Here is a 144,179-nt window from a genome sequence, read left to right as displayed (position 1 = left end):
TGATTTGGTCTTTATATAACCATATTCACCCGCCGTTATCAGTTCATTTGCTAACGCTTCATCTAATATCATGTCCCTCTTTTTGATTATTTCCGGGAAGGGATTATCTCTCAACCTGGCATAGGTATCACCACATTCCAATTGTCTCCTCATTTCACTGAAATATGCCTCCTTACTCCACAACACTATATTTCCTCCTTTATCACTTCCTCTAATGACCACATCATCCTTATTTTTAAGTTCTTCGAGAGCCTTTCTTTCATTTTCAGTTAAGTTATCCCTCTTTTTTCCCCATCTAACCTTTTCTAGATCTCTCGACACTAGTTCATAAAAAGCCTGAACATTTTTGTCGGACGAAATTGATGGCATAAACTTCGATCGTTTTTTAAGATTAGTAGGTGCAATTGATGCTTCTTCCGGGCAATCGAGGTTTTCTGTCATACCTTCATCAATTAGTACTTCTAAATCCCTCAAGGTCTCTCTGTCAGACCGATCAACCTCTGAATCCACCATCACCTGTTTGTCGAACATTTTTTTCAACAAAATTTTCCGTAAAAACAATTGTATGTCTCGGTACATATCAAAGGGATCCCCTCCACAAACAGGGGAGAATGACAACCCTCTGTTCAATACCGATACATGTTCTGGTTTAAGATCAAAGTTGGTCAGATTGACTATGTTATTATTATCCTCTTTCTGGTCCTCATTCTCTAATGGCTCTTCCCTTTCCTGGGGGGCTGACCAAATCATATAAAATACCATGCCTATATTTAATACCGAAGACACATAAAAATCGCACGACACCTCCAGGACGACCGATAGTTTCGGCGATAAAGGGTCCATTAGAAAAGGTCGGGACTTTCATTGAAAGGGGTATTAAAGGACTGGTGGAAAGATTACCGTCGTTTATAAAAGACACGCGAGATCTGTTGATCATGTTAGAAGATTTTGAAGTACAGGAGGGAGATTATCTTGTTGGCATAGATATCGAGTCACTGTATACCTCCATCCCTCATGAAGTAGGGATGGAGGCTGTGGGTTATTATCTAAGACATGAAAGTGGCACTTCCAATGGTAGAAATCAAGTGATAATGGATCTCTTGGAACTGGTACTGACACATAATTGTTTCATGGCAGATGGAGTGATGTACAGACAGACAAGGGGGACGTCGATGGGGGCCGCGTGCGCACCGGCCTATGCTTGCCTGCACCTGGGTGTCTGGGAGCATCAGGAGGTGTATGTGAGGCGTGATTTCGGTGCGCATGCGGCCCTCTGGTTGAGGTATGTGGACGACGTCCTGCTTGTCTGGAGAGGACCCCAAGAACTCTTGTTACAATTTTTGGCAGATTTGAATAACAATGTACGGAATTTGAGAATTATGTACACTATAGATGATGATTGTATATCCTTTTTGGATCTTATGATCAAAAAGGGGAAAGGGAGATTAGAGACTAGAGTCTATAGAAAAGAAACAGCTGAGAACACCTGCCTACATGGGGACAGTTTCCACCCTAAAACTCAAAAATGGGGAATTCCATATGGCCAAATGGTGAGGGTGAGGCGTAACTGTTCTAAAGAAGATGAGTTTCAGGAGGAAATAACAAAAATGAATAATAGATTTAGGAAACGAGGCTACCCTGAGGAGGTTTTGGAGAAAGCCAGAGATAGGGCCACAAATTTGGATAGGCAATTATCTCTAAAGAAAAAGAGAAAAAGTGATAATAATGATCAAGTTAGGTTAATAACCAGATATGGGGCACATTGACCACAACTGAGGGAGATATTAAATAAACATTGGCACATAATGGGACGTGACCCTGTGCTTGCAAAGATTGTAGGTCCCTGTCCCTCAATGACAGCGAGGCGTGCACCAAATCTAAAAGACGCTCTCGTCAGGACTGAGATTAGTTCAAGGCCACAGAGGTCAGGATTGGAGGGAAGGGGTTTTTTAGGCCCCAAGCCTGTTGGGATGTACCCATGTGGTGGGTGTTCCTACTGTAAATTAGTGCATAAGACTAAGATCTTTAAAAATGCTAAGGGTGATAAACAGTATGAGATTAGGACCCTGATTAACTGTAATACAATAGGAGTAATATATATGATCACCTGTCCATGTGCCCTAAAGTTCATTGGCAAGACAGGAAGACTCCTAAAAAAACGTATAGGGGAACATGTTGCTAACATTAAAGATGCTGAGGAGGATAGTCCCTTGGGGACACATTTTGATGTTTCACAACACTGATCCTGGTTTGATGAGGTTTAAAGGGATTGTTAAGCCCAGGCAAAGTCCAAGGGGAGGATACTATGATAGATTATTATACCAGGTAGAGACCAGGTGGATATGCACTTTAGGAACCCTATATACAGGAGGATTGAATACTGACTTCAACCTGGCAGTGTTCCTGCCTGATTGACTGATATGGTAGATCCTGTCGTGTCCATGTGCTTGGGGCCACATGTGGTATATGTACACTATATTAGCGATCATGTAACCACGTATGTAACTGGCCTTTATGAACTTAAGTCTAATGGGGAACAATTTATTAAAGAAAGAGTTCTATATAAGCAGATTAATGGGCACAATTTGCAAATGCCAATCATGAATGCTGATAATTTTATGTATATATCTAGCCTTCTATACAGATGTGTGGTGATCTGAGTATAGGATAGAATTTAATTAAAAGAGAAGTAACACCAATGATAAGTGTACATTATGGGGGTTAATACGATCCAATCCAAGGATAGTATAAATCTATGAGACGTGATTAAAGTGTTGGAGGAATGATAGACGCATATGATGAATAATTGGAAGCTGAGATCGTAGGTCAGGACAGTCTGTGTGTATAAGGTGAACAACGGAAGAATGGAAACGCCTCCCCTTGGTGTGTGTAAGCCGTAAAACAGGATGGTACTGTGATGATAAAAGGGCTGTGGAACGCCCCCTCCCTTAGATCCACAGCATTGGCACTGAGGAAGCCCACGTGACGTTGTGGGCGTAACGCATATGCAGGCGTGGCTACAAGCCGTCCCAGAGAGAGCATGGAAGTACAGCGTCCGCTCACCCGCTCATGCAGATAAGTCTGGCCGGCCAGAGAAGATTTGTGATCCGCATCACCAGTAAGTGTGGCAGCATATACCGCGGATATAAGCCTGACTGGATCTCCAATGCGGAGAGATATGAGAAATGAAGATTTGGTGAGTGCTGATTGACAGCGTTGATTTAATGGACACTGATTGAAGCAAGGAGCGTATGTTTACGCTGTGGTAAGCACAGAAACAAGCGATCTACCTTGTATGCAGTAATAAGAAGCAGGCTTCACGTGAGGAATTGTCGGTCTAAATAGCATTGTACGAAGGTGGTTGCCTAGCGGTGCTGTTTGAGGAGGACTGGTTCTCACATAAGGAACTGTGGTTTCATTCAGTCACGTTGTTCTCAGCAAGTATCATCACTTTAGTTTCTGGCCAGGACAGTGTGTGCATGGATGTGGAGTGAGTGTATGCAAGGAGCACTCCTCTTGAAGTAGGAATTGTTTTTAGGGGAGTGGGAGTTGGGTATGGGGGTTTTTCATGTGTACTTTGGATTTAAATAAATTTATACGCACTTTGAGAAGTTGTTTCCTCCATTTTTTTTTACAAGCCCTATTGGTTCAGCTGATCCCCCTTTTAGGGGTCTGTGCCTCATTAAGAATATGTTCACCAATATTAATTATACATTTTTTATTACTCCTGCAGGGGTCCCCTGCTCCTCAGAGGTGGGCCCTAGTGCAAAACCAGTCGGGGACTCTCCCTCCTGGAGCCCTTGACTGCAGTAGAGTCTTTCTCTACTAATTGGACCACCTGCTACCCCGGTGGTTCAATTCCTACTGTTACACCAAACACTTACACGCTCCAGGTGTCTAGAGGTTAGTACTATATCTGTATTATTGGTGATTCTGCAGATCATCCATAATCAGGTATAGATCTGTATTCTTGGTGATACTGCAGATCACCAATAATCAGATTCTCTCTGGTTGCTGACACCTATCGTTACACTTACACACTAGGACGTTACAGCCGCGTTAGACTATTTGCACATGCTCAGTGGGGGGCGAGAGGAGGCAGGGAGATGCCGCTACAGTAGCCGCGCACATGGCTACTTAATATGCACTGCACTGGCGGCTGCTGATTGGCCGGCGGGACCACGTGATGCGCATCACGAGGTCCCGCCGGCCAATCAGCGCCACTCTGGTAGACCTTATGCGGATAGAGCTGCCTAACGCGGCTCACTCTAACGTCCTCTCCCGCACCACCATACGTTGCGTTAGGTGCACGTTATGCGACCTTAACGTAGCACCTAATGCAACGTCTTAGTGTGTAAGTAGCCTTCATGTTAATTTTGTCACTGTCATACCCATTCTGTATCTTTTAATGATTCTGTATTTTGTACCATCTCTGTATTTGGTATATTGTTGAATACCATTGCCTGTATTATTTTGTATTCCATGTTTTTTTCTTACTTTGTACAGTGCCACGGAATATGTTTGGTGCTTTTTAAATCAATAATAATAATAATAATAATAATAATAATAATAATAAGAGATCCGGAGTGCTGGATGATCTCTGCCGAGCACATTGTTCTCCTCTTTATGCTTTCTGCTTGAAACTGCGTCATTGTGCATGTGCCATCGTCCCTCTTCTTCCGCCATAGCAACATAATGCATTGTGAGACTATATCCTCAAGATTTGTTTGTACAGTACAACACTCAGTACCAAACTATCACACTATTGACTCCTGATCCCTAGGCTGTGAGCGACATTCCTCGTGCATGTGCATGGACCTTTAGTAGCTGCAGGGCTGTCATTTTTAGGCTGGCTGCGCACTTGAAGTGTCCGAAATCACAAACTTTTTGACAAAAATCCCATTTCACCGCGTTTGCGTGTTGTGTTTCAATACACAGCATTATTCCCCCCAGAACAGCATCCCCCCCCCACCACACACACAAAGTAATTGTAAAAACAGAAACACGAACAGCTATGGAGATTTGCATGCGTGATGCATCTATCTATGCAAGAAGTGATTTTATGCTGCCAACTGTTCATTTTTTTCCTTGCATGAAAATTCAGATGCAGCCTATTGATTTCATTAGGTTGTAAAATTGTATCTGAATTCGCATGTGGGGAAAAGGAATGGAAATTGCATGAGTGGAAACTCAGCCACAGGCAAAAGACAGTAATTGGGAATAAAGCTGGCCATCAATTCTTACTGGAAGATTTGATCTGTGATGTAACAAGCTGCATCGATAACAATTACAATCGATTTATGATAAAAATTGATCTAAATTACGTTCAGACCGGATGGCAAATTTCAGAGTCAGACATGGTGGGATAGTGGTGGTAGATCAAAGGCCTCTAGCGTTGCACTGTATCGAACACTGCAGTTCGACAGATTATTATTAGATTTCATAAACAATAACATTTGTAAAATGCTTTTTCCCATAGATATGTCCCAGATCAATACACAGTTCCAGGCTGGACTGTGTTACAGAGGTAATAGGTGTTTGTAAATGCCAGACTAAACAGGTGGATTTTCAGTTTAGACAAAAATGCCTCCAAGGATGGAGATGTCCTGATTGCGTGTGGCAGGGAGTTCCAAAGTGTAAGGGCAGCATGACAGAAGGTTCTGGCTCCAAAGGTTTTGAGGTGGACTCAGGGGTTAACAAGTTATTAAATCCTTTTGATCTAAGTTTGAGGGAGGTGTGATGCAGTTGCAACAAATTCTTCAGGTCTAGGGCCCAGAATGTGCAAGGTTTTGAATGTTAAAAAACAAATCTTAAATATAATTCTACATATTATTGGTGGCCAGTGGGGTGACGGAAAGATCGGTATTGTGCGGCAATGGCAGGTTTGGCTTGTTAACACCGTTGCAGCGGTATTCTGTACTAGTATCAGGTGGTGCTGATCTTTGTTTGGAAGGTCTGTATACAGAACATTGCAGTATAAAGGGTTGGGGGAGAACAGATATGTTCCGGCACTATCAGACCATGACAGGAACGGGGACAGCCGAATGTGGATGAGACAAGTGGTGTGCAGCTTACAGTTCCTTCTGTGACCTGTCAGTGTGCTCAGGATCAAATGGTTAAAAGTGTTCAATAAACTGCAACGAAGAAGATAAAAACATCCAGGACTGCTGACTGCGGTGTTTATTCAAACCAACATGCGTGACATCACTTGGGGCAGGATGATACAAAACATGCTGAACTCCTACCAGCCAGATTCATATAAGTACATTTCTCCTACTGTGCATAGTAGAGGGAGGTGGTGCAATAGGTGCTGGGCACAGAACGGGAGCCTGACAGCCGCTTTGCACTTAAAGAGACTCTGTAACAAAAATTGCAAAGTTTTTTTCTACCATCCTACAAGTTCCTAAACCTATTCTAATGTGCTCTGGCTTACTGCAGCACTTTCTACTATCACGTCTCTGTAATAAATCAATGTATCTTTCCCCTGTCAGACTTGTCACCCTGTGTCTGGAAGGCTGCCAACTCTTCCATGCTGATCTGTTATGCACAGTCTCCAGGCTCCTCTATGCACACTCCAGTGTGTGTGTGTTATTTACATAAGCCACCAGCGTCTCTGCTATCTTATCAGTGATAGAAGAGAGCTGGATAAAAATCCTCCTCTGTTATGCTGAATACACACCATGCGTTTCCGCGTCGAATGTGTCCGTCGATACACGTCGATTCGATTATTTCCGAGCATTTCCGAACGCATTTCGATGATTTTTAGGTCGATTGCCATGTAAAGTATGGCAAATCGACCTAACAATCCATCGAAATGTGAATCAGACATGTCGGAAATAATCGAATCGATGCGTATCGATGGACCCAACGAACGCGGAAACGCATGGTGTGTATCCAGCATTAGGCTGTGAAAGGAGCTGGCTGACACATACAGGAATTACACAGACACGGGCAGAGCTGTCTGCACTATGCAGGAAGAAATGCCTCACAGCCTGTCACTAGTTTTCAGTGGGTGAGAGCTGCAGGGGGAGGAAGGTAAAAACACAAATGATATCTTGAGATTCAAAAGGAAGGGTGTATACAGCCTGCTTGTGTATGGATGTATTTTCTATGTCTGGACATACTGTACATCAACCTACTTCCTGTTTTGGTAGCCATTTTGTTTGTTTATAAACAAACTTTTTAAAACTGTTTTTGACTACTTTTAATGCGGCAGGGAGCGGCGAAATTGTGACAGAGGGCAATAGGAGATGTCCCCTAACGCACTGGTATGTTTACTTTTGTGCGATTTTAACAATACAGATTCTCTTTAACGTGCTTCCTCAGAGGCCAATCCACTTTGATATTTTGCTCTTTCTTCATTTCAGTTTATAGAACATTGCAGTAGTCCAACTGTGATGTGATGAAGGCATGAACTAGGATTGGAAGATCTGCTGGAGGTATGAGTTGCCTTATTTTTGGATTATTGTGGCTCTTTACTATTAACAAGCTGACACATCATTGAATTTCAGCAATTCTAGAGGCGTGTTTAATGTACTGGGACAATAAAGAATGATTTGCATATTCAGCAGTGATGCATCGTGGGAGACATCATATGCTCACTCCAATCTGAAAAATTGCAAATGCCTTCTGTTTTAAGAAGGCAAACTTTTTTTTTGCATAGCATGTTAGTAAGAGGGCTTCTTGGCTATTTTTAGTCCCTTCCACACTCCTAGGAGTTCTGGTTCACTATGAGCTTGCTGGGCAATCTGTAACCACTGGAGAACTAAGGCCTCCTTTCCACGAACTGTTGAGTTGTGTGCTCAGCAAGCAGTAACCAGGCAGAAGTAAGCAGTTATCATGCAGCAAGAAGCAGTTACCAGGTAGCAGTGAGCAGTTGAGAGAGTTTGAGAGGCATTTCACTGCCTATCAACAGTTCGTGGAAAGGAGGCCTTAGTCATCTATGCCTTAATACTTGTTTAGCCTGTTAAGCAAGATTTCATAATCAACTGTGTCAAAAGCACCTGAGAGGTCAAGTAAAATCAGGGTGGAACGTTGGCCTCTGTCTATTGCCATGAGCAAAGCGTTCCAGATCTGGGCGAGGGCTGTTTCACAGCTGTCATGTTTTCTGGAGCTAGATTAAAGAGTGTCAAGGATGTTGTTTCTTGAGAGCCTGGCTCCAAGTTGGAGATAGACAACATTTTAAATAACTCCCAGAAAGGGGAGTTTGGAAACAGGTGTGTAGCTGTGCACAGCATTTGGGTCTTATGCCTAATACATACAATGAGAGTTTCTGCCAGATTTACTGCCAGATCAATTATTGCTAACATGTCTGATCTGATTTCCGATCGCAGAAAATCGATCGGAAATCAGGTCAGACATGTTGGAAATAATTGATCTGGCAGTAAATCTGCCATAAAATCTCATGGTGTGTATTGAGCATAGGGATGGAGTAGCGGTCTCATGATTGCTTCTTTAAAGTGGACCTGAACTCTTGCACAGGACAGTAGGAAAACATATAGAAATGAACCCTGTATGTATTTAGAGAGTATAACATGTCTTAAGGTGGCCATACACTGTTCGATTTGCCATCAGATTCGACCAACAGATAGATCCCTCTCTGATCGAATCTGATCAGAGAGGGATCATATGGCTGCCTTTACTGCAAACAGATTGTGAATCGATTTCAGCATGAAACCGATCACAATCTGTGGTGGTGCTGCTGCCCCCCCCCCCCCCCCCCCGCCCAACCAGCTATACATTACCTGCTCCGCCGGCGCGTGTGCCCCGGTCTCCGCTGTCTCCTTTCGGCTGGGTTCCAGACCGGCAGGCTTCACTTCTTTCTGTCCGGAGAAGTTTAAACAGTAGAGGGCGCTCTACTGTTTAAACTTCCATCCGGGACAGGAAGTTCTGTGTAGCTGCAGCCCTGGAGCCCAGTGGAGAAGAGACAGCGGTGACCGGGAGGACTCGCGCCGGCCGGAGCAGGTAATGTATTGACGCTGTATTGCGCCGGTCGTTGGGCATTGGAACGCCGCTATTGACGCACTGCCGACCCGCCGGCAATCGAACAAAATCTTCCGCATGGACAGCTCGACGGGAATCGACGGGAACGATTGATTTCGGACGGAAATCAATAGTTTGCGTTTGCCCAACGATTTCACAGCAGATTTGCTCACAGTGAGAGGTAAGCAGATCACTGCAGAGAGCAGTGAGATCACAGCAGAGTGGTAATTGGTAAACACAGGATGTTAACAATATGTCTGCTTCCATGAAAGCAGGAAGTAGAAACACTGCAAATTTATTGCAGGAGTATCAGCTGTGACAAATAAATGTTTTTCTTTAAAGGTTATTATGCTGTTGTGAATAGAGCAGAGAGGAATTCTGTGTTCAGGTCTGCATTAAGACAGGTGAGAAACCTCCCTGCTTCAGAGTTAGGGCCGGTTCACACGGACGCTTGGCGGCGTCTACCGTCAAGCGTTCGGAACCCATCGGCTAAACTCTCCCATTCAAGTGAATAGGAGCGTTTAGCATTGCGCGGTTACCGTCGATTACCGTCGATTGCATAAACGCGGCGTTCTGATCCCGATTTAACGCATCGTTTCGGCCGTCCCTAGAAGCCGCATGCAACGTCCAGGGACGGCTAGCCGGCGCGGCTATATGTCCCCCTGCGGGGACGAGAAACGCCGATCGCGACGATCTCTGTACCGCCGCCACCGAACGGGATGTCGCAGGACGACGCGACTTCCTGGCCACCCCAACGCCGCCTGCCGTCCATGTGAACCGGCCCTAACAGTTGACTACTTTGTGGAGTGCTGGTCTAAATAGCTCAGGGCATTTCAATATGAACTTAGTTGGGCCAGGGTCCAGGTCTTGTTCAAACCTTAAAGAGAAACCATGACCAAGAATTGAACTTCATCCCAATCAGTAGCCGATACCCCTTTTTACATGAGAAATCTTTTGCTTTTCACAAACGGATCATCAGGGGGCTCTGTATGGCTGATATTGTGGTGAAACTCCTCCCACAGTGGGATGTCACTACCAACCTTATTGCATTGTGAGAAATAACAGCTGTTTTTACAGCTAAATAACAGCTAAATCATGTATACATAACCTCTTGAGGACCATGGGCTCAAACCGCCCTAAAGATCAGGCCATTTTTTACAAAATGGCCACTGCAGCTTTAAGGCCAAGCTGCAGGTCGGCACCAGTGGTGCTCAACAGAGCTCGAATATTCGAGTAGCTCGAATATTCGAGCTCTTTTTCAGCTATTCGAGCTCGGTATTCGAGCTCCGAATAGCTGGAGATATTCGAATGGGCTATTCGAGTAAACTCGAATAGCACATTCACTATTCGCGCTATTCGAGCTAATAGCGCTATTCGAGCTCGAATACCGAGCTCGAATAGCGTCATAGCCCAGATTGATGTCCTCAGAGCCAATCAGAGGGCTCCCAGGCCCTCTGACGGCAGCCAATCACAGAGGGGGACCCTGGCCAGCCCCTACCCTATAAATAGCGGCCGCCATGTTAGGTTTTTCCGTCCTTGCCTGACTTTGTACAGAGAGAGATCTGCTCCTTTGTGCTTTGGCTTAGCAAGAGCTTTATTGTGGTCATTCACCTAGCGTTTTTGCTCACATACACCTCCTATATACACCTATATTGTTGTTAGTTAGATAGACATTGTATTTTAGTTAGTAGCTTGTGTGTTACTAGAGAGCCAGCTGCTGCAGGCAAGCTTACACAACTTTAGGCCTCAGGGCCTGCCTGTGTGGGCAGCTCAGCTGTTCTCTCCTGTCCTCTGTTAGTTTATTTCTCATCTATACCAGTATTTCTGCTGTCCTTTACTAGTACTGAGTGATTGTATTTTGTATTGTAGTTATATAACTGTACTAGGACACTCACTGTCACTGTTTGTTCATAGCTCCTGCGTGTGACCGTGTGTGTGTGCGTGCACTGTCTGTAGTGTACACACACTCTATTTCCTTCTGATTACTGATTATTGTAATTTCTAGTTGTACTTACTGTTACTACTTACTGTACTAGGGAGGGACACTCAGTCACTGTTCATAGGCTAGCTCCTGCGTGTGTGTGCGCGTGCACTGTCTGTAGTGTACACACACTCTATTTCCTTGTGATTACTACTGAATCTGATTATTGTAATTTCTAGTTGTACTTCCTGACTGTTACTACTTACTTACTGTACTAGGGTAGGGACACTCACTCAGTCACTGTTCATAGGCTAGCTCCTGCGCGTGTGTGCGCGTGTGTGGCGTGCGTGCACTCACTGTCTGTAGTGTACACACACTCTATTTCCTTGTGATTACTACTGATTATTGTAATTTCTAGTTGTACTTCCTGACTGTTACTACTTACTTACTGTACTAGGGACACGCACTCAGTCACTGTTCATAGGCTAGCTCCTGCGCGTGTGTGCGCGTGCGTGCTCTCACTGTCTGTAGTGTACACACACTCTATTTCCTTGTGATTACTACTGATTATTGTAATTTCTAGTTGTACTTCCTGACTGTTACTACTTACTTACTGTACTAGGGACACTCACTCAGTCACTGTTCATAGGCTAGCTCCTGCGCATGTGTGCGCGTGCGTGCACTCACTGTCTGTAGTGTACACACACTCTATTTCCTTGTGATTACTACTGATTATTGTAATTTCTAGTTGTACTTCCTGACTGTTACTACTTACTTACTGTACTAGGGACACTCACTCAGTCACTGTTCATAGGCTAGCTCCTGCGCGTGTGTGCGCGTGCGTGCACTCACTGTCTGTAGTGTACACACACTCTATTTCCTTGTGATTACTACTGATTATTGTAATTTCTAGTTGTACTTCCTGACTGTTACTACTTACTTACTGTACTAGGGACACTCACTCAGTCACTGTTCATAGGCTACCTCCTGCGCGTGTGTGCGCGTGCGTGCACTCACTGTCTGTAGTGTACACACACTCTATTTCCTTCTACTGAATCTGAGTGATTACTACTGATTATTGTATTTTCTAGTTAGTGTACTAGGGAACACACTAACTGTTCACTGTTCACACTTACTGATTACCGATTATTGTATTTTGTATTTGTACTGTACTAATCAGTTAGCGATCTAATCACTTAGTGATTAGTGTCACCTCACCCACCAACCCACTCCATTAAAGTACCCCACTTTTCACCCGCCCTTTTTAAAAACTTTTGTGTTTACGCCCAAAACATCTAAGATGTCTGGAAGTGGCAGCCAGCGCGGTTTGGGCAAGGGGAAGGGCAGCAAGGGAATCAGGAGGAGAGGGAGCAGCATTGTGGCAAGCCGCGGCCGCGCCGCCATGCACAGATCCACAGCAGCAGCGTCAGTGGCTAACATTCCTCCTATAGCCACTGGCCGTGGACGCCTTGGGCGCCGCCCAGCAGGAGCATCTGCAACTCACGCTGCAGAGACACAGCAGCAGCAGCGTGTAGCACCTGCTCCGATTTTCCTCTAGCCGGGTCGGAAACGTCCCATTGAGGAAAAGGATGCAGACACTGTGGTGCAACTGATGACGGAGGATGAGCAGCCCGCCATCAGCTCTGCATCCGAGGCCTCCACCCTCACCACCACCACCACCACATCTGTTCACAGCAGCCGCCCAGCAGGGCCTGGGGAGGAGGCCAGTTCACCGTCAGTCGCCGACCTGTCACTCAGCAGTCTTTTGACCCCAGGCACCATCAGGGTATTGTCTGCTGTTGTTGGCGATTTTGAGGAGGAGGTGCTGATGGGCACTTTGGGGGAGGAGGGATTGGACAGCAAGACTGTGGCGACAGTCAAGCAGCCCATCCATGCATCAGGAGAGGAGTTTGGGGGGTCATCACCCCAGCAGGACATGTTTCAGGAGGGGGAGGATGATGATGACACGGTGACAGACAAAGACTGGGTGCCACCAGCTCCAGGGGATGTCGTCATCAGCAGCTCTGAGGAGGAGGAGGATGCGCTTGTGGGCCTTGCAAGGAGGCGCATCATTGCAAGCATTGGCAGCAGTAGGCAGGTCCCACAGCCTGCTGGTGTCTCAGGCTCAGCAGCAGCAGCATCTGCCAGTACCACCACCAGCTGCACCCAAGCCCCCGCCCCAACCACCACAGGGAGACAGGCAGCAGCGGCTCCAGGCCGTAGGGGGTTGTTTTTGTCACCAATCTGGCGATTTTTCACCATGCCCACAGTGTACAGCAAGTACGCCACTTGCAACCACTGTCAGCGGAAGTTGAGCAGAGGTGCAGACCCCTTAAAGTTCAGCACCAGCTCGCTCATCAACCACCTTGCTGCGAAACATTTCCACCAGCATGAGGAGTTCCAGAGGCTGAAGGCATCTGGTGCTGGCAGTGGCACCACACCCATCACTGCACAGCCTTCAGCAGCAGCAGCAGCAACAGCAGCCACCCGCCCTCCTGCTCCTCCAGCAGCACCAGCAGGAGTGCGGAAACGCACTGATCCTCCCCCCTCTGCAACTCCTGCCGCTGACACTGAGGCCTGTTCTGGCAGCCAGTCCTCAGTGGCCTCCTCTGCTGTGTCTGCTGATTCCCGTGCAAGCAAAAGGCCACGCCAGAGCCTTTTGAGCGAGTCCTTCCAGGGGGTGGTTAGGGCTCTGCCTCCCATCAGCCGTCGCGTGCGGCAGCTGAACGGCTTGCTGGCACGGGCCATGTGCTCCCAACTCCTGCCGTACACGCTCGTGCAGGAGGGGAGCGACATGCGTGCGCTGCTTGCTTGTGCAGCCCCAGATTGGCAGCTCCCCAGCAGACACTTCTTCGCCCGCAAGGCCATTCCTGCACTGCACCGCTTTGTGATGGCCAATGTGGAGCGAGGGCTGGAGCACGCGGTTGGTGAAAGGGTCCACGTCACCATGGACTCCTGGAGCAGCCGCTTCGGGACAGGCCGCTACCTGTCCTTCACTGTCCACTGGGTCAGCTTGGTGGAAGGGGGTGAGGATGGGAGAGCAGCAGCGGGCACAGCAGCAGCAGCAACACAGTGGGTGGTGCCACCCCGCAGGGTCAGGGGAACTGCAGCAGGTTCCTCCGATCCTCTGCCATCCTCCGGCACACCTGGCCAAACCCCCCGCCTCAGCAGCAGCGTGAAGGCCCGCCACTGCCAAGCGCTGCTGCACTTGGTCAACCTTGGGAAGACCAAACTGACGGCAACCCATGTGTTGGCCAAACTCCAGGAGCAGGAGAGGATTTGGCTGACCCCCAGAGGCCTCAGAGTCGGAGAGGTGGTGGCCGACAATGGGGCCAATCTGGTTGCCGCAATAGACAGGGGAAACCTGACCCACATCCCCTGTCTTGCCCACGTGCTGAACCTGGTGGTGCAGAAGTTCTTGCGCACCTACCAGGGGATGGGCGAACTGCTGGAAACGGCAAGGAACGTTGTGCGTCACTTCCGGCGCTCGGCTGCAGCCTGTGCGAGCCTGGAAGACGTGCAAAAGGAGCTGGAGCTGCCACGCCATCGGCTGATCCTTGACGTTCCGACTCGCTGGAACTCCACCCTGGCGATGTTGGAGCCTCTGGTTGAACAGAAGCACGCTGTCAACCAGTACCTTGCCCTGGCCACTGTGTCCGCCGCTCAGAGAAGGGACAGGACCAGCAACATCCCGTCCATCGTCCCCGATGATGACTGGAGGCACATGCAGCAGCTGTGCTTAGTGCTGGCTCCCTTTCTGCAGGCCACTAACATGGTGAGCAGGGACCATGCTATGGTCTGCGAGTGGGTGCACCTGGTTTGTCTGCTGAACAGGGCCCTCGATGCTTTGCTGGAACAGGGAGCGGCAGCCTTGGACCAGCAGGAGCGTCATGCAGCTGCACAGTCCACCTCTGAGGGGGAGGAGGAGGAGGACTTGGTGGAGGTCCCTGACCTTGCTGCTGATGAGGGGGATCAGCACAGTGCAGCTGAGTTGGTGCGGGGGTGGAGAGAGGATGAGGCTGAGGAGGCAGAGGAGGAGGATGAGGACAGCACTGCCGTCGATGTGCCAGCACACGTGGCCCGCCTCTTCCCAATGGCAGCGCACATGCTGACGTGCCTGCGCAAGGACCCCAGGGTGATCCAGATGAAGCAGAGGGAGGACATCTGGATCAGCATGATGTTGGACCCACGCCTCAAGGGGAAGTTGAGCCAGTTCCTGCCGCCTGCAGGAGGAGACCCAGCGCAGCAAATAAGGAGCTTGCAGCAGGCCCTTGTTGAGCGCTTGGAGGAAGCCTTCCCCCAGCCTTCCACCCCCACTGTCCAGCCAGCACAGAGGCAGCAGCAGGTGCCTGCATCCAGCAGCAAGCGCCCCACAGACCTGCTGTCTCTCAGCAACGAGCTCTACAGGACTGTAGAGGCTCCGGCATCAGTGACTAGAGAGGAGGTGCATGCAGCAGCATCCTCCTCCGGTCACAGCCAGCGCCTGACCCGAATGGTGGCTGACTACATGGGGTCCTACAGCGGGCTTGACAGCGATGCCCCTGTTGATCCCATGGAGTATTGGGTCAAGCGCCTGGAGATCTGGAGCGAGCTGGCGCAGTACGCCCTGGAAGTGCTGTCCTGTCCCCCTTCCAGCGTGCTGTCCGAGCGCTGCTTCAGTGCAGCTGGTGGCGTGGTCACCGAGAAACGCTCACGTCTGTCTCACAAGTCTGTGGACAGACTGACGTTTCTCAAGATAAACCAGGCGTGGGTGGAAGGCGAGTTCCTGGCCCCTGTTGTCGGCGAGAGGGGGACATGAACTGGCTACCGGAAGAACCATTGTTAATGTGCCTTACCACCCTTTACCACCTCCTGGCTCCTGCTCACTAAGCCAGCCTGGTTCACTTTGACTATTACGTCGCCTGCAGCCACACATTTTACACCTACAGTGGGCTGCTGTGTACTGCCCTTCTGCTGTCTGTCTGTGTTTCCCACTGCCAGGGTACACAGATTTACCTTCTGCTGCCACTCTGCCACCAGCTATTACGTCAAACAATAGCTATATCTGTCTGTGTAATTTTCTGTAAAAAACAAAACAAATAAACCATAAAAAAAAAAGGTTTAATTTTTCTGAGGTGCCCGGGTTGAAAACTGTGTTGTCCCAGTTGTGTATTGGACACGATGTGGGCTGCGCGACCGCTGTCTGGGACCTCCTGCTGTGTTTATTTACAGCCCTGGTATCACCGCTAAGTACCAGGGCTATTATGTCACGCTGCCTGCCTGCCTGGCCTGCTGCCACACTCACACTACTCGTCCATTCCTCCTGCTGCTGCTGCTGTCTGTCTGTGTTTCCCACTGCCAGGGTACACAGAATTTCCTTCTGCTGCCACTCTGCCACCAGCTATTACGTCAAACAATAGTTGCTCACATTACTCCTCCATTCCTCCTGCTGCTGCTGCTGTCTGTCTGTCTGTGTTTCCCACTGCCAGGGTACACAGAATTACCTTCTGCTGCCACTCTGCCACCAGCTATTACATCAAATAATAGCTATATCTGTCTGTGTAATTTGTTGTAAAAACAAAACAAATAAACCATAAAAAAAAAAAAAAAAAAAAAAAAGGTTTAATTTTTCTGAGGTGCACGGGTTGAAAACTGTGTTGTCCCAGTTGTGTATTGGACACGATGTGGGCTGCACGACCGCTGTCTGGGACCTCCTAATGTGTTTATTTACAGCCCTGGTATCACCGCTAGGTACCAGGGCTATTATGTCACGCTGCCTGCCTGGCCTGCTGCCACACTCACACTACTCCTCCATTCCTCCTGCTGCTGCTGCTGTCTGTCTGTGTTTCCCACTGCCAGGGTACACAGAATTTCCTTCTGCTGCCACTCTGCCACCAGCTATTACGTCAAACAATAGTTGCTCACATTACTCCTCCATTCCTCCTGCTGCTGCTGCTGTCTGTCTGTGTTTCCCACTGCCAGGGTACACAGAATTACCTTCTGCTGCCACTCTGCCACCAGCTATTACGTCAAACAATAGCTATATCTGTCTGTGTAATTTGTTGTAAAAACAAAACAAATAAACCATAAAAAAAAAAAAAAAAAGGTTTAATTTTCTGAGGTGCCCGGGTTGAAAACTGTGTTGTCCCAGTTGTGTATTGGACACGATGTGGGCTGCACGACCGCTGTCTGGGACCTCCTGCTGTGTTTATTTACAGCCCTGGTATCACCGCTAGGTACCAGGGCTATTATGTCACGCTGCCTGCCTCATTGACTGCCTGCTGCCACACACTCATCCTCCTCCTCCTGCTGCTGAATTTACCTCCTGCTGTCTGTGTGTTTCCACTGCCAGGGAGCACATACAATGGCGCTTCCAACATGCGTGCGCCACCAGCTATTTGTTACGCTCAAAAATGGCTGCATTTCTTTAAAAAAAACCAAAAAATTATATATACTTTTTATTAATACTGTGTGATATTATTTTTAGAGGTGTCCGGGTTGAAAACTGTGTTGTCCCAGTTGTGTATTGGACATGATGTGGGCTTCACGACCGCTGTCTGGAACCTCATGCTGTGTATTTACGGCCTGGTACCACCGCTAGGTACCACAGCCTATTATGTCTCGTCTCGCTGCCTGACTCATTGACTGCCTGCTGCCACACAATCATCCTCCTCCTCCTGCTGCTGAATTTACCTCCTGCTGTCTGTGTGTTTCCACTACCAGGGAGCACATACAATGGCGCTTCCAACATGCGTGCGCCGCCAGCTATTTATTACGCTCAAAAATAGCTGCATTTCTTTAAAAAAAAAATATAAAAGAGAAATAAGTGAAGAAGAAGAAAACGATATAGAAAAAGAAGGAGAAGAAGAAGAAGAAGAAGAAGATGAAGAAGATGAAGAAGATGAAGAAGATGAAGAAGATGAAGAAGATGAAGAAGATGAAGAAGAAGAAGAAGAAGAAGACGATATAGAAGATATAGAAGAAGATATAGAAGAAGAAGATATAGAAGAAGAAGATATAGAAGAAGAAGAAGAAGAAGTATATACAGTACTGAACAAAATTTTGGACACAACTTCTCTTTCCACCTTTTTTTTTTTAAAGGAACATCCCCACATAATCACTTGCTGTTGTTACTTGGAAAAAAAGATGTTTCTTGCATCATTCACCCTCAAAACAAGTGTTGGAAACTATTTAAGGCCAATTCGAATAGTCAGCTCGAATAATGAGCTCGAATACTGACTCGAATAGTGAGCTCGAAGTCCGAGGTCGAATCGAATAGTAAAAAAAATTCGATTCGAATATTCGACCGAACGCGAATAATTTACTATTCGAATTCGACCAAACTCGAATAATAAAAAGGGGTATCCGAGCATCACTAGTCGGCACAACATAGCACACAAGTGATTCCCCCTCCCCCTTTTCTCCCCACCAACAGAGCTCTCTGTGTTTATTTATTTATTTTTTGCAAACATTTTACTTTTTTATTTATTAATAAATATGCCTATTTTTTTTTCAATTCCCTCCCTCCCCCCAGCCAGCCAATTACGGCGATCGGTTGTCATAGGCTTCAGCCTATGAGAGCCGATTGCTCTCTAATGCCCCAGGGGAACAGCCGTGTCACACGGCTGTCCCCAGTACAGTGCTGCTGCAGATCGCAGAGCTGTACATTGTAATTAGACGGAGTCTCCTGAGCGGCGCTCGGAGAATGAATGCGGAGCTCCGCCCACCAACAGGAGTTGCACGCGCAGCCTGCACGGGATCTCCTTCACTGCGAGCGCCAAGAACCTTACGCCGATCGGCGTTAGGCGGTCCTGGGACTGCCGCCGCGGCCATGCCCATCGGCGTGACATGATCGGCAAGCAGATAATTATTGTAAAAATGAAGCAATTTTTTAATTACATAATTTTCCTCTTTAACAAGGAACAATATTTTATAGTTCATTAACTTGGTGTTTTACAGTTAATGCTGTAAGGGAGAAGTCGATGACACCCGTCTCCCCAGCACATAATGCACCCTGTCCTCCCAGCATGACACCCCTGTCCCTCAGCACATGACACCCCTGCCCTCCTCCCTGTCCCTCAGGACATGACATGCTGGAGGACAGAGGGGAAGGGGTGTCATATGCTGAGGGTACAGGGGGTTTCATGAGAGAGGAGAGGGTGCACAGTACCCATGGACGGTGAGCACTTCAGAAGCAAAAGTGATATCATTGGTCACTACCCGCGACAGACTTTGTGTCCTCTCCTCTCGTTGCAGATATGCCACTGAGTATACAGCCAGGTGAACCTAGTCAGAGCACACACTTTTTTTTTACTCTACTTTGTAGTTGATAATTCAAATCCAGCTGGAACACAGTCTGGCAGAATGAGTAAATACAAAGAAATGGAAATGAAAGGACCTAACAATGGGCTGTTAATCAATGTTAGTCAATGTGTCTCCCTATAATTTGTCTGTAAATTTACCTTCTCTGACAAGCAGGTGAAAGACAATAACTTCAGATAAACACCTTTTAGAAAGCTTACAATTTGCATTTAGATAGATATGCCACAGTTACACTATTAAAAAGAACCCAGTTGATAGCCAACTTCAGCAGTGCTAGTTGCCAGACTTTCAGCTGGAACACAGCACAGCAGGATGAGTAAACACAAGGATAAGGCAAATAAAGGCCCACAACAATGGGATGTTCAGAGAGTCTACCAAAAATGTGCCTGTAAATTGACTTTTTGGGCAGTGTATGACAGATTTAAAGGATACATCTGGGAAGGTGATAAAAATCAGATTTACTAAAGGTGGCCATACACTGGTCGATTTGCCATCAGATTCGACCAAAAGATAGATCCCTCTCTGATCGAATCTGATCAGAGAGGGATCGTATGGCCACCTTACTGCAAACAGATTGTGAATCAATTTCAGCCTGAAACCGATCACAATCTGTGGAGCTGCCGCTGCTGACCCCCCCCCCCCCTTGCATACATTACCTGTTCCGGCCGGCGCGAGTCCCCTGGTCCGCGCTGTCTTCTTCTACCTGGTGCCGGCATCTTCTCCGCATTGGCTCCCGGCTGGCATCTTCTCCCATCACATTCCGCATCACACATCCGGCATCTGCGTATAACTTTCTGTCACTCCAGTGACACCGGAAGTTCAAATAGAGCGCCCTCTATTTGTACTTCCGCTGTCACTGCAGTGACACAGGAAGTTATGCCGGATGCCGTGATGCGGAAAAGATGCCAGCCAGGAGCTGGGAGGTGACAGCGGTGACTCGCGCCGGCGGAGCAGGTAATGTATTTCCGCTGTATTGCGTCGGGCATTCGAATGCCGCTATCAACCCACTCCCGACCTGCCGGCGATCGAGAAAAATCTTCCGCACGGATGGATCGACGGGAACGATGGGTTTTGGACGGAAATCCATTGTTCTGTCAGCGGTGTGCGCAGCGATTTCACGGCCGTTTCGATTACTGTGATCGTATTTGATGACGCGTCATTATAAGCCAGCACTAGAGGAAGCCGCACACTGAAGCCGGATGTCTTCGATCGCCGCGGGCAAGATGGAGGAGGTAAGCTGCTGCCGCTAAACTGCACGGGGACCCGGAGTATGCGGGGGGGCCGAAGACATAAGCGGGGGGCAGGCCAGGCCAGCGGGGACACATGAGGACGCTGAGGGGACACAGGCAGGGAATCCCCGATATCGGCGGTTCGCATCGGCGGACAGATGGAAGTCGGGGATTCCCTGCCTTTGCCGTATAAGACGCAGGGACTTTTTCTCCCCATTTTTTGGGGAGAAAAAGTGTGTCTTATACGGTGAAAAGTATGGTAAGCGCCACTCCTTCGGAAGCTATTACACATGCAATGTAGTTGAGCTGAGTCTGAAGACAGATTCTTATCTATGGAGACAGGCCCACAAGAGCACCACACAGTAAAGCTAGCCATATACTTATCCATTCTTTTGATTGCCCTTTACATTGAAATCTTAAATCGAATGAAGGATGAATTGGATATACTTTTGGCTGTTCAATGGTTTTTTAACCTGGCTAAAAAAAAAAATTTGTCGATCAAGTAGGGCAGAAAATTGTAGGTAAATTCACAAGAATCTGTCATTTTCACTGATTTTTATCGATTGTAGATTAATTTATTGTTGCTGACCATGGGTTTTTTATCGTTTTCATTGATCCCTTTGTGACTCTGAGGCCCCATTCACACTAGAGCGTTTTGTCGCGATTTTGGCAAGACGCTCAAACGCTAGCGCTTTTTAAAAGCGCTAGCGTAATGAAACCCTATGGGTCCGTTCTTACTTGGGCGATTTGCGCTAATCGCCCAAAAACGGGCAAAAACGTGAAGCGCAAATGCGTCGCCTGCACCATTTTCAGGCGATTTCCCGGCGATTCCCGTGTTTCAGTGCTATAGAAGCGCTGAACGCGATCTAGGCAAAATCGCCCCAGTATTCAGTGATTTTTCCACGTGAAATCACGGAAAAAATCACTCCTGCAAAACGCCGGCACAAATCACCGGCGTTTTGAAAGTGTGAATGGGGCCTGAGAGACCGAAACACATTTTCAATCTGATTTAGATTAAATCAACCCAATATCGCTACCAGTGTGTAAAGGTGCCCATACAGATACACCCAGCAATACTGGGCAGATTCGACCAAGAGACAAATATCTCTCTAATCGAATCTATTAGAGAGAGATCTGTTGGCTGCCCATACACTACAGGCCAATTCCCGATCGATTTCAGCATGAAATCTCTTGGGAATCGGCTGAGCCTGCTGCTGTGTATGTATGGTATACAGTGGGATGCGAAAGTTTGGGCAACCTTGTTAATTGGCATGATTTTCCTGTATAAATCGTTGTTTTTTTACGATAAAAAATGTCAGTTAAATATATCATATAGGAGACACACACACAGTGATATTTGAGAAGTGAAATGAAGTTTATTGGATTTACAGAAAGTGTGCAATAATTGTTTAAAGAAAATTAGGCAGGTGCATAAATTTGGACACTGTTGTCACTCTATTGATTCCAAAACCTTTAGAACTAATTATTGGAACTCAAATTGGCTTGGTAAGCTCAGTGACGCCTGCAGTACAAACAGTGCTGCTTGAGGTATGCTAAAGCACATTTGGACAAGCCAGCTTCATTTTGGAATAAGGTGCTGTGGACTGATGAAACTAAAATTGAGTTATTTGGGCATAACAAGGGGTTTATGCATGGAGGAAAAACAGCACAGCATTCCAAGAAAAACACCTGCTACCTACAGTAAAATATGGTGCTGGGTCCAGTTGGGCATTCTGTGACTGCGCAGGCACAGAACGCTCCCAGACGTGGGAGCGAGACGGGGGAGCGTGCTTGGCTGGACTGCAATGACTGGCAGAAGATAACGGGGCTGCTACGGGAGAATCCAGGAGGCTTTGGATGCCGGCGAGAAAGCGATCTTCGCGCTTTGGACGCTGGCTGAAGGAAGCCCCAGATATGTATAAAACTTTTACTTCCTATTGTCTCAGGTACACTTTAAAGAGACACTGTTGTGACGCCGTCGATATGGCATATCGAATGCGTCATGGAGTTACGAACGCCAGGTCTTCGCAAACCAACCAAACTGACAGTTTTTGGTTTAAATACACTTTTTTTTCCCCTTCGCCAAAGGGCTGGAGAAATCTTTTCATGGTCAGTTAATTAGCCTCCTGTTGAAAAGATTCTCTGCCAGCACAGGGGACCCCCTGAGGTGTTTATGACCTCATCCATCAGGTGAAGGGTAGATATCAGTTGACAGAAGCTCATAAATTGTAGCTTTCTCCAGCCTGATCGGCACCGACCCACCAGGAGTCCGACACCTAGCTGCCTTGTGGCCTGAGTTGAAAGGAGACAGGAATGATCCTTATCACGCCATCTGGGCACCCAAAGATTCAACCAAACTGTAGAAACTGTATTTAATAAATAGGCACAATTTGGTAATATTTCTGGTGTTCCCAAGATCGCAGTTCCCTCAAATTCACTGAGTTTATTAGATTCCACATGACACTAGTCCTGAGAGATTTTCAGCCCTGTGGATCTTTCGGAACCAGTGCCAGTAAGGTGAACGGGGGGGACGGTGCTATTAGCGATCCAGACTCCTCGTGTTTGGTATTAGCAGATTCACACACTTACGCTGATTGTGAATATTCATTCGGGTTCTTGATATTACCTACGGGCATGCTGAGAGCGGGCAAAATATGAATTGGCCCAAAACCTCTCCCTGCCTAAGGGGGCATTGCCTTATTCAAATTGCAAGGCTGGACTTGTATGTGTCATAACTCCTCCCACCTACAGTGAGGAACAAAACTGACATGATCCAAAAGTCCAGCGTCCTTTACCTTCAATCTGATGCCTAGTAACATCCTGGCAGCCCGCAGGGACACGGGCCAAAACCTCCATCTTTGAACTTTCTAACAAAGGCCTGTTGGCCGCATGGCAACCGCCATTTTGGGACTTTCGCCAAAGACTTGCGATTGCCGCATGGACTACCAATAACGGTATTTAAACTGTATATTCAGACATTCTGTTTCTCTTCCTCTCTTCTCTCTGTCCAATCAATCTGTTCTAAAATAAGCTGTGTGTATGTAGTTTAGAAATAAACTAACGATTTTATCGTTCAGTTGTGTGCCTTTTCTGGTCATCTGATTGCTGCTATAACGAATCTGCCCTCTGAAGAGTCAGTCATACTACCGCATTGTTTTATGATTTGCTTATGATTGTTGATTTGCTAGCTAGGTTGTAAATAACCGTTTCTTCCTTCTAGGATTAGCTAGTACCAGATTTCCTGTGCGAAATCGATAACTTCGTTTCTCGATTATAAATACAATTCGAGATTGCATCATATAGGGACCCAGTAACCTTTCTTTAACGTCACATTGCTCACAGTCTTTAAGCTGTCGGAAGTGACTATTCCCCGAATGATGACTTGAGCGTGTTGAACGTGATTGGGCTGGCTACCGTATTATGATAGCGGGAGTCTCTTTCCTCCCTGAACTTGAGAGAGTGGTGGCAGTTTACTTTATTTACCCGATTTCCAGCGCGAAATCGATATTTTTAGTTTACCGATGTATATACAATCAGAATTGTACATGTATGGGCACCTCCAACCAATCTTAACCGTTTACTACGCACACAGTGAATTTGCCTCCAGCAGTCTCTAGTGCATGAGACCTGCATGGCAACAGTGGCCTAGTAATACGGGATTGGTGGATGTTTGTCCCATTACATATTGTCGGCAGCTGCGCGACCAATCTTTATTGTCAGTCTGTTCACCGTACTTCCTGCGTATGCTAACGGGAGCAAATTAGACGGGATTGGCACGCTCTGTCTCCCTTTACTTTCTTCCCTCTGACGATCCAGCAACCGGTCTCGTTGTCCGTCTGCGCCCGTACTTCCTGCGTACGCTAACGGGAGCAGATCTCGACGGGATCGCGGGGCTGGATTGTCACATTGTAACAATAAAATGTCCCCTGGGGGGTACTCACCTCGGGAGGGGGAAGTCTCCGGATCCTATCGAGGCTTCCCCTGTCCTCCTCTGTCCCACTGGGGTCTCACTGCAGCCCTCCGAACAGTGGCCCGACAGCCTGTTCAATATTTACCTTTCCAGGCTCCAGCGGGTCTGCTCTACTGCGCAGGCAAAGGAGACTTGCACCTGCGCAGTAGAGCGGTCTGACGGAGATCGGCTATTTCCACCTATCTCCGTGGGAAGGAGCGGATACTGCGCCTGTGCTGGAGCCAAAAGGTAAATATTTACATCGCCGCCGCTCCGGGAGGATTTTTTTGTTACAGATTTTCTTTAAAGAGACTCTGTAAGATCAAAAAATTTCCCTGGGGGGTACTCACCTCGGGAGGGGGAAGCCTCAGGGTTCCAATGAGGCTTCCCACGCCGTCCTCTGTCCCACGGGGGTCTCGCTGCAGCCCTCCGAACAGCCGCCCGGCAGACCCGACAGCCTGTTCAATATGTACCTTTGCAGGCTCCAGCTGGGCGCTGTTGCGGCTTTCGGCTCCAAAGTAGATGGAAATACCCGATCTCAGTCAGGGCCGCTCTACTGCGCAGGTGCCGGAGACTTACGCCTGCGCAGTAGAGCAGACCCGACGGCAATGGGGTATTTCCGCCTTCGGAGCCCAAAGCCGCAATAGTGCCTGCACAGGAGTCGGGAAGGTAAATGTTCACATCCCCGCTGTTCGGAGGGCTGAAGCGAGACCCCCGAGGAACGGAGGACGGCGTGGGAAGCCTCATTGGGACCCTGAGGCTTCCCCCTCCCGAGGTGAGTACCCCCCAGGGGCCTTTTTGACGTTACAGGCTTTCTTTAAGGGAATCAGATGATAGCAGAACAGAAGAAGTGTGTTTGAGGGAGAGGTGCGTGTCAGCACGCTTCGCTGCAATAATAATCTGTATGGGGCCCCAAGAAAACCTGAGGGGGGGGGGTCAGTAATTTATTTCTACTAGATTTCATCATTAAGAATCGATGTGCAGTGTTTGGCAATGAAATATAGATCCCTCTCTGATCAGATGACGATCAGAGAAAATATCTATTTTTTGGCACGTTGGAAGCACGTGTGACAGTGTCTTGGACCATAGGGATAAAGTCTGCCTTTATATGGTAGGCTTTATTCATAAATCTACACCGAGGTTTTGCCGTAGACATTACAGCCAGTACAACGGCGGAAACAATACTTGAAACAACAGACAAACACCAGACTAACAGCCAAACTCAGCGATCCCTGCCTGTACCTGGCTATAACACTTTCCCCAGCCACGCCCCTGTTACATGACACGACTTCCTCTTCCTCTCCTTCCTCTTCTCCTAGGTGGCAGGTTGACTCCTCGTTGCCTGGCAACGCACTTAAAGAGCGAAACCCCGTCCAAGTGATTGTTGAGTCCAGGGCCACATCTCACATAGAAGGGGTGTGGCTTGTAGGTTTACATCACGAGTGTCACCGCTTTGATTGTAGCCACAAGCTGGAAGGGTTGGAGTCGGTACGTAGCAGCAGGCGCTGAGTGAAGCGGTACAGCTGGCTGTGTAGGAAGCCGGCTGGAGGTGAGTGCGCGCTACTGTGGAATGTTGGTGCAATGGCAGAACGCTCGAACCGCGGCTGGAACTTTAGGAGCTTTGAGACTGTAGAGGGGAGTCCTGGCGACCCCATCCGTGGTGTCCCCTCTACATGAACACTACTCAAGTGTCAGGTGGCGACAAAGCCTGTGTTGTTGTGTTTATTGTCTTCTTGGCTGTTGATTCCTGTGATTTAACGGCTGCATTCTCTGTGTGTGCAGCTCACAGTAGTGCCATAGCTACCATCTGCCCCTCCTGACCAGCATATCCTGCTTGTTAAATGATTAACCGTGTACTATAATGGTCTCTCCTATTCTCATACATTATATCTTGCTCTCTTCATATTCAAGTTCACAGTAACTGTGCCATTGTGTTCTTGTCTCAGGTAGTCCAGAGAAAGATTGATTTATTTACCGTGTTTCCTGTATTTCTAACCAATTACACACTGAACAATCCACTTGTAAAGTAGATCCTAGTAGCCTATAGTATGAGTTTAGTTACGCAAGCTCAACAGTAAGGCCCGGTTCACATCTGCGGTTTATTTTTGCGTAAACGGTGCGCCGATGAAATAACCTACCCATCGAATCTTCCTACATTCAGTAACAAACGCATAGGGAGGGGGAGGGGATAGTAAAGTCTATGGGACGTAGGTTAGCTAGGGTGACCATTTTTTGATTTCCAAAAAAGAGGATGATCACAGCATGTGGGTGGGGCCAAATATACAAGACCTTAGCAGTGTGCTGTCCAACTTCGCGGGCATGAAGGGACTTTTCTCTTTTTTCCAGACCACATGGTGGTGGGCCGACCACAAAATATTCAATCAGATTTGCAGAAGATTTCCCCACGAATGGAATCAGATTGGCAGCATATCTCTCTACAAATGCAATGCGATTGGCAGCACATTTCCCCACCAATGCTATGAGATTGGCAGCACATTTCCCCACCAATGCTATGAGATTGGCAGCACATTTCCCCACCAATGCTATGAGATTGGCAGCACATTTCCCCACCAATGCTATGAGATTGGCAGCACATTTCCCCACCAATGCTATGAGATTGGTAGCACATTTCCCCACCAATGCTATGAGATTGGCAGCACATTTCCCCACCAATGCTATGAGATTGGCAGCACATTTCCCCACCAATGCTATGAGATTGGCAGCACATTTCCCCACCAATGCTATGAGATTGGCAGCACATTTCCCCACCAATGCTATGAGATTGGCAGCACATTTCCCCACCAATGCTATGAGATTGGCAGCACATTTCCCCACCAATGCTATGAGATTGGCAGCACATTTCCCCACCAATGCTATGAGATTGGCAGCACATTTCCCCACCAATGCTATGAGATTGGCAGCACATTTCCCCACCAATGCTATGAGATTGGCAGCACATTTCCCCACCAATGCTATGAGATTGGCAGCACATTTCCCCACCAATGCTAAGAGATTGGCAGCACATTTCCCCACCAATGCTAAGAGATTGGCAGCACATTTCCCCACCAATGCTAAGAGATTGGCAGCACATTTCCCCACCAATGCTAAGAGATTGGCAGCACATTTCCCCACCAATGCTAAGAGATTGGCAGCACATTTCCCCACCAATGCTAAGAGATTGGCAGCACATTTCCCCACCAATGCTAAGAGATTGGCAGCACATTTTCCCACCAATGCTAAGAGATTGGCAGCACATTTTCCCACCAATGCTAAGAGATTGGCAGCACATTTCCCCACCAATGCTAAGAGATTGGCAGCACATTTCCCCACCAATGCTAAGAGATTGGCAGCACATTTCCCCACCAATGCTAAGAGATTGGCAGCACATTTCCCCACCAATGCTAAGAGATTGGCAGCACATTTTCCCACAAAATGCTCTTTCCCCCATGCTGCTTGCGGTTGCCTAAAATGCCTCCCTCGTTCTCCCTTGCGGTGCAGCTGTCACCGCTAACACACCTCAGATCGGCGGTGAGCAGGAGATAGGAGTCAGCCACACCAGCCGCGCGTCGGTGAATTCAAATGCAGGAAGTGACATCATCGGTCACGTCCACCGTGCGGCTGCTATCCGCCAGTCTGGCTGGTTCCCATCTCCTGCTCACCGCTGATAATGAAGAGCCATTTTGGGAGCCGAACGAGCCGGCTCTTTGGGGCCCGAGCCAGAAGTGCCGATGCTTAACCTCCCTGGCGGTTAATTTTTTTTTTATTTTTTTTTTTCAAATCGGCAAAAATCTTTTTTTTTTTTCTTTTTTTTTCTTTTTTTTTTTGTTTTGTTTTTTGTTTCATGTAAAGCTACCAGAGTGGTAGCTACATGAAACACCACTAGAGGGCGCATGTGTCCCTCTAGTGCGATCGTCGCCGGCACTAATCGCAAACAGGGGAGCGCGTATGTAACTCGTTCCCCTGTTTGGCTTCTCCTGTCGCCATGGCGACGATCGGAATGATGTCATGGACGTCAGGCGCACCCGATCCAGCCCATAGCGCTTCCCGGAGCTCATTGGTCCGGGCAGCGCAGGGCTCTGGCGGGGCCCTCTTTCACCGCTGCGGGCGATCGCCGCAGAGCGGCGGCGATCAAGCTGTGCGCGCGGCTAGCAAAGTGCTGGCTGCGCGCACAGCACTTTGGGCCAAATCGCCCCACCAGGGCTGGAGAAATCCTCCTGCGCGGCATAGCCCGAGCTCAGCTTGGGCTTACCGCCAGGGAGGTTAAAGAGCCGGAATTCCCATCACTAGACTGAGTCTCGGTCTAGTGATGGGAATTCCGGCTCTTTAGAAAGCATCGGCTCTTCTGGCTTGGCCGCTCGGCTCCCTTTTAAAGAGCCGGCTCGTTCGGCTCCCAAACGGCTCTTCACTTACCCTGACATTCCTAAAACCCGCCAGGATGCCCCGGACAGGTCGGAAAAAGTGGACCTGTCCGGGCAAAAGAGGACACCTGGTCACCCTAGGTTAGCTTGATGGTGTAGGTTAATCCGTTGGCGCACCGGTCGTACTGATCCAGGAAAACTGTCCGTTACAGCCAGTGTGCTGTAAAATGGAGGTTCCTATGGTGCTGCAAAACCTTCAGTTTCCGTTCCGCTTAGCGAAACGGTCTGGAATATTGGGTCCTGCTGCATTTATTTATTTTATTTATTTCTTTGTTGTCCGTGCAGCGGACCTCGGAACGGTACGGCCGGTTCCGTTGGCAAAACCTAATGTGAACCGAGCCTGAAGTGCTTCAGAAATCATTTTTAAATGACATGGTAAAATATTTTAAAAGTAAATGCACATAAGCTAGCCTATCAGATTATCAGATCTACATGGTTAAATTCATAAACGATGACTCCATATGAGAGTGAATCCATTAATTGAATAATAAGCAATAAATGTTTTTATATTGCAAATTCAGCCTTTACTTTTAAGAATCCTACCATTCCTGCTGCAGTTCTAAATAAGTAGTAAGTAAAGGGCACAACACATGAATAAAGGTTATTCAATTTAGGTACACTGTTGAGCTCTAAGTTTTCCTAAGCTCCTACTGATACTCAATGCCTCCAGGTTGTATCCTGTTCAATGGTATGCTGACTTTTAATATCTAGTGCATGGCTGGAAGTATCTGGCATGGCTGTGCAGAAGCACATACACACTGGGCATGCGGTTTGGAATTTACGAATCCGCAGTTCAAATACCCTCATAGGGCTGGTGCACAACAAACACCGCTAGCGGATCTGCAAATGCTAGTGGTTTTTGAAACCTTTTCAGAGAGATTCTAGGCATGTTTAGAGAGATTGGACTCTATTCACAATAACGCGCAGTAAAACGGTCGGTAACCGTTCAGTAATGTTGCGGTAAATGTGTTAAGTGGTAACTTTGCGGTAATTGGTCGGTAATATGTGCGGAAATACTTTTTTTTTTTTTTTTTTTTTTTTCCTTTTACCACTGTAGGGTAGCCCATATGCTTGCCATCCATTACACAGAGATGACCCAGGAAAGCCTGTCACAATTAAAGCGGGACTTCAACTTTTGCGCAGGACAGAAGGAAAACATAGAGAAATGCACCCTGTATTTATTTGTTGTATTTATAAAGCGCCAACTTATTACGCAGCGCTGGACAATAGTTTAGGTTACAGACAATGTTTAGGGGTGACATACAGCAAAATGACAATACCTGAATACAAGAAAGACCAGATCATGCAGCACAGTATGAGTACAAGGTAATGCTTAGTCACTGGAGGGGAGCATGGAGATTAGGCAAGTTAGGCTCACTCAGATGCATAGCATGGGTTCACAGTAATGGAGGTGCATGATCAGGTAGGACACAAAAGGAGGACCCTGCCCAAAGGCTTACAATCTAGAGGGAGAGGTAAGGACACGAAAGGTAGGGGACCAGAGTTCAGCTGTGGGTTTAGAGCACTTGTGAGGGGTAGTAGGCCAGAGTGAAGGTGAGTTTTGAGGGCCTTCTTGAAGATGTTGAAGGAGGGGGCTGCCCTAATGGGTGGAGGTAGGGAGTTCCATAGTGTTGGAGCAGCTCTTGATAAGTCCTGGAGGCGTGCATGGAACTGGGTGATGCAGGGGGCGGTTAGGCGAAGTTCATTGGAAGAGCGGAGTGAGCAGCTAGGTGTGTACCTCTGAGTAAGATCGGAAATGTAGGTTTGACAGGTTTTGTGGACAGATTTGTAGGTCAGACACAGTATCTTGAATCTGATTCTGGACTGGATAGGAAGCCAGTGGAGGGATTCAAGGAGGGGATCCGCCGTGGTGGAGCAATGGGAGCAGTGGATAATTCTGGCTGCTGCATTCATGATAGACTACAGTGGGGCTGTTCAGGTCATAGGGAGACCAGACAAAAGGACTTTGCTGTAGTCAAGGCGGAAAATTATGAGGGCATGGATGAGGAGTTTGGTGGTGGCAGAGGTCGGGAAAGGACGAATCTTACAGATGTTACGAAGGTGGAAGTTGCAGGACTTTGTGAGGTTTTGGATGTGCGGAGTCCAGGGTGACACCCAGACAGCGGGCTTGAGAGGTAGGGCGAATGGTAGTGTGGTTAACAGTGACATCTGGGAGGTTCGTGGATGGCCGGGGTGGGAAGATCATAAATTCCGTTTTGTCTAGATTTAGTTTCAGGAACCTAGCGGACATCCAGGAGGCGATGGCTGATAGGCAGGAGGAGACCTTGTCCATGTTAGCGGTGGATATGTCAGGGGTGTGGAGGTAATCTGGGTGTCATCTAGGGCTGCACTATTTTCCGGTTTTAAACCGAAACCGCGGTTCCTGTAAAGACGATCTGGGGATCGTCAGTATCCGGCGGTTTTCGGTTTTTAGTAACACGCAAATTATTTTGTTCACTGAAGTGCAGTAGTACTAATGTGCGGCGTACGGGACTCTTACGAGCCGGCAGCGGGGGGGCGGATCCAGTCCACAGAAGCAGTGCATATTCATGATCGGTAATGAGCCGGGGGGCGAGTCCAGTCCAGAGCGGCACAGGGCTTCTCCAATCGCTGGAAAGCAATGGAATGACGGAGGCGGTAGGCGGAGCTGTACGCTCTGTACAGCTCCGCCTACCGCTGCCATCATACCATCGCTATCCAGTGATTGGTGAAGCTGTGTGTGCCTCTCCGGACTGGATTCGCCCCCCCGCCGCCCGGCTCATTACCGATCATGAATATGCACTGCTTCTGTGGACTGGATCCGCCCCCCGCTGCCGGCTTGTAAGAGTCCCGTACGCCGCACATTAGTACTACTACACTTCAGTGAACAAAATAATTTGCGTGATACTCACCTGGGGCTTACCTCAGCCCCCTGCAGCTGATCTGTGCCCACAACGAGTCGCTCTGATGCTCCGAGTCCTGACGGCGAAACCGGAAGTGGCCGCCGGCGGGACTCAGAGCATCAGAGCGACTCGTCGTGGGCACAGATCAGCTGCAGGGGGCTGAGGTAAGCCCCAGGTGAGTTTATTTTGTTCACTTAAGGTTCACTTTCAGCCGAGGGGTCATCATAGAGGGCTTCAGGCTTTATAAATGTGCATTGCCTGAAATGCACGGCAAATTTTTCTGACAGAGCCCGCCATAGCTAGGCTCCTGACCCCGCCCCCCGCTAAAGCTTGGTTTGAAAAAAAAATTGTGAATAAATCGAAATCTCAATTTCTACGAGAAAAATCGCAATTTCGATTTTAACCCAAAATCGTGCAGCCCTAGTGTCATCTGCATACAGATGATAGTTAAAACCCATGGAGGAGATAACCTTGCCAATGCAGAATCTGTATAGGGGGGCCAAGGACCAAGCCTTGGGGGATCCCCACCGCGAGGTGGTTGGAGGTGGACGAGAACTCATTGAAGGCGGTCGTGAAGGAGCGGTTGGAGAGGTAGGATGAAAGCCAGGTCATGGCAAAATCGTAAAAGCCCATGGACTGGAGGCACGGGAGGAGTAGGGGATGATGTACTGTCAAAAGCTGCTGAAAGTTCAATAGAGGTGTGTGCGTGTCAGGCGCGGAGCTAGGGGGGGTCGGGGTAGGACAAGTGCCCCAGGGCGCCTGGTCCCCAAGGGCGCCCAGCTGAGCTTCGGGGTTTTTTTTTTTCTTTTTTTCTTTTTTTTTTGTGGGGGGGGGGGGGGGGGAGCAGGAGCAGCGCAGAGAAGAGGGAGAGCTATGGGGAAGGGGGGCCATCTCCCCCCTCCTTCCCTCACCTTAGGTGCTCTCCCTCCCTCGCTGTCCCCTCCAATGTCTGGGTGGCTGGCAGCGGCGGGCGGAACTCACCTCCGTCTCGCTCCAGCGCCGGCCGGAAGTTCGGGTGCGCAGCCACTGCTCTGGTCTGGACCAGACCAAAGTAGTGGCAGATCCATCCGGCGCTGCGACGAGACGGAGGTAAGTTCCGCCCGCCGCTGCCAGCCACCCGGACATTGGAGGGGAGAGCGAGGGAGGAAGAGCAGCTCTTCCTCTTCTCTGCGCTGCTCCCCTCCTGCTGGGGAGGGGGACACCTGACCTGGCTACCTACTCTGGGCACATATACCCCTGCCTACATATATTGGGCACATATACCCCTAACTACATATACTGGGCATATACCCCTGGCTACCTACTCTGGGCACATATACCCCTGCCTACATATATTGGGCACATATACCCCTGGCTACCTACTCTGGGCACATATACCCCTAACTACATATACTGGGCATATAACCCTGGCTACCTACTCTGGGCACATATACCCCTGCCTACATATATTGGGCACATATACCCCTAACTACATATGCTGGGCATATACCCCTGGCTACCTACTCTGGGCACATATACCCCTGGCTACCTTCTCTGGGCACATATACCCCTGGCTACCTTCTCTGGGCACATATACCCCTGGCTACCTACTCTGGGCACATATACCCCTGGCTACCTACTCTGGGCACATATACCCCTGGCTACATATACTGGGCACATATACCTCTGGCTACATATACTGGGGACACATACCCCTGCCTACATATACTAGGCACATATACCCCTGGCTACCTGTTCTGGGGACATCTATACTGCCCCTGGCTACCTGTTCTGGGGACATCTATACTGCTGGCCACCTATTCTGGGGACACCTATAGACCTGGGGCTACCTATTTTTGGGGAAGCACTGCTGTCAGATTGAGTGTATTTTGGAGAACTGCTGCCAGGTGAGATGAGTCTACCATATTAAGGGGGCATTCTGCCTATTTATGTGAAATGCTGTCTATTTATGTGCCTCATGACTGCTAAATTTGTCTTGTTGGTGGCCTCATGATTTGTTGGGGGCCTCATGATTGCTGAATTTGTCTTGTTAGGGGCCTCATGATTGCTGAGTTGGTCATGTTGGGGGCCTCATGTTTGCTCATGATTGCGGAATTTGTCTTGATGGGGGGGGGGGGGGAGGCTCATGATTGCTGAATTTGTCTTGAAACATGCTGAAAGGTACATACTGAGGGAGGGTGGGTGAGCGTGAGCCTGCTAACCTCCATGTACATTTGAAGGGGCGTGACCAAATGTGGAGCACCCATAACCATGCCCACATTTGGTCACGACCCTTCACCTTAGGGGGCGCATAAATAGTCTTTGTCCCCGGGCGCTGAAAACCCTAGCTACGCCTCGGGTGGATGGATGGATGGATAGATAGTTTAGCCTGTCTAATTCTCCCTCTGTAAATAATCACAACTGTAATTTGAGCTCTCAGCTGTGCCAGCTGGCTGCCTCAGCAGAGCAGCTAATTTGCAAACACAGGATGTTAACCCTATGGCTGCTTTCATTAAAGCAGGAAGTACACACATTGTAGATTTATTGCAGGATTTGTATCAGCTGTAACAAATGTTTTTTCTTTAAAGGTTATTATGCTGTTGCTTATCTTTTAGAGGAATTTCCTCCTCCGGCATCTATAAAATCATCTAAAAGACTGTACGAGGTCTGAAAGTGCGCCTTGAGATTAGACACACTCGTCTTCTCTGCCTCCTTATGTAAAATTGACATAAACGCAAGGAAACAAAGCTTAAACGGCTCCATCCTTGGGGCCCTTTTCCCGTGTTTCAATTTCCACATTGCGATTGAGCTATTATAGTACAGCCCAGTCGCATACAAAACGCAGCAGGACGACAATTGTGCTTTGACCAAAATTGCATTGCACTAATGGAAATTGCTGCTTCAGTTTCCATTCGTTTAATATACCTTGCGATTTGCGATCAGAATCAAATCGCAGAGAAGTGAAAATTATCACCATCCCTCTATAGGTGATGGGAAAAAAAAAATCAAAAAAAAAAATCCTTATTTATCACCAATTATCCACACAATTATTCAATTATGAATCTCAAAGTGGAGAAAATTTAGTAACTTTTTACCACGTGAAAATTTAGGGTGCAAAAATGAGAATTACACAAAGGAGAGATTTTTGGTTTATTTTTCTCATACTACATTACCGCATGCGGTGAGTCATTGTGAATAGAGCCCATTGTCTAAACATGCCTAGCAGTTTTTGAAGCGTATTTGTGTAGCAGCTTTTATATTTTGTTATAGTAAAGGTGTAACTGAATGGCTTCTGTAACAAAAATGCTTGGAAAAGCGCTCTGATCTAGCATTTTTCAAAGTGTTTTTCAACTTTCCTTTACTTTTTACATTGAGGCAGAAATGCCTCAGAAATCTCAAAAAATGCTGCAGGACCCGAGTTTGCGTTTGGTGGAAAAAACGAGCTGCTCTGGTGTGCATCAGCCCATTGACTAACATTAGCCAAGCGGTTTTCTATCCCCAAGCATTTTAAAAAACGTTCAGAACCGCTCTTCGTGTGCACCAGCCCATACACGGTGAACTTGGGATGCTGTGAAGATATAAGGTGTAAGAATAGGGTATGGGAGGAATCCTGGAGGCAACAAGCACTAATAGAGCTTTGCATAACTTATACAGTAAGAGCCTCATTGTTTTATTTTAAAGTACACTTGTATTGCATCACTGGAGAGAAAAGCCTCTTGATACTCCAGAGGCTTCCCCAATTCCCCCCCCCCCCCCCCCCCACCCTGACCCATCCACTACTGGCTCTGCGATCCTAATGCTGTTAGTGGGACCACCCCCATAGGGATCCACTGGTGTAGCGCTTTGCAGATTGGCAATCGCTGCAAATGCACTCCTAGTGGGTCCCAGCCCTTAACCCCCCCCCCTGGCGGTACAATAAATCCGCCAGGGGGGGCAGCGAAGCCCCCCCCCCTTTTTTTTTTCTTTTTTTTCTTCTTCTTCTTTAAGCATGTAGCTAGCCTAGCGCTAGCTACATGTCCCCACCCTCCCTTCGCTATCCCACCCCTCCGATCGCCGCCGGCGCTTTTGCCCTGCAGGGAATCCCGTTCTGAACGAGATTCCCTGTATGGGCTTCCCCGTCGCCATGGCGACGATCGCGATGACGTCACCGACGTCGTGACGTCAGGGGGTGTTCCGATCCACCCCTCAGCGCTGCCTGGCACTTATTGGCCAGGCAGCGCAAGGGGTCTGGAGGGGGGGGGGCGGCGAATCGGCGGGCAGCAGCGGCGATCGTCATGCACACGCAGCTAGCAAAGTGCTAGCTGCAGGTAGCAAAAAAAAATTATGTAAATCGGCCCAGCAGGGCCTGAGCGGCACCCTCCGGCGGCTTACCCTGTGTCACACACGGGGTTACCACCAAGGAGGTTAAAGTACAGGTAGAGAAGAAGCTTGGCTGCTTATCTGTCCCTAGCCACAACTTCGGTGTCCCCGTATCCCCTCCGTTGCAGATGCCAAACTTGTTAGGTCAGCATCTTCTGCGCCTGTGCAAATGCACGGCTACGCTGCTCGCAGAAGCGCTTATGTGGCGACCTGTGCAGAACCCTCCAGGCTATTTGCAGGCGCAGATGTCATGTGCCCGCCCCGGGACAAAACGATACATCGGTTCCCCCACCGCAGCTTGCTTCCGGTTTTCGTGACTGTCGCAAGCCACTGCCCCTCCCTGGCCGCGCACGTATTAGCTCCCGCTCATGTTGCTCAGTCTTGTGCAGGGTGTCTGCAGGGGAACGGTAGAAGCCCCAAGTAAGTTAAAGAGAATCTGTACTCTAAAATTCTTACAATAAAAAGCATACCATTCTATTCCTTATGTTCACACGCCGAATTTCGATCCATTTAGTCCGATCGCTCCGTGCGGAAAATTAACGGCAATCGCCCGTGGGTAGGGAGCGCGGCGTTCGAGTGCCCGATGAAATAGAGCGGCAATACATTACCTGCTCCGCCGGCGCGACTGCCCCCGGTCACCGCAGCTCCGTCTCCGCTCTAGTCTCCGGCATGCTTCAGTTCCTCCTGCCCGGCAGGAAGTTTAAACAGTAGAGGGCGCTCTACTGTTTAAACTTCCTGCCGGGCAGGAAGAAGTAAAGCGTGCCGGACCTGGAGACGGAGCAGCCGTGACCGGGGGCAGTCATGCTGGCGAAGCAGGTAATGTATGCGGGGGGGGGGGGGGGGGAGCGGCGGCAGCAGCACCACCACCACAACAGATTGTGAACGGTTTCAGGCTGAAGTCGGTTCACCATCTGTTTGCAGTAAAGGTAGCCATACGATCCCTCTCTGATCAGATTCGATCAGAAAGGGATATATCTGTTGGTCGAATCTGATGGCAAATCGACTAGTGTATGGCTACCTTTAGGATTGGGGATGTCCCCCTTATCCCCTCCACACAAGCCAAGATCTATATATTGCTATAAGAGTGGCGCTGGAACATTTATTCAATGTAAAAAACATTTTTTGTTATAATATTCTGCATCCATCATAATGCAACTCAATTCCTCTAAAGTCTATGCAAAATAGCCTACACACATGTATTACCACTCTATTAATACATACTTTCACTCTCATACAGGGTCACCTGATTCTTCTTTGAAATTCTACTAAAAAAAATCTCAAAATAAGCGGTTATCTCATTGCACCATCTCATAAGTAAAAAAAAATCTTTTATACCTGTTAACAATTGTGCTTAAAAAGTTTCCTCCTTTAGCATGTTTCCACTGTTGCGACGCGATTTCGCCGGCATTCCGACGCTTGTAAAAACACATGCGGATGCGTTTCCACATGCGTTTTTACCCGCGATTTCGTGTGGCAGGGTGCCATGCGAAATTAACCATGACACTGCCAGGGCAAAATAAAATTGAAAAAGGTGCGAAATCGCGGGTAAAAACGCATGTAACAAACTCATGCGTTTTTACTATTAAATACATTAGCGGCGATTCGCATGCATTCCACTCGCAGGCGAATTCGTTGGCTCTTTTGTGCGTTTTTTGACCGCTTGAAAAAACGCACCTCAACAACGCTACAGTGGAAACAGGCCCATCCACTTGCATTACATGTGCGAATCCGCATGCATTGGACGCATGCGGATTTGCGATAGTGGGAACGAGCCCTAAAAAATCCACTTCCCCTGTTTCATAAGCTCTGGGTCATGCACTAAATGTGCGCAGGGATCCGGGCTGAGTCTCTCTTAGACTCCTCCGTGCTACCTCCCCGATCTACCTAAAGTCCTTTTCCCCTGTACGTTAATTGCCACTCACGTTCTCCAGAGTCAGTATCTTCTGTGGGGTCCCGGCCGGTGACTCTTCCACGTACCACACTCTTAGGCCTCTTGCACACTGCAAGTGATTCTGATTCAGATTCCGCTTTTTAATCAGTTTTTACATCCGATTCAGATTCCGATTTGCAGTTTGCTCCCTGCACACTGCAAATCGGAATCTAAATCGGATGTAAAAACTGATTAAAAAGCGGAATCTGAATCGGAATCACTTGCAGTGTGCAAGAGGCCTTAAACCTCCTTCAGTCTGTCGGTCTCCTTCGTCTTCCACCATAGAGTCTGTGTCCCACTAGCTCCACTCTGCCTACCAGAATGGAGCGCAGCTCCCGGGTCCGCTGCTCAGCCGGATGTGACTTCACTTCCTCCGGGCATCCCCTGGAACCGGAGATCATTTCCACAGGAAGCAGGAGTTGGCAGAGTATATGACGACGGATGCTTGATTTCACACCATCACTGCATATTACAATCTTGAAAGTATGTAACATAAAATGCATCTCTTAACTGCCACGCTTAGGAATTTTAACAATTTCTGCCGCCCGGACGTGATCCTCATGTCCAGGCGGCTGCTCTGCTGGGGTGCCGAGCTTGGGCGTGCCTCCGTGCTGTCCCCCGGTAGCCCTGGGATCAGTGAAAGGGAACATGGTTCCCGATCACCGATCCGTGTCCCCCACAGAAAAACCGAAGCGCTCTTACTAGAGGCTTCAGTCTTCCTGCAAAAAAGTTTCCCCGTCCTCCTTGTGCTTCCAGTGATCGAGAAGCACAAGGAGAAAAAAATAAACTCAAGGTGGCCAAATGGTAAAACTACATCTGCATATTTTTTTACATTACAATTTACACATATAACATTAAAAAATGAACTGTTTATTTCCCACACCAAAATATTACCCAAATAAAAAATTTTAATGGAGAATTTTTTTTTTTTTTTTTTTTTTTTACAATTAACATAAATAGTTACCTAAGGGTCTGAACTTTTTAAATATGCATTTGAAGGGGGTATACTACGAAATTTTTTATTTATTTATTTTTTTTAAATTATAAGCTTGTAAATAGTGATGGACGCAAAATGGAAAACATGCATCTTGATTTCCAAATAAAATATTGGTGCCATACATTGTGATAAGGGCAAAATTTTATATGGTGTCATAACCGAGACAAACGGTCAAATAAAATACATAGGTTTTAATTATGGTAGCGTGGATTAATTTAAAGCTATAATGGACGAAAACTGAGAAATAATGAATTTTTCCATTTTTATTTTTTTTTCCTTATTAATCCTGTTAAAATACATTTATAAAAAAGAATTCTTAGCAAAATGTACCACCCAAAGAAAGCCTAATTGGTGGCGGAAAAAAACAAGATATAGATCAATAAATTGTGTTAAGTAGTTATAAAGTTATTAGCGAATGAATGGGAGGTGAAAATTGCTCTGCACAAGGTGAAAAATCCCCGCGGGCTGAAATGGTTAAAGGACAACTGAGAGGGATATGGAGGCTACCATAGGAGGCTACCATATTTATGGTATTCCCTTTAAGGCCCCGTTCACACTTGCGGTTTTGTCAAAACCGCACCGGATGTCCGGACCGCACCGTATCCGGACCGGACCTGATCCGTACGGTTCCTATCCGGATCCGGTCCGGATCCGGTCCGTTTGCATCCGGTTTCCGTGCGGTGTGAACACGGTTGCGGTCCGGATCCGGTTTCTTAAGGAGATAACAACCTGTAAATACCTGGGGTCTGGGAGGTCAGCAGAAGGGTCTGGGGTCATTGTTGGAGACAGGTGGACGTGTGGAGACCATCCGTGGATACAGAGACTGCTGTTGGGACCATGGATCCAGGCATTTTTCGTATACCTGGGAATTCTCTGTTGTTCGCCTCCTCGTTATCAGACTTATATCAGACATGTTGCTGCCTAGAGCTCCAGCATGAAATCGCTGCTGCCCCACTCTGTGAACTCCATGTGGTCCCCATCCAAAATGCATAGGAAGTGGGGTAGAACGTCCGGTTTTTGTAGCCAGTGTGTTGTGCGCTCTCCGGTTCTCATTACTTTGTATTGGCCGGATGGTGCAGTCCGGCTCCGCCCCGGATACGGCTGCCGGAGGAGCCGGACCAAAAAATAGCGCATGTTGGAACGGACGCCGGAGTCCGGATCCGGTCCGGATCCGGTCCGGCTCCGGTCCGGCAGAACGGACGCATGTGAACGGACGCATAGGCTTTCATTGCTATTGCCGTGCGTCCGTTCCGTCCGTTCTGCAAGCGGTCCGGCTCCGGCACGGCGATTCCGGACGGCCACCGCTAATGTGAACCGGGCCTAAAAAAAAAAAAAAATACCAATACCAGTTACCTGGCTATCCAGCTGATCTTCTGCCTCTAATACTTTTTATCATAGACTTGGGCCTCGTTCACATCATACGCTCTTCCGTGCGTATTTGGAAGCACGTATGATGTGGTAACATGCAAGAATGGCAGAAGGGTATGGACAGCCCTTCTGCTGTTCATATCAAATGCTCTGTGCAGCAGTATGATGGTCTTGCATACTGCTGCATGCATTCTGCCCGCAAACGCAGAGCTGATCCATTCACTGTCAATGGATGGGATGCAGCGCAGATGACGTGCGATCGGACGCATTGTGTTCTGATCGCACGGCCATCTATGCTGCATAGATGCGAACGAGGCCTAAAACTAGTCCTTGGTAAGAGTACTTGTAGAAGGTACAGACAGGAACAACTCACATCTATCAGGCCCTAGGCAATGTAACTGTGGGTACATGTAAGAGTGATGTGCAGGTACTCTGCAGGGGAATAAGGAGATTCTTCCTCTTCTTCATGTACAATCTGAACCAGGATTATGGGTGATAGACAACACCTCTGTGTTCAATGTGCACAACGTTCTCAGTGGATCCCCTGCAGCTCTGTGGCTGAGTGCATATGTATAGTACTACTGTGTAACAAAGTAAACTTGAGACATGAAAGTTTTTTTTTTTTTTTTTTTTTTTTTTTTTTTTTTATACATATATGTATACATTCCTCCAGCCCCTTCAGGCTAATCAGTCCCTCGCTGTCCTCCGCTACCTGGATCTTCTGCTATGGGTCCAGGCACTTGAGCCAGTTGGGTGCAGTGCGCATGCACACACTCCGCCGCCAGGAACGTACTACACCTGCGCAGCACTATTGCGCAGATGCAGAACGCTCCTGGCTGTGGAAGCGGCATGCGGCCGGACTGCGCTGACTGGCTGAATTACCGGGACTCCTAGCAAAAGATCCAAGTGGTGGAAGAGGACAGTGAGGGACTGATTAGCCTAAAGGGGGCTGGAGGAAGCCTCAGGTTATGTATAACCCTTCTTTTCATCCGTCTCAGGTACCCTTCGTAGTCCCCAAACCAAATTTTAACTTATCAAATTATTTGATTTCATGAGCAAAAGGAGTGCATACATTTGCGTCAACTCAATATTTGCATCTCATTGACCCAGCTACATATCAGGCTTTATTCTTACAGCATAAATGTTGTTTAGTATATATGAGACTCCTGTGTACACATCATATATACAGTCACAATCAGATATGTATATCTGACTTTAAAAATACTGCTTTATTGAAGTAACTATTTTTGATTGGTTTATTTCATTTTTGTGGGCTAAGCACAGTTATTACTGCATTTATTATTTATGACCATTGTCTGAGAAATAGAACAGGTTATCATATTTTCTATTTTAATTAGTTTAAATTCATTAGGAGTCAGGGAGTTTTTTCCAGACTCCGACTCCAGGTACCCAAAAATTGCTCTGACTTCTCGGATGCCGAGTCATATTTATTCTTTCTGGATTCACATTGGGGAGACTTTTCCACCCTTCCTGTCTCATGACCATTGTTCTGAAAGCGAGACATGAGGGACATTTTAATAGAAATACTTATTTTCTCAATCACAATCATTTATATTTGCCAAGAACAAATGGGTGAATTTACCCGGAATTGGTTTTGACTCATACAGGTTCTGGAAGGGGGGGGGGGGGTAATGTCTGAAAGCCAAGAGCCTTGGCTGCCATACTACGGCACCACCAGTTGTACTTGGCAATCATCTGTCAACCCTAATGCTGGGAATACACGGTTCGTTTTTGCCTTCGTTTAAACCTTCGTTTCGATTGTGCCTTTTGTCCTTTTCGATCCCGAAATAATCAGTCATACGGTTAATATCACCACCCACGGTTTAGTTTTTTTTTCCGATTCTGATGGTTTCGTTTTTCCAATGATCGAAGGCTGCAAAGAAACGAAACGAAAATCCCTTTTTACAGGGACGGACTAGCAAAAACGAATGTATAATCGATCTGAACAGCCATCAAGCCTACCAATGGCTCGATTAGATGGATAAAGAGAGATAATATCAAACATGTTCGATCACTAGTCGTTCGTTTTTGGGGTCTATTAATCGAAACTATAATGAGATTATGACTATTTTCACATACGTTTTCAACACTCGATTCGTTTACCGAACGAATCGAAGGTTTAAACGAAGGCAAAAACGAACCGTGTATTCCCAGCATAAGGAGACGTGAAGGAGGGGGGGGGGGGCAAAAGGGGGAGGAGAAGGTTCAGCAGTGATGGTCCAGTTCTTTGTGAATAAAACCTGCGTTGATGGCTGACGCTGCTGATGATCCCTATATCTGGCAGTGCTGGCCAAGGTGTTCCAGTTCAAAAAAGTGCAGAAGTGTGTATCTGTGGTAGGTCCCGACTCCTGGGCAGCATTCAGCAGGGCTGGTCAAAATAATCTGGCTGTCACAGAAGCTGCAGTGGCCTTACTGCTGGTTTAGTGGCTGGCATCATGGAGGGGCTGAACCAGAGGTGTCCCTGCTGCGTTGGAGCAGCAGCAGACTGTAGATGGATGGAGTCGGCATCCAGCAATGCCAAAGGTTTTCTGATCAGCGCGGAGTCTTCCTCCCTCAGTGGAGCGGCGACCTCTTGGGTAGCAGCGGTGGACTCCACACAGCCTGTACCAGCACAGACAACGGATCCAGGCAGTGGCAAGATGGAACAAAAAACTACACGTCCCAAACTCCCCACAACCTGCACCAGCGTCCCAGGCTACATCAGACTTTCAGGGGTGGGAAACAAGTTAGAGAAAATAGAAGAAAAACAAGAAAAAGCCAGAATATTGTGGCCATGGCTGCCAATTAAGACGCCATCTTCCTGAACGGCCATTTCTCATTTCAATGCTGAGAAATTTGTTTTTTTACTGGCTTGGAAATGCCCACTCTCCTGGTAGGTGCAAGATTTTGGGAATGGACCTTTAATCATATGACTGACTTTTCCATATGAACTTTCACTGAAACGGCTGCATTAACTACTTAAGCCTATCTGGACTAATAGTCTCGTCCAGATGGGCGCCACTTAAGTCTATCTGGACACGTTTCCGCATCCTGTGTTTAAGCGGTGGGGCCATTGCCCTGCGCACCCCAGTGGTTTTCTGTTTTGGCGGTTGGGGAAGGGAAGCAGTGCTTCCCTGAACCAATCGCAGTGCCTGTAATGAATGAACAAGACCCCGATCAGGGGCCATGTCCATTCATAAGTCAGAACGTAAATGAACGTGAAAAAAAAACCTCTTCCTGGCTAACCAGGAGTTAAATTACACACCACAGAGATTCTTCCCCCCCCCCCCCCCCCACACCACCACCACCACCACCACAGTTAACAAATAAATAGTTTGGAAATATGTATGTCATGAGGGTATGTTACTGTTATTTTAGTGCAGTGGTCCTCAAACTAAGGCCCGCGGGCCAAATGCGGCCCCCTGACGCTTTTTCACTGGCCCCCACACACAAAATATATTGCTTATAGATGTTGCCCACTGCATCTTTAAATATTGGTGGCCCACATAAAGGATAGCAGTGCTGTCACCACCCTTCCACATGGAAGCCAGAAAGCCGTGTTGGGGGGCAGACTATCTGCACATGCTGTGTTGGTGGCATAATATCGTCTCTGGATAAATGGGAGACATGAGGGCTGCCCATGTTAATAGGCACTGTCTACAATACCTAGGTTCAATGTAAAGTTTTTCTACATTTTGTGTGTGTGTGTGTGTGTGTGTATATGCCTATAAAATGCATAGAAATTAAAGTAATTACGAAAAACAAGTATCACTCACGCATGCTTAATTTGTGGCGAAAAAAGACAAGATATAGATAATTTACGTGTGAGTAGTGATGAAGTTATTTGCGAATGAATGGGATGAGCGCTGACGGGAAAATGGCTTCCGTCTTTAAAGAGAACCCGAGGGGGGGTTCTGAGAATAAAATCCCCATACAGAGGCTGCGTCTGTCTATAGAGCCCAGCATCTGTTGCTATATAGATCGCCCCTAACCCCCCCCCCCCCCCCCCCCCATAACTCACAGCTGCGCTGCTGACACGCAGCTTGTCAGAGCGTGCTGTGTTTACCTCTCCTCTGTCCGTCTCGCCGCTCCCCGCCTCCTGCATCGCTCCGATCCCCGCCCACTTCCCTTCCCTCCAATCAGCGGTGAGGAAAGGGATGTGGGTGGGACCGGAGTGATGTAGGAGGCAGGGGAGTAGCCGAGACTGACAGAAGAGGAGCGATCTATATAGCAACAGAGGCTGGGCTCTATAGACAGACTAAGCCTCTGTATGGGGATTTCATTCCCAGAACCCCGCCTCGGGTTCTCTTTAATGTGAAAACTGTAGGCTGAAGCAGTTAAAGAGAACCCAAATCGAAGCTTTGGTCCAGAAACATACAAGGGGCTGGTGCACACCAGAGCAGTTTTGGAGCGTTTTTTTTTAAACGCTTGCAGGGGGAAAACCGCTTGGCTAATGAAAGTGAATAAGCTGGTGCACACCAGAGTGGTTCGTTTTTTGTTTTGTTTTTCCCCCAAATGCAAACTCCTGTCCTGCAATTTTTTTTTATATTTTTTTTTATTTTTTTTACACATTTCTGAGGCATTTCTGCCTCAATGTTAAGTATAGAAAAGTGGAAAACCGCTCTGAAAAATGCTAGATCAGAGCGGTTTTCCAGGTGTTTTTGTTACAGAAGCTGTTCAGTAACAGCTTTACTGTAACAAAATATGACATCTGCTACACAAAAACGCTAGGCAACACTCTCTCTAAACATTCTGAAAATCGGCTTCAAAAACCTCTAGCATTTTGCTGCTCTGCTAGAGATTTTTGGTGTGCACTGGCCCAAGGAGTGTGAAGCTTCTAGAACCTAATGAGGCTTCACTCGTTGTCCTCCGTTCCCCTGTTGCCGCTCTTGGCCCCTCCAGCTGATCAGGGCTGCGCTCCTCTTCTGGCACAAGCACAGCAGTGCCTGCACAGTAGTACAGAGCCGCTGGTACCCAAGTGGGTTCCAGCTTACTGTGCAGGAACAGTCGAGCTCGTGCTGGAAGAGGAGTGCAGCCCCGATCAGATCACCAACAAACCCTTGTCTGTAACCTTTGTAAGTTTGTGATGCAGTTTATGCAAATGTAGACACTCCATTTTTGTTATGAAATCTATTAATTTGATGTTAAATTTTGGGGTTGGTGACTGCAAATTAAGTTAAAGAAAACCTGTACTGAAAAATAAGTTCCTCTGAGGGGTACTCGCCTCAATAGGGAGAAGTCTCTGGACACTATCGAGGCTCCCCCCATCCTCCTGTGTCCCACGGCGGTCTCGCTGCAGCCCCCAGAATGCACAGGCGACAAATCCGACAGCCTGTGCAATATTTACCTTTTCGGGCTCCAGCGGGGGGGGGGGGGGGGGGGTGTGTATGAGGTATTACCAGTCATGGAAGAGGTCCACATCTATGTGTTGTAGAGAGAACCAGATATCCATTGCGTCAAACTGGAATTGCACCCCAAGTCTTATCAAAAATATATATTTTAGCTTGCAATCTAGCTGTCAAGTGCTGTAGACAATAAACCTATTTCAGCCTGTTCTGTAGTTCCTGTGTTGTAGGAGGATTAGTGTCCCTCCAGTGTTTGGAAATCAAACACCGTGCAGCTGATAAGTGATTAATTAGTCTTAGGCCTTGGGCAAACCAAAACCCGCTAGAAGATCCGCAAAAATGCTAGCAAATTTTGAAACGCTTTTTCTTATTTTTCTGTAGCGTTTCAGCTAGCATTTCACGGTTTTGGGAAGCGTTTTTGGTGTAGTAGATTTCATATATAGTTACAGTAAGGGCTGGTTCAGACGGACGTCTGCGTGGCGTCGCATTTGGGGGCGTTGCGGCGGCTGCGCGGTCAGGCTTTCAGTAGCTGTCACGTTTCGATGCGGTAGTGTTTTTTTTTTGTTCCCCTAGGGGGACATTAGCCGTCGCGGTTGGCCGCCCCCTGGAAGCTACATGTCGCTTCCAGGGGCAGCTCGAATGCTCGCGAAAATCGGGACCCGAACGCCGCGATTGTGCAAACGCGCGCAAAAGCTCGGTGTAAACGCTCCCATTCACTTTAATGGGAGCGTTTACCGTGACGTTCCGCAAGCGTCCGTCTGAACCAGCCCTAAAGCTGTTACTGAACAGCTTCTGTAACAAAAACGCCTGCAAAACCGCTCTGAACTGCTGTTTTTTCAGAGCGGTTTGCGTTTTTTCTATACTTTACATTGGAGGCAGAAACGCCTCCGCAATCCAAAAAAATGCCTCACCCGGGAGTATGCGTTTCAGCAAAACTCCTCCCGCTCTGGTGTGACCCACCCCATTGAAATACGTTACCCTAGCGTATCCGCAGCCGCAAGCGGCTGCAAAAACGCCTGAAAACCCGCTCGGTGTGCCCCAGCCCTTAAAGCGAACCTGTACTGAGTAAAAATATTTAAAATAAACACATGAGGTAACTTCAAATGAACATTACATAGTTACCTTGCCATCAGTTCCTCTCAGAAGCTCACCATTTTCTTCTTACAGTGATCCCTTCCAGTTCTGACAACATTTTGTCAGAACTGAAATATATCAGTTGCTGCCAGTTATATATCAGTTGCTGTCAGTTACAGCTGAGAGGAGAACTGATGTGTCCATGTTTCCCTATGGCTCAAGTGGGCGATGTTACAGTTTAACAGTGTGCTGACCAGAAAGCTGTTATAGGGTAATAGCCATTTTCAAAATGGAGGACAGAGAATTCTATTGATCACAGTGGAAAAACAGGACGCAGGAGAGGAAAAATAGATTGAGTAGACTGCACGGGAGGCAAGTATGACTTGTGTATGCTTATTTTGACTTTTAATTTTCAGTATAGGTTTTCTTTAAAGAGTGGTGTGTTTTTTTTTTTTTTTTCCTCCTTTGGCATTGGTTTGGCTAGAATAGATCCAATGGATTTCTATATCAGTATGATGTTTAATAAAAAAAAGAGGACCTACCCAAAAAACTTGAATTTTGGGGCAGCTCCACTTTAGATGGTGCAGTGTGCAGACATTGCCTCAGTTCCTCCAGCAATCAGAGGGGATAGATGGGTCCCATTTATGAAGTCGCTCCAGGGTCTTGTACCAAAGCATCATGATTTTGTAGATGTTTTCTTTAGTTTGTATGCATATAGAGGTTTTTGCAGCATTTTGCCATATTTTAGACCAGGACTCCAGAGTGGTTGTGGTTTGAAGTTCCTGGTCCCAGTAAGACCTATATTTATGACGGTAATCAGAGTTGAAGCGACTTGGGTCATTGAACCAAGTGTAGAGTGAGGAAATGAGACCTTTTTGTGTTGGACCACCATCCCACATAGATTTGAAATCTGATTTTTGTGGAAACTCTAAAGTGGATGATATAGAGCTAATGAAATGTCTGATTTGTAGACATTGCAGGTAGTGAGTGTCCTGAAGACCAACACGATCCTTAAGGGCCCGTTTCCACTATCGCGATTTCGCATGTGTTTGCCGCATGCAAATTCGCATAGTCCATACAAGTGGATGGGACTGTTTTGACTTGTCAGGATTCTTTTGTGTTTTTCTGTGCAGAAAAAATCTGTACGGCAGAGCCATCAGAATTCGCATACCGCTATGTGAATCGCATACAATGTATTAGTGAATTCGCATTCGGTATTGGTATGCAAATTTTCATGCGAATTCGCATACGATTTCACATGGAATCAGTGGAAAAGCACACCGGCACTGGTTAAATTCGCATACATCGTCATCCATGCGAAATCGTATGAAAAGTTGCATATAAACGCATGCAAAACTCGCATCCGCATGCAAATTTTTACTGCGGCGATTCCCACCGCACAAGTGGAAACTGACCCTTAGAGTGGCAAATGAAAATCTATTCACTTTTATCATGAAAAATCAGGCACACAGTGGCTAATCAGAATGTTAGCAATAAGGCTTCTTGCACACCAAGACGTTGTGTTAGGTGCCACGTTAAGGTCGCATAACGTGCACCTAACACAACGTATGGTGCTGCAAAAGCCGACGGTAGAGTGAGCCGCGTTCGGCGGCTCGATTCCTATAATGTCTCCCAGAGTGGCGCTGATTGGCCAGCGGGACCACGTGATGCGGAGCGAGACACTCCGCATCACGTGGTCCCGCCGGCCAATCAGCTACCGCCAGTACAGTGAATATTAAGTAGCCATGTGCGCGGCTACTGTAGCTGGCTCTCCCCGCCTCCTCTCCGCCCCCCACTGCGCATGTGCAAACAGTCTAACGCGGCTATAGCCGCTCCAACGCCGTAGCATGCTGCACTTTGCACCGAACGTGCAGCGTTACATGTAACGCAACGTGGGCTGTGTGAACAGCCCACTTGTGTTACATTGCTGTGCGTTGGGGGAGCGTTACAGGCGCACTAACGTGCGTCTGTAACGTCTTGGTGTGTAAGCAGCCTAAATGTATTTTTTTTCTGGTCCAGTGTGGAGTAACAAATATAACCGCTGCTCTCGCAGTATGTGCTCTGCCATTAATGGCTCGCAATGTACAATTTTTCATATCTAGAAGTAGATCAATTTGTAGGCAAGTGGGGAGAGGTATCAGTTGTGATCAGATGTCACTAGCCGACATGATATGTGAAATATGAGTGTCAGTCTATTTAGACTCTGAACCTGAAGTGAGAATATTATGGAAGCTGGCATCTTTATTTTAAAAAGTTCTGAGTTATTGTATTTTTTTTTTCCCCTGCTCACTAATACTTTCTAAATTACTGGCTCAGAATGAGCCTTCAGAATAAGCAGCCTGTCTCAAGTCTGACTCCACTGGCCTCATGCTTGTTCTAGATATGGCTTGTACACTGGGGAAACTCAAAGGTGAACATGCCAGCCAAGTGGCTGCAAAGTTTACAGAAGATAAGACGACAGTCTCTCTATTTCTTACTTCAGGTTCTGTTTAATCACTGGTTATGTTTCCACTGGGAAACTAGTTGGATGTGACACCCGTGCTGATGAGAAATTGTCTCCGAATCCAATCGCTGTGCCAGTGCACGGCTATGGGGGGGGGGGGGGGGAGTGAATTTAGAGCGGCCTATCGATTTCAATAGGCTGTAATTCAGTGTGCGTGGAAATTGACAGGAATCCCACAAATGGAAACCCTGCCTAAGGCCTGGAACCCACTAGCAGTATGTTACTAAGCCATTTCTAAGCGCTTGTGATTTGAAAAGCTCTTGCTAATGTAATGCTATGTGTGTGATCACACTGGAGGGATGTGATTTTATACACATCACCCATAGCATTGCATAAGCAAGAGCTTTTCAAATCACAAGCTCTTAGGAAAAGGCTGCTAGTGGGTTAGAGGCCTAATCATTTTTCAAGAAGAAGAGAAAAGGTATGCCTTCTACGCATTCCCAGAACCAAAATTTGTCTATAGTAATGGCTTGGGATGCTAACATTACATTTTTCTTCGTAGTGCAGCAGATTACTCATGCAATAACTGTATAGACCAGGAGATAAAGGTTCACATTTGTGTGGCTGTTGATCAGCCGATGCACTAAGCAGGTACCCCAACAGTAGAAATGATACAAATGCAGAATATTTAAAGTGTTGATGTAAATACATGAAGTGAAAATAAACTTATGAGAGAAAAATTGTACGCATATTCCTACTTTCCAGGCCTTTTTTTCCTAGGTGTTTTTTTTTGGGGGGGCTTTAATCACTAAAAATCTAGATTTAAAGGGACACTTAAGTCAAACAAAAAAAGTTTTACTCACCTGGGGCTTCCAATAGCCCCCTGCAGCTGTCCTGTGCCCTCGCCGTCTCCCTCCGATCCTCCTGGCCCCGCCGGCAGCCACTTCCTGTTTCGGTGACAGGAGCTGACAGGCTGGGGACGTGAGTGATTCTTCGCGTTCCTGGCCACAATAGCACCATCTATGCATATAGCAGCATAGAGGGTGCTAATGTGTCTGGGAACGTGAAGAATCACTCGCGTCCCCAGCCTGTCACCGAAACAGGAAGTGGCTGCGGGCAGGGCCAGGGGGATCGGAGGGAGACGGCGAGGGCCCCGGACAGCTGCAGGGGGCTATTGGAAGCCCCAGGTGAGTAAAACTCTTTTTTTTTTTTTTTGTTTTTTTTTTTGTTTGTTTGACTTAAGTGTCCCTTTAAGGGTTTGGCTGTCTTGAGTACATGACAGGCATAATTTTTTTTTCCCATACAGAAAAAAATTTGAAGTACAGTATTTCTATCTCTATCTATCTGTCCCTTGTCCTTAGTATGCCTGTCAGGCACAAAGGCATTTTATGATCTATAATAAGTTCCCCAAACTGCAGAAAAACTGGATTCTTATCTGTTACAGGGAGCACAGGCTAGTCCTAAGGATTAGGCTTGTGCATACACATCTTGCATGTCACTTTTGGGTCCCTTTCAGAACAAATGAGATGTGGAAGTATTCTATTCTATTAAGATTGTCTGCTGATGTGTAGCATATTCCTATAGAATGTTGTCACGCAACATTCCTTGGCGTTCTCTAGAAGAGGCGCTGGTATGAAACAGTTGCCCTAATATGTGTACATAAGTAAATAGCTTTGTGATGTGTGCTCTGTATATAGAATAGTGAGAATTTTCAATATCGGGTAAAACTTCATTCACACTGTATGCATATTTCAGCGATGGGCGTAGTGTGCTGGACATCAGAAGTGCATAGGCTGCACTGTCTGACGTCCCATATTCTCAATGCAATATTGTACAGCATTGCTGCATTCATTTTTGGTTAAAATGCAGTGCTGTCTGTCATGGAAAATGAATGGAATCAGACAAACACCGATATTGTGCATTGCTTAAATGCACGGCCCTCCTATGTTTCCTGGGATGGAACTGGTAAGCCCAACCTCCGCTCTGATTAGTGGGTCTGTGAAAGGAACAATGAGTGGTGACATCCAGGGGCGCATGGAAGGGGGGCCCTCAGGAAGCAGGAAGTGGTCTTCCTTTCCCCTGCGACTTCATAGGCTGCTTCCCCGTAGTTATGCCACTGTGTAACAGGTGCTCTTAGCCGAACGCAATTTCCAGGTGAGCTAAACTCTTTATGAAACATGTTGGCTGGTGTACAGGATCTTCTATACTTTTGGAAAGATCTGCTCTAAATCCATACAAAAATTTTACCATATGGGATTTAGGTCAATGATTCCTGTTTGTTGTGCACATTTCAGTGTTTTGAAGCCTGAACAGTGAAACGTGGCATGCAGGCTAAGAAATCCTGTATCCAATTGTTTAAAGGTATTTTGAATCATGTAGTTTTCAAAATGTACATGATAACTTTGTTTTTCTAATTGGTATTTGGCATCCACTGCTGGCATTGTGCTAACCCTCATTAAGTTTAGTATAATTTAGTTGTAAAACCTTTAAATTATTGCATTAAAGAGGAACTCCAGTGAAAATAATGTATTAAAAAAAGTGCTTCGTTTTTACAATAATTATGTAGAAATGCTTTAGTCAGTGTTTGCCAATTGTAAAATCTTTTAAATCCCTGATTTACATTCGGAAATTTATTACATGGTGACATGTTTACTGTTGGCAGGTGATGTAGCTGCTGCATGCTTTTATGGCAGTTGGAAACAGCTGTAAACGGCTATTTCCCACAAGGTTCACAGACAGGAAACTGCCAAGAGTAGGTACTTTTCTTGTTTCTTGTGGGAGGGGTTTCACTACAATATCAGCCATACAGAGCCACCTGATGCTCTGTTTGTGAAAAGGAATAGATTTCTCATGTAAAAGGGGATATGGGCTACTGATTGGGATAAAGTTCAATTCTTGGAGTTTCTCTTTAAGTGGGGGTAAACCCTGAGAAGTTGGTAGACCTTTTTATTAGTGGCACAGTAGATCCTTGTCTGCCCACTATAAACTGTTTGACCAGCTTGAATTTGTAATTTGGATAATACTTTGCTGTGATTTTGTACATTTTTACAATACAAGAAAATACAAGATATCTTGTGTTGCAGAGATAGTGAATCGTAGCATTTGCTGCAATGATAGACTGTTATGTGGTAATAATTATGTCTGTAATATTTTTCTGTGGCTTTGGAGAAATCCTTTACGGGCTGAAGTGAGAGCACTCTGCCACATCATGGTTTACAAAGGATTGATTGTTCAGTATACACTGAGCTTCCAGGCACATTCTGTGCAGTTTATGTCCGTCATAATACAGCCTATTTGTAAAGCAAAGTCTACCATTTTATTGGGTTGTGTTGCCATAGCAGCAATGTTTTCACTCATTTGTTTTATAGCAGTCATCTGTTGTCTAAGATATCTGACCTGTCAAAGGATACTGCATAAAATAAAAATGGGATTAGATGTTGAAATTTTTTTTTTTTTTTAAACGTCCAAGTAATATTTGAGTCAATTGACTAGGCGTTTTGGATCTTAAACATGTTCTCTCCTAATTGTATGGTTTTGCTGGCTTTATTTCAAGAATCCTACTCATTCTAGCGTGTTTTTTTTTTTTTTTTTCCCCACTAGAGTTCTATAGCTAAGGATGGACCTTTGTACTTGGGTGGGTTGTTTCTCTTTTCTTTCTATTATTGGAGGCATCAGAATGCACCATGAACTTTCTAGCATCCTGTATGGTGCGTGCCCCTGCAAGTGCATACATGTAAAAAGGGCACTGGGATATTTATGCGCAGGGTGAAGGCAAAAAACTGCTCACCCTGCTGTCTCACATTATCCAGAAGCGTTAATTACTATTCCACCTCCAAGGTGCTGTACAGTGGAGGTAAGATGCATTTCGGCCTCCAGCTATTAGATATTCAGAGGGCATCAGGAGTCCAGCGATCGAGCAGACAGAGTACAAGGGGCTGGGAAAAAGAACCCAGGTAAGTATAAAATCTTTGTGTATTCTTTCTTATATACACTTTAGACAAAAAAAAAAAAGTCAGTTTCCTAAGGAGAGGAAGGCTCTGGGTCCTATAGAGCCTTCCCATTCTCCTGCCTGTCTACTCCATTCAAATCTCCCGCTGTGGGAGACTTTGCCAATTGTCGTAAGCACTTGGGCTCCCAAAGACCGGCGGCTCTGTACTGCGCACGCGTGAGTGCGCCAGAGAGGGCGCGTGCACAGTTCGGGGCAGCCTGTCTTTAGAAGCCTAAGTGCTTCTGAAGTCTCCCCAACCCGGAGTTCATGACTGCTAATGGGGGATTGTGGAGACCGGCAGCAAAACTGGAAGGCTCCATAAGACCCAGAGCCTTCCCTCCCCTTAGGTGAGTATCTGTTTGGTTTTTTTTGTTTTTTTGTTTTTTTTTTTTTATTGGCTTGTCACTGGGCACACAAAGTATTAACACTTTAGGCACAGGCCATGGTTTCTTCAGCAAAATATCTCAAAAGTGCTAACATTTCCTTACATGTGTATTCCTCATGCAGAGTCTAATTGCAGCACTTTAGGTTTGCACCCATCTGCCGCCAATAAAAACAAATTAACGTGTATGTACATCCCCGTCCACCCCCACCCCTTTTTTTTTTATTAATTTAATTATTAATTATTAAATATAATATAATTCAGGTAAGACAAGTAACAATGAAATGAAGCTAATCAGGAACAACTTACTATGAGGCTTTGTTCACATCTAAAATTGAAACTGCTGACGCCAGTGTTTTGCAAATTTTTTTGTTTTGTGCATTTAGGGCCTCCCTGCGTTTACCTGCACGCTGCGTTTTTAGGCAGGCGTTTTGTAAGCGTTTTCTCAGGGGGCGGGGCGATTTGCTAGTTTTTGGCCAGATTTAAAGAGCCCCTTATTTAATTATAAATAGTATCATTAATATTTTAATGTGTACTGGGCGGCATATATAAGTGGAGTGGTACCTGCAATGCTTTGTGGGTTGTAGGGAAGAGTATAGCCATGTAGGAAGAGTTGGTGTTCTTGTCTGCTGTTGATTTCTTGAGGGCAAGGTCCAGGCCTCGTCTGTCCTGGGTGCATCCCATGAATGTGAGTCCACATTTGGAAGGGACAATTCCAGTATATTGACTAAAGGTGGCCATACACTGGTCGATTTGCCATCCGATTGACCAACAGATCCCTCTCTGAGCGAATCTGATCAGAGAGGGATCGTATGGCTGCCTTTAATGCAAACAGATTATGAAACAATTTCAGCATGAAATCACAGGTGTGCCCTGTCAGGTAAGTGTGTTTTTTTTTTTTTTTTGTTGTTGTTTTTTTTTGCCTTATAAATGGGGTTGGGACCATCAGTTGCATTGTGAAGTCAGGTGGATTCACATCTGATAGTCCTACTGAATAGACTGTTAGCTGCTTTTTTCTTGCCATAATACATATTCTAAGGAAAGAAAAACGAGTGGCCATGATTACTTTAAGAAATTAAGGTCAGCCAGTCTGAAAAATTGGGAAAACTTTGAAAGTGTCCCCAAGTGCAGTCTCAAACCATCAAACTCTACAAAGAAACTGGCTCACATGCGGACCGCCCCAGGAAAGGAAGACCAAGAGTCGCCTCTGCTGCAGAGAATAAGTTCATCCGAGTCACTAGCCTCAGAAATCGCAGGTTAAGAGCAGCTCAGATTAGAGACCAGGTCTTTGTGCAATGCAGAAAAGGTGAATGGATGCCTGGTTCTCACTGTGAAGCATGGAGGAGGAGGTGTGATGGTGTGGGGGTGCTTTGTTGGTGACACTGTTTGGGATTTATTCAAAATTGAAGGCATACTGAACCAGCATGGCTACCACAGCATCTTGCAGCGGAATGCTATTCCATCCGGTTTGCGTTTAGTTGGACCATTTATTTTTCAACAGGACAATGTTCCAGGCTGCGTAAGGGCTATTTGACCAGGAAGGAGAGTGATGGGGGGGGGGGTTGGGGCTGTGGCTGTGGCTGTGCCAGATGACCTGGCCTGCACAGTCACCAGTCCTGAACCCAGTCGAGATGGTTTGGGGTGAGCTGGACCGCAGAGTGAAGGCAAAAGGGCCAACAGGTTCTAAGCATCTCTGGGAACTCCTTCAAGACTGTTGGAAGACCATTTCAGGTGACTACCTCTTGAAGCTCATCAAGAAAATGCCAATAGTGTGCACAGCAGTAATTGTAGCAAAAGTTGGCTACTTTGAAGAACCTAGAATATGACACATTTTCAAAATGTAGAAATGAGACTGGTCCACTTCACTGTCTCCAAAATGTATTTAGGACTTGTCCCAGAACAGGGCATTCAAAAAGCTAACATGTTTCGGGCCAAGTCTGGTCCTTAATCATAGCACTTTTTGGTTATGTACTATACTTCCACATGTGTTAATTCATAGTTTGGATGCCTTCAGTGTGAATACTGTGTGCTAAAATATCTCCATTATCAATAATCTGCTTAAAAAAACGAAACTGTAAACCTTACTGACCAGTTTGTGTATGTAAGGAGGCCACATTACATCTCATAAACAATAATTGAGACATGCTGTTTGTCTCACGGTCTGGTACATTTTCCTGTGGTCTATGTCCACTGCCTTGACCACTTAGGTCTGTGAAGACTGGTGTGTCAGGAGAAGGGTCTTGGGGGCTTGATGGCCTTTGAGACATAGTTGGTGCTCTGGGTGGATAGTAGGGGTGTGCAGCCCCCTGAGAATAAGTTGGAAAAGAATAGTTGTGCTGCTAATAAATAGTCTACTTATATCTTACTGACACGCGCTGTGTCTAAATGTTTTATTGATAACTTCAATTATTTCTTTTAAAATGTATAAAAAGCACATATATTTACACAAATATCTATGTACATTCACATATATTCATCCCTAGAGAGGCCTCTCTATAAAAAATTAATTAATTGGATCCACATACAGTAAAATCCTAAATCTTTAAAAATAATGATTCATCAAAAAATCAATACTTCTTCATCAGCAATTATATAGTCGTAACTCCTGATACATGTGGTGGGTTGTCCCATATATATCATAAACTTTTTGAACCCTCCTGAAGAAGGCCGACGATTATCGGCAGAAACGCGTAGAGGTGCTAAAATCAAGTGTTTAGAGAGCTTGTAGTAATCTGTATAGGTCCTGGAAGTGGCGTGCTGAAAGCGCACAACAGCCGCCAGCAGAATTCCAGTAACCTAGAGTGGCGACGTCACCCAAGAAGAGTGCATGCGGAAGACTGTTAGACGTGCAGTGCAGCGAGCGGACCTTTGCTACTTACAAACGGAGGTGACGTATGCTGCACGAAGGACGCCAGTCGGGAGAGCGGCACACAGATTGCAACTCTCAGGAGATAGCCGCACGGGGCTGTTTGGAAGTTGAAGCAGGAACGGAGCTGCTATTCCACTAAGATCCTAAGTGGACCTGATCAGGAGGCGGTGTATCTATTCAGAGGAAACAGTGAGTGTATGACCATAGTTCATTTGGTGCAGAGTGTAAATGTCTGGCACGGACTGACCGAATCTAACACAGATATATATGGGACAACCCACCACATGTATCAGGAGTTACAACTATATAATTGCTGATGAAGTATTGATTTTTTGATGAATCATTATTTTTAAAGATTTTTTTTAGGACTTTACTGTATGTGGATCCAATTAATTAATTTTTTATAGAGGCCTCTCTAGGGATGAATATATATGTACATAGATATTGGTGTAAATATATGATTTTTTTTATACATTTTAAAAAGAAATAATTGAAAGTTATCAAAACATTTAGACAGCGCGTCAGTAAGATATAAGTGGACAAATTATACAATTTGGGGGTTAAGGGATCCCTCTACGTGTCACGCAGCTTGCTTGAGGAAAGTGTTCCAGCGCCGGAGAGTGTGTTTTGTACAATTTATAATTTTACCTGTTCATAAATAGGTTGCCCCTAATAAGGCGGATGCAGTGGGTGTTGGTATGGAGCAGGAGGTTGACCCATATGAGTCTGGCCATAATAGGCTGTGTCTTCAGGTTGTTTGTCTGGGTTGACAAATTTTGTTTATAACATGAATGATGGTACATTTGGCACACTAATTTCTCAGGTGGGATTTGTTTGATAGAGGGAGCTAAACTGATCAGAAAATGGATCCTTCCTTCCTTCCTTCCTTCCTTCCTTCCTTCCTTCCTTCCTTCCTTCCTTCCTTCCTTCCTCATGGATGTTCTGATCATTTTCTGATCTTGACATTCCTCTACCTGCTCTTATCTTAAAAGACTTGTCTGTACCGATATGACTCATTGCATGCTTATGGGGGACTGAAATGAGTGGATGGACTCTGTGGGGAGCGCAGAGGGATGTTCTTCAGCAGGTAGATTGTCTTATGTACTGTTAATAAAGTATTAAAAATAAAGGATGATAATAATCATAATAAACCTCACCTTATTCTGAATAAGTGTCATGGCTTTATCAGTCATCAGTGTCAATACTTACGGCCCAGTATCAGTATGTGACTTGAGGAAGTCCAGAAATGCTGCAAATCTGTATGGTCTCTGGTGTTTGGCCCCTGAACCACTTTTTTTTTTTTTTTTTTTTTTTTTTTTTTTGCTCAACTTTTTGCCTCCAACTCCCTTTTTTGAAGTTCTAATGAACAGATTTCCATTTTGGTTCTCAACTGTTAGGGCTGGAACCCACAGGAGCGCTTTTGGCAGCATTTTGGCAGCGCTGCGATACGCTAGCAGTTTGCCAAAACGCTGGGCTAATGTTAATGGATGGGGCAACTTCCACAGGAGCGTTTGCGTTTCTCAGAAACGCAAACGCAGGACATGCAGCATTTTGGGAGCGTTAGCGCTTCAATGTAAAGTATTGAAACGCTAGCAGAAACGCTCAGCAAAACCTAAACTGAGCGGTTTTGCTAGCGTTTTGCGGTTCAGCACACTGTAACAAAATTAAAAATTATTCACAGGACCAATCAGGATAAAAACGCGAAACGCAAAACGCTACACAACCGCTGAGGAAAAAAATACACTGTTGCAAAACGCGACCGAAAACTCGCATGAATCAGCTTGCAAACCGCTCAGGCAAAACGCTAGCGGTTGCGTTTAGCGTTTGCGGTTTGCAGTGGGTTCCAGGCCTTAAACTGCAAAAGACAAAAACATAAATGTGTTTTGTTTACACTTGCACATTTATTGCAAAAGGACATATGTATGCAACACTACATTTCTAATATACTGTAGGTTGTTTTGGATACCTGCAGAAACATCTGGCTGGAACTGAAACTGACCCAACTTCACATCCATGGACCAGGCCCTTGGCCTAACACCCAGTCACATGCCTATCCCGGTACCTTTATTGGTACTGAGGCCTTTGCCCTTTCAGAGAATGTCATGAGGCCTTTTAACCAAAGAGCCATGACCGCAACAACAAAAAAAAGTAGGACAGTGGTGGAATGCACCTTTTGGCATTTTAGGTAACAAGTGAGCCTTTTACCACACTGCCATGCAGTCTCTGCATAAAGCGATTTGTGAGTGTTTTGTGCTTTTCCTATACCCTCCATTGTAGCAAAATGAAACCCGCCGATATGAACTATCCCATAAGGATTCATTGCACAAGCGATTTTTTTTAGGACAAGTCATTTATGCAAAGTTTTTTGTGAATAGAGCCCACTGTGTAAGAAAGCTCTCATACTACATGGAAGTAGTAAAATGGGGCAGTCAAAAATAGATGTGGGTACGGTACTTGGCTAAAGGCTACGTTCCCAATGGAGCATTGTGGTGCTTTGTAGCAGTTGCACTGCAGTGCGAAGTTCAATTCGGCCGATGTGGTGCTGTATCCTAATGCATGCAGTGCGTTTACTGCATAATACCTGTGTTAGCAGTACAGTGAAGCATCTATTACATTAACTGTATGTTCCACTATATGCAACACATGGATAACGTTCGATGCCGATTTCCCAATCCATTGCGTTGTTGCTATTGCAGGGAATGTAACGCCCACTGTGAGCCTAGCCTCAGTCTTGCTATAAATGAATTGTAGGTGACTAGGATGCTTTGAGCAAAAATATTTCAACCATTTATTACAAAAAGATTTTGGCGACTTTCAGTTTTTATTTTTTATTGTTTTCTAATTACAGCATCTGGAAGACTGTAGACTACTATGAATTCATTCCCCCCCCCCCCCCCCCCCTTTTTTTTTATTTATTTTTTTTTCTTCCCTCTTTTGTGCCATATTGACAGTGAAATGTATTCACTGTAGTGTTTGTGGTTTTCTATTAAACTAATATATGAAAAAAGCAAGTCTTTCGCTTCCATGGTTAGAATCCTGGAAAGAAAATGTGATTATGTTGATAGATAATGTCAACACAATGGAGGCGTTTCCTCTGCCTCAGTAATTTCTCAAGATCCTGACTTTTTTGCAACCTAGTTTTATGTAGAATTGCTTTCCTCAACCTCTCGTAACAAACTGCTTTCCTTTTTTCTTGGCAGATTAATTGCGCTCCTTTTTCATAGGATGGGATTGGGGACTGGCCGTCGAGGAATGAAGTCCCCACCGCTGCTCATTGCTGTGCTCCTAGCTTGTGTGTTTGTTCTGGGAATAAACTACTGGATTACAAGCTCAAGATGTGTGGAGCTGCAGGTAGGAAATTGCATGTTTTCCAAAGATTTATAAGCATAACCAGGAGCTGCATCTAGGGTAATTTGGGAGTTCCGTCCTACAACTACAGAAGGTGGCAACAGAGGATGCTTTTTGGGTGAAATAAGGCAATGTCCATCAGATTTAAGAAAAAACCCTAGCTGAAGACTTGGCGTTGCTTGAGTATGTACCGTATTTGGTTATTTTTGGCTTCAGCCACTGTCTGTAACCTTGACACAAAGTCAGTCAATGACCATGTTGTGGGCTTCGGGGTCTTAGGCATCAATGTGAGAATGGAAGCGGTTTAAATTTTCCCATTGAAATTTTAGGCTCCACCCACTTTCCTGACTATTCCAGTGACCAACTGTGCCAAGTTTGAGAACCCTGCCATTAACCGTGTAAGAATGGCTGCCGGTTTTTAAATTGTAAAAATTTGGTGGTTGTTGGCTCTGCCTGCTTTTTTGTAACCTTGAGACACAGTCACTAAGTGATCAAATTTGTGAGCTTTGGGGTCCTTAGCATCAATAATGTAAAAAGGAAAAATTTTATTAAACAAATCTATAGGGCTGTTTGTGGCTCCACCCCTTCTCTTAATTTGAACCTCAGTCACCGACTGTAGCAGGTTTGAGGCACACTTCACTGTTTTCGTGTGCGTTTTCTGCACAGAAAAACTGAACTCATGTTTAATCAATGGGCTAGTTCACACTTAATGATGTTCGCGCGCAGAAAAAAAACTGACATTCTGCACATTTTGTCAGTGTTCTCTATCAACTACATCAGCTGCTGTGAAAAAACCACACGCGTTTTCCTGCATAGAAACACACTTGGTGTGCAGAAAAAGTATGCAGGAAAACGCGCGCAGAAAACAAAGACAAGTTTGTTCCCTGCCTGAAGCCTCTGCAGTGAACAGTCTAAGAATGGCTACAGTTTACATTTTCTTATGTAAAATGAATGGCTGAAATTCAGTTGGCAGTTTTATGCTCCACCTGCTTTCCCTGAATTTTTAAACTCTGTGACCAACTGTGCCAAGCTTGGCTGTATTACTGTGCGAATGGCAGCCTTTGTAAATGTTCCCAATAAGCTGTTTGTGGTTTCACCTAGGTTTGCAGGGGGTGGCATGAGGCAGTAAAGGATCTGTATACCATGTTTTGTGGAAATAGGTCAAAACCCACACACACACACACACACTCTGCAATAAACAGGAGGAAAATAAATGAATTCATTATTTTGTGTAACCTGTGAAATATAATTGGCATAGTGTTCTCTTGCATCTTCATCTATTATGGTAGACCGGTTTATAGATTAACCACCTTAGCGGTATGGACGCGCTCAGCTCGTCCATTACCGCCAGAAGGTGCCGCTCAGGCCCTGCTGGGCCGATTTTAATGAAATAAAGTGCAGCACACGCAGCCGGCACTTTGACAGCCGCGTGTGCTGCCTGATCGCCGCCGCTCTGCGGCGATCCGCCGCGAGCAGCGGCGAAAGAGGGTCCCCCCAGCCGCCTGAGCCCTGCTCATTGCGGCCTTCCGTGTTACTTTTGGCCCAGTGTTCTCCCCAGGCTCTTTTAGCCGGGTGCTCCACCCGGCTAGATTTGGTGACCACCCGGCTGTCATCAGCTCACCTCCTTACCTCCTCCTATGCTGTAAGCACAGTTGCCCTGCATTTTCAACTCGCCCCACCCGGCTACTTTTTCATGCCACCCGGCTGGGAAAAAATTCTGGGGAGAACACTGGCCGCCGGAGGCGATCAGAAGAACGCCTCCGGAGCGCCCTCTAGTGGGCTTTCATGCAGCCAACTTTCAGTTGGCTGCATGAAATAGTTGTTTTTTTATTTAAAAAAAACCCTCCCGCAGCCGCCCTGGCGATCTTTATAGAACGCCAGGATGGTTAAGGTTTTTCATGGTCACGCAGGAATGGACACACTGGTGTATACTTGGGCAATGGCTACAGCAACTAATGTTGCAAATATTATTTAGTGAATTTTACCAGTACATAACTGCTATGGGTTTAGATGGTGGGAGTGTCTTCTTCTTCTTGTGCATTGATGTGCATGCCAAGCCCCTTGTCCTCCTTGCTGTCAGGTTACTTACTTATCACTCAACTTGGAAACGTTTTATGTTATGTATATATCATTTTGCCCTCACATCTGTTCTTCAGTGAATCCCCAGCCTTTGCTAAATCCCTAACATTCACACACACACAAAAGTTTAGACGCAGCATGAGTGCTTCTGTACTCGTTTTGTCATCGGGAAGTTATACAGAGATATCTGGTGTCTTACTCTAATCTTGGTGCCAATTCACCCTGGCCATAGTCCAGAATGATGTGCACACTCTGCTGCCAACCCAGGGTTCACCTTCACTTTGTGTGGAGTTCCTCCTGATGCTGGTGCCGTTAAGAAGGAAAAAGAAAGAGGCCCATTGCTGTTGTAATTTCAGAAGGTGTCTGTGCAGGATCACAAGTTATCAGGACACATTGCTCTATCCTGCTAGGTCACTGAAGAGAAAGCAAACATCAGATGGGCAAAGAGGAGGTGGAGGGCACCTTTTGCTGACACAACCAGGAATGATCATTTCAAGGAACATCTCTAAATGGTCCTCTCTTGCCCCTTAATGGTATCATGGAAAGTTTTTTTTTTTTTTTTTTTTTTTTTTTCTCCTACAGACTCCCACTCTCCGTGCATTAAATGCATTAATATTCTCGCCTACGTATAAACTCAAGGTTTAAACCGTACATATTTATTCAATGCACTCAATGTTCACAAGGTTGCCTAAATATTCCTTGCCTTTTACACTGCTCATTTTATTGTCTTGTTGTTTGTCCATAATCTATCCTTATATATTTTTTTTTTCCTGTCTATTTCTCCTGTTTCAACTATGCCAATGCAATCCTACAATATTTGTATGACTACCAATAGTTAATATAGGTTATCTCTCTGTTCCTTCAATTATCCTTTATAGACCATTTACTGTTTATATACCTGGTGGCACAACACAAGCAGGCATACCCCCAAGATGGTACTAATCGTACTGGAGATCCTCACTAATGGAACCCCATTATTACTACTCAAATCCAAATAGAACTCTTTTAAATTACTCTGGAATACCTCAATTAATACTATACGTGACACTTCTGCAGGTAGTTGGTCAAGGCCCCTGCGGATTTGTCTTCAAACCAACCTGACCAACGTTTGTAATCTTCTAATCCTTAAATTTAAGAACTTCCGCCACCTTCAGCCCCGCTGGGGGCCTAGACTCCCTTCTCATTTAGACCTACCTCAGCACATTACATGCTGCCGGAAGTTACTTTACACTAGCACCAACAAATATCACCCCCCATGGGCGTAACAATAGAAGCTGCAGCCCGCGGGGGGCGCCTGGGGCCCGCTCAGGGCTGGTTTGGGTTCCTGGAGGGGTTGCAGCATGAGGGGAAAGCTATGGCTACACTCGGCGGGGCCCCCCCTCACCTCGGGCGCTCCACTCCAGCTTCAATAACTATGTGTGCAGCGGCAGACAAACATACCTTCCGTGCGTTCCAGCGCGGATGCTTCTCTCTCTAGCATTTGATGCGACTTCCTGTATAAACAGGAAGTAGCGCCAGACACTAGAGAGAAGCATCCACGATGGAACGCACGGAAGATATGTGGGTCTGCCGCTGCACACATACAGTTATTGAAGCTGGAGGGGAGCACAGAGGGGAGAGCCCGAGGTGACCATAGCTTTCCCCTCATGCTGCGACCCCTCCAGCACCCCAAAACAGCCCTGAGCTAGCCCTGGGGGGGGGGGGGGGGGGGGGGCGCTCAGAATTTCTGCATGGGGGCCCAGTGGGTCTTAGTTACGCCCCTGATCACTGCCCCCCCCTCCTTTACTCAAGCAGTATAGCCAAATGATTCCCCCTTCTAATAGACTGCTACTTTGGGGTATACCTGCAAGTGCAATTAGTTGCCTACAGCCAGTTATACTTTTACAGAGACATACACCCCCCCCCCCCCCCTTCAACTCTGTCAAATTTGTATTGTACAGTATCATGCAACTGTTCATTGCTGTAATAATTTGGTTAAAATCTTTTCAATAAAAATTGAAGCGCACACGCAAAGGTATTTGGCCCCCTTGAAGTTTTCCACATTTTGTCACATTACTGCCACAAACCTGCATCAATTTTATTGGAATTCCCCCTGAAAGACCAATATAAAGTGGTGTACATGTGAGAAGTGGATCGAAAATCATACATCATTCCAAACATTTTTTACAAATAACTGCAAAGTGGGGTGTGCGTAATTATTCGGCCCCCTGAGTCAATCCTGTGTAGAACCACCTTTTTGCTGCAATTACAGCTGCCAGTCTTTTAGGGTATGTCTCTACCAGCTTTGCACATCTAGAGACTGAAATCCTTGCCCATTCTTCTTTGCAAAACAGCTCCAGCTCAGTCAGATTAGATGGACAGCGTTTGTGAACAGCAGTTTTCAGCTCTTGCCACAGATTCTCGATTTAGATCTGGACTTTGACTGGGCCATTCTAACACATATGTTTTGTTTTAAACCATTCCATTGTTGCCCTGGCTTTGTTTAGGGTCTTTGTCCTGCTGGAAGGTGAACCTCCGCTCCAGTCTCAAGTCTTTTGCAGTCTCCAAGAGGTTTACTTCCAAGTTTGCCCTGTATTTGGCTCCATCCATCTTCCCATCAACTCTGACCAGCTTCCCTGTCCCTGCTGAAGAGATGCACCCCCGAGCATGATGCTGCCACCCCCATATTTGACAGTGGGGATGGTGTGTTCAGAGTGATGTGCAGTGTTAGTTTTCCGCCACACATAGTGTTTTGCATTTTGGCCAAAAAGTTCCATTTTGGTCTCATCTGACCAGAGCACCTTCTTCTACATGGTTGCTGTGTCCCCCACATGGCTTGTGGCAAACTGCAAACTGGATGTCTTATGCTTTCTGTTAACAATGCCTTTCTTCTTGCCACTCTTCCATAAAGGCCAACTTTGTGCAGTGCATGACTAATAGTTGTCCTATGGACAGAGTCTCCCACCTGAGCTGTAGATCTCTGCAGCTCGTCCAGAGTCACCATGGGCCTCTTGACTGCATTTCTGATCAGCGCTCTCCTTGTTCGGCCTGTGAGTTTAGGTGGATGGCCTTGTCTTGGTAGGTTTACAGTTGTGCCATGCTCCTTCCATTTCTGAATGATTGCTTGAACAGTGCTCTGTCGGATGTTCAAGGCTTTGGAAATCATCTTTTTTTTTTTTTTTTTTTTTTTTTTTACCTAAGTCTGCTTAAAATTTCTCAATAACTTGATCCCTGACCTGTCTTGTGTGTTCTTTGGACTTCACAGTGTTGTTTCTCCCAAGATTCTCTTAGACAACCTCTGAGGCCCTCACAGAGCAGCTGTATTTGTACTGACATTAGATTACACACAGGTGCACTCTATTTAGTCATTAGCACTCATCAGGCAATGTCTATAGGTAACTGACTGCACTCAGATCAAAGGGGGCCGAATAATTATGCACAACCCACTTTGCAGTTATTTATTTGTAAAAATGTTTGGAATCGTGTATGATTTTTCGTTCCACTTCTCATGTGTACACCACTTTGTGTTAGTCTTTCATGTGGAATTCCAATAAAATTGATTGAAGTTTGTGGCAGTAATATGAAAAAAATGTGGAAAACTTCAAGGGGGCCGAATACTTTTGCAAGTGTGTGTGTGTGTGTGTGTGTGTATGTCCCTTGCCTATTTTGATTAGTGAATGGCTTTTTTTTTTTTTTTTTTTTTTTTTTTTCCCCCTCATGGTGATGCAAATTTCACTACAATATGTACCGGTATGCAGTCTGAATTTGGACACTTTTCTAGAATTGCCATTGATTTGGATTGGTACAGTTTCATTCTCTATACAGATTTCAACAATTTGCTTTGAAGCAGAAAAAAAATATCTCCTTGATCATCTGTTGATAAGACAGTCTCACTTTGGGTCTGTTCTTGTCTCCCAGTCATAACTTTCTGTCTGTACTGCAGCTTGTCACCTATTATCTGAGATATTTGGTGGTATAAATCATAACCGTAACATTTGTAAAGTACTTTTTTCGCCATAGGGCTCAAAGCACATGGCATGTCTTAGTGCAGTAAGTTGCTGTCAAGGCAAATTATGTCACAGAGAAAAAAGCTACATGTCTATAAATGCTAGAGTAAACAGGTGCATGTTCTGTCTGGATTTGAATGCATCCAGGGATGGGCCAACCTGAATATGTGGTGAGGCTTTTCCAAGGACAGGAACAACATGCCAGAAGGCTGGTTTTAAAGGTACTGAGGTGACCAATGGGGATAACCAGATTATTATATTCCACTGCTCTGAGGGTTCAGAAAGTGTGGTGCTTCAGTACATCTTCAGATAACCAGTACCTGAATTGTGCAGGGATTTGAACCTCCGTAGACCAGCTTAGAGAGTATTAACTAGTTAACTGGGAAACAGTGGAGTGGGCAAGGAACCAGTGTTATCTGGTAATAGTGGCTGTGGTTTAACAGCCAGACAGTGGTGTTCTATACTACAGGCAGTACAGGCACGTATTTAGATGGCCAAAGTAGAGGGAATTGCAGTTGCCCTGCCATGATGTTAGGAAAGTGTGAACTTAGAGGGGTGAGGTGTTTTTAAAAGTTAATTTACACTCTTTCTTGCCCATACAATTGTGAATTTTACACAGATGGCATTACTTGTGGTCAAAAGCAAGCCCCTAGCACATGAATCTGCATTGCTAGGAGCTGGCATTGAATGGAAATGCATCATTTTTATTTTTATTTAGTTTTTGATAGTTTTTGTGACAATGTTGTTTTCTGTGGTTATGCAGAGCTGTTCAGGTACAGAGTTCTGCAAATGCCCACACTGCAGTTTATAACATCCAATACGTATTAAGTAGTATCCAAGGAATATAATGTTCACTTCCTGGATCATGGGCAACAATCCTGATCTGATCCCTGCAGTAAAGCATACAGTGTAACCTGCTCAGTGCTCCGTGCAAAGTGATAAAGTGAAAAACACTTTAACTCTCTCAGTACTGTTACATTTTTGCAGATTGATCGAACCACATGCGTTGTACCACGTGTTGCAGTGAAACAAAATGGGTCATTGATTCCCTCACTGCTTCTACACTGCCCTCCTTGCACAAAGATTTTCCAACAGCCCAATCAGAATTTCAATCAAAACACACAAAATTATGACTAGATGACTGGCAAGTGTTAGGCTCCCTGCACACTACATGCAAATCTGATTTTTTTTTTTTTTTTTTTTTTTTTTTTTTTTTTTAAATCGGTACTGCATGCTGCATTTTTTTTCTGCAAACTTTTTTTTTTCTTTTTTTTTCTTTTCATAGCATCCAGGGCAAATCTGAATTGCAAATTTCGATTTGCAGTGTGCGGGGAGCCTTAAGGTGGCCACACACCGTACAATAAAATGATCTAGTTTAACAGAAATGTGATAAAATTGATTGTACAGAAAGATGCAAAGCCTTTTTTTCTTTTTCTTCAAATTTTTTTTTTTTTCCCTCCTTCTTTTAACAAGTCAATGGAGTGGCAGATTTTTCTGATCACTCTTTTTGAAAGTTAAATGGGGTAATTGTGGGGTAGATTGAAAAATTGCTAGGGTCTTTGTATCAAGAATTTGTCAGTGTTCAATTTCTTTTCATAACTTGGGAAAAATTGAACGTGTGTGTGTGCAAGCCACATTAGTCTGACTTTTCAAATTCAATTCAAAATTACATTTAATCAGAAAAATTGATTGCGATTCTTGAATGGAAAAGAAATTATAAAAAAAGGTACAGTGTGTGACCTGTAGACTTGGTCAGGAAAAAAAAAATTTGAGTAAATTTTTAACTAGTCCCACTTTTAATTTTTGCAACACTCCTTTGAAGGTAACTGCATATATAGTTACCCTGCAGATACAAAGCACTGACTTGTAATCTGAATATTAAAGGACAAGGGCAGTGAGAAGAATATGGAGGCTGCCATATTTATTTCCTTTTAAACAATATCCGTTGCCTGGCAGCCCCGCTGATCTATTTGGCTGCAGCAGTATCTGAATAACACCATAAACAAGCATACAGCTAATCTTGTCCGATAATGTCAGAAACACCTGATCTGCTGCATGCTTGTTTAGGGTCTATGGCAGGCATTGGCAAATTTGGCCTTCCAGCTGTTAGAGAACTACAAATCCCACAATGCATTGCAGGAGTCTGACAGCCACAGTCATGACTCATAAAGGCAAATGCATTGTGGGGCTTATAGTTCTGTAACAGCTGGAGGGCCGAGTTTGCCCATGCCTGGTCTATGTATTAACCACTTGAGGACCACAGTCTTTCTACCCCTTAAGGACCAGGCACTTTTTTCCCATTCAGACCACTGCAGCTTTCACCGTTTATTGCTGCAACCTGCCACCTAAATGAATTTTCCCTCCTTTTCTTGTCACTAATACAGCTTTCTTTTGGTGCTATTTGATTATTGCTGCGAGTTTTTTACTTTTTATCATGTTCAGCAAAAAAGACATGCATTTTGTGAAGAAAATTTATTTATTTATTTATTTATTTTTTTTATTTCTGTGCTGACATTTTTCAAATAAAGTAAAATTTTGCATTTTTGTCCTAATTTATTGTGCTCGATGTCTGATAAAAAAAACTATTCAGTGTATATTAATTGGTTTGGGTAAAAGTTATAGCATTTACAAACTATGGTGCAAAAAGTGAATTTTCCCATTTTTTTTTTTTTTTTTTTTTTTTTTTTTTTTTTTTTTAAGCATCTCTGACTTTTCTGACCACCTGTCATGTTTCATGAGGTGCTAAAATTCCGAATAGTATAAATACCCCTCCAAATGACCCCATTTTGGAAAGAAGACATCCCAAAGTATTCACTGAGAGGCATGATGAGTTCATAGATTTTATTTTTTGTCACAAGTTAGCGGAAAATGACACTTTGAGACAAAAAAAAGGTTTCCATTTCTGCTAACTTGTGACAAAAAAAAAAAAATGAAATCTGCCACGAACTCACCATAGCCCTCTCTGAATACCTTGAAGTGTCTAATTTCCAAAATGGGGTCATTTGTGGGGTGTGTTTACTGTCCTGGCATTTTGGGGGTGCTAAATTGTACGCACCCCTGTAAAGCCTAACGGTGCTCATTGGACTTTGGGCCCCTTAGCGCAGGTAGGCTGCAAAAAAGTGCCACACATGTGGTATTGCCGTACTCAGGAGAAGTAGTTTAATGTGTTTGGGGTGTATTTTTACACATACCCATGCTGGGTGGGAGAAATATCTCTGTAAATGACAATTTTTTGATTTTTACACACAATTGTCCATTTACAGATATATATTTCTCCCACCCAGCATGGTTATATGTGTAAAATACACCCCAAAACACATACTACTTCTCCTGAGTACGGCGATACCACGTGTGGCACTTTTTTTGCACCCGAACTGCACTAAGGGGCCCAAAGTCCAATTTAGGATTTCAAGGGTCATTTTGAGACATTTGTTTTCAAGACTACTCAACAGTTTAGGGCCCCTAAAATGCCAGGGCAGTGTAGGAACCCCACAAATTACCCCATTTTAGAAAGAAGACACCCCAAGGTATTCTGTTAGGAGTAGGGTGAGTTCATAGAAGATTTTATTTTGTCCACCACTCCCGTCACTATCCTAGTGATCTAAAAAAAAAAGGTGAAAACTGTCACTTTTGTAGTATCACTAGTGTTAGCAGTTAGGCCAGTTAGCTAGGCCCCTTTGTTAGTGTCAGTTGGTGCTCAGCCCACTGCACCACAGTCATTAATTAGTTATCACTGTCGCTAATCAACATTTGTACTATATAGTATCTGTAAGTGATCATTACTAATCGCAGTCAGATCTATTAGGGTCACTAGGATCCACTAAAAAAACGCAGTGTTTGCCCGATCAGGCCTGATCGTTCACCTGCATTTGCGTTCAGCCCGCCCCACCGCAGTGACAGAATTTTTATTTTTTTTTCTGATCCCTGCAAAACAAAAAAAAAAAAACAAAAAAAACAACTTTACATTAGCTGTGGCACTGTAAACATCAGTTTTGATTTTTTTTTTTTTTTTTTTTTATCAAAACTCAGTGACCACAGCTTTCTACCTCAAATACTCCCTTTTGCTAGGTAGGTGCTCGTTTTCCTGGGTAGTCTCAGAGGAATACCCCTAAATTTAGCAATCCACCATGGCAAAAAAAGTGGTATTCCGATGTGTTCAGGTACATGGCCCAGTCAGATGACGATGATTGGGACGCACCATTCGACGAATCATCTGGGTCAGAGTTTGAACCTGAATTGAGCGGTGGCTCACTGACCGATAGCGATGACGAGGTTGAGGTCCCGGATAGAGCCAGGCGTACCACACCCCATGTCGTTGGACCGCAGGTGGCGCACGATTAGCAGAGTGGTACTACTGCTGGTTTGTTGTTTTTTTTTTTTTTTTTTTTTTTTTTTTGTTGTTTCCCCCCCCCCCCCCATGGTGAGGTAGGCACCAGCAGCACAGCATCTCCTGGACCTAGCACCAGTGCTTCCTTATACCCTGGTGAAGTGGCGAGCACCAGCATGGAAGTTGAAACTGGTGCGGTGGCACGTGCAGTAACACCCCGGTCGCAGGCCAATCGCAGGGCAATCAAAGCCGATCAAGGGACAATCAAATACGATGTCAGCACAATCAAATACAATGCACTGGGAAGGTGATTGGGAGGGGGGGGGGGTCTGAGGGCGATCTGAGGCTGAGGGGGGTTGATTAGGTGCCCGCACGGGGCAGACTGGGTCCTGATCTGATGGGTGGCAGACACAGGGGGTGACGCTGGGAGATCAGTGAGGGTTTACAGGGGGAGAATAGATGTAAACAATGCACTGGGGAGGTTATCAGGAGGGGGGGGGTCTGAGGGCAATCTGAGGGTCTGGGTGGGTGATTAGGTGCCCCCAAGGGACAGTTTAGGGTCTGCTCTGATGGGTGGTGGTGACAAGGGGTGATAGGTGACAGACAGATGAACAGTGGGTAAGGCAGATGTATACAGGGGGGAGGGTCTGGGGGGATCTGAGGGTAGGGGGGTGATCAGGGGACCCTAGAGGGCAGTTAGGGACCTAATCTAGGGGATGGCGTCGGCAGATAGTGGCAGGGGTGATTGATGGGTTTATAGGGGGGTGCTTGGGTGCAAGTACTGGTGTGCTGGGGGGTTCTGAGGGCTGGGGTGGGCGTTAGGGGGGTCTGTGGGTATAAAATACAGTGTTTCTATCACTTACAGGGCTGCCTCCTCCTCTGATGAACGCACGGGACGAAGAGTGCAGAGGAGACGGAGGCAGCCTGTATAATACACTTTGTCATGTAAAAGTGTATTCTACATTTCTATTGGCCCAATCGCGCTATTCAAACCTCCGCCGGCACTGCTAATTGGCTGGCGGGTTATCGTGCCAGGTGGGCGGGGCCTGTTGCCGTCGGCCACGCGCGTCATCAGTGACGCTGGTCGGCCAAGCCTTAAGGACCCGCCGCCGTTCGCTGTATTGCGGTCCTTAAGGCGTCCTCTTTGCCGCCGCCCATCGGCTGTGGGCGGTCGGCAAGTGGTTAAAGTATTAAAGGCAGAGAAACAGAACAGCCAGGTAACTGGTATTGCTTAAAAGGAAATGAGTATGGCAGCCTCCATATCCCAGTTGTCCTTTAAATCAGAAGAAAGACCTAGTCTCTTTAATATAATCCCTTGTCAAAATTGGAGGGGGTGGGGGAGGGGGGGTGACTTTGTCTGTAGGACCACTATAAGTTTTTGTGTTGGGTATATGAGCACAATAGTCCCTATGGTATGTATTTCGCTTTTACTTTACCAGATTGTTTGGTATCTAAAAAGCTTTTCATTCCATTTTGATAAGTGGTAATATTAAACAGCATTTCTTCCGTCTGATTTTATTCAGATAACCATTCACTGGACTTTAATAAAGCCCTAATCTGAAGCGCCTTGTTTGGCCGGTGCATTGGAATGTGAACATTCATGTACCGGTGCATAACTAGCACTAGGAAACGTAGAAATAATGAAAGGCTGGAATGCTGCTAAGCTGCTTTGGAGCTTCTTGTGTCTGTGGCAGCCAAGAATGACCTCAGCTATTATATGGGGCTGCTGCAACTGGTAGCACACCCATTAGAGCAAGTGAGCAAGACTGTAAATGATCTCATGCTTGGTAATCCTGGCATTTGCTGGGTTGACTATACATTTTGTTATAGAAAAGGAAAGGCAAACTATTGAATAGCTGGTTTATCGTCTACCGGACTTGTCAGCTAAAGAAAGCAGGCATCTGTCTGAAAATGCAGGTTCATTTCAATGCAGAGCATTTCCATAAGTTAAAAAAAAAACAAACAAAACCTCAGGCCTTCCTATACAACCTTGGCGTCTAAGATTACCATGTTACCGAACTCTCTCTTTTGTAGTTTTAAAAAGCTGCCTCCTTATCTGTTGATGAAGACTAATTTTGCTGGTAACCTCAGGATTGTCCAGTACTTTAGACTAGTGCATCTTGGTCAAGAAAATCACTTCTCACATTCGTGGAGCTGTGATGGTGTGATTCAGTGGGAGAATTCTCTTTTGTGAGAGTCTTGTATTGAAAGACCAGCAGTGTGCTTACATGCTATATTTCAGTTCAGCCTCTCCTATTAATATATTTCACATTTTAAGTAAACTGGTTGGGGCGATGCCAGTTTTTTCTTTCTCCGTGTTATACCAGCTTATCTTAACCACTTGAGGACCGCAGGCTTTACCACCCCCCCCCCCCCCCCACACCTTAAGGACCAGACACTTTTTTCCTCTTTCAGACCACTGCAGCTTTCACGGTTTATTGCTCACTTATACAACCTACCACCTAAATGAATTTTGGCTCCTTTTTTCTTGTCCCTAATAAAGCTTTCTTTTGGTGCTATTTGACTGCTGCAATTTTTTTTTTTTTTTTACTTTTTATTATATTCATCAAAAAAAGACATGAATTTTGTGAAATTATTTTTTTTTTTAACTTTCTGTGCTGACATTTTTCAAATAAAGTAACATTTCTGTATACATGCAGCACGAAAAATGTGGACAAACATGTTTTTGATTTAAAAAAAAACCTATTCAGCCTATATTTATTGGTTTGGGTAAAAGTTTTATAGCGTTTACAAACTATGGTGCAAAAAGTGAATTTTCCCATTTTGAAGCTTCTCTGATTTCTCTGAGCACCTGTCATGTTTCATGAGGGGCTAGAATTCCAGGATAGTATAAATACCCCCCCCCCCCCCCCAAAAAAAAAGACCCCATTTTGGAAAGAAGACATCCCAAAGTATTCACTGAGAGGCATAGTGAGTTCATAGAAGATATTTTTTGTCACAAGTGACAGTTTGTGACAAGGAAAAAAAAAAAAAAGTTCCATTTCTGCTAACTTGTGACCAAAAAAAAATGAAATCTGCCACGGACTCACCATGTGCACTATCTGAATACCTTGAAGTGTCTATTTTCCAAAATGGGGTCATTTGTGGGGTGTTTACTGTCCTTGCATTTTGGGGGTGCTAATTTGTAAGCACCACTGTAAAGCCTAAAGGTGCTCATTGAACTTTGGGCCCCTTAGCGCAGTTAGGCTGCAAAAAAGTGCCACACATGTGGTATCGCCGTACTCAGGAGAAGTGGTATAATGTATTTTGAGGTGTAGTTTTACACATACCCATGCTGAGTGGGAGAAATATCTCTGTAAATGACAATTTTTTTATTTTTTTTTCACACACAATTGTCCATTTACAGAGATCTTTCTCCCACTCAGCATGGGTATGTGTAAAAATACACCCCAAAACACATTATACTACTTCTCCTGAGTACGGCGATACCACATGTGTGGCACTTTTTTGCACTCTAACTGCGCTAAGGGGTCCAGAGTCCAATGAGTATCTTTAGGCTTTACAGGGTGCTCAAAATTTAGCACCCCCCCCCCCCCACTTGCCAGGACAGTTAACCCCACAAATTTTTGGAAAGCATACACAACAAGGTATTCCATGAGGGGAATGGTGAGGTCATTGAAAATTTTATTTTTTCTGTTTCAATATTTTTGAGTTTTCAAAAATAGATATATACAACAATGGTCATGGACCAATACAGTAAGAAGACATTGCTCAAGTATAGTAGTCTTTCAATTAAAAATAAAAGCCTCGTTAGGTTAGCTCTAGGCAACGTATCCAACAATAACGTAATATGTTACAACAAGGCACAGCTTAACCCACTTGTTCTGTCTTCTTATACTGTTTGAAGGGCAGATGCCCTAAAAATTAAGATAGAGGTAGAAAATAGAAGAAAAGAGTGAAAATAAAAGTGAGGAAAGAAGAAAGGGAGGGGGAAAGCTGGGGGAGAGGGGAAGGGGGGGTAAAGGGGAATGGTGTTGGGGGCCCACAGACTCCATCCTGGAGACTAACATTAGCTTATGGCTCAGGAGGTGAGACTGAGCGCATGCCATGGTTCCCAGATTTTGTTAAATTTATCTACCTTGTCCTCAAGGATCGCAGCCATCCTTTCCTGAGTCATAAAACACTTCACCCTGCTCTTGACTTCCTCAAATGAGGCGAATTGAGTTCTCCAGGCCCTGGCTATACTTTGTTTAGCTGCGACTATAACAAAGTGGGCCAGCACTTGCTGGGATCTATTCAGGGAGGCAATCTCAAAATGTAACAGGGCTATCCAGGGGTCCCTAAGACTTGAGACCTTGAAAAGCTGGCTCAGCAACCTAAAAACTTTGGTCCAGAATCTCCCTAACATAGGGCAGGACCAGAAGGTATGTAGCATGTCCCCAGAAGCGCCACAGCCGCGGAAGCAGAGACCGGAAGTGTTACCCGCAACATGCCTCAACCTGGCGGGAACCCAGTACCATCTGAGGGCTACCTTGTATGCAGACTCTACTATTGCCAGATTTATAGACAGTCTCGAGTAGGTCTTCCAGGCCTCCCTCCAATCGTCTATAGTTTTTAGTTTTCCCCAGGTCAGATTCCCATCTGGGCACAAACTGATGTGAAAAAGATGCATGAGGTTCGTTGAGGATATTATAGAGAGTGGAGATGGCCCCTTTCCCGAAAGGGTCTTTTATACAAAGATGTTCGAAGCCAGAGAGGACAATTGGAAAGTTTGTTTGTGGTGGAATGAGACTCTGGAGCCAATGTCTTATTTGCATGTAACGCAAACGCTCAGGAGGGATTTGATATTTATCAAGCAGTTTTTCCCAGGTAAGGACACTGGAACCATCAATTAGGTTGTATATGCATTCCAGGCCATGGTCTCTCCACCACTTGAAACTTAAAGGATTGTCCCTTCCAGGAACAAACATAGGGTTATTAATAAAGGACATCAGGGGTAGTGTGGGAGACATCAGGCCTTTAGAGTACCTGATGTTGTCCCATGTCCTTAAGCAATGATTGAGGACCTTACTCATGTACTGAGGACGGTAAGGCCTTGAGGTTCAGATGGGAGTCTGAACCGACTGAGGTGCAGAGTGTGAAATGTCAAAATGGGTCCAAAGGGGCATCCTGTCACCCTTGTAGAGGTCCACCAGGTGTACGAATTGTGCAGCTTGGTAATATCGTGATAGATTGGGAACACTCAGGCCGCCTTTATCTTTACTAGTGTAAAGGGTGGACTTGGGAACTCTAGATCGTGTGTTACCCCATATGAATTTGAACAATTTGCTCTGCAGCATTCTGAGAAAGTGAGGGGGGACCTTGATTGGGAGTAGTCAAAAATAGTATAAAATCTTTGGCAGCAGGGTCATTTTTATAGCGTTAATCCTCCCTAGCCAGGAGAGATTATAAGCAGACCATTGTGTCAATTGCTGAGAGACCAATTTTGCTAGCGGATAGTAATTTTGAGCAAATAAGGACTCATAAGAGTTGGTTAAATTGATTCCCAGGCAATCTATGTAGTGTGAGCACCACTGAAAGGAGTACTGCGACTTCAAGAAGGCTAGGGTGTCTGTCGGCAAAGTTATACTTAAGGATTTAGACTTGGCAGAGTTAATTGTTAAACCAGAGGCCTGGGAAAATCTAGAAAGCAGTGACAGCAGCTCAGGGATGGAGGAAGCAGGCTCTGAGATGAATAGAAGTAAATCATCAGCAAATATATTCGTCTTATGTTGTACTCCTGCTAGTTCCACTCCAGAAATTGCTTCAGTTTGCTTGATCGCGATCACTAAAGGTTCCATAGCTATAATGAAAAGAAGTGGTGAAAGAGGACACCCTTGACGCGTCAATCTGTCAATATAAAGTAAATCAGAGGTATATCCTGCGTATTGTGAAAATTTTAAATTTTTTTTGTCACAAGTTAACGGAAAATGACACTTTGTTAAAAAAAAAAAAATTCTAACTTGTGACAAAAACTAAAATCTTCTATGAACTCGCCATGCACCTCACAGAATACTTTAGGGTGTCCTCTTTCCAAAATGTGGTCATTTGTGGAGTCTGTCCTGGCTTTTTAGGGTCTCTGCAATCATTACATGTATGGCCAGTATTAGGAGTTTCGGCTATACTCCTTATATTGGGTATACGGGTAATGCACTCTGGGCTGAAAGGAAAAATGAACGGCAAACATACCTTGCTCCACATCAATGGCAGTGATGACCTCAGGAGAGAGACACATCGTGCCACCCTGCACTCAGGGTGAGCCACCAACTTATGTGACTGGGCCTCAGAACTTTAGTATACAGCAATATGCCTGCCAATATAGATGACTCTCTGTGTGGCATTAAAGTATCATCATAGGCCCAAAGTAAATCACCTATAAACCGGGGGTGTCCACACTCAAGGGAAATTCAAACATGCCGTCTTATATCGCCAACCCAGCACAGATCAGCAATGTCAAGCATGGAAACCGATCCTCCTTCCGACTTTTATGCTTACCTGTTTGTTTGGTTTTCAAGCTTACCTCTCCTCCCCCTGGGACAATGTGTGAAATACCACTGAGTGTGTGCCTACTCCTGTGTCTGGAGTTCCCTAGGTTCTAATAGTGTACCTGCTCGTGGTACCTCTCAAAGCACTCCCCTAGGCATAGGCCAGGCTGGTCAGGACATTTGGGACAATAAAAACTGGTGTCATTCCTTCTTCTAGCACTGCTGCAGACACGACAACGTTTTCTTCGGATGCGTTGACCTGGGGTACTCGGAAGCTGATAGACGTAATGCCTTCCATGCAGTCGGCTAGTTGCATTTGGGGGGGGCCTGGCACCTCCTGGATACAGGAAGTCCAGAACGATCTGTTCCTGAAATTGAAGGAAAGATCCAGTTCTCCCAGCCTTACTGTAGAGAACAAAGCTGTTGTAAACTGCCAATTGAATCAGATAAAGACACTTTGACCTAGTGCACACCAGAGCGGTTCTGCTGCGGTTTGCGATCCGCTTGCGGGTGCGGATCCGCTAGGGTAATGTATTTCAATGGGCTGGTGCACACCAGAGCGGAAGGCGTTTTGAAGAAACACATACTCCCGGGCTGCTGCAGATTTTGGATTGCGGATGCGTTTCTGCCTCAATGTTAAGTATAGGAAAAACGCAAACCGCTCTGAAACGGCACTTCAGAGCGGTTTGCCAGGCGTTTTTTGTTACAGTAGCTGTTCAGTAACAGCTTTACTTTAACAATACATGAAATCTACTACACCAAAAACGCTTCACAAAACCGCAAAATGCTAGCTGAAACGCTACAGAAAAAGAAAAAGCGTTTCAAAATCTGCTAGCATTTTGCGGATCTGCTAGTGGTTTTTGGTGTGCACCAGGCCTTTCTTATACCGGTGTCTTGTTTTCCGGGAAATTAAATAGGGCGCTAACCTCTGGTCATTGAAGTCCACCCCTCCCATGTTGACATTATATTCGTGGACGACAAGGGGCTTTTCAATGACCTCAGTTGCCAGTTGAATTTGGACTGTCGTGTCTGTGTGAATGGTGGACAGAAAGTAAACGTCCCTCTTGTCCCTCCATTTCACCGCAAGGTCTTCAGTACGCAAGGCGGCCCTCTGCCCCCGTTCAAGTCTGGTGGTAACGAGCCGTTGGGGGAAGCCCTGGCGACTAGGCAGCGCAGTGCCACAGCATCGGATTCCTTCTAACTTTTTAAGTGCTGATAGAGGGCCACACTTGTATAATAGTTGTCCACATAAAGATGGTACCCCTTCTGGAACAAGGGTGACACCAAGTCCCACACAACCTTTCCACTGCTCCCCAGGTAGTCAGGGCATCCAACCGGCTCCCAATTTTGAGTCTTTTCCCTCATAGACCCTAAAACGACATGTATAGCCTGTGGCCCTTTCAAAGAGCTTATACAGTTTCACCTCATACCGGGCGCGGTTGCTTGGGATGTACTGTTTGATGCCAAGGCGCCCGGTAAAGCGTAAGAGGGACTCGTCTACGCAGATGTTCTGTTCAGGGGTATAAGCATCTGCAAATGTTGACAGGTGGTCTGAGGGGCCGAATTTTGTGGAGCCGGTCATAAGTAGGGTGGTCCTTTTTATGACTGGTTTTGTCATCATTGAAGTGCAGGAAGCGCAGGATAGACTCAAATTGTGTCCTGGACATGGCAGCAGGGTACAAGGGAACATGATGTACTGGGTTTGTAGACCAATACGACCGCAATACATTCTGTTTCATTAGTCCCAAGTGAAGGATAAGGGCCAAAAAGATTTTAAGTTTGGAAACTTGGACTGGTTTCCACCGGAAAGGCTGGGCATAGCTGCTCTCCAGGTTCTCAGTGATGAATTGTGTGGCTTTACGGTTGGTCTCAACCACAATTAAGTCCAAGAGAACCTAGGTGATGAACAGCTGCAAAAAGTCTAGGGCCGTTCCTAGATGAGCTGTCGCCACCTGGGCAGACTGAGTCCTGATCTGATGAGAGGCAGTCACAGGGGGTTACTGATCGAAGATCAGTTAGTGTTTGCTGGGGAGGACAGATGTAAACAATGCGCAGGGGATGTAATCAGGAGGGGGGTCTGAGGGCAATCGAGGGTCTGGGCAGGTGATCGGTTGCCCCCGCGGGGCAGTTAGGGTCTGGTCTCTGATGGTTGGGGGTGCTGAGAGGTGATAGACAGGTGATCGGGGGTAAGCTAGCTGAATACAGATATACACAGTATACGGGGGGGGGGGGGGGGGAGTCTGGGATGGGGTCTGGGGGTGATCTAAAGGTAGGGGGGGGGAATCAGGGGTGATTAGGAGGCAGTTAGGGACCTAATCTAGGGGATAGCGTTGATAGTTAGTGACAGGTGGGGAGGGAGGGGGTTTTAGAGGGGTGCAAGGGTGCTGGCAGAGGGTCTGCTGGGGGGGGGGGGGGGCGTCTGAAGGCTGGAGTGGGAGATCAGGGGGGCTGTATGAAAAAAAAAGTGTGGTGTATACTCACTACTGCTTCCTCCTCGCTGGTGGTCTCTGGAACAATGAGACCATGAGTCGAGGAGGAAGCGTGTATAAAGCACTTTGTTTACCGAACAACAAAGTGCTTTTATAAACTTTTTTTTAATTGGCGGAATTTCGGTATTCCTCCGCCCGCCGGCACTGCTAATTGGCCGGCGGGCTGGAGGCTAAATGCCCGGCCATCGATCCCCGGCGGAGGATCGCGTCACGGATGATTCGATCGCTCCGCCCATGCCCGTAAAAGGACCGCCGCCTCTGTGCGTACGGCGGTCCTTACGGCTTCCACTTTCCGACCCCCACTGTGCAGTGGGCGGTCGTTAAGTGGTTAATATGACTACCGTATATCCTCGAGTATGAGTCTACCTAGTGTATAAGTCGACTCCAATATTCAACCCTCTTAAAGTGGTCTGAAAATCAGCATTTCTACTTGGCTCTAAAAGATTCCTCACAGCTTGAAAACTACTATCCCAGAAATTTTTTTTAAGCAGAACATCACTGAAATAGTTAAACAAAGCACTTTGTCCTGCTATTCAGCTTCAAATCCGCATCTAAACTGGTGATAACAGTATCTTGGCTTACATTGCAATGTTCTTACAATGTGTGTAACAAGTGAAAAGGAGTTCTCTGTGCTATTCCCCCTCTCTCTCGCCCCCCCCCCCCCCCCCCCAAAGCATGGTGGTGTTGAAGTAAGTAAGTTGGACGTCAGATTGAGCTGCGTTATGCAGCTCTCAAAGCAGCCGATCCAGGTTAGTGATAGGAAGTCCGGATCTTTTTAAGGATTTGGATCATTTGAATCGATCATTGAAAAGATCCGGATCTTTGAACCGAATCATTTGAATCATTTTACTAGGGAAGCAGACTGGGTGAAATGACTAGCAGGACAGGAGTTTCCCTGCACTGTACGTTCTGTATGTTCCTGTTTCTTCCAGACAGACATCCACTGTGAACTGAATCTTTCATTGTGGTGATTCGACTCACAAAAAAGATCCGTATCAAATGAATGATTCGTTCATGATCCGGACAACACTACAGTCCCACCACGAGTCACCACGGTACAGTGAATATTAATTAGCCATGTGGCTGGCCGCGGAGGAGGGGAGACCACCTCCTCCAACATTACTGAGCATGTGCAAATAGTCTAACGTGGCTTAGCCGAGTATAACATACAGCATGCAGCACTTTGTTTAAACGTGCTGCGTTACTATGTAACGTAACGTGTGCACTGTGAACAGCACATTGATTTTACAGTGCTGTAAGTTAGGCTGCGTTACTGGCTGCTGTAACGTGGGACTTTAACATCCCACTGTGAAACCAGCCTAAAGGATGTTAACCAGCCTGGCGGTATGGACGAGCTCAGCTCGTCCATTACCGCCGGAGGCTGCCGCTCAGGCCCTGCTGGGCCGATTTTCGTCAAATAAAAAGGTGCACACGCAGCCGGTGGTAGTTTTACGTTCTCTCTCTGTTTAGCACATGTGATAAGTAGTTTATATTTTTTAACTGTATCATTAAAGCTTTGTCTTGCTGTTCCCTTTATATTAGAACCGTGTTATGGACCTGGAGGGCAGAATGCGACGAGCAGCAGCAGAAAGAGGAGCTGTGGAGATGAAGAAGAATGAATATGAAGACATGCTTGCCAAACAGAGGAAACAGATTGACAATATTCAGACTTTGCACAGTTCTCAGATGCATAATATCCACTCAGTGTGTAGCAGCGAGAAGGCAAGTACCTCATTCTTATTTCTGTACTCTGTATTATTAACCAGTATCCCTAGAAAGTGTAGAGTAGACTAATGTGCATATATTTGCTTTGTTAGGGAAGTGATGTGTTATACTAGAATAATAATGGCCAGAGTAGGCAAAGGTCATGTGATGCCTGTAAACGGCTTAAAGAGACTCCGTAACAAAAATTGCATTTTTTTTTTTTTTTTTTTTATATCATCCTACAAGTTCCAAAAGCTATTCTAATGTGTTCTGGCTTACTGCAGCACTTTCTGCTATCACAGTCTCTGTAATAAATCAATGTATATTTCCCCTGTCAGACTTGTCGGCCTGTGTCTGGAAGGCTGCCAAGTTCTTCAGTGTTGTGGTTCTGCTATGAACTCCCCCTTTCAGGCCCCTCTCTGCACACTGCCTGTGTGATATTTAGATTAGTGCAGCTTCTCTCTTCTCTTATCTTTTACAAGCTGGATAAATCGTCCTCTGAGCTGGCTGGGCTTTCACATACTGAGGAAATTCAGACAAGGGCAAAGCTGTTTGCAGGAAGAAAAGAGCAGCCTGAAACTTCAGTGCATGAGAGATGCAGGGGGAAAGAAACACACAAATGATCTCTTGAGATTCAAAAGGAAGGCTGTATACAGCCTGCTTGTGTATGGATGTATTTTGTATGTGTGGACATACTGTACATCAACCTACTTCCTGTTTTGGTGGCCATTTTGTTTGTTTATAAACAAACTTTTTAAAACTGTTTTTAACCACTTTTAATGCGGCGGCGAGCAGCGAAATTGTGACAGAGGGTAATAGGAGATGTCCCCTAACGCACTGGTATGTTTACTTTTGTGCGATTTTTAACAATACAGATTATCTTTAAAGTCAAGCAAAATCAAAGACTGAAAAGCAAAAGGACCCACAAGCATACAGCCCCCTTTCCTGCCGACCACCAGCCTGCATCCCTGCTTGCCAGGCTGGTTGGAGCTTTTTGGATGGGGGAGCATGTGTGTTCATGTGTGCTGTCTCTTTACAGTTTAAACCATCTCTGCTTGTTCAAGAAAACAGAAACTGATTATGGGGATGCCAGTTAAGTATCTCCCACCACAATCTGGATTTCCAGCTGATGCGTTAAAAACAAATTTGAGATTAGAAGGGAAGTTCTTCTTTATTTTGGTGACAATACATAGGCTAGTAGTCCTATATGGGAGAAATTAATGCAAAACTTAAAGACGCACTCACCCTCTGTAGAGCGTGACTGACCACTGAGGGAGGGATGGACCATACAGTGGACTTGCCAAAGACATGTAGATCAGAGGTCCCCAAACTTTTTTGGTCAGGGACCGGGTTAACGTACTTCAGACTGCTGGGGGGCCGGAGTATACAGGAAATGATCTTGAAAAACATTAAATTGAATCTAGGTGATTTTCCCCCAATCATGCCTGGAGGAGAACTCCCAGCAGCAATCATTCAGTCATGCGGCACCCGAAGAACATCTTTGTGCACCAGTGAAGCATACCCAAGTGACAACCTGTCTTCCAGTTGGACAGCAGTATCACCTGATGCAGAATTGTAAGCCAGCGAATGACTGCTCACTGGCTTCATGTGGATGGGTGGTGCCAGCACTGCTATTCTTTATCTGCGCCGTCTATATTCAAAGGTGCAGTGGGCCATCTATAAGTTATACATTTTGTGTTTGGGGGGCCAGTGAAAAAGCCTCAGGGGGCCACATTCGGCCCATGGACCTTAGTTTGAGGACCACTGATGTAGATGGTGGTTTAAAAAAAAAACCCTGCAATGTGCAGTTACTGTATGCCCCCGGGTAGCACCGCTCCAGGCCTTGCACAACCTATGCAAAGGTGTAGATATGTCTGACTTACTCCATTTATCAGCTATGTAAGCAAGGGTCTGTGTCTGGTTGAAAAATAGGGAACACTCATACAGCAATTTGTGCATTTGCGTTTTAGAATGTAATGCAAATATTCAATGGCATGACTAGAAAAAAGTTGGTCCCAGTGCAAAGATTACAATGGGCCTACCCCCAAATACAGTACTGTTCCATTAGAGCCATAGTGCTCCCTTCCCAGTAGTGCCAAACTCACTAGCCGGGTTCCTTGCTCCACTACTGCGACATCAGTACAAAGGGTCAATGAGATACAAATAATTCCAAGATGATGCAGCACTATACAAATGTATGCAAATGTATTCAGCTTGAAAACTGATCAGATAAAACTAAGGTGTGATTTTGCTTGGTACAATATATACAGTACACCTATATCTAGATCTAATTTTTTGAGGTGTGTGCGCTCCCATCAACTGTAACCTAAACATGGTCACAGATAAAATACATTATCTTGCCGGTGTCCTCGTGATTCCCCAGAAGCATGCATTCTGAAAATAGGTTTAAAATGCATGCAGTTGAGAAGGACCCAGACTGTCCCTTTATAGGAGTTTGGGATCTAATCTTTACCATTGCATATGGCCACTATTTTTAGGGGAAACTAACTTGCCGTTTATATTTTGGAGATGTAAAGGGAAACAGGAGTGTCTGAGGAAACTCCACACATACTGGGAGAACACATGTTGTGTTTAGATTTGTTTCATGTCTGGCTCTGTTTGTTTTTTTTTTTTTTTTTTTTTTTTTTTTTTTTACTTTTTTGCTCTATTTATTTCTTAGGCACCTGTCTGAGTCACTTGGCTCTTCTCGTTGGCCACCAAAAAACACTGTCATATACTATAGACATTTTTCACTAAACTGGAATAATCTGTGTGTGGATTAGAGCAAGGTTAACAGTCTTCTTTCAGGAACTCTCTGGTGTATGAGAAGATTCAGGCCTAGTTCTAACTCGCTGCATGCAAGCTTTGTATTAAAATCTATGTCCAGTCTCCATTATGCAACTAACCACTGTAAACCCAGCCTCACATCATCCACTAATCGGGCAGTAAAACACAAACTACTTCTAATCAGAAACCAGATTGATCTATGCTCCACAAATCTCTATAAATATAAAATAAGAAGCAGATCTGTAGTAAATATTATGTTCTGCAAAGCCTTCGTTTTTGTGAAGAAAGTGACAGGTTTTCATTAAAGCTTCTAGCATATGGGCATTGAGTCGGTAATGACTTGCAGATGCTGGGTTGTTAACTTGCCAGCAATTAATTGCAGAGTGACTGAAAGATTACAGTGGGTTTGGGGAATAACCGCAAACTGAGGACTATCAATGTCCATTGATAACCAAGAGTTACAAGCTTCTGACTAATGGCTATTTGTAGCAGTGATAACAGATGCCTAGAAATGTTCCTCGCTGTATTTAGTGGTTGATTTTATTTATCCCCCCCTCCCCCCAAAGCCAGCCAATGAGAGCTGTGTTTTCTGTGTGTATATAGGATTTTTGAAATTGATTACTGTAGGATCAGGCTCATGCCTGATCCTACAGTAATGCAAACCTACATGTATTTTCCTTTCATCTCTTTTGTGTACTAGATTTTAACTCACTAGCTGTAGTTATACTATAATGACTTTTCTTTTCACAGGAGGCCTTGCAAATGGTCCATTCTGCTCCCAGAGAGATTAATTATTTAACTTTTATTCTGCAGCCGCACACAGCATGTTGCCAGTATCTGGATAAGAAACCAAGGTGTACAAATTCCTAGGAGTATATTTCTGAAGGGAATTGTTATAAATATCTGCACTTAAATGGAACCTAAACTGAGGATATGCATTTTTCCTTTTTAAAATAATACCAGTTGCCTGATTCTCCTGCTGATCCTGTGTCTCTAATGCTTTCAGCCACAGCCCTGAACAAGCATGGAGATCAGGTGCTCTGAAGTCAGACTGGATTAGCTGCATGCTTGTTTCAGGTCTGTGATTCAACCTCTACTGCAGCTAAAGAGATCAGCCTGACTGCCAGGCAACTGGTATTGTTTAAAAGGAAACTTCTATATCCCTCTGTTTATGTTCCCTTTAAGATGTGTGCTCCTCCTTCCTTTTTTATTTTTTTTATTTTTTTTTTAAAGCATCTGTGCACCTAAAAAAATGATACTTCAGAAGGACTTAATTAAGCAACTTTGACAATGGCTAAATTGTATTGAATAGATTGCTGAGCATATCCAAATTGTGTGTGTGTGTGTGTGTGTGTGTGTGTGTGTGTGTGTGTGTGTGTGTGTGTGTACGTACACGCACACAAACAGTAGTCTGAGGGAGGGCTGAACTGGCAACAATAGGGTAATGGGAACTAATGTGTTGAGTGGAAGCTAGTCTGGTCCTGCAAAAGAATGACTGTAACCCAAAATTCTAACCATTGGAGAAAGATGCATCGCCACTTTCTACATGGCTGCAAACCAGAGTGCCCATATTGATGCCTGTGCACCGCAGAATGCACCTAGAATAGGCATGTCCATGTCAGAACCAGACCATGAAGCAATGAAAGGAACTAGGATTTTAAATCCATGACGCTCAGTAGCAGTCTATGCTCAACAAAATAAAGGCATTTTAGGGTGTTTGTAGTGAGAGGGGTTGGAGGGCATGGAGTTAATTTTTTTTTTTTTTTTTTTTTTTTTTTCCCCTTGAGTGAAAATGGACAGTTGGAAAATTCATCTGTTCAAAGCCAAAGTTCAAACACCTGCTCAGGTCCAGGTGAAAGTATGGGATTATTTGAAGTGGAAACTAAAATATAGGGCTGGAAAGTATGTATAACTGTGCTGTGGTAAATTTCAGGATAACTGCTTTCACAGCAACCACAGGATTGGAATTTGTACTTTTTTTTTTTTTTTTTTTTTTATGTCTTTAAGGTTTGATTTACTGTGCCATTAAAGTTTATTGCTAGTGACTACAGCCCTCATATAACGCTGTGCTGTACTGTGTGAGGAGCCCTTGGTCAGGGCAGACCAACAGGTCCTGGCCTGGTGAGGCAGTGCAGGATTCAGTGGGGCACCATCTAGCAAACCTTTTATTGTAGAATTATCATTGAATCATTTATGCTAATTTAAACTGCCATTATTTTACATTACATTATTTTTTATATTAGGTGCATAACTGGTTACAGGGAGTGGCCAGAAAGTGATATATTAAAACAATCTACACCTGTCAATGGTTAATATATTGACTTGTGTAAGAAGCACTTTAGAAATCTAATTCACTAAGCTCCAGAAAGGTCAAGGATGATCTTCTCTATACCTCATCAATAAATCGCACCCCTTAGGGTAGGTGCACACATAACATGAAAGGCTGCATTTTATGTCATGTTTCATTTTATGTTGTGTGTGGATTTATTTTTTTTTTTGTGCTTTTCTGCGTTTTTGGTGCATTTGTGTTAGCGTTTTTTTTTTTTGTTTTTTTTTACCTTAGATGTGTTTTGAGTGAATTTAAAGGAGTTTGTGCTTTGCATACAAAACGCATATATGTTTTTCATGTTTTTTTTTCCTCTTTTGCATTTTATGCAAATCACTAGGAAGACAACAGGAAGCGGAAATATATCATAAAAATTTTTTTTCCCCAGAAAAAACCGCATACCATTGCGTTCCCATTGACTTTTAACATGTGCGTTTTTGAAGATTATGCAGCAAAACCAGCAGTTTTTGAAAACGCACGCGCTTTTTCCTGCGGCCCATACACTTCCATTAGCGGCAAAACTGAAGCATTTCCCACAATGCTAGCTGTTATAAACTGTTCTTATCACCTTGCTTCGACACCATCGTCTCACAGACTGTGAGATCACTTGACTCTCCACACAGCAAACAGTAGATATAGACTTTCTCAGGCTTCTTCAATGTTTACGTTATTTATTCAGGAAACAGGAATACAGATAGATACATTCATCTGCTGGCAAAGCAGACTTCCATGTTGCGTTACAGCTGCTTGAGTATCTTCCTACTGAAGATACCCAGGTCTTCTTGTGTCTACTCTATGTTACAGCTAGACTACCTATGTACAGCATACATTATATCAGATTACAGAAAGGAATAACATGCTTAGAGGTCCAAGTCGGCCTTGCGAGCTAGTGCAGAAGGAAGAAGCAGAAGTGAGTTCTCCATTGCTCGCTCCAGATTTAATACCGACTAGGAAAGAGTTAAATATGACATCATCTTCGCCACCCCCTATATCAGTCTATTGGTGGACCCACTCGTGGTGTCATCATACCCGCCTACTCGATTAATAATCAATGAGGCATTTGACATACATGCAGGAATGTGGATATTTACAAAACATGGCTGATGTTTATTGTTCCATGTCCAGGTCAGGGAGACCTGCGGCCTTGTTCAGAACAGCTTCTTGGTATGTTCTAGTTCTGCTGACAGAACTGCAGATTTTCTCTCTACAGAGAAAATCCCCTTAAAGGACAGGTCTGCTCATCAAGCCTTTTTGACTAACTCAGTCCAAATAACTGAGGCCTACTTAAATTATAACACTAGCATTTCTGCTAAGTGTGCACCTAGCCTAAACAGGATATATAGGGCAGCGATGTACAGTGACAGGACCTTAGGCTTGCAGAGGTTTTTTGTTAAATAAATAAATACACCTTAAACGCACCTTTGGCCCCACTGAGCATATCAAATGGAATAGCAAATGCAGTCTTTGTTATATAACAATATAGAACATATCCGTATAATACAAATAAGCACCACAACCCTCCCACTTCTTGAAGGGAACCTGAAGTGAGAGGAATTTGGAAGGCTGTTCTCTTCTTTCTCTTTTAGAAGCGATGCCAATTGTCTGGTTGTCATGCTGAGCTTTTAGTTAGTTGTTTGAGTCAAACACCTGCAACAAGCATGCAGCCCAGTGAAGTCGGAGCAGAGGAAAAGCATCTGATCTGCATACTCCTTCTGGACCAATGACTTTAAGTATTAGAGACCAAGCATCAGCACAGCGATGCTGGTTATTTCGGTGTGCGGTGCCAAAACTGGGTGTCGTCATAGCAGCAATGCTATGCTGCGTGCCCCGTGTAACAGTAATTCGGACTCCAGCGATTGCTAGACCCCAAATTACATCTCCCTCTGAGTTGCTGCAACTCGGAGGGGGAAAAGCATTAAAGCCGCCGGGTAGTTTAGCGGCAGCAGAGAGAGCCGTCATTTGGCTCACCCTGCACCAAACTGCCTGGCGCCCAAATGATCTGTACTCTCAGCACAGATGTCAGGCAACTAGCATTGTTAGAGAATAAAGATTGCAGCCTCTATATTCCTCTCCCTTGTAGTACCCCTTTGAAACTATATAAAACACTGTAAATGCATATGAGCCAAACTACAAAAATGCAAACCTAATACAAAATGTCAATGTGTAATATGTGTGCAAACTACTATCCTGTACGGTTTTCTCAAATCCCCATTAGGTGGGTGACTTGGGTCATTGGGGAACAGCAAAGCAGAGCACACAAATGTCACAGCAACAATCCATATATTACATACGGTAATTACAAACGTAATACATGTAATTATAATTACAAATGTATGCATATAAAAATGGATAAGATAGCCATCACATAATTTTATCTATCAAATGGGTGTATATAAATCTATTTAAAAATGTGGCTGTGCATAGGAAGTAGTCCTAATGAGGTCAGTGTTTTATTCTCTAAACAATTCTAGTTGCCTGAAATAACCTTGCATGCGAGGAATGCGATGAAGGCTGAAACATTTTATTACAGGTAGTCCCCGATTTACGTACGCCTGACTTACGAACGACCCGGCGTTATGAATGCCGCGACCATAGCTCCGCCCCCATCGAAATGTCGCGCCGCCGTGGTCTACCTTTTCTGTGCCCTTTTAAATGCAGAGCATGCCGCAGCGGATGGTAGAGCACATCTCACCTGATCCTCGGCGGTAGAAGGTCCCATCGTAGCCCCCCCCGGAAGCTGCACAGCCCATCCTCTCGCTCCATCCACTGTTCCCGGTGTCGGCTTCTTATGCGTCGCATAATGACGCAATCGGGAAGAGCCCCCTAGTGGCGGCGCTTCCTAACTGCGTCATTATGCGACGCATGTGAAGCCTCCGGGGGACAATGGATGGAACGAGAGGACAGGCTGCGCAGCTTCTGGGGACCACGATGGGACCTTTTACTGCCGAGGATCAGGTGAGATGTGCTCTACCATCCGCTGCGGCTTGTTCTGCATTAAAAACGGGGGTCCAGACTTAAGGACAGATTCAGGTTAAGAACGAGGCGACAGTCCCTAACTCGTTCGTTAACCGAGGACTACATGTATATTAAGTGCTTGAGAGGACACTGACATAGTGCTGCAAACATACAAAAAATGTAAATAATGGAGAGAGCAGTTGGGACTAATCCACTATATTGCCAATTGGGATTAGGCTAACCCAGGCATGGGCAAACTTGGCCTTCCAGCTGTTAAGGAACTACAAGTCCCACAATGCATTGCAGGAGTCTGACAGCCACAGTCAGGACTCCTAAAGGCAAATGCATTGTAGGACTTGTAGTTCCGTAACAGCTGGAGGGCTGAGTTTGCCCATGCCTGGGCTAACCTCTCATACTGCATAGTAAATACAAAACACCCCCTATATACAACCCTACATGTTTCAAACCCACAAAAAAGGGATTATTCGTCAGGGGAACAAAGTGATACGAGCCTAGTGCTAAGGTGCAATGCTATTTACAAAACCGTACATTCACACATCACATTTCAGTAAGCCTGTCAGCCTCTAATACTCTGTCACTCACCCAGCATGAGCATGCAGATCAAATGCTTTCACTCTGCTCTGACTCCACTGGCTGCATGCTTGTTGCAGGTGTGTGACTCAAATGACTAAGACTGGGAACACACTAGGCGTTGCAGTGTTTTGCTGCATGTGTGTTTTGAGTGCGTTTTTAAAGCGTTCGCATTTCACATATACAAATCATAACTGCGTTTTTGTATGCGTTTTATGCACATCACTAGGAAGGCAACAGGAAGCGGAAATGCATAAAAAAAGCATACAAAATAAAACCCATTACCTCTGCGTCACCATTGATATACTTTAGGTGCGTTTTTAGATGTGTTTTGGTAAAATATGCAGCATGTTCAGTTAACGTGTGTTTTGTTTTTTTTACATGCGTCCCATTGACTTGCATTGTGCGTTTTTTGTTTTTTTTTTTTGTTGTTTTTTTTATGTTAGCGGTTTATGCAACGCTAGTCTTTCTGCCTAGTGTTCCTACCCATAAGCTTTTTACAAGCGTCCAGGAGCTCCACAATAAGGCTCAAAATAAATTGGTGTGCCACGGTCCTCATCCCGGTACCTGGGGTCACAACAATACATATTCCACAAAGGACCGGCACCACACAAAGTATCTGTAGCTCTTTAAGATTTAATGAATGCAGACATGATTACAACAGACATGCTGTTTCGGCCTTCTCTGGCCTTTGTCAAGTTGCTCAATGGTCATGTACAACATACTGTGTAAAACACATAGATTTATATAAGAAAAACCCACCCATATGGTGAACCCATGACCAATCACAAGAAGCGTAGACTGGAGGACCTGATGGGAAACTATAATGTCCAAAACGGACCAATAGACTCTGCACAAGTCAAAATAACATTCAGCCATCAGGTGCGCTGGAGGGTTCCCCGCTGCAAGCAGCCATACTGGAAACGAACGGGCGCATCATAGTTCCATAGCCGCCGTCTCCATCCACGGAGGCGAGCGGTATGATGTCAGAGTCATGTGACTAAGTCACATAATAATAATAATAATATAATAATCCGAACATTTGTATAGCGCTTTTCTCCTGTCGGACTCAAAGCGCTCAAGAGCTGCAGCCACTGGGATGCGCTCAAGAGGCCACCCTGCAGTGTTAGGGAGTCTTGCCTTGAACTCCTTACTGAATAGGTACTTGACCTAGCCAGGATTCGAACCCTGGTCTCCCATGTCAAAGGCAGAGCCCTTAGCCAGTACTCTATCCAGCCACATGACTCAGTCAGCTGAGTAGTGTTGGCCAATCATATGCACCCAGTTTGTCACCTAGCGCAAATGCAGCCTGCGCATCAAAGCGGTGGGCGGTGCTAAAGCGGCCAGCAACGTTCCCATAGCAACAAGGACGCACCACATATATACATAGACTGCAGCACTCACCACACCACTGCGGGGTTAAACGGGAACGCCTCTCGCACTCCATCCACTTCTTGTGAAGGTCTGAAAGATGAAAACACACGTATTAAAACATCAAAGTGCCACAAACACAATAATAATATAACAGAGATGCACAAACGAGTCACCTATAGATGAAATACAGAATCCCAAATCAAGCTCATGATTGAGCCCTGCCCTCCCCATGGCATCCAGTCGCCTAATCCAGCCCGCCTCCCTACGTAAAAGTTCCTTGAGTCTATCTCCTCCCTTCCAAGTAGATGGAACCCTATCTATGGCCATTACCCTAAGCTGGGAAACACTGTGTCCACAAGTTCATTCTTGCGATCGGCACATCTTTCAGGCTTGCTAACAATCCTATCCACCCTTGAAAACTGACTTCCAGGGATTTCATCCTTCACTCCACCCGGGTGAAAACTCCCATAGTGGAGGGTGGAATTCCTGTCCGTCGGCTTCGTATATAAATCGGTGGATATAGTCCCATTATTGCAACAAACCAGGACATCAAGAAAGGGCAACTGTCCCGTGTCCCAATTTGCCGTCAGCTTAATAGCCTGACACTGCTGGTGTACCGCCTCCAAGAATGCATCCAATGTATCACGTGGCCCCCTCCATATGCAAAATATATCATCTATATATCTCCACCAGCAAAGGGCATGCTGGCGGAACAGGGGGTTCAAATAAACAAAGGTCTCTTCATACAACCCCATAAAGAGATTTGCATAGGAGGGGGCCACATTGGAACCCATAGCAGTGCCTTGTAACTGGCCACTGCTTTAGCACCGCCCACCGCTTTGATGCGCGGGCTGCGTTTGCGCTCGGTGACGAACTGGGCGCATATGATTGGCCAACACTACTCAGCTGACTGAGTCATGTGACTTAGTCACATGACTCTGACGTCATACCGCTCGCCTCCGTGGATGGAGGCGGCGGCTATGGAACTATGATGCGCCTGTTCGTTTCCAGTATGGCTGCTTGCAGCGGGGAACCCTCCTGCGCACCTGATGAGTGTTATTTTGAATTGTGCAGAGTCTATTGGTCCGTTTTGGACGTTATAGTTTCCCATCAGGTCCTCCAGTCTACGCTTCTTGTGATTGGTCATGGGTTCACCATATGGGTGGGTTTTTCTTATATAAATGTATGTGTTTTACACAGTATGTTGTACATGACCATTGAGCAACTTGACAAAGGCCAGAGGAGGCCGAAACAGCATGTCTGTTGTAATCATGTCTGCATTCATTAAATCTTAACCACTTTACCCCCGCCCGTACGGATTTCTCCGTCCCTTTTTCCATCCTTTAACCCCCAGGGACGGAGAAATCCGTACTTTGCGCACTCCCGCCGCTGCCCGCTCTCCCGCTCTTAAACCCGCTGCCCGCCGCTAGTAAACACGCCGCCGCCCGCTCGGCCGGAGATCAATAAAGGGGAAAATCCATTCCCGTTCGTTGATCTAAGCCCCGCAATGATCTGCTGCTCTCCGATGGGCAGCGCGATCATTGTGAAAAGATACAAACTTACCCAGCCTCCAAGTACTTCCTCCAAGCTTCCGGAAGGACGCTTGGAGGTCGCATTAAAACAAAAAGTTACTGTGGCCATCTTGTGGCCAAATAGTAAAACTACACCCTACACATTTTTCACATACAAATTACTTTTACACAAAAAATTAACTCATTACCTCCCACACTCCCAATTTTTTTTTTTTTTTTTTTTTTGTAATAAAAAAAATTAAATGTGCAATAAAAAAAAATACATAAATAGTTACCTTAGGGACTGAACTTTTTAAATATTTATGTCAGGAGGGTACAACACTGTTACTTTATAAACTATGGGCTTGTAATTAGGGATGGACGCAAAACTGAAAAAAATGCACCTTTATTTCCAAATAAAATATTTGCGCCAAACATTGTGATAGGGACATAATTTTAATGATTTTATAACCGGGACAAAAGGGCAAATACATTTCATGGGTTTTAATTACAGTAGCATGCATTATTTAAAAACTATAATGGCCGAAAACTGAAAAATTAGTTTTTTTCCCCACATTTTTCCTATTTTCCCATTAAAACACATTTAAAATAAAATAATTCTTGGCATAATGTCCCACCTAAAGAAAGCCTAATTGGTGGTGGAAAAAACAAGCTATAGATCGTTTAATTGTGATAAGTAATGATAGTTATAGACGAATGAATGGAAGGAGCGCTGAAAGGTGAAAATTGCTCTGGTGGTCAGGGGGTAAAACCCCTCAGTTGGGAAGTGGTTAAAGAGCTACAGATACTTTGTGTGGTGCCGGTCCTTTGTGGAGTACCCTTAAGCTTTAGTATGACAGCCAGGCAACTGGCCTTGTTTATAAGGGCTCGTTTCCACTATAGCGAATCCGCATGCGGGCACTGCATGCGGATTCGCATACTCAATGTTAGTGGATGGGGCTGTTTCCACGTGTGCGGCGGCGTTTTTCGGTGCGGGAAAAATCTGCACGACAGGGTCGTCAGATTTCGCGTGCGGCAGGAATGCGGGCGAATCGCCGCTAATGCATTCAATAGGGAAATCGCATGCGGCTTTGTCATGCGGATTTCCCCGCGATTTCGCATGAAAGGCAATGGAATTTTACACAGGCAGTGACATGGTTAAATTCGCCTGGCTCCTTGCCATGCGAAATCTTGGGTAAATTCGCATGGGGAAACGCAGCCGCATGCAATTTCTTCAGCGGTGGAATCCAGGCGATTCCGCACCGCTACAGTGGAAACGAGCCCTTAGGGAATGAGAAAGGTGGACTCCAGATTCCTCTCACTTCTCTCCTATTCCAGCAGCCTCAGGCAAGCTCCCTGTCTGTTTCATAGAAGCAAATGGTTAGCCCTGGTCCTAAATGGTCATTGCCGATTTTGTTTCTCAATGAAATCCCATTTTACATAATAATTACAGTAACCTCCCAGGGCGAAGTAGTTTACTAATAACAGAAGTTTACTATATCAGAAATTGTCATGCTCAAGCACATAAAACATACTAAATTACTGTTCTCCTAATTCAGTCAATAATTGGGAGTCATTCATTTCTGTTCAATGCTTCATCAAAATGCACAGTGCTCAATATGCAGGAAGCATAGGTCTCACCAGTCAATGCAGGTATTATAACAAGACTATACTGTATTTGTATCTGTCCTTTTAGCTGCTGGGCAGGGCTGATCATATGTGTTAAATCTCTCTTTTTATTCTTCCACAGGAAACTTTATTGAAAAACATGACAGGTAAGGACGGTTTCATACTCCATCTTAATGGTAAATAATGCAGTAATTGTGTTCAGGTTTACATTGTACAGTAGGGTCACGGTTCTCTGGAACTCAACTAGCAGTCTTAACTAACCGCCACAAATGTCTGGCAGGTTCCACAGAGAAGGGTGACTTGTGATGCAGTCGTTGAGCTCTGCTGGGCTCCAAGACTGGGTTCAAAGGCTTCCCATGGCTCTGCCACCTCTTCACTGACCCGGAAAGGGCTCCATTAAGCTTTTTTTTTTTAACTCGCATCTGAGTGCACCACCATGCTCCCACTCTCCTGGGGTCCTGATAAGGGGCTTACAAAATTACATTACTGTTCTAATAACTTACAGTACAGAGGCCATTAATCTGAAAGTGCTGTAGGATATCTACTAGACAGAGCCATCAGTCTGTGGCACTCGACACTGCTCCTACCCTTCTGGGGTCTTTCAAGTTAAGCTTGTCTTTATTTGTGTTAATATTTAAGTCTTAATTACTGTATTTTAACATTAATACAGAGCTTATGGTATGTATATATTTTCCCCCATAACACCAATGTCGGACAATGTACGACACATGAAAGACTGGCTGCCGCTAAATGGTAACATTGCTGATTAAAATCCAGCAGAGTGTTCTCTTCTGATCAGCGTTGTACTATGTATAATACTCTGATCACCTCCGGCCCCATCCGCCTGCCGCTGAGCCAATCTCCTCTGCCACTCTGCTGCATTTTTGGCCATCTTGAGGGTGCGTCTGCTGGATCAGGTCCGGCACAGTGTCCCCTATACTTCATCCGACAGTTTGATCCTCTGTAACATTACGCTAGCGCTCTTGCATGGGGGGCTGAGTTACAGCAAGCTGACATTGGCCCCACTTGGCTTAAAGTGTACCAGAGACCATGGAACATAAAAGTTTTATACATACCTGAGGCTTCCTCCAGCCCCATCCACACGGATCGCTCCCACGCTACTGTCCTCCGCCTTCTACTGCCTTGGTACCGTGTCCCGTAACTTCAGCCAGTTGCGGCAAGTCTGCGCAAGAGAAGTGCACCCTGTACGTTACTCTCCGGCAGTCACCGGAGATATACGTAGAGGGCGCACTTCTCTTGTGAAGACTGGCCACGACTGGCTGAAGTTATGGGACCCGGTAATGAAGAGGAAGAAGTCTGAGGACAGTGGCGAGAGAGCGATCTGTGTGGATGGGGCTGGAGGAAGCCCCAGGTATGCATAAAACTTTTATGTCCTATGGTCTCTGGTTTCCTTTAAGTGTCAAAAGTGTTTTATTATATTACATGCAGAGTTTTCAACATATCTGTCAAGTAGAGGCCACTGCCAGTTGCATTGAATCCAGAGATGGCTTGCTTTAACCAGTTAGCCAAGGGTGGAATTAATTTATTACTAGCCTGACTCACTCCACCTTGTGCTCTTGGCAAAACCTCTGTCTGGCCTGTGTGGAAATGGTGTTGCCATTTTTCCTAGAGCATTCATGGCAGCTGCTGCTATATGGAATGACTCAGAACAGCGAGAGGTTAATCCTTTGTGGACAAGGTACACCTTTGCTTTTGACTTTACACTCCCTACATTACGCAGCACACTGTACAAGTGTCAGCTGAAGTTCTTAGGCAGGTTGTTCTGCTTAGGAAGTAACAGTGAAGTCTATTGTGAATGCATCCACTGTTTAGGATAGAACAAATATAGAACTGCTGAATAGCAGCTCAAGTATCTCCTTGTGCAGGCCATTAAATTCCCCTGAAAACTGGTAATGCTGTTCCAGGTTGTAAAAGCTGTATTACAGCAGTAAGCAGAAGAATTCCAGGAGAAGCCGGCACCCAAAGGGCTGATGCACAGTACCTGGAATCCCAAAGTCTCCTTGGTGCTTATAGCATAAGATAAGCAATGAAGAGTAGGAGAAAAAGACAGCGCTGGGCACTCAAGCTGGATGCTTAAAGAGGAACTTCAGTGAAAATAATGTAATAAAAAAAGTGCTTCATTATTACAATAATTATGTATAAATGATTTAGTCAGTGTTTGCTCGTTGTAAAATCTTTCCTCTCCCTGATTTACGTTCTGACATGTATCACATGGTGACATTTTTACTGTGGGCAGGTTATGTAGCTGCTCCTAGCTGTTTTGGCCGTTAGAGACAGCTGTAAGCAGCTATTTCCTGTCTGTGAACATTGTTACATTGTGGCAGTTTGCCCAGAGTACCGCGGTACTCAGAGCTTCTTGTGGGAGGGGTTTCACCATAATATCACATACAGCGCCCCCTAAAGGTCTGTTTGTGAAAAGCAATATATTTCTCATGTAAAAGGGGGTATCAGCTACTGATTGGGATGAAGTTAAATTCTTGGTTGGAGTTCCTCTTTAAGGTTTATTTTCCACAGGTACAAACAGATATTGCGGGCACAGGGAGAAAAAGATCTAACAGCCGTTTCACGGGCTTCTTGCTCGCTTCCTCAGAGCGGGCAAGAAGCCCGTGAAACGGCTGTTTGACCTTTTTCTCCCTGTGCCTGCAATGTCTGTTTGTACCTGTGGAAAATAAACCTTAAAGAGACTCCGTAACAAAAATTGCATCCTGTTTTTTATCATCCTACAAGTTCCAAAAGCTATTCTAATGTGTTCTGGCTTACTGCAGCACTTTGTACTAACACAGTCTCTGTAATAAATCAATGTATCTTTCCCCTGTCAGACTTGTCAGCCTGTGTCTGGAAGGCTGCCAAGTTCTTCAGTGTTGTGGTTCTGCTATGCACTCCCCCCTCAGGGGGGAAAGAAACACACAAATGATCTCTTGAGATTCAAAAGGAAGGCTGTATACAGCCTGCTTGTGTATGGATGTATTTTCTATGTGTGGACATACTGTACATCAACCTACTTCCTGTTTTGGTGGCCATTTTGTTTGTTTATAAACAAACTTTTTAAAACTGTTTTTAACCACTTTTAATGCGGCGGGGAGCGGCGAAATTGTGACAGAGGGGAATAGGAGATGTCCCCTAACGCACTGGTATGTTTACTTTTGTGCGATTTTAACAATACAGATTCTCTTTAAGCATCCAGCTTGAGTGCCCAGCGCTGTCTTTTTCTCCTACTCTGTATTACAGCTACTCTAAATAAGGGCTACTATGCTGCCAACACAAGCATTATTTAAACAACTGTGAAGTATGTTACCAGTGAACAGCAAGCTGTGGCACTAAACAGACTGGTTACAAATCAAATGCACTCACTAATAAGTCTACAGTACTTCAGAGCATTTCAAAATGCCTGGAGAAGTGGGAACTATTACACAGTCTTATGCCCCATTCACACTAGAGCGTTTTGCTGCGATTTTTGGCAAAACGCTCAAACGCTAGCGCTTTTTAAAAGCGGTAGCACAATGAAACCCTATGGGCCCGTTCTTGGGCGATTTGTGTAAATCGCTCAAACGGGCAGAAAAGCAAACGCGTCGCCTGCACCATTTTCAGGCGATTTTTTTTTTTTTTTTTTTTTTTTTTTTTTTTTTTTTTTTTCAGCGATCGCGCTTCAGTGCTATAGAAGCGCTAAACGCAATCGCAGCACTGTTCAGTGATTTTTTTTTTTTTTTTTTTTTTTTTTTTTCCCGTGTGGAAAAATCACTCCTGCAAAACGCCAGAAAACAATCTTCGGCATTTTGCGTTTCTAAGTGTGAATGGGGCCTTACTGATTACTCAGTCACACGCAATAATGGAATAACCTACAGCACTAGGGGGGAAAGAAGCTTGTTTGTCTTTGTATGTTTAAAACGGAGTCCTCAGTATAGAATAAGATGTATTAAAAATGTTTAAAAAGGGAGGCAGTGGTGGACTTGCCTCCCCATTGAAGACTCAATTTGAAATTGTCAGATAAAAAGCAAATATTTATTGACTGCCAAAATGTTTATTTTTGGGGCTTTCTCAAGGATGCACTTTTCTCTTCTAGCACAAATCATCAGCCTACAGAAACGTCTGGAGGATTGCAAGCTAGAATTGAATGGACTGCAAGAAAGTCAGACCAAGAAATTATCCTATGAATTGTAAGTACACCTTCGTTTATTGTGCATATGTGGTTTAAAGAGACACTGAAGCGAGAATAAATCTCGCTTCAGTGCTTATATTCAGCAGGGGCATGTGTGCCCCTGCTAAAACGCCGCCATCTTGCGGCTAAACGTGGGTCCCTTCACCCCAACCCCCGATTTCCCTGCCCCCCCCCCCCCGGCAAAATCTACGACTGACTTTGTTGTAGATTTTGCTGCTCTTGAGGCAGGGCTAACTGCTGCAGCCCTGCCTCTCAGCTCCGTCTATCAGCGGTGCATCGCCGCCTCTCCCCCGCCCCTCTCAGCGAAGGAAGACTGAGAGGGGCGGGGGAAAGGCGGAGATACGCGCTGACAGACGCGCGTGAGGCAGGGCTGCGGCCATTAGCCCTGCCTAAATGCGGAGGAGGGGATGCGCTGCACGGAGGGGGATTTGGGAGGTAAGGGACCCCCGTTTAGCCGCGGGATAGCTGCGTTTTAGCAGGGGCACACATGCCCCTGCTATATATAAGAGCTGAAGCGAGATTTATTCTCGCTTCAGACTCTCTTTAAATATTATAGTATGCCTAAAATTGAATGCCAGGTACACTGCTAAATACACCTGGTATATAGGAAAGTTATCACCTGCCAGGTAAGTCTGCCCAGCTAGCCCTGTTAGTCAGACACACGCACACAAACACCTCTTCAGTGTGCAGAGGATTCAATTTAAAGGGGCCACTTTTCATTTTCAAACTTCATTGTAACTTATTTAGTCAATAAAATGACAAAGATTGGATTTATTATTTAATAAAAATAAATTGATTGACGTAAACTGGTACATACTAATTTGTGAAACTTCTCCACTGCTGCTCCAGTATTCCTTGGACTGGTTTTGATAAATCTGTTTCTGTGGCTCAAAACCTGAGCAGAACAATCAGTAGACCTTATGCTATTACTGCTGTATACCTAACATTCCTATACTAGCCAAACTTCAGGTAAGTTCATTCTTTAATACCCAGTGATTAGGTGAATCTTTGCATGACTGTGCTGGATGCTGGCAGGGCCGTATCTCTTAAGAGGCACCCGTGGGCCAGTGCCATGGGCGGCCCCTTTGGGGGGGGGGTTTGGAGACGGGAGCGCACACACATGGAGGGGGACTTGCTCCCCCCTCCAGCAGAGTAGTAGCGGCTGGCCGGGGAAATTTCCCGACACTGGAGGAAGACTCTGCATGCCGCTGGCTGGTCTAAGCCGTGACGTCACTAGACCAGGCAGTGGCATGCAGAGATGAGATTCCCTCTCGCGCCGGGAAGAGGTGGTGGGATGTTCTCCAGCCGCTGCCCCTGGACTGGACTCGTCTCTGGCTGCACTGACTGGAAGGGGGAGCGGGAGCTCTAGGTGAGGAAGGGGACGTCCCTGCTTCCCTGCTACTCTGTGCCTGCTCCACCTTCCAGGCTACCTAAACTGGGGGACACTTATTATATCTACTTCCTAAACTGGGGGACACCTACATACCTACTTCCTAAACTGGGGGACACCTGTATACCAACTTCCTAAACTGTGGACACCTATATTGTGGTGTTATGCAGCCCTGTGTGCGATTTTTCTGCTGAAATGCTGCCCACATTGCGATTATTTTCTGGTGAAATGCTGTCCACTGTACGATTATTATCTGGTAAAATGTTGCACATATTGCGATTATTCTCTGGTGAAATGTTGCACTCATTGCGATTATTCTCTGGTGAAATGCTGCACTCATTGCGATTATTCTCTGGTGAAATGCTGCCCACTGTATGATTGTTATCTGGTGAAATATAGCACTCATTGCATTTATTTTCTGGTGAAATGTTGCCCACATTGCGATTATTTTATGGTGAAACATTGCTGCATTACGATTATTTTATGGTGAAATGCTGCCCCATTACAATTATTTTATAGTGAAACTCTGCCCCATTACGATTATTTGGCACCTATGGGGAGCCCCATCCATATTTTCGCAAGGGGGCCCAGTGATTTCTAGTTACGCCCCTGACTACCACCTAAACTGGGGATACCTATAGACTTGGCTATCTATACTGGAGACACCTATAGTATGTCTATATTGGGGACACTTATAGACCTGGCTACTTTATACTGATACTAATCCTTTATATAGCGCCAACATATTACACAACGCTGTACAGAATATGTATTGTCTTGTCACTAACTGTCCCACAGAGGGGCTCACAATCTAATCCCTACCATAGGTATGTATGTATGTATGTATGTATCCAATTTTTAGGGGAAAGCCAATTAACTTATCTGTATTGTATGGTATTGGGATGTGGGAGGAAACCAGAGTGCCTGGAGTAAACCCACATAGACACGGGGAGAACATACAAACTCCTTGCAGATGTTGACCTGGCTGGGATTCGAACCGGGAACCCAGTGCTGCAATGCAAGAGCGCTAACCACTACGCCACCATGCTGCCATACTACTGTACTATATTGTACTGCCATCTTCAGTAGTACTTCAGAGTACGTAGTCATGTCACTGACTATCCTCTGAGGAGCTTACAATCTAATCCTGCCATAGTCTAATGTCCTACCATATTATTATGTATTTATATAGCACTGGCATCTTCTGCAGCACTTTGCAGAGAACATAGTCATGTTATTGACTTTTCTCAGGGGAGCTCACATTCTAATACCTACCACTATTTTGTGCGAGAGAAAACTGGCTAATGTGTGTTTTTTTTTTTTTTTTTTTCGGGAACATTTCATGCTTTTTTAGGGTCACTTTACTCATACCCGGGGAGAAAACATGGCCCCCACCGACTTTGGGCTGCACTCTTACTAGGAAATTTTAATCGGTCACACCCACTGTATGTTATGTACACGCCCACTGCATTCTGTGGCCACGCCCATTTTTGCCGCGGTGCGCTCGACGCGCTGCCCCGCCTACACCGTCCAGGGGGCAGCGCCATAGGTTTGGGGTGCCTAGGGGAGCCCAAACGCTAAATACAGCCCTGGATGCTGGCAGCCATTGATAAGATACATTCGGTCCTTTGCACACTGTTTAGTGGACCTGAACTATTGCACTGGACAGAATGAAAACCTAGAGGAATGCACCCTGTATGTATTTAGAGAGTTTGCCCTGTCTAATTCCCCCTCATCTATGACTAATCGCAGTGTAATTTGATCTCTTCAGCTATCAGCTCAGGAATCTCTTCTACCACTGCAGAGCTGTTAATTTGTGAACACAGGATGTTAACCCTATCCTTGCGTCCATGAAAGCAGGAAGTGGACACACTGCAGATTTATTGCAGGATTTGTATCCGCTACAACAATTTTTTTTTTTTAATTTTTTTTTTTTTTTTTACTTTCTGGGCCCTTTCAGACTGAGGCAGTGCGGTATTTTTACTGCACCCCACTGCTGTGCAATGAGTCTATGGAGACTTTCATACTGTAACGTTACGACGTGGCAGAAGTAACATTTTCGCTGCATCTACGTTACCTCGCTATCTGCGTTGGCACGGAAATCACATTAGTCTATTGCGACTCGTTGATTTGCAAAAAAAAAAAACACACTGATTCGGCAAGCAGAAGAGTGGCTGGATGGTGTAATGGTTAAGGGCTCTGCCTCTGACACGGGAGACCAGGGTTCGAATCTCGGCTCTGCCTGTTCAGTAAGCCAGCACCTATTCAGTAGGAGACCTTAGGCAAGTCTCCCTAACACTGCTACTGCCTCTAGAGCGCGCCCTAGTGGCTGCTGCTCTGGCGCTTTCAATCCGCCAGGAGAAAAGCGCGATATAAATGTTATTTGTCTTGTATTGTAACAATGCACTTCCACATACCTGATGTAGGAAGTGACAGCAAGCGTGCGTCACTTCCTGCTTGGCTAGTGGGCAGACAGGGAAAACCGCACAATAGCGTGGTGTTTCCTGAAGGCCTGTTTTTGATGGTCAATGCATCAGGCGCGATGCACCGCATTGCTAACACTGGTTTCTAGTGTGAAACCAGCCTCAAGATTTATTATGCTGTTGTGTATCTTTAAGAGCAGAGAGGAAGTTCTGAGTTCAGGTCCCCTTTAATGCTGGGTACACACTATGAGATTTTCTGGTCGATTTACTGTCAGATCGATTATTTCCAACATGTTCGATTTTGCTTTTCGATCGTTTTCCGATCGATTTCCGTGCACTTTAATAGGAAATCGATTGGAAAATGCTCGGAAAACGATCGAAAAGCAAATCTAACATGTTGGAAATAATCGATCTGACAGTAAATCGACCAGAAAATCTCAGTGTGTACCCAGCATAAGGGTGATCTGGGTGGCTTCATGACTGCCAGATTTCCCCATCTACTTCAAGCATATAACTGTCCGTTAATCAGCTAGTTTTTCTTTTGTTTTTCTGACAGAAATGTAGACCATTTCAAAGATTTCTCTACCTTTGCTTAACCTCAAAATGTTTAGGATATTAAAAATTGCAGTTTGTGCTGGCTATTTTATTGGCTATGGTTTGAGCTTAGCCATTTGGCCAAAGATATACTTTAGCAACTACACAAATTTCTCTAGCTGTACAGTTAGTCGCAACCTGATTTCCCAGAATTAGAGGCGTCAGTGAGCTGCAAATAGTTCTGATTTGCATGCAAATGTAATGTAAGTTGTATGCAGTTTGAAATTGGGCCAGTCAAATTCAGGAAGAAGTGTATTCGGCCAAATTCCAAGGAAGTCACCCCTGAGCTAGATACAACACGGTCTACCAGTTTTTTTAATTCTCATTACAGCTAACAGTGGGGCATCAGCTGTTTAACCCACCCCCATCCACTCGCCATAGGACCGAACCGGCTGAGCACCACTTCACTGTGGTAATAGTTAGGAGCTTAAAGAGGAACTCCAGTGAAAATAATGTAGTAAAAAAAGTGCTTCATTTTTTTTTTTTTTACCATAATTATGTATAAATGATTTTGTCAGTGTTTGCTCATTGTAAAATCTTTCCTCTCCCCGATTTTACATTCTGACATTTATTACATGGTGACATTTTTACTGTGGGCAGGTTATGTAGCTGCTCCTAGCTGTTTTGGCTGTTGCAGACAGCTGTAAACAGCCATTTCCTGTCTGTGAACATTGTTACATTGTGGCAGTTTGCCCAGAGTACCGCGGTCCCAGAGCTTCTTGTGGGAGGGGTTTCAGCACAAAATCAGTCATACAGCGCCCCCTGATGGTCTGTTTGTGAAAATCATTATATTTCTCGTGTAAAAGGGGGTATCAGCTACTGATTGGGATAAAGTTTAATTCTAGGTTGGAGTTTCTCTTTAAAGGTGCATACACACATCAGACTATAGTCTTTGGAAAATGAAAGATCACAGACCAGTTTTACCACCTTCCATGTAGTATGAAAGCCATACCTTCACAGTCTATTCTGTTGAGCTGAACTCCCCATCAGATAGAAATCTTTGCAAGATGCTGTACACATTCAACAGATCAGTATCTGCAGAAGATCTGTTCCTGCAAAAGATCGGTTACTGCAAAATGCATTCATAGTCTATGAGATCTGCAGATCCTGATACACACCTTGTTTAACCACTTGAGGACTGCAGGGCTAAACCCCCCTAGTGACCAGGCCATTTTTAGCAAAATTGGCCACTGCAGCTTTAAGGCCAAGCTGCAGGGCCGCACAACTCAGCACAGAAGTGATTTCCCCCCCCCCCCCTTTTCTCTCCACCAACAGAGCTTGGTGGGGTCTGATCGCTCCCCCCATGTTTATTTTTTTTTTAAATAAATATTATTGTTTGTTTTTCTTTAAAAAACCCCTGTTTCTTTAAATTTCTTCCCTCCCTCCCCACAGCCAGCCAATTATGGCGATCGGCTGTCATAGGCTTCTGCCTATGAGAGCCGATCGCTCTTTTGTCCCCCATGGGGACAGCCGTGTCACACGCCTGTCCCCAGTGCAGCGCTGCTGCTCATCGCAGCGCTGCACCTAGTAAATAGACGGCGTGAACGCCGTCTAACAGTCTCCCGAGCGGCAATAGCCGCTCGGAGACTGAAGGCGGGGCGGAGCTCCGCCCTCCGTGCATGATGCGCGCGCACCATGCGCGCGATCTCATGCAAAACAGAGCCCCAGGACTTTATGCCAATTGGCGTTAGGCGGTCCTGGGGCTGCCGCCGCGGCCACGCCTACTGGCGTGACGCGGGCGGCAGAAGGTTAACAGACATTCATCTGCAGATCAGATCCACCAGGATGGATTTTCAGATATGCAGATTGTCAGATATGCAGATGAATGCCAACACAGGTAATGGATATCTGGCAAAGATTGAATCCACACATATATGGTACAAATAAATGTAAATACAACTTTATTAGACAATCCGATTAAAAAAACAGATTAAAATTATAAAATCTCCCGATTAAAACCAAGAGTAGTTGGTATTCCAGCTTAGTAAGAATAATTATATATAATGTAAGTCCAATATGCATTTGAGAAGCATACACGGAAAGACAGTACTCATATGTGCATATAAGTGCTTATATGCACTTATATGCACATATGAGTACTGTCAAAAAACAGAGAATAGCGCTCATATCCAAGTTTGTAATTGATAGTTTATTTATCTATACATAAAAAATATCTAGCCTTTGGAGTTAAAACCATATAAGCATAAAGGGTTTCATATACAAGATCACTTCAAAAGTTCTCCACTATATCCCCTCCTGCATATGTCTTCTAAAAAAATAATAATAATAAGTGGAACAATATAACTTCATTCATGCCATACACACTGTCATGCATACCATGGAGCCACCTGAATCTCTAATAAAAATTCCCCATAAAAAATTCTCCAGTAAAATCCGTGTAGATAAGTGTATTGGCCCAATCCGCCTATGCGTTTATAGCAGTCCCCTCCGTTATCTCAGAGTGTCTATCCACCTGCCGCAAAGGACGCTTTCAATCACTTGTGCGTTCAGTCACTTACGCGTCTTGCAGCTTTTCTAATTTTCACATGCGGGCTCCGGCCGGTAGCCTCGCAAGCAGGACTCCTCTCTCTTTCCGTATCGCCGCTCCCCCGGTATGGCGTCCGTTTGCAAGCTCCTTACAGCTCCGTGCGCTCCGGCTGCACAGCTTTCCGGGTGATTGGCCAGTTGGTAGTGACGTCACTTCCCTTTCCGGGCTCCTGCGTTCCAACCAGCGTTCCAATGCGATTTCCTGCTTTCAGAACTCCCATATGCAACCATGCACCTTGTACTGTACGTGCTTTTGTTGCAGAATGTAGGAACACTGCGTGGATGCTCCTAGAGCCCTTCACATCGACATGTTTCGATAGTATACGACTATCTTCATCAGGATGACGTCCTGCTCGTCTGGAGGGGCTCGACAGATGCTTTGGGGAAGTTTGTGGATAAAATAAACAATAATGATTGGGGACTGAAGTTTACAGCAGAGATAAGTGAGAGGGAAGTTAATTTTCTAGATGTATCTATTTATATAGAGGGAGCGGAACTGAAAACTAGAACCTATAGGAAAGCCACAGATGTGAATGGATACATCTTGGCTAACAGCTGCCATTTACCGGCATGGTTGGAGAACATTCCCAAAGGTCAATTCATGAGACTTAAACGGAATTGTACAGAGGAGGAGCAATATAAAAAAGAAGCCGATATGTCGGGACAATTTATGGAGAAGGGATATGAGAAGGATGCTCTGGAACAAGTGAAATGGGAGGTGGGGATAATGGAGAGGAAAACATTGTTAGAAAAAAAACAAAAGCAGGATACTGCAGATTTTTCAATGAGATTGAATTTGAAATACAACTCACAAATAGGATGTGTAAAGGGGATTATTAGAAAGCACTGGGGGATTCTGAAAGGCGATAAAATTTTGAGGGAAATATTGCCAGAGTATCCTTCTTTTGTGTTTAGAAAAGCAAGCAATATAGGCCTGAAAATAGCTACGGCTAATCAAAATGGAGGGGACCTACAAAGGATTCAGGGGGAGGGGTTTGTAAGATGTGGGAGGTGTCAGAACTGTCATAGAACTAAGGGATATGCCAAAATTTTACAAGTAAAGGAGGGGAAGGAAATATACAGTATTGATGAATTAATAACATGTGACACCAGGGGGGTTATATATTGCCTTATATGCCCGTGTGGCAAAAGGTATATAGGACGTACAAAGAGGGAAATGCATAAGCGTATAGGGGAACATTTTAATAATATTTTGAAGGGTTGGGAGGGGCATCCCCTCTCCAAACATTTTAGACAGCACCATGGAAGCAAATTGAATAATGTGGTATTTTTTGGATTGGAAATAATCCGGAGAGACCCCAGAGGGGGAAACTACATAGCAAAAATGTCAAGAAAAGAAAGCCAATGGATTTTTTATCTAAACACTATGGTACCTAATGGCTTAAATGAAGAATGGGAGATGTTTGGTTTTTTGCAATGAGATGAATGGGAGCCACCTGAGTGCATGGATCACCTGGGTCTCTATGGAGGGAGAGGGGGAGCTTTTAGGAGGATGTTTTCAAAAAATGACTGAAAAATGATCAGAAAATGTCCAGAAAATGTTTGAAAAATGCCCAATAAATGCCTAAAAACGCTCAAAAAATGCCCAATAAAGGCCTAAAAACGCTTAGAAAATGTAAAAATAATCTATGGAGGGTGAAAAATTGAGACTTAGAGAATTTAGGGCAACTATGAGTAATGAATGGAGTTCCCCTTTAAGGGAAGGTGGGGATTTGATAGATTGGATGTCTATAAAAAGCAGGAAGTGGTGGCCAGTGGGTATCCCTCATCCTGATGAAGATAGTCGTATACTATCGAAACATGTCGATGTGAAGGGCTCTAGGAGCATCCACGCAGTGTTCCTACATTCTGCAACAAAAGCACGTACAGTACAAGGTGCATGGTCGCATATGGGAGTTCTGAAAGCAGGAAATCGCATTGGAACGCTGGTTGGAACGCAGGAGCCCGGAAAGGGAAGTGACGTCACTCCCAACTGGCCAATCACCCGAAAAGCTGTGCAGCCGGAGCGCACGGAGCTGTAAGGAGCTTGCAAACAGACGCCATACCGGGGGAGCGGCGATACGGAAAGAGAGAGGAGTCCTGCTTGCGAGGCTACCGGCCGGAGCCCGCATGTGAAAATTAGAAAAGCTGCAAGACGCGTAATTGACTGAACGCACAAGTGATTGAAAGCGTCCTTTGCGGCAGGTGGATAGACACTCTGAGATAACGGAGGGGACTGCTATAAACGCATAGGCGGATTGAGCCAATACACTTATCTACACGGATTTTACTGGAGAATTTTTTATGGGGAATTTTTATTAGAGATTCAGGTGGCTCCATGGTATGCATGACAGTGTGTATGGCATGAATGAAGTTATATTGTTCCACTTATTATTATTATTATTATTATTATTATTTTTTTTTTTTAGAAGACATATATGCAGGAGGGGATATAGTGGAGAACTTTTGAAGTGATCTTTTATATGAAACCCTTTATGCTTATATGGTTTTAACTCCAAAGGCTAGATATTTTTTATGTATAGATAAATAAACTATCAATTACAAACTTGGATACGAGCGCTATTCTCTGTTTTTTGTCTATTTTTATGTTTGGTGGGGATTAAAGGGATACCCACACCTTGAGCATTAAGCAGCTGATTGGGAGGATAGGGAGACAGAGTAGCGCCTTTTTACTTCTCCTTCTTTTTACATAGGAGTACTGTCTTTCCGTGTATGCTTCTCAAATGCATATTGGACTTACATTATATATAATTATTCTTACTAAGCTGGAATACCAACTACTCTTGGTTTTAATCGGGAGATTTTATAATTTTTAATCTGTTTTTTAATCGGATTGTCTAATAAAGTTGTATTTACATTTATTTGTACCATATATGTGTGGATTCAATCTTTGCCAGATATCCATTACCTGTGTTGGCACTTTTCTTGAAATATAGTGTTAGTTGTTTACCAATCAGGTGACTTATTTTGTTGCAATATGTGTTGGGGTGTATAGCCCCCATCGCTCCCCTGTTTTTTCTTTTCAAGATATGCAGATGAAGTCTGTTAAAGAGAACCCGAGGTGGGTTTGAAGAATATCTGCATACAGAGGCTGAATCTGCCTATACAGCCCAGCCTCTGTTGCTATCCCAAACCCCCCTAAGGTCCCCCTGCACTCTGCAATCCCTCATAAATCACAGCCACGCTGCTGACAAACAACTTGTCAGAGCTGGCTGTGTTTATCTCTATAGTGTCAGTCTGCTGCTCTCCCCGCCTCCTGCAGAACTCCGGTCCCCGCCTACATCCCTTCCCTCCCTGCTGATTGGAGGGAAGTGACGGGGGCAGGGACCGGAGCTATGCAGGAGGCGGGGGAGCAGCTGAGACTGACACTACAGATGTAAACACAGCCTCACAGCGAGGCTGTGATTTATGAGGGATTGCAGAGTGCAGGGGGACCTTAGGGGGGTTTGGGATAGCAACAGAGGCTGGGCTGTATAGGCAGATCCAGCCTCTGTATGCAGATAACATTCTTTAAACACACCTCGGGTTCTCTTTAAACAAGGTGTGTATGAGGATCTGCAGATATCATAGACTATGAATGCCTTTTGCAGGAACGGATCTTTTGCAGGAACGGATCTTTTGCAGGAACGGATCTTTTGCATGTCTACAGAATCTTCCAAAGATTTCTGTCTGATGGAGAGTTCCGCTCCATAGAATAGACTGTGTAGGTATGGCTCTCATACTACATGGAAAGGGGTAAAATTGGTCTGTGATCTTTCATTTTCTTGATTGGTCTGTGATCTTTCATTTTCCAAACACTATGGTCTGATGTGTGTATGAGCCTTAAGGCCCATATGCAATTCACTTTATCACCTGAGTTATCTCCTAGGAGATGATTTTCATGTTCTATAAAAAATAATATTCAGCATTTTACAATTAAAAAAGTACCCAAAAGTTGGTGAAAAAGTACTATCAACTTTATTTTGCGTGTTTTCTTGCTAGCTGGTGGTTTAAAAGGCACTTCATGGCAAAATGTAAAAATATCACCAAGGAGAAAACTCAGGCGAAAAGCTAATTGCATATGGGCCCAAGAGTTGTTGCTCAGTGGATTACAGGAAACCCAATTCAAGCAGTCATGCCAGCTGTATTTAATATATACATTTAGGGGCTCAATTATAGAAATGCACAGAAAGGGCAAACTGATATCTTGTCTTTATTTTTTTTCTGCAATTTGTTCAAGCAGCATGACTGTTCATTTAGGCCCCTTTTTTACAAGTGTATATACTTTATTTATTTTTTATTTTTTGCATTGCGTTACCCTTTCTGCACTCAGGGAAACATAACAGCAAAGAAAGTGTATGGAGCCCAATGCACTAAATGCTTCACAGCTGACCCGCAGCAAAGTCAAGTGTTACCATGCGACTTGCACAACGTCATGCATTGAAGTCAATTCGCGATGCAGAAATGTAAAATTTGTTGGTGGTAATCCCAGTGACGTAATTCCTGTCCAGCAGCGAGTAAGTCACAGGGCGAAGGGTATGGGAGGGGTGGCAGCACTATGCATATGACGCTGTCGGCGCACTCTGCCGCAAGGTCATATAAATCTCCCTTTTGACATTGCAATGCGAGTTGGGTGCCCACCGCAACGCTCGCCTCCTGTATAAAACAGCCTCAAAGTAAATTCCATACTTGATAACATTTGCTATAAACTTGCATCAGTTTAGCTAAATGATTTTTGTGAGAAGTTAAAAATGACTTTTGCTCCCAGGTATGTACCCTTTTTTTTTTTTTTTTTTTTTTTTTTTTTGTCGGAAAGCTATTCAGTGTTGCACTAGTTTTCAGTACAGACAGCTCTGGTAATGCTTCTATTTTGCAAACTTTAGACTACACTGATATTGGCATATGTACTGCATTATTTCAATGCAAAATGTACATAAATATTTGCTTTCCAGCAGATAGCTGTGGTGATACTACTGTTGACTCCGCCTCTTTGAAAATAATTAGCATACTAGCCTGCTCTTTCCTCTTTGATGCCAGTATTGAAGAGGTGTTGGTTAATTTGCTCCTCTTTGCACATATGTTGCTTAACTCGCCTAACGTAATATACCCATTGTAAATAAGTGAATAGATCATGCAAAAGAAAAAAACAAAAAACTTTTAAGAGCCTTTTTTAGCCTTTAAAGCTACTATCCATTGAAGGTATATGTGTGTGAACTGCTCATACCACAAGCACTTATTTTTCCTGATTTTACAGGCGTTTCTGTTCTATACATTCTGAAATTTGAGTAGAGTTGCTTCAGTCATTAATACCTTGTATATTCTCCCAGCCATGCTTGTTAAACTGGTTATGATAAATTCTTGTTTGTGTTGTTAGAGCACAATGCACCAACAAGGTGAAAGACGCAAAGGAGCAGTGTGAAGAGAGGCTTCGGAAAGCTGGTTTGAAAGAAAGTGAACCTGTAAAGCAATATGTGGATAAAAGCTTAATCAAGGTAGGAAATCTGGTCAGTATTTGGTGAAAGCTTGTAATAGAAGTATATGCAGGGCCCTTGTGCCACAGTCAATACTGCCTTTCAATCCTGTGTGTAAACTTTCCATAAAGTTAGGCTTGACAATGACATACTCTGTTGCTATGGAGGAGGCGAAGGGACGATGGCGTTGGCACATGACTGGATGGGAGGGGCAGGAAGGTGTACAGTGGACTCACCCAAGACAATCTGATGCTCTAGATCAAACTGTCAAACTGGTCCTACGAGGGCCGAGATCCTCACATATTTTTGATACAGCTCAAATGAATTGATGGGTCTGAATCAGGAAAGGTGTGGTCCATCAGGTAGAACACATTCCTTTCTTTCTCAGTCCATCCTAAAAACTGGCATGGATCTGGCCCTCCAGGCCTGGAGTTCGACACATGTGCTCTAGATCTATCGGTGACACATCAGGGCTGCTGGATTATTGGTACATAGTTCCCTGACTGGCCACCTCAGGCAAGAAGCTTCTAGTGTGTGTGTGTGTGTGTGTGTGTGTACAAAGCTTCGTACACCCATGCAAGGTATCAATCCCTTGAGCGACCTGGCCAGGCTGATTCAGACCCGTCTTTATCTTACCGATGTGTTCAGTTTCTGTGTGAAAGGTGGAGCAGTGTGGGAGTGATGTCACGTGGTGGGTGAGGCAAGTGGTGAGTAAATTGCTAGCTGAGAGGGTGGGGGCTGCTGTACACACACTGGGGCTGTAGTAATTGGATGTGTGCATGGTGTAGTGCACCGTAAACACATCCAATTTTAATTTGACCAATCACTGACCAATTTTACCACCTCCATGTAGTATGAGGGTCAACAGATTTTGAGTACTGTAAACAGATTGTGTAGGTAGGCTCTTATACTACATGGAAGTGGTAAAATTGGCTATTCATTGGTTAATTACAATTGGATGCGTGTATGCACCCTTAGGTACACCCAGGTTGTGGCTCAGTTGAAACAAACCATGTATTTTCCCTATTAAAAAAAGAATTACCAGATTGAAGCATTGCATCAGATTGCTGCTGAAATCTGAGTGAAAATCCATTGCACTATTGCCCTATTGGTTTTCTATTGCTCGGCACAGTATAGAGGTGGTCAGACACTTGTAGATGACCACCAGATTCAACCATCAGATAGATCCCTCTCAGATCAAATCTGATCATAGAGATTGAATCCTTCCACACACCAGGCATATAATTTTTTTTTTTTTTATAGATTTCAGCATTTATTGAATCAAACCACACCATTGTACGGCTTGATGCAGTGCAACACTATGGCCTGTTGATCTGCTGACGCTCATGGATCCCAATGTAAATGTAATCTGAGCTCCACAAATGCTAACAAGTCAACTCTTCTGTCAATTTGGTCCAAGAAATAAGTAGTAAGGTCACACCAACAAAGTTCAGTTGAAGACCTGTATATCCATATACATGTAGCACACATGCAAATATATGGTTTGGCACTGGACCAAAAAGGCACGTAGTATGAAAAATTTTAATTAATATAGCTGGTTCCCCAAAATAGAATATTAAAACAGAGGGTATTATAAATGACTCATATCATTAACAAGCAGCAATCTGAACAAAGTGCATAATGCATAGTACAATAAATGTGAAAACAAAAATGGTCACAATGACCTTCAACAAAAAGTAAAAAAAAAAACGCAACCATATGTAAAGTGCATAAGATGACGCATAGGATGTCCAACCAGTTATGAACACCTCCTTAAGGAAAGCCACAACCTAAAGTTAGGTATAGGAAAAGAGACCACCATGGTGTATTGAGTAGGGGGCCAGATTGCCCGACAAGCCCACAATATAGGAATACCAGCGAGAGGAAATAGTGGAGCTCACCAAGTGTTAAAAAATGTAGCAGAGCATGGGGGGGGGGGGAGGGGGGGCACTTCAGTCCCACTAGCTGTGCCAAAGCTACATCAGGGACCTGATCCAGGGGCATCAACAAATTCTTTGCATTTTTAAACCTTTTATTTATCTTAACCCTTAGACAGCCAATGCTGTGATGTTTTTTGGCAAAACTTGTTCATTACAGACAAACTTCTTTGTGCTTTCCAAATGTTCATATCTACATCGTGGATGTCCAGAAGCATAGGTTAGGCAGTACCTTGGATGAGGGAGCGCCTTTAGATTTGCGTGGTGAGGGGGTCATTCGGAAAGGCATAGACAAGTATTCCACAGTGGCTGGCGCAGGCATGTAGCTTATTTTTAAAATTTAGTTCACCAGTTTAAGGGTTTAAAAAGGGCTATTCAACTTTAGAAGTATCCAAAACATGTGTTCACTTTCATATGTAAATGCCAGGAGGTGTAGTCAACAATCATCTTGCCACACAATTAGGGCTTTTTCACTATCCTGTTGATTGTTTGGATCATACTGCTGCACAGTCATGTAACTGAAGCCAAGTTAACATTACTTCAAGTTTTAACAATAGCCTTGCAGAATGAGGATTTCCTCTCATGCCATTACTATTTATAACCCGAATTATGTCACTTAACGGTCAAGATTCTGGAAGTTTTACTTGTTATGGTAATGTTTAAAGTTCCATATTTATAGTACTGCTGCAAATGTTCAATTTATTTCTTCAGGTTTTAAAAAAAAAAAAGTGCAAAAAATTACAACAAAGCTGCAATTGATGGTGCACATACCAAGTGAGAAGAGGCATTGGTGGTGGGAGGTGCAGATTATTATGCATGGCGCATGCGTAAAAAAGGTCGCCATAGGTGGAGAGCTCCATCTCGAGACCAAAAAAGGGTGCAGCACGGCTCAATCAATACAGGCACCATGGGCAAAGGGATGAAATTGAGAAGGGAAAATAAAGAGGGAGGACGGGAACAATAAGAAAACAAACGTAGCGAGGTGAAAACGTGAAAGATCAAGAGATCCTGAAAAGGTGGAGAATAAGTGGCCCTTAGTGTCTACACAATTAAGTCATGCATGTGCAAATACAAAAAATCTTCAAAAAGATTCTTAGACATAAGTGGGAAAGTGGGAAACTGATCAGGGGGAGTAAAAAAGCCCACTCCCCTGGCAGGTACCTGCCAGGGGGATGAGCAAACGCAAAAGAGATGGAGGGGTAAGTGAGTACATAGACATGCATCACACTTCACATACATACAGTACAAATTTTGTCAAGAACATATACAGTTGACAGTCGTGGAGATCCAAAAGGAATACCAGAGATCTCAAGGATCAAGGAAATATGAGAGATCTGTGTGGTCATTGAGGCCTAATGGTCCCATAGCTTCCGACTGAAAAGGGAGGAAGCCATGTTGATTCTGCAGTCTTTTTTTCCCTGTCTCCACCTCTGGACAGGGAGGGGACATGTATAATTCCTGCAAACTTAAGTTTGGTGGGATCACTTTCATGAATTTCCTGCATATGCTGAATCACTCTTGGGGAACCTGGGACGTTCTGCTTAGAGACCCCCTATTAAAACCCATAGTTACCGAGGGGCCCCTCTTTTCTTTTAGAAGGTCACCAACAATAGGCTCATTAGTCAGCAGAAGTGAGTTTACGTTAAAAAGTGGGAGTGATTGGCTACGTGATGGTGGGCCTCAGGTAACCACAGGTGTGGCCACTGCAAATCGTGTAGCCAGATGGCAGTCGGTTGCCAGTTTCATATTGGCCCACTTCAACGGTCCGTACGTTGCCTATTTACATGCCAAACATGATTTGTCATGTATGCAATGTGGTGCCCCTGTGGAAGGTTTGTTATAGGGCACACCACGAGATCAATGATCGAACGGTTTAGAGAACATTTTAATTCTCTGAAATCTAGTAAAAGGTTCCCCAAGAGTGATTCAGCATATGCAGGAAATTCATGAAAGTGATCCCACCAAACTTAAGTTTGCAGGAATTATACATGTCCCCTCCCTGTCCAGAGGTGGAAACCGGGAAAAAAGACTGAAAAGGGAGGAAGCCATGTTGATTCTGCAGTCGGAAGCTATGGGACATTTTAGGCCTCAATGACCACACAGCGCTCTCCTATTTCCTTGATGCTTGAGATCTCTGGTATTCCTTTTGGATCTCCACGACTGTCAACTGTATGTTCTTGACAAAATTTGTACTGTATGTATGTGAAGTGTGATGCATGTCTATGTACTCACTTACCCCTCCATCTCTTGCGTTTGCTCATCCCCCTGGTGGGCTTTTTTACTTCCCCCTTATCCATTTCCCCACTTATGTCTTAGAATCTTTTTGAAGAATTTTTTTGTATTTGCACATGCACGACTTAATTGTGTAGAAAAAAGGAGAGGGTGTCCGCACTTGTCAGAAGGAGCAACCTTTATTGAATGGACTTGTCCATAAACAGCCAAGGCAACATTAGATAGCTAATTGTTAATTGTGTAGACACTAAGGGCCACTTATCCTCCACCTTTTCAGGATCTCTTGATCTTTCACTTTTTCACCTCTCTACGTTTGTTTTCTTATTGTTCCCATCCTCCCTTTTTTTTCCCCTCAATTTCATCCCTTTGCCCATGCTGCCTGTATTGATTGAGCCGTGCTGCACCCTTTTTTAGTTGCTAGATGGAGCTCTCCATCTATGGCGACCTTTTTTACGCATGCGCCATGCATAATAATGCAGGACGCGAGTATCAATTTGACTCGCGTTCATTATAGGCGGCTTGCGTAATTACGTACGCGTGCACCCCATAATGGCGTGTATACGTCATAGGCGTGCACACGCGTAATGCGGAAATATGGGTGGCGCTATCGCAGGAAGTGACGCTACATGCCGGCTTCTTGCCGTTATTTAACCAGAAGCCATTGCCCACATAGTTGTAGCCTCCGTAGAAGCTTCCCCGCCAGCTTTCCTTCCATCTTCATTTACCCTCCCCTATATTCTACAGCTTGAGCACGCTGAAGAGGTTCTTGAGAAGGGGTGTGCTTGAAATTCATCTCTATCCACTGCATGAGAATGTATGTATGTATGTATGTATGTATATGTGTATATGTATAATGTATATGTATATATGTATATATGTATGTTATACCGCTGTAGTGCCAACCTCCAGCTTTTCTCCTATCTTTGGTCAATATTTCTAGTGCCGGACCAGCACATTACCTAGCAACTGCCAGAGTAAATCGAACCAATCACGTCTGTCCTTGTCTCCAGCTGAGCTTGGTCTGCGGTCTATGATGCTAGGTACACACTATGAGATTTACTGTCAGATCGATTATTTCCAACATGCCTGGTGTGATTTCTGATTGATTTAAAATAGAAGTGAACGGAAAACAGTTGGAAAATTATTGGAAATCAGATCGGACATGTTGGAAATAATCGATCTGCCAGTAAATCTCATAGTGTGTACCTAGCATAAGCGTATTACAAACCCTAAGGTCAGTTTGGTCAAATACCAGTTACTGTAATACGAGGTGAGGATTTTTTTAGATGATGGAAAGAAGCTAGTGCAGCCAGAGGAAATGCATACAGACTCTGTGCATACAGTATGTCCCTAATGGGATTTCAGTCCAATGCCATTGAGCTAAAGCGTACTACTAACCTATTTTTTTGTGCTTCCTATTTGATGTAAATAACGAATACGTGATGTACAGCTGCTAACAAAGTTAGGCAAGGCAGGATATCTTCTGGGTTATCATAATGGACTGCCCATAACAGCAGCTTTCTCCAACCGACTTAGGCTGCCCCCTGCTGGATGGTGTAATGGTTAAGGGCTCTGCCTCTGACACAGATCAGGGTTCGAATCTCTGCTCTGCCTGTTCAGTAAGCCTGCACCTATTCAGTAAGAGACCTTAGGCAAGTCTCCCTAACACTGCTACTGCCTATAGAGCACGCCCTAGTGGCTGCTGCTCTGTCGCTTTGCGTCTGCCAGGAGAAAAGCACGATATAAAAATGTTATTTGTCTTGTCTTTCATAATTCTGGCTGCCTGTGTGCTATCAGATTAGGCTGGCTGGGGCCATCGGTTATATCACCATGATTTGGAGGGGTGGCCTTAGTGTTGCAGGCACTGTATCTTATACAAGTGACTATTACAGGTATATAGCTTTACTGCTGGCTGGCTTTCTTTATAAAACATATCTGAAGTACTGCATGTTTGAATAAAGGTGTTTTTTTATCATTACTGTATATCAACATGTTTTATTTACCCAGTTTGCTTTTTCTTTATCCAGCCAACCATAAAACAAGAAGTTAACCAGCAAGACACCAATATTAAGGAAGAAGTAAAATCCAAAAGTTCAATAACGCCTGCATTATCTCTGCTTGTAAAGGATAAGAAAGATATTGCTCCTCCTCCTGAAGGTATGGTTGAACCAGGGAGTGAAGACCATTAAAGGGCTACATGGGGGGGAGCTCTGGCGTTACCAAATGGTTGTCATCGTCAGCAATCTGAAATTAACATGCCAGATCAGTCATTTGTTTACACTGTAGCACACAGGTAATGTTTATAAAGCATGAGGTAAGAAGGTATTGTTTTCAGTGTACATACAGTCCTGGACTTTCCTGAGCTTCAGTCACCTGACCATTGCCTTGCACCTGTCATGGCAGACACTACTTATTTTCACCATGGTAGATAGATAGATAGATAGATAGATAGATAGATAGATAGATAGATAGATATCTCTGATACTGGTATGAAAATTATGTATATGGAATGTAGTTATAGCCGCTTACATTTATTTTATAAAGGTGCTTATACGCTTTTTTTTTTTTTTTTTTTTTTTCTTCCCCCCCCTCATTCAATACCCTCCAGATTTGATCACTTTGATCAAACAGAGGGGAATCTATTCCTTTAAATGTCAGTATTTAGAAAGGAATCAATAGTTTTGGAACATAGGGTGTGTGTATGGCCAGCTTAAAGGAAACCTAAAGTAAAAAAAAACAACCCAAAAACAGTTTAACTCGCCTGGGGCTTCTACCAGCCCCCTGCAGCCACCCTATGCTCAAGGCATCATGGAACGGTCCTCCAGTCCCCTGCAGTGATGGCGCAGGGGACTATGGCTCATTTTACTCTGGGGAAAAAATGTACTTATTTGTCTGTTTCCACATATTTTTAAGTTTTTTTTTTTTTTTTTTTAAATTTTTCGCCATAATGCCCCTTTAAGTTTCCTTTAAGACAAAATGTGTATATTGTTCTCATGTATTACTTAGTATTTTACAGAGCATTTCAAGTGAGATTTCTCAGTCAAGGTCCTGTGTAAATTTGGCATTCTGTGGGGAAAAAGTAGACCCACTTCCTTATTGCAGCAGGTCAGAATGGTCTTGCTTCCCATGTGGTACAGCCAGTAAATGGAGATCTATCACTCGTAAAAAGAAAGCAAAGTGAGAGGGAAATGGAGGCTGCCATATTTATTTCCTTGTAAACAATGCCAGTTGCCTGGCAGCCCTGTTGATCTTCTGGCATACGTAGTGTCTGAGTCAAACCCCTGGAACAAACATATGGCTAATCCAGTAAAACCTGACTCAGCTGAGGTCAGTGTACTTGATCTGCTGCATGCTTGTTCAGGCTCTAAGGCTAAATGTATTTGAGACACAGGATGAGGAAGACTGTCAAGCAACTGGTATTATTTAAAAGGAAATAAATATGGTAGCCTCCATATCTCTCTCGGGTTTCATTCAAGCAATAGGCTTGTGAAGACGCTGTGCACCGGAAACATTTGTCTAGATGCGGAAATACACGCACTGCCTAAGGGCCCATTTATACTTAATCAGTTTGTGTGCATTAGTGCGCGTTGGTACGCAGTTTTTCCATAACAGTGCATTGAGAAGATTATTTCCGTTAAAACGTGTTAAAGGTGAAAGGGGCCATAAGGAAACATGGCCCCTTTCATACATTACTTTGCATTACTTTGAAAATCAGTTTTCTTTCAGTTATAACTGAGAGCAACTGATTAAGTTTATAGGGCCCTTAGCCTGTGGTGTACACTACGTTATTTGTGCTGTATATACTAATATGCAGAGATGGTGGGGCTGCTGGATGACTGGCCCCAGCTGACAGGGTTATATACTGGTTAAAAGACACAAAGTGGAAACTGAAACCATTTATATCTACTGCACAACTGCGTTGATGGCCTGACATGGAAGCATTCTCTATTTCAATTGCTGCTGAATGCTAGTAATGGGAGGACACAAAGTGCCTCTGCTACCATCGGGACCACTTTGATCTTGTGTTTTTGTGATACAGGGCATGTGCAATTCATTTTGCTACCAGTAGTCAAATGTGCTGTGGCCACTGATGACTCAGGGGATGCAACAAAAATGTAGAAAGGTGGTGGGGATAGAAGCAGGTGCACCCACACTGCAGCACTTGTTATAGTTTTTGTCGTGTTTTTTTTTTTTTTTTTTTTTTTTATACCTTTTTAGCAGCAACATAAAGTAAAACTTTACCTGGCTGCAGGATCAAATTATTTCTGCCGCTGGGGAAGTGTGCCTTTCCCCAGCCTGGCAGTGTATGCAGAGCTGCAGGGAGTGGTTATGGTTACCTATCTGGACACTGGATCGGCTTCTCCTCTACCTCCACCTGCAGTGATGCACTCCTAACATCCTCTTCTGACTTCCAATTACATTATTACATGTGATCGGGGCTCAGAGGATAGTGTCACTCCCCCCCCCCGGCCACAGTAACAGCGTATCTTGCATGTCACATGCAATTACGCAATAGGGAGAAGCCAACACCAGAGGGAGCAGTGGAGAGAAGGTCACATGGAGGCGCCTGGAGCAGTTGAGAGAAGTGCTGCTGCTTCCGCTCCTCATACACTGGGCTGGGGGAACGCAGGAGAGGACCCTGAACCAAACCAGGCACCAAGGCGGGTGGCATAATGACGCGCCAAGGGGGACACTAGAGGCAAAGGGAGGCGCAGAGATGGCATAATGTTCCCACTTACTAACAGATTCAGGGTAAAGGGAATGAGAGGTATATGGAGACTGCCATTTTCATTTCCTTTTTATTTAAACCACACCTTTGCTGGCCTTTCTGGCATCAGTAGTGTCTGAAATACAAGCCTGAAACAAGCATGCAGCTAAACTATTCAGATTTGTCATTAAACACCTGATCTGCATGCTTGTTCAGGGTCTATGGCTAAAGTTTTAGGGCCCATTTCCACTATCGCGAATTCGCATGCGTTTTTCGCATGCAGATTCGCATAGCAATACAAGTGAATGGGACGGTTTCCACTTGTCAGGATTCCTTTGCGTTTTTCTGTGCAGAAAAAATTCGCATGGCAGAGCCATCAGAATTCTCATACTGCATACCGCTATGTGAATCGCATACAATGTATTTAATAGGAAATTCGCATGAGGTTTGGGTATGCGAATTTTCATGGAAATTTGCATGGAAACAATGGAAAAGCACACCAGCATTGCCATGGTTAAATTTGCATACATCGTCATCCATGCAAATTCGCATGAAAATTCGCATGGATACGCATGCGAAATTCGCATCCGCATGCAAATTTTTACCGCAGCAATTCGCACCGCACAAGTGGAAATGCAGCCTTAGAGGCAGAGTATCAGCAGGACAGCCAGGCAACTGGTATTGTGTAAAATTAAATCACTGTCTGCCTCCATATCCCTCTCACATCAGGTTCTCTTTCAGAAAAAACCTACAGTCCCCATCTTGTTTGTTAACCAGGGACTACCTGTATTAGCATTGCCCTGTTATCCACAAACTTTTGTGCAAAGTAACATCTGGAAGGAGTATGAGAAGCTGGAAAAGTAACATTGCCTGAAGGAGCAACATGGCTAGAATGAACCATAGTGGTTCTTGCTGACAGATAAGGGACCGCAATAAAGACCATGTCCATTCCACCTATTCACCATTCCGAAGATCTTACAGATCAGGACACCATAATAAAATACTGGAATATTTTTAACGACCTCTTTATGATGTAATACAAATGAAGCTAACTTTTTTTCTTCCATTAAGAATTATTTATCTTTGTTTCAGAAAAAGCCAAGCCATTGGTTGTGTTGGAGAAAAAGCCTAGTCCTGCTCCCAAAGAGAAGGTAGATGAGAAAGTTGATGAGAAGGTTGATGAGAAGGTAGATGAGAAGGTAGATGAGGATCAGGGGCCAGTGAATGAAGTTAATCCTAACCTTGGGAATGCAGAGGAAGATGATGAGCCGAAGGTCGAGGATGTAATAGACAAGGACACAAATAAAGAAAATGAAGAAGTGGACCGGGAAAATCTTCTCAACCTAGAAGGCCAGCAAGTAGATGAAAAAGGTTAGGATGCCTATTGGTGTCAGATTACATTTATGAAGTTCTCTGAATTAGCTTGGCAGCTTTGATTTATCAGTCTGGGTGGTTTTTAACATTTAATCTGCAACACATATTTAAAATTGTTTTCTACACATAAAATGTTTTTTGCTGCACGTTTAATTGCAGAGTCAGTCATAAATGGATTTTGCTACCTAAAGGAAGAATTAATTCTGGGCTAGAGAATGGGGATCAGTATAGCTGCATTGCTGCTAATGAACTGAATAATCTTGTCCTGTAATTTTGACCTGAAACGCTAAATACAGGGAGTCCTTTCCTTCTGTGGAGATTGAACATTCGGATGATACAGTCAAGGCAGGTACAGACTGTAGGAAAGGAAGGCACATAGTGAATTTCTCTGAGAAGATTGCAGCCTACACCAGTATTGGTCTCTGGTGCAGGATGTGGTCAATGTCTGGGCTCCTGAACAGGTACCTTAGAAGTAATTTACTGGATTTGACACTGGATTATCAAAGAGCTGCCACAGGGCTGTGGCGTTGGTACAAAAATCATCCGACTCCTCAGTTTAAGAAACTGACTCAAACTCCTACTCCAGGTACCTAAAATGGCTACGACTCCTCAACTCCGACCCCTTAGTCTAATACTTACCAGGGCTGTGGATTTGGCACAAAGAACATCTGACTCTGACGACTCCATTTATGAAACCTTTGACTCCAACTCTGACTCCAGGTACCCAAAAATGCTCAGACTCCTCGACTCCAACTAAGACTCCACATACCTGGCTTTAAATTCCTATATTTTTGTAGTCCTGTTTAGATGGTTTTTTTGTTTGTTTGTTTTTTTTAATGGCAGAACATGTTGCTGTGTCTGTATAAGCACTTTAACTAGCTGATATAAATTAAATGACAGTCAAAAGGATGTGTGAATTTCCTCCGCAGCCGTGACTTGCAGCACTGGTCTACTGAAATTCACTTGGATAGTTGGCTGTGCTCTGTCCCCTTGTGGCATGATGATGCTCATCCAAACAGCAGCCTTCACAGTTGAGCCTTCTGTGAAATCACACAGCCGTGCTGTAGAATTGATTTTAACAAACTTTTTTTTTTTTTTTTTTTTTTTTCTTTTCCTCTTTGTTGATAAACCTGCTCTACACACGCAGACATTTTGGGCGTGCCACTTATTAAGCTGTCAAATGGTATCTGTAGCTCGCCTCTCCATTATCTGCATACATAATTGGAGCGCAGTAGCTCACTTTTCCAATATTGACAGTCTACAGGAGCAATATTATTAGCAGAGATGACAATTTCATTATATGCCCCCCCACTGAACAATTCTGAACAGGGATTTTTGGAATGAACATCTGGGCCACACTGCTCTTCAGGCATGAGCATGGTCCTACTGCACCTGCGCCAGTACAGCCGAGCCTGCACAGTAATCCGGAGCCACTTTGTGCTACTGTTCAGGCTCGGCCATGCGTACAATGTGGCCGCTCTTGTGTAAGGAGAGCATGGTTGCAACTTGCAGGAGGGCAGCAGCGGAGGACAGTGTGGGTAGCCTCTGGAGGATACAGAGGCTTCCCTCTCCTTAGGTAAGTATTTACCTTTTGACACCTCGTGGTCTTTCATTTTCAATGAGTACCTACCCAATTCTAATGAATGTGGCCAGTTTTAAAGCTGAATTCTGGGCATCTTTTGAATACAGCTGGGTTTTGGCCAATCCCTGCACAGTCCAGCAATGTATGCTGCATGGTAACAAAACTCACTGGATTTGTGCTTCTCAGCATTGGTGCCATGACTGTTGCGGTGCTGCGAAGCTGGCCCTCAAGCTTCAAGTATTCAAAGTCTTGCGTATTAGTCTCATTTCATGTGTAAGGTACATAGCCCAGATTGTAGTGAAGTTGTATGTGACTGTACATTGCCATATTCACTATATGGCAAATGTGAAATGTTTTTGCAGCATCAATTTAAAATTTTTCTGAATTCACTGATAAATGCATAGGAATAAAGGTAAATTGTGGCTATAAAGCATTTCAAGGCTCAAAATGTTGACAGTTGCTTTAATAATGTGTTTTTATGAAATGATGTGCTCATGCTTTGCTGATTTAAAAGTATTCTTGTGGTTCTGTTTATGGCTTTGCTTGCAGCAGTGGCATGTAAATTACATTTTCCACCTGACTGGTTTAGTTTGTTTATTATTGAGTGTTCCACCTTCTACTGTGTGATAGGGCAGCATTTTCATTTGTAGAACTCACAGGATATTTCTACACTTCATTATACGTGGATAATTGTATTTGTGAAATGCTCCACGCCTTGTGTAAACTTCAAGTCGGGCAGGGGTGAAGCAGGACTGTGGTATAAATAAGTCCTCATATTGACTAGCACGCATGACAGGAAATTCAGATTAATTATTACCAACTAAATTACAAAACCTCATTTTAATTCTCCGTCTCTCGGTATCTATATATTGTATCTTGCAGTACATTGGAGTTCAATGACTAAAATATGAATCCATTAAATTTGAAGATCTAGTGCCCATTTCTCCATAGAAAACAAACTAAATGCATCCATAGAGTACAGCTGAACTGAGAGCAGAGTTTCCATGCCAATAGTAATGTTTTATGTGCGGTGCTGTGATCATACCACTCTTACTATCCAGTGCCTCCAGGGGATCCCCACTCTGCTTTCCTGAAATGTTTGACTGAAAGGAATGTCTGTTATGGGCGGGGAGAAAGGGACAGTTCTCCTTCATGCACCCAGTCTGACCATAGGAATGCCCCTTCACCAACCGATCACATCCCCTTGCTGCATATTTACCACCCTCTCATGGTCCCTCCTGATATTGCAGCTCAGAATGAACAGGCGATGTGTGTGTGTGTGTGTGTGTGTGTGTGCTGCAGGAAATGAGTATTTTAATAATAAACACTTGGGAGCGACCATGAGGGGCCGCTAACGTTGCTACAAGGGGGCGTGACTGAATGGAGAAGATGAGGTTTATGGATGGACTGGATGCATGAAGAGGAGGATCACTTTCACTTCCTCCCCACACATAGACGTTCTTTCCATTTAAACATTTCAAACAAACACATAACATTTATATCGTGCTTTTCTCCTGGTGGACTCAAAGCGCTAGAGCTGCAGCCACTAGGATGCGCTCTATAGGCAGTAGCAGTGTTAGGCTTCTTGCACACTGCAAGCGATTTCCGATTCAGATTCCGCTTTTTAATCAGTTTTTACCTCCGATTCAGATTTGCAGTGTGCAAGGAGCAAACTGCAAATCTGAATCGGAAGTAAAAACCGATTAAAAAGCGGAATCTGAATTGCTTGCAGTGTGCAAGAGGCCTTAGGGAGACTTGCTCAATGTCTCCTACTGAATAGGTGCTGGCTTACTGAACAGGCAGAGCTGAGATTCGAACCCAGGTCGCCTGTGTCAGAGGCTTAGCAATTACACTATCCAGCTGCTCTTTCAGGAAAGCAGAGTGGGACCCCTGGGGGCGCTGGACAGTGAGGATGGTGCACCACGGTGGGATGGTGCATTACTATTGGCATGGAGACCACGCTTTCAGATCCGCAGTCCTTTCACTGACCGTTATGAACAGTAGGAGAATCTGTTCCACACTGTCTTGAATTAAAGTTTTCCTTGCAAGTGCGTGCATTTTGGCTACATTTGCGTGACTTGACCAAACCCACAAGATCTTTTGCTTAGGCTGCAAGTCACATGACTGAAGTTGGGAGAAGTGGTATTCATGATAGTTTGCTCCCTGTAGTAATGCAGTTTGGTAATACTGACACGTGATTCACTTGGCAGATTTTAGTGTAAGGTTTTCTGTAATCTGTGCAGGTGATTATTGTGAAGTTGCTGCAGATTGGAATTGTCTCATTAACTATGTTGCAGTGAGGTAAATAAAGTACTATTTGTGCAAGGTCACATAAAGTAGAAGTCCATGTCATGTAAAATGATTATCATCACACCATTGCCTGAATAAGTTAGACAGCAAGGGCAATGCTGATCTGATTTAGACACTGAACAAAAGTTAGAAACAGAATCTGGACACTCTGTAACTACTTCTTTTCTTCTTTTTTTTTCTTCCCCTTTAAGAAGAAAAACAAGATGAACAGGAAGAAGAGGCTGAAAATGGAAATGACTATAATGGGGAAGATACAAATGTAGCTGAACCTGAGGCAGAAAAACAAGCTCAGCTCATAGACAATGAGCAGAACTTAAAAGGTATTTTTTTTTCCTTGCCCTTTGTACCTGAATGTGACACTCCTTCCTGTCATGTTACTGTTGAAGGCCAACTCACCATTTTATGAACATGCTTTTTCACATGCATAATGGATATACCATTCTATTCTGCTATGTAGATGCATTGTGTGCAATTTAAAGGGAACCTGAACTGAGGAATATGGAGGCTGCATCTTCATTCGCTTATAAACTGTACCAGTTGCTTTACATCTGTGCTGATGCTCTGCTGCTAATACAGTACATGAAATCGCTGGCCCAGAAAGAGCATGCAGATGTTTTGGCTCCTCTGGCTGCATGCTTGTTGCAGGTGTGACTGAAAAACAAAACCTAAAGCTCAGTCTGATAACCAGACAACTGAAATTGTTTATAAGAGAATGAACATGGCAGCCTTCATGTTCCCCTCACTTCAGGTTCCCTTTAAAGGGAACCTTAACTGAGAGTGATATAGATGTTTCCTGTTAAACAATACCAGTTGCCTGGCAGTCCAGCTGATCTCTGTGACTGCAATAGTGGCTGAATCACACCCTGAAACAAGCATGCAGCTAATCCAGTCTGACTTCAGTCAGAGCACCTGATCTGCATGCTTGTTCAGGGGCTGTGGCTAAAAGTATTAGAGACACAGGATCAGCAGGCGATTCAGGCAACTGGTATTTTAAAAGGAAAAATCCCATATCTTTCTCAGTTTAGGTTCCCTTTAAGTCAGTGATTGGAGTATGAATTGTGTATGTGTTCTAATGTAATCAAGTTAAAGCCAAAAGCTATATGCAGGCTTTTGCTTGGCCAGAATGGTTGTGATCATTACAGCTGAGGAGAGGAAGTAGTAACACAGAAAACAGGAAATGCTCTTTCCACACTATAAAAGACTGACAAAAAAATGTAGCCTTTGAAATCGAACCATGTCAAATTTGGCTACTTCCAGTACAAAAATGGGTGGCAGACAGAATTATTATTATTATTATTATTATTATTATTACTACAGGTGAAACTCAAAAAAATTAGAATATTGCGCAAAAGTTCACCTTTTAAATTGAATTACTGAAATAAATGATAGATGAAATAGAGATATTTAAAGCCTTTATTTGTTATAAAACCCCAAAATCAAAATATCAGACCATTAGAATATTGTGAAAATGCTCAATATTCTAGGCTCAGTGTCAGATTCTAATCAGCTAATTAATCCAAAACACCTACAAAGGGTTTCTATTCATATATTTGTTTCACCTTACAAGTTGAATTAATGAAATAAATGAACTTTTGCACAATTTCACCTCTATTTTTATACTTTACAGTAGAGTCTCCGGTAATGCGGCACTGATGGGGACTGGCTGATTCTGGATAAGTGTGCTTTCTGGTTGCTTGAGACTCGATGTTAAATATGGGTCTAGATCCTACAGGGCCAAATATGGCCCTCAGAGCCATTCAATTTGGCCCTCAAGTGGTTTCCCTACTTTGCATTGTGTTTGGCCCACTCTACACCACCAGGGAAGCTATATTGGAGTTGAAGCCCTAGAATACCAGGGAAGCAATATGGGGGAGGTAGGAGGAAAGCACTAAACACTAGGGAACTGTATAGGGAGGGTGAGGGCCTCTAGACACCAGGGAACTGTGCAAGGGAGGGAGGTCACTAGACACCAGGGGACTGTATAAGGGAGGGAGGAGGACCACCAGACACCGGGGAGCTGTATTAGGGGTTGGATGGGGGGGGCCATGACACACCTGGGAACTTTATAAGGAAGGTGGCCAGTAGATATTGAAGTTGGCCCACGACTAGGTCCCAGTGTACAATTTCAGCCCATTTTGGATTTGCGTTTGACGCCCCTGGTCTAGCTATTACAGTACTATACGCCACTCTATATACATACCATAAAGTAACTGATAAAATACAGTAATTGAAAGTATTTTAACAGCACAGCAGAGCCCAAAAACAGCCTGAAAGTACATACCAATGGCACGATTTTTCGGATATTTTTTTTTTTTTTAAGGGGATGTCGAAAGACAATTTTCACAATATCATATAACATTGTTTAACAAAACTCGTTAACCGGTGGGAAGACACTACCCGTCACTATCGTTCAGATTACAGCAATCGTTCAGATGACCATAGACATTACTGTTTGAACGATTGTTTATGTCCCTTTGTTCACTCCCGCCGTACGTGATGTTGAAAGATGAATCGGAACGATCATTGCCGTAGATTCCCGATCCATCTTCTGGTGGGTACTTGACTTTAGCAGTTAGCTTTCAACTCATTAAATGCTGCGATTTTGTGCTGATTGGTTGAGACTGCTGGTTAATGGAGTTCTGGATAACCAGGATTCTACTGCATTTACTGTATAAAGCACTTGTGTTAGATTGCTCAGCAAGCTCATGGTGAACCAAAACTCCTAGGCGTGTGTATTTCTGTTTTATAAAGAACATATTACATGGTGCTATACAATAGATGGGAGAGACTCTGAGACAATACAACTTTAATCAATGTCACACAGGGACTTTATAGTATTCAACAATGATACACACAATAGTGATGTAAACAATGTAAAGAAACCTATAGCAGAGAAGTCAATGAGTCCATATGGTGGTGGGGAAGAGCACAAAGGGAGGAAGGCCCTGCCAAATAGGCTTACAATCTAAAAATGAAAGTGAAAAACTGAGGCTAGGTTCACAGTGGTCAGCTGCATAACACATGCATTAGGACTGTGAACTACAATGTAGACTGGACATAAACTTTAATACAAAGTCAGCATGCAGCGAGAATAATAATGTGATCAGTTACAACACAGTACTGTGATCAGGCCCATAGAGTTGTATGGGCAGTGAGTTGGCATGCAGAATTCTGCAAAGCATCTGACTTGTGTACAAGGCCTTCCTTGGTGAATCTTTTTATATACGGTAGTTAACTTTTTTTTCTTTTTTTTTTTTTGCTTTGATTTACAGATGAGAAAATCCAAAAGGGACTGAACGGACAGGGGCTTGATCCAGAGGCAGAGGACAGTGAAGATCCACCTGTAAAATAACACTCCTAATACCATAGACTCTTAAGAGAGACTCTGTCCCTTGTTTTGTGACCAGGTGATGCCTTAAAAGGGTCAGAGATTACATGAAGTAGAGGGATGCCGTGCAATTCTGCACTAACTAGTGAAACTTGAAGAATGGCTTTAGTTTGTCTTTATTTAATTTTATTTTTCTTTCTCTTTAAATTTAAATGCGATGGGAAACTTGTCCTCTGAAAATTTGTACATCTGCCTTATGAATTCTTAACTTTTTTTTTAATAACTTCCGGAGAGAAATTGGTGAATGTTTCTTCCAGTAATCAGTTTGTCATGCATAAGAGGTTCGTTTGCGTGCAAAGTCTTCCAAGATTAACCATGATGCCTGCAGCTGCAGTATTTACACTCATGTGGCTTCACCTCTCTTTAGGGAACTGACTTCTACCAATATAGTTTTATCAGTTGAACCTCCTCCTACAGTCAGGACTCTTCAGTTCTGTCATCCTCTTGTGGGATTGTTAAAGAGGGACGCCAGTGAAAATAATAAAAAAAAGTGCTTCATTTTTACAATAATTATGTATAAATAATTTAGTCAAATTTTAGTCAGTGATTTTTTTTTTTCCCATTGTAAAATCTTTCCTCTCCCTGATTGACATTTACCACATGGTGATGTCAGTGGAAGGAGATGCTGCTTGCTTTTTTGGCAGGTGGACCCAGCTGTAAACAGCTTTTGGATTTCCCACAATGCAATGAGGTTCACAGACAGGAAACTGTCACTACCATGGTCCTGACAACCCACTGTGGGAAGGGTTTCACCACAATATCAGCCATACAGCGCCCCCTGATGATCTGTTTGTGAAAAGGAAAAGATTTCTCATGGGAAAGGAAGTATCAGCTACTGATTGGGATGGCGTACAATTCTTGGTTATGGTTTCTTTTTAAGCTGCAGGGGCCATACACTATAGCTGCAGGAAAGAGGAGAGCTTGGAATCATGCAGGGTGATGATTGGAGATCTTCTAGTGGTCATTATGAAGGAAAATGTACATTAAAGTGATATTCAACTGCACATCAACCATCATCTAACGCGATTTGGGGATTACTGTAAAATTTACACTTGGTAAATCATGTGTAGGTTAGTGGCTTTTATTTTTTGTTTGTTTTTTGATTTGTATTTTCACCACTTTTTCTATTTAACGCTTTTTAAAACCTAGTGAATTGGTCACCTTTACTTGAAGGCTTTTTCACACTGCCAAGTTTATAGGAAGCTTGTATTGACCAGAATACAGGGCTGTCCTGTTTACTCTCTCAATGCCAGATGCCTGACTGTCATGCTACGGTAGGATTTTGAGGTTTGTTAGATCGCCCAAATGCTGACCTGATGTGTGTACCTATTATGGGTCAGTGATTCAGAATATATCTGAGGCAGAGATACTGCATAATGGGCCAGGCAAGTAAACGGTTTTGTATAAAGAGCCAGAGGTGAGAGTTCTATGGAGGCTGCAATATTTATTTCCTTTTAAAACTATACCAGTTGCCTGGCAGTACTCCTGATCCTGTGTCTGTCTGCAGCAGATCAGATACTTTGACTAAGCTTTTACTGGATTGTCCATATGCTTGTTCCAGGGTTTTGCCTCACACTATCTATACTAGATCAACAGGGCTGCCAAGTAACTGGTATTGTTTACAAGGAAATAAATATGGCAGCTTCCATATCTCTCTCACCTCGGGTTCCCTTTAAGGAGAATAAAGATGGCAACTTCTATATCCTCCTTAATGCAGGTTGGCTTTAAAGCCACAATCCATAAATGCGAGCACAGTAAGGAATTGAATTTACTTGTACTGACCAATGCTAGATTGGTTTTCCAGCACTGCTAGAGTTGACAGTTGTTTTGGTTTGTTTGTTTGTTTATTTTTTTGCATAAAAGGCAGAAAGCTTGGCATTGTGTTTATAGCCAATGAAGAAACCCTACAATATGTAGTAAAGCACAAGACTGACCATAGAGTAAAAGCACATGTCTCATTCTCAATAAGATGTTGGCCCAAGTTGCTAGGGCCCCCTTGCACTGCATCTTTTAACTTTGGCTGTATGTAAAAGTGGTTCACAGTTGGTCACATTTATTTTTTTTCTCTACTCTCCTCATTGTTGAAATTGCTTTTCAAATACAGGTAGTCCCCGGTTAACAAACAAGATAGGGGACTGTAGGTTCGTTCTTAACCTGAATCTGTTAAGTCGGAACATTGTGCCATCTCCGTCGCCTTAAACGTCTTAGGAGAAACTGGAGTGACCTGACCCTTAAAGCGTGGTGTGGGAAACTGCCCTTGGTGTAAAGGTTTAAAGTAGAACTCAAGTGAAAATGTGATAAAGTGCTTCATTTTTACAATAATTATGTATAAACTAGTGACCTTAGCCCGTTTAAAAACGGGCTAGGTCTGTCACCACTCTGCCGTGCACATGCGTGCGCCCATCACACGCGCACACACACGCCCACCCCTTCTGACTCCATCCTTCCTCAGCTCTCCTCAGTGTCTCTGCGTCCCTCCCTGCACATGTGCAGTGCAAAAATGCACTGACACCGGGATATAGCGGATGCAGAGACACAGGGATATTATATAAAGAGATGATGTAGTCTGTGAACCTCATTGCAAAGATTTTACAATGGGCAAACACTGACAGGAAACTGTCAGGACCATGGTCCTGACATCACACTCTGGGAGGGGTTTCGCCACAATATCAGCCATACAGACGCGCCCCCCCCCCCCCCCCCCCCCCCCCCCCCAATGATCCATTTTGAGAAAAGGAAAAGCTTTCTCATGGGAAAGGGGGTATCCGCTACTGATTGGGATGAAGTTCAATTGTTGGTTACGGTTTCTCTGTAAGTCCAGTGTACACTGTATATCTCTGTTTCCGTTATTTTACCTGCTCTGCCTTAAAGAAAACCTGAACTGAAAATTAAAAGTCAAAATAAGCATACACAAGTCATACTTACCTCCCATGTAGTCTACTCCTCGGTGTCTTTCTCCTCTCCTGTGTCATGTTTGTTCACTGTGATCAATGGAATTTTCCGTCCTCCATTTTGAAAATGGCCATTACCCATAACAGCTTTCTGGTCAGCACACAGTTAAACTGTAACATCTTCCACTTGAGCCATAGGAAAACATGGACATTACCTGGTACATCAGTTTTCCTCTCAGCTATAACTGACAGCAACTGATATTTTATTGACAGCAACTGATATATTTCAGATCTGACAAAATATTGTCAGAACTGGAAGGGATCATTGTCAGAAGAAAATGGTGAGCCTCTGAAAGGAGCTGATGGCAAGGTAACTATATAATGTTCATTTGAAGTTGCCTCGTGTTTATTTTAAATATTTTCACTCAGTACAGGTTCTCTTTAAGCAAATATTTATTATAGAAAATTATCCCAAAATTCACTGGCTGCATACTTACTGCAAGTCTGCAAGTTAACAAGCATTAAAGCAGCAATATGGATGACAGAGATAATGACCCCTACCAGCCAACAGTGGCAGGCCCCATATTTTATCTTGACCTAGTCCCTCAAAATATCATTAGTAATGACGGGCTCCAGGTATCCATTTAGAGGATAATAAACAGTACTTTACACTGGAATGTTCCCTTCCACCCATTTCACTTACAGAAGAATATGCACACTACATTGTGTAGTCCTAAAACACTAAATGTCTCGTGCCTTAATATAAAACACATGGCTCTGTGCTCCATGCACAGTCACTGCAACTACAATCACTTCCAGAAGCTGGAATCTCTCCGCTTCTCTGATCTATTTCCGGATGCAGGGTAAATGCTAAGATTATTTTTTTGACCTAAAAAATATTAAGATCCATTTTTTGATTTGTTTTTGTTTGTTTTTTTTTGTATAGAAATGTCATTTTATGTGGGTTGGTACTTTTATGGCACGGATTAAATTGTACAGATATTTTAATTTATGATCTTTTGTTGTATTTGTATTAAAATAGAGGTTACACTCCAACAAATAATCCTTGTCCGATTTACTTGAGTCATTGTCTATTTATTTTTATGTATGAGTCCTTAACAAATGTTGGTATGAAATAATGACAAAAGGGGTGAAAGCAAATCTGGTGTTCTGATAACAATCAGATTTCAATTTATTCAGATGTGGTTTTTTTTCCCAGCGAGACTGTTAACTAAACTAGAATCCGGGTGTAAGTTAGTAGTTCTTTCTCTGTTCTATAGCTGGTAAGTGACAAGCTTACTGTATAATTCTAGATTGTATGCAGGGTTGAGTCAATACAAAAATAACACTCAAAAGTTTAGAATTCCACCAACTTGGCTCCTCCGACTCCACTCATTTGCCTATATAACAATCTTGTTGATTGAAAGTATGTAACATAAAAGGCATGTCACTTTTTTTTTTTTTTTTTTTATGCCCCAGTGTCTGTATAAGATTCAATTCCAGTGTGTAGCCCTGCCACCTTGCAGAAAAAGTTTCAATTCACTAAGTTGTGTGGTGGTAAGTTTTTCTCTTGCCTGATCACCAGCATGATCTATCAGTATTTTCAGTGTTAATGCACACCAAAGAAGCTTGCTTTATTAAAGGGAACCTAAACTGAGGATATGGATTTTTCCTTTTAAAATAATACCAGTTGCCTGACTCTCCTACAGATCCTGTGTCTCTAATACGTTTAGCCACAGCCTCTCAACAAGCATGCAGATCAGGTGCTCTGACTGAAGTCAGACTGGATTAGCTGCATGTGTTTTTTCAGGGTTGTGATTCAGCCACTACTGCAGTTAGAGATCAGGAGGACTGCCAGGCAACTGGTATTGTTTAAACGGAAACCTCCATATCCCTCTCAGTTAAGGTTCTCTTTAAGGTGTAGAGATGTCTTTTTTCCCCAGTATAATCTGAGTGTAATCTTAAAATTTCTGTCCTTAAAGAGACCCAGAGATGAGAATCGCTGTATTTTTACTTACCCGGTGCTTCCTCTAGCCCCATAAGCATGGATGTGTCCCTTGACGTCCTCGTCAGCGCCGCCGTTCAGCCGCAGTCAAATCCCGTTAAGCAGCTCAGTTGGGCTCAGTCTGACTGAGTGACATCAACCGGGCCTTCTGCGCTTGCACAGAAGGTCCACCGCTGATGTCCCTGAGCCGCTTACTGGGGAAGATTGAGGCTGAACAGCGGTGCTGAGAAGGAGGACGGCGAGGGACACATCCATGCTTGTGGGGCTGGAGGAAGCCCTGGGTAAGTAAAAATAAAATAAAAAAATACACTGATTCTCTCATCGGGCCAGTGCAGATCTGCAAAACGCTAGATGTTTTTTTAATCAATTTTCAGAGCGATTCTAGGCATGTTTAGAGAGGTTTTCTAAACCTGCCTCGCAGTTTTGGAGCATTTTTGTGTAGCATTTTGTGTTCATATATCGTTACAGTAAAGCTGTTGCTGAACAGCTTCTGTAACTAAGGCCTGGAAAACTGCTCTGAACTAGCGTTTTCACTTTCCTTTACATTGAGGCAGAAATCTAAAAAATTCTGCAGCCCCTGAGTTTGTGTTTGTGGAAAAAAACAAACCGCTCTGGTGTGCACCAGCCCATTGAAAACTGCTTGGGTAATGTATTTCACACGGCTAGCGTTTCTAAAAACGCTCCAGAACCGCTCTGGTGTACACCAGCCCATCTCTGGGTCTCTTTAAGTCGGGTGCCCATTAAGTAGATCGCGATCGCCTTCATGGTAGATCCCGACCCCACTACATTTTCCATTCTGTATATACAAGTGTGCTCCTAAAATTGTACGTAGGTAGATCACTCTGACTTGCTAATTTTTGAAAGTAGCTCACAAGACGAAAAAGTGTGGGCACCTCTGCTTTAAGTTATCAGCTCTATATAGTCAGCAGGCAGAATGTAGCTCCACCCCTCCTGGTGCTCCCTCTGTCAGGATGATTACAGCTAGCCTGTGTAGAAAGTTAGTGTAGGGGAGAGAGGATGTGGCTGGGGGGGGGGGGGGGGGTATGTTTGGTGTCTCTCTCTCCTTTTCTGTTAGCCTGGTGTGTATATTTTTCTCTATACAGTCCCTTTCTGCATAAACCAATAAATGATAAAGACAGCTCAGAATGCTTCACTTTACATTGCAGTCTTTAATAATACTCCACTTAACTACAACTCAGGCCAAGTGCTAACTTGCCACACACTTTACTCTTTGTGAATCAACAGCCTGTCTTTAGAATTCTTTAGTTATTTTAAGGATTGAAAGTTAAACGTTAACTTTTAAAGATCTATCCTTAAAGAGAATCTGTATTGTTAAAATCGCACAAAAGTAAACATACCAGGGCGTTAGGGGACATCTCCTATTACCCTCTGTCACAATTTCGCCGCTCCTCGCCGCATTAAAAGTGGTTAAAAACAGTTTTAAAAAGTTTGTTTATAAACAAACAAAATGGCCACCAAAACAGGAAGTAGGTTGATGTACAGTATGTCCACACATAGAAAATACATCCATACACAATCAGGCTGTATACAGCCTTCCTTTTGAATCTCAAGAGATCATTTGTGTGTTTCTTTCCCCCTGTTCTCATGCGTGAAGTTTCAGGCTGCTTGTTTCTTCCTGCAAACAGCTTTACCCTTGTCTGAGCTGGCTGGGCTTTCACATACTGAAGAATTACAGAGGACGATTTATCCAGCTTGTAAAAGAGGAGAGAAGCTGCTCTAATCCTAAATAACACACAGGCAGTGTGCATAGAGGGGCTTGGAAGGGGGAGTTTATAGCAGAACCACAACACTGAAGAACGTGGCAGCCTTCCAGACACAGGCCGACAAGTCTGACAGGGGAAAGATACATTGATTTATTACAGAGACAGTGAAAGTAGAAAGTGCTGCAGTAAGCCAGAACACATTAGAATAGCTTTTTGAACTTGTAGGATGATAAAAAACAGGATGCAATTTTTGTTAAGGAGTCTCTTTAAAGAGTAACCGTGGGGCATAAAATAAAAATCAATTCTTTATATTTTATCTAGTAAACAAGTAATAAGGATGCTAACCAGGCAATCCAAAAGTTAAAATCTCTATTACTTGTTCATAAATGATCATTCCCCAGTTTACCTGACTTTTTTTGGTACACACAAAATTTGGTACACAATAAAGGAAGTTGCGAGGCATGCTCGGTTGTCCTTTTTTTGCTTCTGTACTTCCCCTCAGACTTAACTAATGCAGCCTGATTGGCTGAAGCCTCTTTCCCACCTGTTTCCCCTCCCACACCTCTGTTCCTCTCTGATTGGCCAATATTTCTCATGCTGAAACAATGCACTTTCTATAGTGAAGGGCGGGCAAGTCAGGCAGAGGAGACTAAGGGAGGAAATGATATCAGAATTTGCTTCAAAATAGCCACACTTAAAATGGGAAATGCTAAGGATTTTCTTTTTTTCTACAGTATCTAGCTATATAATATAATCTATCATCCACCAGGTCCAAAGCAATGTAACTGTGGGTACATGTAAGAGTGATGTACAGGTACTCTGCAGGAGAATGAGAGATTCTTCCTCTATTACACATTCTTCATGCACAATCTAAACCAGGTTCATGGGTGATGGACAACACCTCCTGTGTTCAGTGTGCACAATATTCTCAGTGGTTTTACAACAGCTTTTCTGCAAGCTTGCAGAAAAGCATTTGCTGGCTTTAATCGGCGCACATCTCTGAAGCCCCCCATGTAGCTGCGCCGGGTACCCCTGTCAATATACCGCCGCTAGTCACCTGCTGCAAGTTTCCCGTTGTATAATTGGTGTATGAGTCACTAATTTCTGTGAATCAGAGCAAATCTGCATGGATGCAAGTTTATGCAAATGTATGCACTCCCTTTGCTCAAGTAATCCGTTCATGTGATAATGTGTAGTCGCCAATACCAAATTTAACATAAGTTACGTAGTAGTATAGCTTACATAAACTTGCATCAATGCAGAATTATTTGCATTTCATTGGCCACTGCAACTAGTAACACAAATGCACATCAGGCCTCCTCCTTACAGCTGAAATGTTGTTGATTATATATACAAAATATATAAAAAAAAATTCCTGTGTACACAACAGATATACTGTACAGCAATGTTTCTCAACTTTTTTTTTAAACCAAGTACCCCTCATTGCTTCTCCATCTCGGCAATGTACAAGTGTGTGTGTGTGTGTGCGTGCGCACACGCTTGGGAGAATGAGGCTGGATGGGCAGAGGTAGATGAGGGTGCTAGGTGGGGAGAAACTGGTGAGGGTGATGAGACAGGTGAGGGTGCTGTCTGAGGGTGATAGATGGTGAGAGACTGGTAAGGGGGCTAGCTGAGGCTGCCAGAGGGTGAAGGGTGGGAGAGACAGGTGAGCATGCTGGCAGAGGGTGAGGGGCAAGTGAGGGTGCTGGCAGAGGGTTAATGGGTAGTAGAGAACACCAAAATTTCGGGTTTGGTTCGGCCGAACGTCGCCCGATATTCGGGCCGAATTCCGAACCCAATGCAAGTCAATGGGGACCCGAATATTTCTGCTTTGCAGGCCAGAAAAACCTTTAAAAATTAGGGAAACTTCTGCAAAATGGCTTGGGAATAGTGTGTGTGTGTGTGTGTGTGTGTGTTACAAATAAGATCCTGGAAAGCTGTCGTAGTACTACCAGTGGGACTGGCAACGATAACCCCGCAGCACACAGGATGGAAGAGGAGGGGCAGGAGGAGAAGGCCACTCTTTGAGACACAACCCAGGCCTTGCGTGAGGCCAAATTGGATACTGAAAGCAATGCACTTTGCCGCCATGCATTGAAAAATATAATAACATTGAAATATTCCTGAAAATGCACCGCCAGTGCTAAGCCAGGCTAGCTTAGTGTTGCTGGTGCCATTTTCAGGAATATTTCAATGTTGTTCTATTTTTCAAAGCATGGCGACAAAGTGCATTGCTTTAAGCATGCAATTTGTCCTCATCCCCGGCCTGGTTTTTGTCTCAAAGCGTGGCCTTGCTCTCTTGTGCCCGCTCTGTCATCCTGTGTGCTGGCTAAGCCAGCAAACAGGATGGAAGAGGAGGTACTACAGGAGAGCAAGGCCATGCTTTGTGACATAACCCAGGCCTGGCATGGCGACAAAATGCATGCGTACAGCAAAGCATTTTGTTGCCATGCAGTGATAAATATAATAGAATGAGATATTCCTTAAAAAGAGAGCGGCAAAATTGATGAGTACCTTGCACAGATAGATTTACCCGTTCTCAAGTAGACTCAAACCTTAGCATTAGATAGGCCCATCAGTATTACAGAAATTAATGACGCTATAGCGTCCCTCCCTTCCTCTAAGTCCCCTGGCTCTGACGGCCTTCCAGCAGAACTATACAAGGAACTGGTGGCTACACTTAGCCCCATCCTATTGAAATTATATAATGTAGCATTGGAGCAGGGTGAATTACCTTATTCAATGCGAGAAGCTATTATTTCCCTTATTTTAAAACCCGGAAAAAAATCCTCAAGAATGCAGTTCGTACTGTCCAATATCACTATTGCAGACGGATGTCAAAATTTTAGCTAAAGTAATAGCTCGCAGACTTAATACCGTGATAGCGGATCTTGTACACAGGAATCAATCTGGATTCATTTCCAATAGATCCACGGCTTTGAATCTGCGTCGTTTATACATCAACCTGCAAACTAGGCATAGCAATGTTGGTACCCACGTCCTAGTGTCATTAGACACAGAAAAAGCTTTTGACACGATAGAATGGGATTTTCTTTTTGCAGTTTTGAATAAGTTCAGTTTTGGAAATAGGTTCTCCTCTTGGGTTTGTTTGCTCTACAGTGGTTCTGTGGCTAGGGTCAAAGTGAATGGCTTGCTGTCATCTTCTTTTGTACTACAACGTGGAACACGTCAAGGATGTCCTTTGTCCCCCCTGCTCTTTGACCTGGCCATAGAGCCACTGGCAGCATTAATTAGAAATGAGGGTAGAATTGGGGGATGGGAAAAGGGTAATATTACTGGAAAAGTCCATTTTATATGCAGATGATATGATATGCTTCTATATTTATCAGATCCGGGTGAGTCCCCGAGGGTGTCCCTTGCTGTCATATCTACCTTTGGTCTCTTCTCAGGGTTACGCATAAATTGGTCCAAATCTTCTATCCTACCAGTGGACACATTTGCTCCTACGGAAGATCAGCTAGAGTCCCCTTTGCAGTGGGTTAGTGTGTTTCGCTACCTTGGCATAAATATATCGCGTTCAATAACAGAATATGATGACCTTAACCTTACCCCTCTACTACAATTTGTGATTGCAAAACTCCGGGCATGAGAGAAACTACCATTATCAACTTTGGGTCGTGCCAATATATTCAAAATGATACTGCTCCCTAAGGTACTGTATGTTACTTGGCACTCTCCTGAGTACTTCCCACCAGCCAAATTTGCGAAACTTAATGCACAACTTACACAATTTGTATGGTCCAACCGTAGGCACAGATTATCCCTATCAGTGTTGCAACGTCCCAAAGATTTGGGTAGCATAGCGCTACCTGGTTGTCACTCGTATTATCTAGCAGCTCAATTGTCACTACTTTATGATGGACTCGGAAGGCAAGGAGATTTTACAGTCTTTATTCTTTGATGAGCTGGGGCTGCAGCACACTGATCCACTGTACAATCTGTTAAAGGGTAGGAGGGGTATTCCTCACTTTCGAAGGCTTCCTCCAACGCTTAAATGTTTATCGTTTGGGATAAGGCACATCAAAAATCACTGCATGCTAATACAATTAAACATCTCCCGCTCTGGGAAAATCAATGTTTAAAAGAATTCTCCAAACTTACTGATATCTATTGGGTAAACAGGGGGATAACGTTTCTTTTTCAATTGCTACAGGGTAACATGGTCAAGTCGTTTGCTCAGGTGGCTGAGGAATTCCATTTGCAAAGTACCGCTTTTTATAAATATATGCAATTAGCTCATGCACTCTACAAGCAATTTGACCTTATCCCAACAAAATTAAAAGATTCAATTATCTACGATATACTGGGTGACAATATCTCTAAGCATCTAATAACTATGCTGTATAATGCAATTATCTCCCCTGAAGCTAGTGTTAAAGCTAACTCTCGCAAGCTATTATGGGAAATGGATGTTGGTACAATAGATGATCAGGAATGGGAAGACACTCTTGATAAAGTGTTGCTGGTATCCCCACATGCCCCTGATAGGCTTATTTATTTATATATCCTCCATAGAGCATTTCTTACCCCAGTCCGTTTTTCTAAATTCAAACCTGGTATTTCCCCGAATTGCCCTAAATGTATGACAGATAGAGGCATCTTTTTTCATATGGTCTGGTCCTGCCCAGAAGTTAATACATACTGGGCTCAAATTGTCAAATTCTTAAATGATTACATGGGCTGTCCGATTACATGTGATCCTAAGATTTGCTTACTTCATATTTTTCCAAATACACTTTCTGATAAGTATATCCAACGGTTCACTCTACAAGTCCTACATATAGCCCGAAAGGTTCTTACTCGTTATTGGATACTTCCTACAATCCCGACTCGTTCTGAATGGATCAGCTGTGTTAAAGTTATCCCGCTCCGAAAGGCCATTTATGAAAAGAGAGGTACTCTAACCAAATTCAATAATATCTGGAGGACATGGATAGAATCTCCTCGCACTCATAGGTAAATTACCGGGTTCTTGCAATGATCTTATTAAATACACTCTCTATGGGTTTTATCCTCATTTTCTCTTTCTGTAATTGATAGCCTCCACAAGAGCACTCTTCTCCTGGGTCTCCTTCCTGCTCCCCCCCCCCCCACACACACACACACTGGTTTACTCACTATCCTTATAGGTCTTGACACCTAATCTCATGTAACAGGCTATGTTATTGTTGTTAATGTTGTTATTTTGGGAAATAAGTTCTGAAAGCACATCTGGTTAACCAATTATCCTGTTTGTAATGTTATACTCCTTTATATGCTTGACTGATATTTTATATATGTATACTACGTAAATCCTGACTGTGTATGCCTTAATTTGATCAATAAACTTGATTTGCTTTCACACAAAAAAAAAAAGAGAGCGGCAACGCTAACCCAGCACACAGGATGGAAGAGGAGGTACTACAGGAGAGCAAGGCCATGCTTTGTGACACAACCCAGGCCTGGCATGGTGACAAAATGCATGTGTAACTGAAGCGCTGCTGCAACTTGGTGAGTGCGGCCGAAGCGGCACTGGACTTTCGAAAATGTTTGGCCACTCGCCGCACCTTCAGCAGAAGATCCGCCACGTTTGGGTATGTCCTCAGGAACCGCTGAACAACTAGATTCAGAACGTGGGCCAGGCAAGGGATGTGTCTCAGCTTTGCCAACTGTAAGGCGCGAAAGAGATTGCTCCCATTATCACACACAACCATGCCTGGTTCCAGGTGCAGCGGTGCCAGCCACAACTGGGTCTGTTTCTTGATTGCCTTCCAAATTTCTGCACCTGTGTGCTGCTTATCTCCAATACAGAGCAGCTTCAGAAAGGCTTGAGCCTTGTTGACGCATGGCAACAGCTGTGCTGCACCGCTTCCACGCACCTGTTGCTGGGTTAGTGATGCCGGATGAGGTAGAGCTTGGAGAGGCGGTGGAGGAGAAGGAGCCAGAGAGCTGTTGTCATTGACTTGCAGGGAAGCAGGTCCGGCAATTTGCGGCGTTGGCAACACCTGTGCCGTAGCGGGTGAGGAGTTGCTGCCAGGCTCCACAAGTTCTCCCAGTGCGCTGTAAGGGAGATGTACCGACCCTGGCCAAACGCACTCGTCCACGTGTCAGTGGTGAGGTGAACCTTGCAGGCAACGGCATTTTTCAGGCTTCAGGTGATTTTGCCGACCACGTGATCATGTAATGCTGGCAGTGGACAAAGTGGATGGTCAGTGCGGCAGCACAGAAGGACCATGGCAACTCACTGATAGCACCACAGTTTGATAGTGCTGCCCAAAAATTATATGCATCCGTGATTTTAGTACCTAAACACACGATACAACATGTTTTCCGGGGTCTGAGGCAGATACAGATCGTCCCGATCATCATCATCAAACTCTTCTCCTGCCCCCCCCCCCCCCCCCCCACCACCTCTGCCACCCCAACATCCCCAGACACAGATCCCTCATTATCCTCAACATTAACTTGGGATGCTGGCCTGAGCCCAACCTCCTCCTCCACATCAGGCCCCATCATCTCCTCAATGGCAGCCCTGAATAATCGCCCTGGCACCGGACTGAGGGACACAATGCTCTCGTCCGGAGAGGGCTGCTGCTGATCACTGGCTGCTGGAGTGGATGTTACAACTTGCGTGAGGCGTTGGCTGTTGCTGTTGTTGGGAGTGCTGCTCACAGCGGAGCTCTGTGAGGAGCTCTTGGTGGGCTCATGTGTGCGGTGGAGTACAGCTCATCAGAACAACCTCTGCACACCTGGTGGTACGCAAGTGATCCCACTTGGCGGCACTGAAAGTGTTTTTTTAATAAACAATACTCAGCAAAAGTCACAGAATATATTTGTGGATTGGTGGTACGCAAGTGATCCCACTTGGCGGCACTGAAGGTGTTTTTTTAATAAACAATATGCAGCAAAAGTCACATGAAAGTACGTGTGGATTGGTGGTACGCAAGTGATCCCACTTGGCGGCACTGTAGGTGCTTTTTTAATAAACAATACTCAGCAAAAGTCACAGCGGTGAGGCTGGAGCCTTGTGGCTGGCCTGGCTGGCAGTGAGGCCCTGTGGATGCTGCTGTCAGCGTTGAGGCGGAGGCCCTGTGGCTGGCCTGGCTGGCAGTGAGGCTCTATGGGTGCTGCTGTCAGCGTTGAGGCTGGGGCCCTGTGGCTGGCCTGGCTAGCAGTGAGGCTCTGTGGGTGCTGCTGTCAGCGTTGAGGCTGGGGCCCTGTGGCTGGCCTGGCTGGCAGTGAGGCCCTGTGGGTGCTGCTGTCAGCGGTGAGGCTGGGGCTCTGTGGCTGGCCTGGCTGGCAGTGAGGCCCTGTGGGTGCTGCTGTCAGCGGTGAGGCTGGGGCTCTTGGCTTGCCTGGCTAGCAGTGAGGCCCTGTGGCTGCTGCTGTCAGCGGTGAGGCTGGGGCTCTGTGGCTGGCCTAGCTAGCAGTGAGGCTCTGTGGGTGCTGCTGTCAGCGGTGAGGCTGGGGCCCTGTGGCTGGCCTGGCTGGCAGTGAGGCCCTGTGGGTGCTGCTGTCAGCGGTGAGGCTGGGGCTCTGTGGCTGGCCTGGCTGGCAGTGAGGCCCTGTGGGTGCTGCTGTCAGCGGTGAGGCTGGGGCTCTTGGCTTGCCTGGCTAGCAGTGAGGCCCTGTGGCTGCTGCTGTCAGCGGTGAGGCTGGGGCTCTGTGGCTGGCCTAGCTAGCAGTGAGGCTCTGTGGGTGCTGCTGTCAGCGGTGAGACTGGGGCCCTGTGGCTGGCCTGGCTAGCAGTGAGGCTCTGTGGGTGCTGCTGTCAGCGGTTAGGCTGGGGCACTGTGGCTGCCCTGGCTAGCAGTGAGGCTCTGTGGGTGCTGCTGTCAGCGGTGAGGCTGGGGCCCTGTGGCTGGCCTGGCTGGCAGTGAGGCCCTGTGGCTGCTGCTGTCAGCGGTGAGGCTGGGGCCCTGTGGCTGGCCTAGCTAGCAGTGAGGCTCTGTGGGTGCTGCTGTCAGAGGTTAGGCTGGGGCCCTGTGGCTGGCCTGGCTGGCAGTGAGGCCCTGTGGGTGCTGCTGTCAGCGGTGAGGCTGGGGCTCTGTGGCTGGCCTGGCTGGCAGTGAGGCCCTGTGGGTGCTGCTGTCAGCGGTGAGGCTGGGGCTCTTGGCTTGCCTGGCTAGCAGTGAGGCCCTGTGGCTGCTGCTGTCAGCGGTGAGGCTGGGGCTCTGTGGCTGGCCTAGCTAGCAGTGAGGCTCTGTGGGTGCTGCTGTCAGCGGTGAGGCTGGGGCACTGTGGCTGGCCTGGCTAGCAGTGAGGCTCTGTGGGTGCTGCTGTCAGCGGTGAGGCTGGGGCCCTGTGGCTGGCCTGGCTGGCAGTGAGGCCCTGTGGGTGCTGCAGCTGCTGTCAGCGGTGAGACTGGGGCCCTGTGGCTGGCCTGGCTAGCAGTGAGGCTCTGTGGGTGCTGCTGTCAGCGGTTAGGCTGGGGCACTGTGGCTGCCCTGGCTAGCAGTGAGGCTCTGTGGGTGCTGCTGTCAGCGGTGAGGCTGGGGCCCTGTGGCTGGCCTGGCTGGCAGTGAGGCCCTGTGGCTGCTGCTGTCAGCGGTGAGGCTGGGGCCCTGTGGCTGGCCTAGCTAGCAGTGAGGCTCTGTGGGTGCTGCTGTCAGAGGTTAGGCTGGGGCCCTGTGGCTGGCCTGGCTGGCAGTGAGGCCCTGTGGGTGCTGCTGTCAGCGGTGAGGCTGGGGCTCTGTGGCTGGCCTGGCTGGCAGTGAGGCCCTGTGGGTGCTGCTGTCAGCGGTGAGGCTGGGGCTCTTGGCTTGCCTGGCTAGCAGTGAGGCCCTGTGGCTGCTGCTGTCAGCGGTGAGGCTGGGGCCCTGTGGCTGGCCTAGCTAGCAGTGAGGCTCTGTGGGTGCTGCTGTCAGAGGTTAGGCTGGGGCCCTGTGGCTGGCCTGGCTGGCAGTGAGGCCCTGTGGGTGCTGCTGTCAGCGGTGAGGCTGGGGCTCTGTGGCTGGCCTGGCTAGCAGTGAGGCTCTGTGGGTGCTGCTGTCAGCGGTGAGGCTGGGGCCCTGTGTCTGGCACTGACAGTACACTACGCTAAACTCCCTACCTACCCAAAGCTAAACCTCAAAGCAAATGGTGCCGATCACACGCGTTTGGGTATTTATGCACCCGAACACGTGACCCGCTTGGCCAATCACAGCGCGAGACGCGCGTTCGACCGAATGTACGGCCACGTTCGGGCAAGGACAAGTTCGAGCCACGTGGCCGAGCATCCATCACGGACACTGAGGTGTTCGGATGGTTTTTGCCGCGAACTCGAACACCACAAAATTTGCCGAATCCCGAACAGTGGCGAACACTGTTCGATCAACACTAGTGCTGCTATAGTTCCTCTCTCCTCTGAATGAACTTTATCTAATCGCTTACGTTTAGCATTGGGCATTGCACAGAGCTGGAGGGGAGCTGTAAATAGT

The 144,179-nt window shown here is 44.9% G+C and overlaps 1 protein-coding gene across 2 annotated transcripts; it reads left to right on the top strand.

Moving 5' to 3' along the window:
• Nucleotides 1–25,720: 25,720 nt before the first annotated feature.
• On the top strand, nt 25,721–132,094 carry GOLM1 (golgi membrane protein 1). Of its 2 annotated transcripts, none has more exons than XM_068237171.1 (10): nt 25,721–25,931; nt 59,617–59,767; nt 80,673–80,852; nt 94,129–94,153; nt 98,089–98,182; nt 110,513–110,630; nt 116,806–116,935; nt 120,579–120,857; nt 124,947–125,072; nt 128,025–132,094. In XM_068237171.1, exons 2-10 carry the CDS (start codon nt 59,642–59,644, stop codon nt 128,102–128,104), a joined length of 1,158 nt encoding a protein of 385 aa, XP_068093272.1. In that variant the 5' UTR covers nt 25,721–25,931; nt 59,617–59,641; the 3' UTR covers nt 128,105–132,094. The 2 variants fall into 2 exon arrangements, with proteins under 2 accessions (XP_068093272.1, XP_068093264.1); XM_068237163.1 differs by having other exon boundaries at nt 25,722–25,931; nt 124,944–125,072.
• The last annotated feature ends 12,085 nt before the right edge of the window (nt 132,095–144,179 follow it).

This window comes from Hyperolius riggenbachi, chromosome 1 (genome assembly GCF_040937935.1).
Source record: "Hyperolius riggenbachi isolate aHypRig1 chromosome 1, aHypRig1.pri, whole genome shotgun sequence".
NCBI classification, from domain to species: Eukaryota; Metazoa; Chordata; class Amphibia; order Anura; family Hyperoliidae; genus Hyperolius; species Hyperolius riggenbachi.
The sequence above is the reverse complement of the archived record's forward strand: the minus strand, read 5'-3'. Positions and strand labels throughout refer to the sequence as shown.

Excerpts from the sequence above, each read along its gene's own strand:
- GOLM1 (XM_068237163.1), top strand. The coding sequence starts at position 59,642 with ATGGGATTGGGGACTGGCCGTCGAGGAATGAAGTCCCCACCGCTGCTC. Across the intron at positions 59,768-80,672 it reads CAAGATGTGTGGAGCTGCAG|AACCGTGTTATGGACCTGGA; the intron begins GTAGGAAATTGC and ends CCTTTATATTAG. Across the intron at positions 98,183-110,512 it reads AAGAAATTATCCTATGAATT|AGCACAATGCACCAACAAGG; the intron begins GTAAGTACACCT and ends TTGTGTTGTTAG.